The 134,515-nt window shown below is 43.3% G+C and overlaps 2 protein-coding genes and 1 long non-coding RNA gene across 5 annotated transcripts; 1 reads left to right on the top strand and 2 right to left on the bottom strand.

Annotated features, from left to right (window-relative positions):
- Window positions 1-22,947: 22,947 nt before the first annotated feature.
- otulina (OTU deubiquitinase with linear linkage specificity a) lies at window positions 22,948-24,575 on the bottom strand. Its single transcript, XM_014180825.2, has 3 exons — window positions 24,327-24,575; window positions 23,745-23,866; window positions 22,948-23,595 (listed from the first exon to the last, which is right to left on the bottom strand). Exons 1-3 carry the CDS (start codon window positions 24,438-24,440, stop codon window positions 23,160-23,162), a joined length of 672 nt encoding a protein of 223 aa, XP_014036300.1. The 5' UTR covers window positions 24,441-24,575; the 3' UTR covers window positions 22,948-23,159.
- A 9,708-nt stretch (window positions 24,576-34,283) lies between these two features.
- LOC106590158 (POU domain, class 6, transcription factor 2) lies at window positions 34,284-125,073 on the bottom strand. 3 transcript variants are annotated; one of them, XM_014180823.2, is made up of 10 exons: window positions 124,699-125,073; window positions 123,669-123,857; window positions 104,658-104,755; window positions 98,051-98,273; window positions 78,082-78,419; window positions 54,169-54,312; window positions 45,734-45,943; window positions 42,446-42,599; window positions 39,171-39,339; window positions 34,284-34,764 (listed from the first exon to the last, which is right to left on the bottom strand). In XM_014180823.2, exons 2-10 carry the CDS (start codon window positions 123,838-123,840, stop codon window positions 34,350-34,352), a joined length of 1,923 nt encoding a protein of 640 aa, XP_014036298.1. In that variant the 5' UTR covers window positions 123,841-123,857; window positions 124,699-125,073; the 3' UTR covers window positions 34,284-34,349. The 3 variants fall into 3 exon arrangements, with proteins under 3 accessions (XP_014036298.1, XP_014036296.1, XP_014036297.1); XM_014180821.2 differs by having other exon boundaries at window positions 34,284-34,872; window positions 124,699-125,071; XM_014180822.2 differs by having other exon boundaries at window positions 34,284-34,872; window positions 98,051-98,258; window positions 124,699-125,070.
- Window positions 78,643-89,101, top strand: LOC106590159 (uncharacterized). The gene is made up of 2 exons (XR_001325013.2): window positions 78,643-79,011; window positions 88,912-89,101. It is a non-coding gene; the product is annotated as an uncharacterized lncRNA (long non-coding RNA).
- Window positions 125,074-134,515: the final 9,442 nt, after the last annotated feature.

Genomic DNA, 134,515 nt, shown 5'->3' with positions numbered 1-134,515 from the left:
CCCCAACCAGAAGCCATGGATTACAGGCAACATCCTCACTGAACTAAAGGGTAGAGCTGCCGCTTTCAAGGAGTGGGACTCTAACCCTGAAGTTTATAAGAAATCCCTCTATGCCCTCTGACGATCCCACTCTCCGTAGCCAATGTGAGTAAGACCTTTAAACAGGTCAACATTCACAAGGCCGCAGGACCAGACAGATTACCAGGACGTGTACTCCGAGCATGCGCTGACAAACTGGCAAGTGTCTTCACTGATATTTTCAACCTGTCCCTGACTGAGTCTGTAATACCAACATGTTTCATGCAGATCACCATAGTCCCCAAGAACACTTTTGTGCCCAAGAACACTTTTTTTCTCAAATGTATTTCACCTTTATTTAACCAGGTAAGCTAGTTGAGAACAAGTTCTCATTTACAACTGCGACCTGGCCAAGATAAAGCAAAGCAGTGTGACACAAACAACAACACAGAGTTACACATGGAATAAACAAGCGTACAGCCAATAACACAATAGAAAAAAAGAAAGTCTATATACAGTGTGTGCAAATGGCGTGAGGAGGTAAGGCAATAAATAGGCCATAGTAGCGAAGTAATTACAATTTTGCAGATTAATACTGGAGTGATAGATGAGCAGATGATGATGTGCAAGTAGTGATACTGGTGTGCAAAAGAGCAGAAAAGTAAATAAAAACAATATGGGGATGAGGTAGGTAGATTGGGTGGGCTATTTACAGATGGACTATGTACAGCTGCAGCGATCGGTTAGCTGCTCAGATAGCTGATGTTTAAAACTTCTTAGGGCTAGGGGGCAGTATTTTCACGTCTGGATGAAAAGCATGCCCAAAGTAAACTGCCTGTTACTCAGGCCCAGAAGCTAGGATATGCATATAATTGGTAGATTTGGATAGAAAACACTCTACAGTTTCGAAAACTGTTAAAATAATGTCTCTGAGTATAACAGAACTGATTTGGCAGGCGAAACCCCGAGGACAAACCATCCAGGGAAAAATAAAATTGAGGTCATAGTATTTTCCATTAGTTTCCTATTGAAAGCCCTATTTAATAGGAACCTGGTAGCAGTTCCTATGGCTTCCACTAGATGTCAACAGTCTTTAGAAATTGGTTGATGTTTTTCTTTTGAGAAATGAAGAAGTACGGCTGTTCTTTGTGAGTGTCACTCCAGATGGATTCTACTATTTGGTGCGCGTGAACTGGAACGCGCTTCACGTTGTTTTTATCCGGTATTGAATACAGTATATTCCGTCTTAAATTTGATTGATTATTTACGTTTTAGGACACCTTAGGTTGGATTAGGAACGTTGTTTGAAATGTTTGGATCAAGTTTACAGGTAACTTATTAGATACTTTGTAGTCATGTTGGGCGAGTTGGAACCGGTGTATTTCTGAATCAAATGCGCCAAATAAATTCACATTTTGGGGATATAAAGAACGACATTATCGAACAAAAGGACCATTTGTGATATTTCTGCGACATTTTGGAGCGCCAACAGAAGAAGATCTTCAAAAGTAAGGCATTTATTATATCGTTATTTCTGACTTTTGTGTCGCCACCTGCCTGGTTGAAAATTATTTTCATGTGTTTGTATGTGGGGCGCTGTCCTCAGATAATCGCATGGTCTGTTTTCGCCGTAAAGCCTTTTTGAAATCGGACACTGCGGCTGGATTAACAAGAAGTTAAGATTTATTTTGATGTATTACACTTATATTTTCGGTTATCTTGAATATTGATATTTCTGTAGTTTGAATTTGGCGTTCTGCAATTTCACTGGATGTTGTCAAATCGATACTGCTAACGGGATTGGCGCGGGAAGGGATCGCTAACAGGTTAAAGTTAGTGAGGGAAATGTAAGTCTCCAGCTTCAGTGAGTTTTGCAATTTGTTCCAGTCACTGGCAGCAGAAAACTGGAAGGAAAGGCAGCCAAAGGAGGTGCTGGCTTTGGGGACGACCAGTGAGATATACCTACTGGAGCGCGTGCTACGGGTGGGTATTGTTATCGTGACCAGTGAGCTGAGGTAAGGCGGAGCTTTACCTAGCATAGACTTATAGATGACCTGGAGCCAGTGGGTATGGCGACAAATATGTAGCGAGGGCCAGCCGACTAGAGCATATAGGTCGCAGTGGTGGGTGGTATAAGGGGTTTTGGTGACAAAACGAATGGCACTGTGATTGACTGCATCCAGTTTGCTGAGTAGAGTATTGGAAGCTATTTTGTAGATGACATCGCCGAAGTCGAGGATCAGTAGGATAGTCAGTTTTACTAGGGTAAGTTTGGCGGCGTGAGTGAAGGAGGCTTTGTTGCGAAATAGAAAGTTGATTCTAGATTTGATTTTGGATTGGAGATGTTTGATATGAGTCTGGAAGGAGAGTTTACAGTCTAGCCAGACACCTAGGTATTTGTAATTGTCCACATATTCTAGGTCAGAACCGTCCAGAGTAGTGATGCTGGTCGGGCGGGTGGGTGCGGGCAGCGAACGGTTGAAAAGCATGCATTTGGTTTTACTTGCATTTAAGAGCAGTTGGAGGCCACGGAAGGAGTGTTGTATGACATTGAAGCTTGTTTGGAGGTTAGTTAACACAGTGTCCAAAGAAGGGCCAGATGTATACAGAATGGTGTCGTCTGCGTAGAGGTGGATCAGGGAATCACCAGCAGCAAGAGCGACATCGTTGATATATACAGAGAAAAGAGTCGGCCCGAGAATTGAACCCTGTGGTACCCCCATAGAGACTGCCAGAGGTCCGGACAACAGGCCCTCCGATTTGACACATTGAACTCTGTCTGCGAAGTAGTTGGTGGACCAGGCGAGGCAATCATTTGAGAAACCAAGGCTATTGAGTCTGCCGATAAGAATACGGTGATTGACAGAGTCGAAAGCCTTGGCCAGGTCGATGAAGACGGCTGCACAGTACTGTCTTTTATCGATGGTGGTTATGATATTGTTTAGTACCTTGAGCGTGGCTGAGGTGCACCCATGACCAGCTCGGAAACCGGATTGCAGAGAGGAGAAGGTACGGTGGGATTGAAAATGGTCAGTGATCTGTTCATTAACTTGGCTTTTGAAAGGCAGGGCAGGATGGATATAGGTCCATAACAGTTTGGGTCTAGAGTGTCACCACCTTTAAAGAGGGGGGATGACCGCGGCAGCTTTCCAATCTTTAGGGATCTCAGACGATACGAAAGAGAGGTTGAACAGACTGGTAATAGGGGTTGCAACAATGGCGGCAGATAGTTTTAGAAAGAGAGGGTCCAGATTGTCTAGCCCAGCTGATTTGTACGGGTCCAGGTTTTGCAGCTTTTTCAGAACATCTGCTATCTGGATTTGGGTGAAGGAGAAGCTGGGGAGGCTCGGGAAAGTAGCTGCGGGGGGTGCGGAGCTGTTGGCCGGGGTTGGGGTAGCCAGGAGGAAAGCATGGCCAGCCGTAGAGAAACGCTTATTGAAATTTAGGTAACCTGCCTAAATGACTACCGACCCGTAGCACTCACGTCTGTAGCCATGAAGAGCTTTAAAAGGCTGGTCATGGCTCACATCAACACCATTATCCCAGAAACCCTAGACCCACTCCAATTTGCATATTGCCCCAACAGATCCACAGATGACTCAACACTGCCCTTTCCCACCTGGACAAAAGGAACAGCTATGTGAGAATGCTATTCATTGACTACAGCTCAGCGTTCAACACCATAGTGCCCTCAAAGCTCTTCACTAAGTTAAGGAACCTGAGACTAAACACCTCCCTCTGCAACCGGATCCTGGACCCTGACGGGCCGCCCCCCAGGTGGTAAGGGTAGGTAACAACACATCCGCCAAACTGATCCTCAACACGGGGGCCCCTCAGGGGTGTGTGCTCAGTCCCCTCCTGTACTCCCTGTTCACTCATGACTGCATGGCCAGGCACAATTCCAACACCATCATAAAGTTTGCCGATGACACAACAGTTGTGGGCCCGATCACAGACAATGATGAGACAGCCTATAGGGAGAAGGTCAGAGACCTGGCCATGTGGTTCCAGGACAACAACCTCTCCCTTAACGTGATAAAGACAAAGGAGATGATTGTGGACTACAGGAAAAGGAGGACCAAACACACCCCCATTGTCATCGACTGGGCTGTAGTGGAGCAGGTTGAGCGCTTCAAGTTCCTTGGTGTCCACATCCCCAACCAACTATCATGGTCCAAACACACTAAGAAAGTTGTGAAAAGGGCATGACAAAGCCTATTCTGAAAATATTTGGCATGGGTCCTCAGATCCTCAAAAGGTTCTACCGCTGCACCATTGATAGCATCCCGACTGGTTGCATCACTGCCTGGTATGGAAACTGCTCGGCCTCCGACCACAAGGCACTACAGAAGGTAATGCCTATGGCCCAGTACATCACTGGGGCCAAGCTTCCTGCCATCCAGGACCTCTATACTAGGTGTTGTCAGAAGAAGGCCCTAAAAATGTTTAAAGACTCCAGCCACCCTGGTCATGGACTGTTCTCTCTGCTACCGCACGGCAAGCGGTCCCGGAGCGCCAAGTCTAGGTCCAAAATGCTTCTTAACAGCTTCTACACACAAAGCCATAAGACTCCTGAACATTTAATCAAAGGGCTACCCAGACCCCTCTTTTATGCTGCTGCTGCTCTCTGTTTATTATCTATGCATAGTCACTTTAACTATACCTACACGTACATTTTACCTCAATTACCTTGGCTTCTGTTTAATTATTTGTTACTTTTATACTCTAGTTTTTACTTAACACTTTAAAAAAAAACTTCTTAAAGCATTGTTGGTTAAGGGCTTGTAAGTAAGCATTTCACTGTAAGGTCTACACCTGTTGTATTCAGCGCATGTGACAAATACAATTTGATTTGATTTGTGATCACCAAAAAATGATCTTGTGATCTCAACCAAACAACTTTTTCATGTCGTGATAATGAGATAAATAAGTTATGATCTCGACATAACTAGAGAATACTTGTTTTATTCATATGTTCTCTCTGGACTTCCATACCTATCGACTTCTTGAAGCAGAGATCTCTTTGTCGGAGTTTACCCAGAATGCCCCGCTGACAACGTACGGGCAATGTACACAGTCAGCGTTAATACGATTCCAATGGAGTTTCCCATCTCCTCAAAAGTACAGTATCTCTGAGGTAACTCTCCCATAAACGGGTTGGCTGACAACTTTATGAAAATGATGCATGTGCATGGAATGAGGCAGAAGGCTGGTCAGATAGCTAGCAACAATGACAAGAAGCTGTCATGCGAGGAATCATAGGTGGCTCGTTTCAGCTCAGTGTATCTTGTTATTGATATCATGTCTTGTTTTGACTCATGTCATGTCTATGCTAATATGTATAACATTCGCTAGCTAGCTAACCAACGACTGTAATTACTAACAATGTTCTAATAAGTGCTCATTGTGCAAATGTGTTTATGATTTTACTAAATATTTGGAGAATACATCGTTTAGATGTTGTTCGCAATCTAAGCCCACCCTGTCTGTTTCGCCCCATACTTGCGCACACGTCGATTTCGTTGCTATTGACAAAATGCGATAGCAGCTGGGCCGGTCTGCTAATTTATAAAGATTAAGCGTTAAGATTGGCGTTTTTGGTTAAGCGTTAAGATTGGCGTTTTTTGTAGGCACTAACTCCGCTATGGCTCGTTGGCCAAAGCCTACATGGGGAAATTTAGTTTTTGTATGGTTTTGGGATAGATGCCGAAAATAAGGTCTGTGGAAAACCCAGGCTTAGGAGACCTTATGATTTGTTCTATGAGATCATCTTCATCAGCTAACGTAAGTTCAAAAAATATTTTAAGCGTGTATGTTATAAAAAGAGCTCATAAAGGCTTCAGAATTGATAAAGGTCATGTTAACTGACTGATATTATCTCATAGAACAAAACGTAGGCTAAGCCTGTGTTAACCTCAGACCGTATTCTCTGTGGTTATCCCAAAACTCTATTCTTTCCCCATTTATTTTCCCCATAGGAATGGCTGACCAAACTAATTTCCGGTTTTTAGTACTATATGCTGGCGAACTCTATTTGACTGTATATGAACCAGAAAAAATGAGGGGAGTGGGATGTCTCGCTTCCTCTTGCGTCTCTATTATGAAATCGTTTTTTACTCGCGTTATACAGCTACGACCGGAAGTGACTTTTTCGTGGCAGGTTAGGAGAATTAGTTTAAAGTTAGGAAAAGGGTTAGGGTTAGTTAAAATGTTCTCCTGACCTGCTATGAAAAGTCACTTACGGTTGTAGCAGTACTCCATCTAGTCACAACCAAAGATTAGCTCTTATATTGACAAGATATTTGAATGACCGCTCTAACAATGGAAGTAAATGTCATCAACGAGGGAAGGCAGACGAGATCAGGTGGGACCATTTTAGCCAATGATAGGGCAGATACGCATGTGAACGACAGGCACAACTAGGTCGTTTTTCTTAAAATTGCCAGTGTGGTGATACAGATGGTTTGTCGAGATTGATTTTAGCTAAGCCTAACCCAGCTATGGACAGAAGCGACTTTACGTAGCAGTTTAGAAGTAACACAGCAGGCTAGGATAATTAACGAACAGGTTAGGAAAATGAGGTTAAGGTTAGGAAAAGGGTTACGCTTCGATCACACCGACAGCATCATTGCATTTTGGTACACCAAAATTACACTCATTTCCAGTGAAACGCTGCGTTTGCCTTGATTTATCGAACGTATGCATCAACCTTATGCATAGACGGCTTGACAGAAATGGTAGCAGAAGGTGAATGTTGAATTTTTGTTGCATACATATCCAGATGATGCTGCATACTATTTTGTGCAATGACGCTGTCGGTGGGATCGAGCGTTACGGTTAGGTTTAGCTAAAATGCTATAGTTGTCAATAACTGTTATCCAAATCAAATGAAATTTTATTGGTCTCTCACACACATGGTTAGCAGATGTTATTGCGAGTGTAGCGAAATGCTTGTGCTTCTAGTTACGACAGTGCAGCAATATCAACAAGTAATCTAAGAATTCCACAACGACTACCTAATACACACAAATCTAAGTAAAGGGATGGAATAAGAATATGTACATGTAAATATATGGATGAGCAATGACCGAGTGCCATAGGCAAGATGCAAAAGATAGTATAAAATACAGTATATACATATGGGATGACTAATGCAAGATATGTAAACATCATTATTAAAGTGGCATTAATAAAGTGACTAGTGTTCCATTTGTTAGAGTGGCCATGTAAGGGGTGCGTAACCGGTGGCAGGGAAGTCAGATGCAGGAGAGCAGAACTAAGTAATAGCCGAAGCAGTTTAATAGCGAAACCAACGGCATAAAGAGTAACAAGACATGGGTACAAAACCCATCGCGCACCAGTCAACATGTGCACAAGCACTTACAATAAACAATACCACACAAAGACATGGGGGGGAACAGAGGGTTAAATACACAACACGTAATGAGGGAATGAAAACCAGGTGTGTGGGAAAACAAGACAAAACCAATGGAAAATGAAAAATGGATTGGCGATGGCTAGAAGTCCGGTGACGTCGACCGCCGAACACCGCCCGAACAAGGAGAGGAACCGACTTCGGTAGAAGTCGTGACAGGCCAATGATTTAGAGTGGCCTATAATGTGGATAAAGAGTTACTTATCTAACAGAACACAGAGGGTGTTCTTTAGTGGAAGTCTATCAAACATAATCCAGTTAGAATCAGGAATTCCCCAGGGTAGCTGTTTAGGCCCATTGCTTTTTTAAAATCTTTACTAACAGCATGCCACTGACTTTGAGTAAAGCTAGAGTTTCTATGTATGCGGATGACTCAACACTATACACGTCAGCTACTACAGTGACTGAAATGACTGCAACACTCAACAAGAGCTGCAGTTAGTTTCAGAGTTGGTGGCAAGGAATAAGTTAGCCCTAAACATTTCTAAAACTAAAAGCATTGTATTTGGAACAAAACACTCACTAAACCCAAAACCTCAACTAAATCTTGTAAAGAATTATGTGGAAATTGAGCAAGTTGAGATGACTAAACTGCTTGGAGTAACACTAGATTGTAAACTGTCATGGTCAAAACATATTGATGCAGTAGAAGCTAAAATGGGGAGAAGTCTGTCTATAATAATGCGATGCTCTGCCTTCTTAACAACACTATCAACAAGGCAGGTCCTACAGGCCCTAGTTTTGACGCACCTTGACTACTGTTCAGTCTTGTGGTCAGGTGCCACAAAAACGAACTTAGGAAAATTGCAATTGGCTCAGAACAGGGCAGCCCGGCTGGCCCTTGGATGTACACAGAGAGCTAATATTAATAATATGCACGTCAATCTCTCTTGGCTGAAAGTGGAGGAGAGATTGACTTCATCACTACTTTCATTTATGAGAAGTATTGACATGTTGAATGCCCCGAGCTGTCTTTCTAAACTACTGGCACACAGCTCGGACACCCATGCATACCCCACAAGACATGCTACAAGAGGTCTCTTCATAGTCCCCATGTCCAGAACAGACTATGGGAGGCACACAGTACTACATAGAGCCATGACTACATGGAACTCTATTCCACATCAAGTAACTGACACAAGCAGTAATATATGATTTAAAAAACAGATAACAAAAGACCTTATGGACAGCGGGGACTGTGAAGCAACACAAACATTGGCACAGACACATGCACACACACACACACACAGTATAACAGAACTGATTTGGCAGGCGAAACCCCGAGGACAAACCATCCAGGGAAAAATAAAATTGAGGTCATAGTATTTTCCATTAGTTTCCTATTGAAAGCCCTATTTAATAGGAACCTGGTAGCAGTTCCTATGGCTTCCACTAGATGTCAACAGTCTTTAGAAATTGGTTGATGTTTTTCTTTTGAGAAATGAAGAAGTACGGCTGTTCTTTGTGAGTGTCACTCCAGATGGATTCTACTATTTGGTGCGCGTGAACTGGAACGCGCTTCACGTTGTTTTTATCCGGTATTGAATACAGTATATTCCGTCTTAAATTTGATTGATTATTTACGTTTTAGGACACCTTAGGTTGGATTAGGAACGTTGTTTGAAATGTTTGGATCAAGTTTACAGGTAACTTATTAGATACTTTGTAGTCATGTTGGGCGAGTTGGAACCGGTGTATTTCTGAATCAAATGCGCCAAATAAATTCACATTTTGGGGATATAAAGAACGACATTATCGAACAAAAGGACCATTTGTGATATTTCTGCGACATTTTGGAGCGCCAACAGAAGAAGATCTTCAAAAGTAAGGCATTTATTATATCGTTATTTCTGACTTTTGTGTCGCCACCTGCCTGGTTGAAAATTATTTTCATGTGTTTGTATGTGGGGCGCTGTCCTCAGATAATCGCATGGTCTGTTTTCGCCGTAAAGCCTTTTTGAAATCGGACACTGCGGCTGGATTAACAAGAAGTTAAGATTTATTTTGATGTATTACACTTATATTTTCGGTTATCTTGAATATTGATATTTCTGTAGTTTGAATTTGGCGTTCTGCAATTTCACTGGATGTTGTCAAATCGATACTGCTAACGGGATTGGCGCGGGAAGGGATCGCTAACAGGTTAAAGTTAGTGAGGGAAATGTAAGTCTCCAGCTTCAGTGAGTTTTGCAATTTGTTCCAGTCACTGGCAGCAGAAAACTGGAAGGAAAGGCAGCCAAAGGAGGTGCTGGCTTTGGGGACGACCAGTGAGATATACCTACTGGAGCGCGTGCTACGGGTGGGTATTGTTATCGTGACCAGTGAGCTGAGGTAAGGCGGAGCTTTACCTAGCATAGACTTATAGATGACCTGGAGCCAGTGGGTATGGCGACAAATATGTAGCGAGGGCCAGCCGACTAGAGCATATAGGTCGCAGTGGTGGGTGGTATAAGGGGTTTTGGTGACAAAACGAATGGCACTGTGATTGACTGCATCCAGTTTGCTGAGTAGAGTATTGGAAGCTATTTTGTAGATGACATCGCCGAAGTCGAGGATCAGTAGGATAGTCAGTTTTACTAGGGTAAGTTTGGCGGCGTGAGTGAAGGAGGCTTTGTTGCGAAATAGAAAGTTGATTCTAGATTTGATTTTGGATTGGAGATGTTTGATATGAGTCTGGAAGGAGAGTTTACAGTCTAGCCAGACACCTAGGTATTTGTAATTGTCCACATATTCTAGGTCAGAACCGTCCAGAGTAGTGATGCTGGTCGGGCGGGTGGGTGCGGGCAGCGAACGGTTGAAAAGCATGCATTTGGTTTTACTTGCATTTAAGAGCAGTTGGAGGCCACGGAAGGAGTGTTGTATGACATTGAAGCTTGTTTGGAGGTTAGTTAACACAGTGTCCAAAGAAGGGCCAGATGTATACAGAATGGTGTCGTCTGCGTAGAGGTGGATCAGGGAATCACCAGCAGCAAGAGCGACATCGTTGATATATACAGAGAAAAGAGTCGGCCCGAGAATTGAACCCTGTGGTACCCCCATAGAGACTGCCAGAGGTCCGGACAACAGGCCCTCCGATTTGACACATTGAACTCTGTCTGCGAAGTAGTTGGTGGACCAGGCGAGGCAATCATTTGAGAAACCAAGGCTATTGAGTCTGCCGATAAGAATACGGTGATTGACAGAGTCGAAAGCCTTGGCCAGGTCGATGAAGACGGCTGCACAGTACTGTCTTTTATCGATGGTGGTTATGATATTGTTTAGTACCTTGAGCGTGGCTGAGGTGCACCCATGACCAGCTCGGAAACCGGATTGCAGAGAGGAGAAGGTACGGTGGGATTGAAAATGGTCAGTGATCTGTTCATTAACTTGGCTTTTGAAAGGCAGGGCAGGATGGATATAGGTCCATAACAGTTTGGGTCTAGAGTGTCACCACCTTTAAAGAGGGGGATGACCGCGGCAGCTTTCCAATCTTTAGGGATCTCAGACGATACGAAAGAGAGGTTGAACAGACTGGTAATAGGGGTTGCAACAATGGCGGCAGATAGTTTTAGAAAGAGAGGGTCCAGATTGTCTAGCCCAGCTGATTTGTACGGGTCCAGGTTTTGCAGCTTTTTCAGAACATCTGCTATCTGGATTTGGGTGAAGGAGAAGCTGGGGAGGCTCGGGAAAGTAGCTGCGGGGGGTGCGGAGCTGTTGGCCGGGGTTGGGGTAGCCAGGAGGAAAGCATGGCCAGCCGTAGAGAAACGCTTATTGAAATTTAGGTAACCTGCCTAAATGACTACCGACCCGTAGCACTCACGTCTGTAGCCATGAAGAGCTTTAAAAGGCTGGTCATGGCTCACATCAACACCATTATCCCAGAAACCCTAGACCCACTCCAATTTGCATATTGCCCCAACAGATCCACAGATGACTCAACACTGCCCTTTCCCACCTGGACAAAAGGAACAGCTATGTGAGAATGCTATTCATTGACTACAGCTCAGCGTTCAACACCATAGTGCCCTCAAAGCTCTTCACTAAGTTAAGGAACCTGAGACTAAACACCTCCCTCTGCAACCGGATCCTGGACCCTGACGGGCCGCCCCCCAGGTGGTAAGGGTAGGTAACAACACATCCGCCAAACTGATCCTCAACACGGGGGCCCCTCAGGGGTGTGTGCTCAGTCCCCTCCTGTACTCCCTGTTCACTCATGACTGCATGGCCAGGCACAATTCCAACACCATCATAAAGTTTGCCGATGACACAACAGTTGTGGGCCCGATCACAGACAATGATGAGACAGCCTATAGGGAGAAGGTCAGAGACCTGGCCATGTGGTTCCAGGACAACAACCTCTCCCTTAACGTGATAAAGACAAAGGAGATGATTGTGGACTACAGGAAAAGGAGGACCAAACACACCCCCATTGTCATCGACTGGGCTGTAGTGGAGCAGGTTGAGCGCTTCAAGTTCCTTGGTGTCCACATCCCCAACCAACTATCATGGTCCAAACACACTAAGAAAGTTGTGAAAAGGGCATGACAAAGCCTATTCTGAAAATATTTGGCATGGGTCCTCAGATCCTCAAAAGGTTCTACCGCTGCACCATTGATAGCATCCCGACTGGTTGCATCACTGCCTGGTATGGAAACTGCTCGGCCTCCGACCACAAGGCACTACAGAAGGTAATGCCTATGGCCCAGTACATCACTGGGGCCAAGCTTCCTGCCATCCAGGACCTCTATACTAGGTGTTGTCAGAAGAAGGCCCTAAAAATGTTTAAAGACTCCAGCCACCCTGGTCATGGACTGTTCTCTCTGCTACCGCACGGCAAGCGGTCCCGGAGCGCCAAGTCTAGGTCCAAAATGCTTCTTAACAGCTTCTACACACAAAGCCATAAGACTCCTGAACATTTAATCAAAGGGCTACCCAGACCCCTCTTTTATGCTGCTGCTGCTCTCTGTTTATTATCTATGCATAGTCACTTTAACTATACCTACACGTACATTTTACCTCAATTACCTTGGCTTCTGTTTAATTATTTGTTACTTTTATACTCTAGTTTTTACTTAACACTTTAAAAAAAAACTTCTTAAAGCATTGTTGGTTAAGGGCTTGTAAGTAAGCATTTCACTGTAAGGTCTACACCTGTTGTATTCAGCGCATGTGACAAATACAATTTGATTTGATTTGTGATCACCAAAAAATGATCTTGTGATCTCAACCAAACAACTTTTTCATGTCGTGATAATGAGATAAATAAGTTATGATCTCGACATAACTAGAGAATACTTGTTTTATTCATATGTTCTCTCTGGACTTCCATACCTATCGACTTCTTGAAGCAGAGATCTCTTTGTCGGAGTTTACCCAGAATGCCCCGCTGACAACGTACGGGCAATGTACACAGTCAGCGTTAATACGATTCCAATGGAGTTTCCCATCTCCTCAAAAGTACAGTATCTCTGAGGTAACTCTCCCATAAACGGGTTGGCTGACAACTTTATGAAAATGATGCATGTGCATGGAATGAGGCAGAAGGCTGGTCAGATAGCTAGCAACAATGACAAGAAGCTGTCATGCGAGGAATCATAGGTGGCTCGTTTCAGCTCAGTGTATCTTGTTATTGATATCATGTCTTGTTTTGACTCATGTCATGTCTATGCTAATATGTATAACATTCGCTAGCTAGCTAACCAACGACTGTAATGACTAACAATGTTCTAATAAGTGCTCATTGTGCAAATGTGTTTATGATTTTACTAAATATTTGGAGAATACATCGTTTAGATGTTGTTCGCAATCTAAGCCCACCCTGTCTGTTTCGCCCCATACTTGCGCACACGTCGATTTCGTTGCTATTGACAAAATGCGATAGCAGCTGGGCCGGTCTGCTAATTTATAAAGATTAATAGTAATGGCGTTTTTTGTAGGCACTAACTCCGCTATGGCTCGTTGGCCAAAGCCTACATGGGGAAATTTAGTTTTTGTATGGTTTTGGGATAGATGCCGAAAATAAGGTCTGTGGAAAACCCAGGCTTAGGAGACCTTATGATTTGTTCTATGAGATCATCTTCATCAGCTAACGTAAGTTCAAAAAATATTTTAAGCGTGTATGTTATAAAAAAGAGCTCATAAAGGCTTCAGAATTGATAAAGGTCATGTTAACTGACTGATATTATCTCATAGAACAAAACGTAGGCTAAGCCTGTGTTAACCTCAGACCGTATTCTCTGTGGTTATCCCAAAACTCTATTCTTTCCCCATTTATTTTCCCCATAGGAATGGCTGACCAAACTAATTTCCGGTTTTTAGTACTATATGCTGGCGAACTCTATTTGACTGTATATGAACCAGAAAAAATGAGGGAGTGGGATGTCTCGCTTCCTCTTGCGTCTCTATTATGAAATCGTTTTTTACTCGCGTTATACAGCTACGACCGGAAGTGACTTTTTCGTGGCAGGTTAGGAGAATTAGTTTAAAGTTAGGAAAAGGGTTAGGGTTAGTTAAAATGTTCTCCTGACCTGCTATGAAAAGTCACTTACGGTTGTAGCAGTACTCCATCTAGTCACAACCAAAGATTAGCTCTTATATTGACAAGATATTTGAATGACCGCTCTAACAATGGAAGTAAATGTCATCAACGAGGGAAGGCAGACGAGATCAGGTGGGACCATTTTAGCCAATGATAGGGCAGATACGCATGTGAACGACAGGCACAACTAGGTCGTTTTTCTTAAAATTGCCAGTGTGGTGATACAGATGGTTTGTCGAGATTGATTTTAGCTAAGCCTAACCCAGCTATGGACAGAAGCGACTTTACGTAGCAGTTTAGAAGTAACACAGCAGGCTAGGATAATTAACGAACAGGTTAGGAAAATGAGGTTAAGGTTAGGAAAAGGGTTACGCTTCGATCACACCGACAGCATCATTGCATTTTGGTACACCAAAATTACACTCATTTCCAGTGAAACGCTGCGTTTGCCTTGATTTATCGAACGTATGCATCAACCTTATGCATAGACGGCTTGACAGAAATGGTAGCAGAAGGTGAATGTTGAATTTTTGTTGCATACATATCCAGATGATGCTGCATACTATTTTGTGCAATGACGCTGTCGGTGGGATCGAAGCGTTACGGTTAGGTTTAGCTAAAATGCTATAGTTGTCAATAACTGTTATCCAAATCAAATGAAATTTTATTGGTCTCTCACACACATGGTTAGCAGATGTTATTGCGAGTGTAGCGAAATGCTTGTGCTTCTAGTTACGACAGTGCAGCAATATCAACAAGTAATCTAAGAATTCCACAACGACTACCTAATACACACAAATCTAAGTAAAGGGATGGAATAAGAATATGTACATGTAAATATATGGATGAGCAATGACCGAGTGCCATAGGCAAGATGCAAAAGATAGTATAAAATACAGTATATACATATGGGATGACTAATGCAAGATATGTAAACATCATTATTAAAGTGGCATTAATAAAGTGACTAGTGTTCCATTTGTTAGAGTGGCCATGTAAGGGGTGCGTAACCGGTGGCAGGGAAGTCAGATGCAGGAGAGCAGAACTAAGTAATAGCCGAAGCAGTTTAATAGCGAAACCAACGGCATAAAGAGTAACAAGACATGGGTACAAAACCCATCGCGCACCAGTCAACATGTGCACAAGCACTTACAATAAACAATACCACACAAAGACATGGGGGGGAACAGAGGGTTAAATACACAACACGTAATGAGGGAATGAAAACCAGGTGTGTGGGAAAACAAGACAAAACCAATGGAAAATGAAAAATGGATTGGCGATGGCTAGAAGTCCGGTGACGTCGACCGCCGAACACCGCCCGAACAAGGAGAGGAACCGACTTCGGTAGAAGTCGTGACAGGCCAATGATTTAGAGTGGCCTATAATGTGGATAAAGAGTTACTTATCTAACAGAACACAGAGGGTGTTCTTTAGTGGAAGTCTATCAAACATAATCCAGTTAGAATCAGGAATTCCCCAGGGTAGCTGTTTAGGCCCATTGCTTTTTTAAAATCTTTACTAACAGCATGCCACTGACTTTGAGTAAAGCTAGAGTTTCTATGTATGCGGATGACTCAACACTATACACGTCAGCTACTACAGTGACTGAAATGACTGCAACACTCAACAAGAGCTGCAGTTAGTTTCAGAGTTGGTGGCAAGGAATAAGTTAGCCCTAAACATTTCTAAAACTAAAAGCATTGTATTTGGAACAAAACACTCACTAAACCCAAAACCTCAACTAAATCTTGTAAAGAATTATGTGGAAATTGAGCATGTTGAGATGACTAAACTGCTTGGAGTAACACTAGATTGTAAACTGTCATGGTCAAAACATATTGATGCAGTAGAAGCTAAAATGGGGAGAAGTCTGTCTATAATAATGCGATGCTCTGCCTTCTTAACAACACTATCAACATGGCAGGTCCTACAGGCCCTAGTCTTGTGGTCAGGTGCCACAAAAACGGACTTAGGAAAATTGCAATTGGCTCAGAACAGGGCAGCCCGGCTGGCCCTTGGATGTACACAGAGAGCTAATATTAATAATATGCACGTCAATCTCTCTTGGCTGAAAGTGGAGGAGAGATTGACTTCATCACTACTTTCATTTATGAGAAGTATTGACATGTTGAATGCCCCGAGCTGTCTTTCTAAACTACTGGCACACAGCTCGGACACCCATGCATACCCCACAAGACATGCTACAAGAGGTCTCTTCATAGTCCCCATGTCCAGAACAGACTATGGGAGGCACACAGTACTACATAGAGCCATGACTACATGGAACTCTATTCCACATCAAGTAACTGACGCAAGCAGTAATATATGATTTAAAAAACAGATAACAAAAGACCTTATGGACAGCGGGGACTGTGAAGCAACACAAACATTGGCACAGACACATGCACACACACACACACACACACACACACACAGACACACACGATAACATACGCACTATACATACACATGGATTTAGTATGTAGATATGTGGTAGTGGTGGAGTAGGGGCCTGAGGGCACACAGTGTGTTGTGAAATCTGTGAATGTATTGTAGTGTTTTAAAATTGTATAAACTGCCTTAATTTTGCTGGACCCCAGGAAGAGTAGCTGCTACGTTGGCAGCAGCTAATGGGGATCCATAATAAATACAAATGATTTTAAGTCTGTATGTAGGCAGCAGCCTCTATGTGTTAGTGATGGCTGTTCAACAGTCTGATGGCCTTGAGATACAAGCTATTTTTCAGTCTCTCGGTCCCAGCTTTGATGCACCTGTACTGACCTCGCCTTCTGGATGGTAGCGGGGTAAACAGGCAGTGGCTCGGGTGGTTGTTGTCCTTGATGATCTTTTTGGCCTTCCTGTAACATCGGGTGCTGTAGGTGTCCTGCAGGGCAGGTAGTTTGCCACCAGTGATGCATTGTGCAGACCGCACCACCCTCTTGAGAGCCCTGCGTTTGTGGGCGGTGCAGTTGCCGTACCATGCGGTGATACAGCCCGGTAGGATGCTCTCGATTGTGCATCTGTAAAAGCTTGTGAGGGTTTTAGGTGACAAGCCAAATTTCTTCAGCCTCCTGATGTTTCTCCTTCTTCACCATGCTGTCTGTGTGGGTTGACCATTTCAGTTTGTCCGTAATGTGCACGCAGAAGAACTTAAAACTTTCCACCTTCTCCACTGCTGTCCCGTTGATGTGGATAGGGGGGTGCTCCCTCTGCTGTTTCCTGAAGTCCACGATCATCTCCTTTGTTTTGTTGACGTTGAGTGAGAGGTTGTTTTCCTGACACCACACTCAGAGTGCCCTCACCTCTTCCCTATAGGCTGTCTCGTCGTTGTTGGTGATCAAGCCTACTACTGTTGTGTCGTCTGCAAACTTGATGACCAAGTTGGCGTGCATGGCCACGCAGTCATGGGTGAACAGGGAGTACAGGAGGGGCCTGAGCACGCACCCTTGTGGGGCCCCAGTGTTGAGGATCAGCGAAGTGGAGATGTTGTTTTCTACCTTCACCACCTGTGGGCCTGCCCGTCAGGAAGTCCAGGACCCAATCGCACAGGCGGGGTTGAAACCCAGGGCCTCAAGCTTAATGATGAGCTAGGAGGGTACTATGGTGTTGAATGCTGAGCTGTAGTCAATAAACTGCATTTTTACATAAGTATTCCTCTTGTCCAGATGGGATAGGCGATTGCATCGTCTGTGGACCTATTGGGGTGGTATGCAAATTGCAGTGGGTCTAGAGTGACAGGTAAGGTGGAGGTGATATGATCCTTGACTAGTCTCTCAAAGCACTTCATGATGACAGAAGTGAGTGCTACAGGCCGATAGTCATTCAATTCAGTTACCTTTGGCTTCTTGGGTACAGGAACAATGGTGGCCATCTTGAAGCATGTGGGGACAGCAGACTGGGATAGGGAGAGATTGAATATGTCCGTAAACACACCAGCTAGCTGGTCTGCGCATGCTCTGAGGCCGCGGATAGGGATGCCGTCTGGGCCGGCAGCCTTGCGAGGGTTAACAAGTTTAATTGTCTTACTCATGTCGGCCATGGAGAAGGCGAGCCCACAGTCCTTGGTAGCGGGTCGCGTCAGTGGCACTGTGTTATCCTCAAAGTGGGCAAAGGTGTTTAGTTCGTCTGGAAGCAAGTCGTTGGTGTCCGTGACGTGGCTGATTTTCTTTTTGTAGTCCGTGATTGTCTGTTGACCCTGCCACATACGTCTCGTGTCTGAGCCGTTGAATTGCGACTCCACTTTGTCCCTATAGTGACATTTCGCTTGTTTGATTGCCTTGCGGAGGGAATAACTACTCTGTTTGTATTCGGCCATATTCCCGGTCATCTTTCCATGGTTAAATGGTTCACGCTTTTAGTTTGCGCAAATGCCGCCATCTATCCACGATTACTGGTTAGGGTAGGTTTTAATAGTCACAGTTGGTACATCTCCTATGCACTTCCTTATGAACTCACTCACTGAATCAGTGTATAAATCTATATTATTCTCTGAGGCTACCCGCATGATCAAAATAATCTTGAAGCGTGTATTCCGATTGGTCAATTTTAAAGCGTGGATTCCTCAGCCACAACCGTACAAACCATCAATCTTGACAAAACATCAGTACCATCACACCGGAATGACACATGCATCCACTTATATCAGTACATTTGAAACAGCCTAAACATTACTTAACTTCGACCTCTGTCACAACCAATGGTTTATATATACACTAGATGACTGACAGGGGGCACTGTTTTGAAGCCACCGTGCCTCCATATTGGCACTCCCCCAACGTTGTAAATAATATTTTAGAAGCTATAGAAATTAATTTATTAATGTCTACATTTTGCCACGTTTATTCTATTACAGACACCTTAAATCATACTTTTAAATTATATTATATGAGCTAAACATAACAATTAAAAAATATATAGAAACATTTTCCTTAAAGTCAATTTTTTTGAAAGTTCTATTGTTACTATCCCCCCCCCAAATACTTAAATACATGTAATTTTGTCCTTGGACATTTTTATTGAAATACTGTAGAATTCCATTCATTCATATGGAGTACTGCTTCGTACAGACAGTGGCTATTCAAATTCAAGGACTTTTAAGTACTTTTTCAAGCGCTCCAATTTATTTTCAAGGACCATCAATTTGTAATAGTTCATATTATGCAATTGTTTCTAGTCACCACCAGATGGCAGTATTATCGCCACAACCTCATGGAAAAAATTACTTAGTATTCATCACTACCTTACATGTTCTACTCAATAATATGTTGTTTCACTACTTATTACCAACATATATGAGTGGTAAGTCAGTACTGATCATTTTGTATTTTGAGTAGTGATGAGCAGAGTTTTGGGACATGCCTACTGGTGAATACACATTTCCTATTCGCATTACTACACAATTCTACCTTAATGACTGTGTTTATATTGTGCTTCAGCACAGGATGCATCATTGTGTCTTTCCCCCTTCATGTGGCTCTTCACGGCCAATTCACCCATGCTCGCAATGTCAAAGTGTGACGCATTCTTTGCACTTTACATGGTGTGGGTTGGATCCAGTGATGTCGTGGTTAAAAAAAAGATGGATAAACTATACTGAACAAAAATATAATACACAACAAGTAAAATGTTTCATGAGCGATCCCAGAAGGCCAGATTGAATCTACATTTGCCCAGTATTTTAGCTATCGATGTGATGCCTAATCAATCAGTTCTGTACCTGCCTGGCTGAGTGGCAGTGTGGGTGGAATAGGCGAGCACGCTTGGCAACCAGAGCGAGAAAACACGTGAGGAAATAAAACTCGGTAGTCTGCCTGAAAATGAATTCGCAAGACCAATACATTTTTCAACAAAATGTAATAAGCATATTTGATCATTATCTGTTCTCCTCTCATTTGAATTCAAGTGGGCATTTCTCTGACATCGCCTGATATACAGGTCCTGGATGGCAGGAAGCTTGGCCCCAGTGATGTACTGGGCCGTACGCACTACCCTCTGTAGCGCCTTGCGCTCGGAGGCCAAGCAGTTGCCATATCAGGTGGTGATGCTGCAACCAGTCAGGATGCTCGGGATGGTGCAGCTGTATAACTTTTTGAGGATCTGAGGACCCATGCCAAATCTTTTCAGTCTCGTGAGGGGGAATAGGCGTTGTCGTGCCCTCTTCATGACTGTCTTGATGTGTTCGGACCATGATAGTTTGTTGGTGATGTGGACACCAAGGAACTTGAAGCTCTCCACTTGCTCCACTACAGCCCCGTCGATGAGAATGGGGGCGTGCTCGGCCCTCCTTTTCATCTCCTTTGTCTTTATCACATTGAGGGAGAGGTTGTTGTCCTGGCACCACACTTCCAGGTCTCTGACCTCCTCCCTATAGGCTGTCTCATCGTTGTCGGTGATCAGGCCTACCGCCGCTATTTCGTCTGAAAACTTAATGATGGTGTTGGAGTTGTGCTTGGCCACGCAGTCATGGGTGAACAGGGATTACAGGAGGGGACTAAGCATGCATCCCTGAGGGGCCCCCGTGTTTAGGATCAGCGTGGCAGATGTGTTGTTACCTACGCTTACCACCTGGGGGCGGCCCGTCAGGAAGTCCAGGATCCAGTTGCAGAGGGATGTGTTTAGTCTCAGGGTCCTTATCTTAGTGATGAGCTTTGAGGGCACTATGGTGTTGATGTGAGCCATGACCAGCCTTTCAAAGCACTTCATGGCTACAGACGTCAGTAGTCATTTAGGCAGGTTAACTTGGTGTCCTTGGGCACAGGGACTATGGTCGTCTGCTTGAAACATGTACAGTACTGTGCAAAAGTTTTAGGCTGGTGTGAAAAAATGCTGTAAAATAAGAATGCTTTCAGAAATAGACATGTTAATAGATTACATTTATCAACGAACTAAATGCAAAGTGAGTGAACAGAAGAAAAATCTAAACCATATTTGTTGTGACCACCCTTTGCCTTCAAACAGCATAAATTCTTCTAGGCACACTTGTGGAAAGTCAGGGATTTTGTAGGCATATAGTCAGGTGTATGATTAAACAGTTATACCAAACAGGTGCTAATGATATGTAGGTTGAAACACAATCATTAACTGAAACAGAAACAGCTGTGTAGGAGGAATAAAACTGGGTGAGGAACAGCCAGTTAACAAGGTGAGGTTGCTGAAGACAGTTTACTGGCAAAGTCATACACCATGGCAAGACTGCGCACAGCAACAAGACACAAGGTATTTATATTGCATCAGCAAGGTGTCTCCCAGGAAGAAATTTCAAGGCAGACAGGCGTTTCCAGATGTGCTGTCCAAGCTCTTTTGAAGAAAGCACAAAGAAACGGGCAACGTTGAGGACCGTAGACGCAGTGGTCGGCCAAGGAAACTTACAGCAGCAGATGAAAGACACATCATGCTTACTTCCCTTCACAATCGGAAGATGTCCAGCAGTGCCATCAGCCCAGAATTGGCAGAGAACAGTTGGAACCTGGTACACCCATCTACTGTCCTGAGAAGTCTGGTCAGAAGTGGCTTTCATGGAAGACTTGCGGCAAAAAGCCATACCTCTGACGTGGAAACAAGGCCAAGCGACTCAACTATGCATGAAAAAACACAGGAACTGGGGTGCAGAAAAATGGCAGCAGGTGCTCTGAACTGATGAGTCAATGTGAAATATTTGGCTGTTAGCCGAAGGGCTGGAGAGCGGTACACAAATGACTGTCTGCAGGCAACAGTGAAGCATGGTGGAGGTTCCTTGCAAGTATGGGGCTGCATTTCTGCAAATGGAGTTGAGGAGACCATTCATTCTGACCAAATCCCCAATGACGAGAAGTACAGGCAGATACTTATCCACCATGCAATACCATCAGGGAGGCATCCGATTGGCCCCAAATTTATTCTGCAGCATGACAACGACCGCAAACATACAGCGAAAGTCATTGAGAACTATCTTCAGCGTAAAGGAGTCCTGGAAAGGATGGTATGGCCCCCACAGAGCCTTGATCTCAACATCATCGAGTCTGTCTGGGATTACATGAAGAGAGAGAAGCACCTGAGGCTGCCTTAATCCACAGAACTGTGCTTAGTTCTCCAAGATGTTTGGGCCAACCTACCTGCCGAGTTCCTTCAAAAACTGTGTGCAAGTGTACCTAGAAGGGTTGATGCTGTTTTGAATGCAAAGGGTGGTCACACCAAATATTGATTTGATGTAGATTTTTCTCCTTCCTTGGTGCTGAAAAGAAAGCTCTGCTGTTGGGACAGCTTTATGTAGGCACCGTTATAGTGCAATGCACATATTGTTTAGTATTGTGGCTTTGCTGGCATGCACCTAAACCATTTTGAGGGAGTTTTCCCCAAGAGTTACATGCTAAAACTGACACTGAGCCTACTTGAATTTCGAGTTTCAAGTTCAAGTACTTAAGCGCCTCAATATGGCCGACCAGTAGCTTCAAAGCCTCTGACTAGCCAATAAATAGCATGAGCAATCCAGGGTTTATATATACACAACCCCAACAATCTTTCAGTGTTAAGATTACTTCCGGGAGGTTTTGAGTCATTCATAACTTTAATCAAATGAAATTTTTCAGCAATGAATGATTGAACAACATAGGGTGCACTGGAGACAGAATAGATTTTTCATTACTCTCCATGGTCCTGATCCTCCGAATCTGCTGCAGGATCAGTTTTAGGGATGTGAAGGAAACCATAGATATCCTATTAAATTACATATGAAGTATTCTAATTCCTAATTCTGTGAAGGAAACAATGGAAATCACTCACAACAAATATTGTACCAGCCTAGATAACCCAAGAGCAGTACCAGTAGTAGACTATTTCTTCATCAAGTGGGGAACAAAAGACAGCCAATTGTCAGAATGGTATAGCCTATATTTCATTACATCTGTACAGGAATGCATTGTAAATACATTTTACATCTAGCTCATTGTTTGCATAGTAAGACGACAAAAATCGTAAAAAAAGAAATGAAGACAACATATCATGTGCAGACTACAAGTCTATCTTTTTAATATTTAGAATAAAGGCACTATAGAAAAAGGATTCAACTTATCCTGTAGCATATTTGCAATTGGATTATAAGAAAATAATGTATAGTAAATAATGTATTACATACAGTATCATATTACAAATTCAATTAAAAATTGACCCGTTCAGTCTTCCGTGGCATTATTTTTGCATTTGAGCTAACATTCACTCTGTTGCACTCTTCAGCTGCTGTAGATGCCGAATCAGTTCCTGGGGCAGACCCAGTTCAGACACTATGTCCATGCAACACTGTAGAAGTTGCTCAAGACTTTCCCCTGTAATGGTAAAGGGGTCTGTGGGCAGTGTGAAGCTCAAACGGGGCTTTTGTGGCAAGATGGGACCAATGTCCATATCACTGTCTTTCCTACAGCAGTCTGAGCCCTTGCTGCATCCCCCGCCTCCACAGCAGCTTGACTCAACCTCTCCAACCCCCAGATCCTCCATGTTCTCCGAGACGTCACTGACGCTGGGTACGGGGTTCTCCAAAACCGTCTTCATTGCCTCCATGAGAGAGTCCTCATGCTTTACAACCCGCTGTAGGAGGTCAGTCACTGAGGTGGGGGTGTCTGGTCTCTGGAGCTGGCACCAGCACTGTATAGCACTGTGTAGAGAGATACAAAGGGCCAACAGAATCAGAGACAATGGGAGAGAGAACAGAGTGGGACAGGCATGGGTCACGCACAACAAAGAGGACAGCAATAATGTAGCCAGCACAAAGAGTCATATGGTCACATCATGGAAAGAAGCTACCTTATTATTCCTTTTAGCTGCCCAATGGCCATGGTGCTTGCAGCTCCTTCCCTGTATCCCATGTTGAAACCAAGCTGGAGTGATGCTTCTTTTCCATGGTCGATGCCATCAACATAGCCGTCCTGACAGAGAACCACAGAACAGCATAACGTTCGTTACATTGTTTCTAGAGAGGGTGCTGTGGGTTTACAATGCAGCCAGTTGTATTTACATTAGCTGCCTACAATGCCCACATTGTGTGCTGGGTGACGCTAGAAGCAGGGCGAAACACTTCGAGTTTTTGTTTCAACCTGGTAGTTACTTGCGTTCACCTGGTTTCCCATGTCTGAATGACCCTTATTAGAAGGAGAGGACCATGAAAACGAGAAATGTTTCGCCCCTACAGGTCCGACATTGAACAGCCCTGTGCTACAGAGAAGTGAACATTCTAGCTATAACTGGCTGATTAGCCGAATAATTGTGAACAAGTCCAATAAACCAACGCAATACGTAAAATATTAGGATAAAAAGACGGAACATGTAGCTAGCTATGACAGCTAGCTAGGTGGAAACATGATTGATAAACATTATCCATGCATTTACCTTCACACGTTTCTTCATATTGTACTTCCATTCTTTGTCCTGTAAATTAATATCATCCGCATCCTCGTCAAATACATCCTCTCCACTGTACTGTACAGACTTAACCCAAGACATCGTGGACTTTAAAAAATGAATTTCTGCTTCTTCAAGCTTGAACGTTTAGTAACATAGTTTGACTGCAAATTACGTGGGCCAGAAAAGTTAATGACGTCATCACAGTGCGCGTTGAGTTTTTTTCTTCTTTGGATGGCAACGTGTTCCCAAAGAGACTAGTGCTTACATTCTGCCATCTACTGCGGTGAAGTAAAATCACACACTCGTCTCCAGATTAGGTTTTATTTAGACTGTAGATGGCGCTAAACCCATACAGGTCTACAGAGCTGCTAAAAAAAGAAAAGGCCTACTGTACCACTGTTTGTCATCTACATTTGTTTACTCTATGCCAATTTTTTTAACAAGTAAAACTAATTATATGAAAACATTAATGAGGATGTAGTTCATAAACATCCAAGGAGTAGGTCTATTTCGAAGATAGCCTACACAGAAATGCAAATGAGCCTTTGCTGTAGCCTATATCAAAATGAATTGCATCATAGATAGTACGTTATGCATTTGAATGATTGGTATTATCAATAACCTTTCCATCTACTACCCATCCCAAATAAAATGCACACTATTCATATGTGGGAAATAAATATCTGATAACCTTGTTCTAGTCACTAGTGAAAATAGAAATACAGAGTATTCTCTTTAAAGCCTCTGTGGACACAGACAGTCTCTTTTTCTTGCCCCTAGCACTTCAGCCCACCTCTTTGGGATCTTTGCCTGACTGCGGACAGTCCTAATTCATTAAAGCTCCCTGAAACTGAGAGAGGGATGTTAATATTTAATCATTAAATTACTGGCACAATGGAAGAACGCCAGAACAGAAATAATGGCAATACCTTACACTTTCAGACTACTTTGTGTGCAATAAATGTTTCTGTCTATTTACAGAGTTTTGGAGCCCAGATATTTATCCATTAAGAGAGTTGCAAAATGTCCTTTGGGAGCTGGTGTACACGCAGAGTAAACATATTTTGAAAATGGACTACTCTCTCCCATAGCATTTCATTCATGATGCCGAAAATGTTAATACTTTTACTTTGGCAGCTACAGTACCTAACCCACATCCTTGATCATTCTAGTAAAATTTGATTTAGGAATTATGATTGACTGCTTTGTGTAATTGAGTAGTGACCAAATTAATGTTAATTTTCAATAAGTCTTCACATTTTGTTTAAGTAAATGTCACAGGGCTGAGATTGAATATCAAATGTAGATCATCTTGTTGTGGTATTAGAGGTCTGTACCATATGATCTATTTACACAATACATCCGCAAACATCTTTTGTCCAGCTTGACTGCATCTGTTGTTGATGTCACTGCTCAGACGCTCTTTGCTATCTATCTCCTGTTGAAGTTTCAAAGAGGAAAATACTTGCTCATCAATATTGCATTTCCCCCTTCTTACTTTTGAGAGAAGAAAAAAGTCCCTGCTTTATTTTAAGATTTCCCATTCTTCATGCCACGCTTTATGGAAAACACAGGAGAGACAGAATGTGGTGGACAAATGCATTTCACCTAGGTAAGAATGCATTTGCAGGAGCTGGACAACAATGGCCTTGAGAATACTCAGAGGCCACGGTGGGTTTGTCTTTGCTTTGGAAATGGAGTCAGTCCGTGGGCCTCATTCACAGCAGCAGCCACACCTTCAGTCCCTCTGCACAGAAAGCAGAACAACCAGCCAGGGCAATCGCCTGACACATTTCCATCCAATTTCCACTGCAGAATGTGTTCATTTTTGGCCTAATGGCATGTCATTTTGCTGGAGCCTTTGGTCAAGAATTAATCCTGGAATCAAAACAGATTTTCCGGAGAGCAATCTTCCATCAAGTATTGATTTTTTTACACTCACGGAGCCTGTACTCCCTAATTTAACCTGACAGCCGGCAGCACAATGGACTGGGAGCACCTTGGCATCTCACAGAGGGAACTCTCCACCTCCTCCTCGCTCTCTCGTTCTCACTCTCTTTCTCTCTCCCTCCCTCCTTCTTTATCTCTGTCTCCCTCTTTCAAAAAGTGAACGCAAGGTGTGGAAAAAAGAATCAGGGAATGTAAAGCTTCCTTCTCCCCTGTTTTTACCTCTAATTATGTTTTCAAGTATAGTGCAACTCTGCAAGGTATAAGGCTGAGAGAGAAAAGGGGAGAGAGTCTTCTGGGGCCATCAGGTATCATTATGGGCCTGTTGACATCTCTCTGTTTTTGAGTGATTCTCATCTGTGATTTCCCCCAGCCATTTTCCTGAGATGTGCGTGGAGGGTCTCATCATGGCCCCATAAAGAAGGCCAAAGTGTCCTCACTGGGCCCCCACTAATAAGACAGCAAAGATGCAGCCAACCATACCACTCACTCCTCTATCCATATCTCCTCTCTCACTAACTGCCTTTTGCTTTGTGCTCTCTGTCTCTTTGTCTCAAAGTACACTATAGGTGGTTCAGGGAGAGAGTGAGAGGCGGATGAAGAGGTGGATGTTGTCCATACAAACATCTCATCAGAGGAACAGTTCTCTTCCAGACTACCAAACATCCGAAAGAAGGGATCTCTGACCCTTCAAGACTCCTGTGATCCATGTACAGAAATATATAGCACTCTCTCAGATGGTACCACTCCACTTAGAATAAAACCCAGTCGTCTTGTTTTGACCTTTTTTGGATTATATAAATCTGAAAGAAATGGACAGCACAACGATTTCCCACAACGATCAGGATAGCTATGCTGTGTGTATAATGAAATATAGCAGTGACTATGGCTAGAGATCCGGTTCGGGTCCATTCATTTCAACTCATTAATTGAAAGTCAATCCATGGGCAATCCTCCTATTTATAAAGCCAATTCCTTATTGAGTTAACTTGGGGTAGAATTGACCCTGGAAGAGATAATCAGACCTATAGATTTTCACCCTGACAACAATAATTAGGTAAAGCAGATGGTGTTTGCCATTCGATTTTTACATAATGTTCTGAACATTACAGTAATGTAAATATCTCTATTGAATTCATTCAAAATGATTGAACTTATCATTTCCACAACACCAAGAATGGTAGAGAAAAAACTGAAGTCAAATCAACCTCCTTGGAGAAGTGGGACACATGAAACACTGGGCGTAACCCTGAGTCCTGATGGAAAACTGAAGGCATCACAAAGTGAGAAGATGCATTCACACAGTCAGTGTAGACAAGACAGTGTGGAAAGTTTAATGGGCTGTGGGCAATGCAATCTGCTGCTCCAGTCAGGGTGCCAGCCATCTCCATAAAAACCTCGGCTATTAACTCTTCAACCTTCAAACGCCTCAAATTGTGTCATGGCTAATAATGGTGGAAAAACCTCCAGAACAACACCAAAAGCAACAAGGGATCATATGCATGGACAACTTGGATTGCATGAGGATTGGTAATTGTACCCCCAGAGGCATCCTGGTGTGCAGAGCAGAGCAGCATAGTGGGAGACTTCTCAGCGGCTTTGGGGGCTGAGCAGTGAGAGGAGCAACATCTCAACCTTGAGGAGGAAGTGAAAACAAGGAAGCGGAGGGCTGCCGGTAGTGAGGGATACACCGACAGTTCGTTTACTGAGAACATCAGCCCAGTGCACATTGTCGGAAAGATAAGGGAAGTGAATACCTCATGACTGATGGAAAACAAAGGGGGCAATTTAAAACCATCTGCATCCAACACATGCACCCTCATCCTCCACCTTTATCTTTCTGTGTCCTGACTGATATTGAAACATAATCCATTTGGACTGCCGACATGTCATAATATTTTCTTCTAACCCTCTTTCCCTTCCAGGACAATTTCAGTTGGTGTCTAGTTGAACAGGAATGTGCTATAAGTCAGTCGGTTGACTTTTGCAGAGAGATAATTTTTTTTCTATTCAGACTGTCATAGATCAACCCAGAGAGACGTATTTCTCTCTTGTTTGAAAGACTATATATACGTTCTGTAGCCAAAATCCAAATAGAATTGTCTAATTTGCCAACAGCACATAAAGAAGTGATAAATGTCCCCCTCTGATTTAATTGAGATAGGGCACTTGTTCTTGTCTATAACTGTGCTGTACTTTGTCATGCATTTGTATGTTTTATATGGAACCCAGGAAGAGTATCTGCTGCATGTGCAGAAGCTAATGGTGATCCTAATAAACTAAAGAAAAATAAAATGCAAAGAACTCTGACCTGTTTCTGATTATTATTAGGGGTCAAACAGCTTCAGTATTGACAGTATTGATTAAAGATACTTTATTAGAAACCTTAAATAAATACAATTAATAGAACAGAATATTCTATACTGAACAAAAATATAAATGCAAAATTTAAGGTGTTGGTCCCATGTTTCATGAGCTGAAATAAAAGATCCCAGAAATGTTCCATAGGCACAAAAAAACGTATTTCTCTCAAGTGTGCACAAATTTGTTTACATCCCTGTTGGTGAGCATTTCTCCTTTGCCAAGATAATTCATCCACCTGACAGGTGTTGCATGTCAAGAAGCTGATTAAACAGCATGACCATTACAAAGGTGGTGGGGACAATAAAAGGCCACTCTAAAATGTGCAGTTTTGTGACACAACACAATGCCACAGATGTCTCAAGTTTTGAGGGAAGGTGCAATTGGCATGCTGACTGCAGGAATGTCCAACAGAGCTGTTGCCAGAGAATTGAACGTGCATTTCTCTACAATAAGCCGAGGCTTTAGAGAATTTGGCAGTACGTCCAACCAGCCTCACAACCGCAGACCATGTGTAACCTGGCCAGTTCAGGATCTCCACATCCGGCTTCACCTGTGGGATCGTCTGAGGAGAGGGGTGCTGCTGAGGAGTATTTATGTCTGTAATAAAGCCCTTTTGTCTGGAAAAACTCATTGGCTGGGCCTGGTTCCCCAATGGGTGGGCCTGGCTCCCGAGTGGGCGGGCATATGCCAAATGAATTTATTTCAATTGACTGATTTCCTTCTATGAAATGTAACTCAGTAAAATCCTTGAAGTTGTTGCATGTTTACATCTATATTTTTGTTGATTACGGTTCTCAACAACGCTCCATGATATGTGGACCAAAATATCTGCATATCAACTGTGCAATTTTGAACGTTTGAGTGTGATTCTGTATCAGTATTGCACTGTCCAGAGGCAAATGGGTGAACTGAAAAATCATGTGGACTTTAAGAATGTTTGTCTATTCTATTCAATTTCTATGATACCACCTCACATATCGGGTTACACCTCTCCTTACAAGATTAGCGTGTTGTCTATATGTTGAGAGTGAGATCTGTTGTTTCTGTGCACTGGTCACTCACTTATTGACACTAACTTTTGGAGTTGAAGTTTACTTTTCCATCAACAAACTAGAAACATTTGAAGATAGTGAAAAAAGGTGAGTCGGAATAGCTGTCTCTGCACAATGATATGGCACATAGTAAAATAAAGGAACTGGAATAAATACAAAACAAAAGAATATAAAATAGCCCAAGTTATACCTCAACCATCGCCACTTAAAAATACATCTCGTATTTGGAAACGAAGAGGGGAAAAACTGAAAGGATGACAAAAAACATCTTCAACATCAGTTTTCAGCCTAATGTTAATAATTTATGTTTTCTGTGCTTTTTTTTATTATTATTATTTATTTACTACTTTCTATTCACCAGACAGTCAGTTTTCAAAGGCTTCATGGACAAGAAAGCTATTTCAAACTTTGGAGTTTAGTTTCAAAAGGCTTTCACCCAAGAATGTGTTTTCCCCCTCATACACTTGTATCGGTATTGTTTTCTGCTAAGGCAAAGAAATGAAACATTGATGTGAAATAACCCTGACATGTATTCCTTTCTATTGACCCTATGGAAATCTAAATGAATTGCTACTGACCCCAGAGGTTTGCAGCCTGTCCGTTTTGCTTTTAGGTGCAAACTCTCTGTATTGAAAGGTGGTTCATTGGTGGAAAAGCCTTTGTGGACACATCTCTCTCAATCATGGCACAGTGGAAGTGCAAGAAAAAAAAAACCCTCTAATCTGATAGTCAAGGGGGTGGGGTGGGGGGGATATGGAGCAGAACACAGAAGTCTGAGTTAACTTTATGCTCCAACTATACATGTACGTATACACTGTGTCAGGGTTTTAATGGAATTGAGATGCACTTGCGTTGACAGCAAAGTATGCATTGGTAAAATAGGATAGGAAAATATGTCAAAATCTTGCGAGACTGGAGAACAGTGAATTCAAAAAGCCGATTTTCTGCAATCCATCCCTTATTACCCCAACTGCAGTGTTTAAAATGTCTGTTGGTACACTCTTAGAACCCCAACGAACACTCTTTTTCTAAGAGTCTATATTAGGAATGTGGTGCATTATTGCTTTCTTCATCACAATATGCAGCTCTTAGCAGAGAACTTCTCTGAAATGTCCCTAAACATATATTTTAGATTCGGATGATTTATTCTACATTTCATAAGAAACAAGACAGTCCATTCATGTCAAACAATTGTTTATTATTAATTATGGTACAAATAAATGTGACAGACTTGAAGAATTTTAGAAATACACAAAGTGCTGCATAACTGACCAAACAGATATTGCTCTATAGATTAAGTTCAGTCTATAAAATTTAAAGCAACCTTTGCAGATTCATCAGCTTTGGTTTCAAGGTCGTTCTTGAGTTCTAACAATATTTCAAAACCAGTTGGTTGTGTGAGTCTGTGTGGATATCGTTTGAAAACATTTATTTAAATTATGAATCTTTTTTTCTTTTTTTTAACATAATTGGGTGCGATTATAAAGCCTTCTTTGTCCCTTCTGAAATAGGGCACACCTTGAAGACTGTAACTGAGCAGTGCATGTAACAAAGTCACAGAGAGAGAGAGAAAAAAAAACAAGTAACAACAAAGTTTAGAAAGTCCTGTACATGTGACCCTGGAAACCACTTGACAAAAATAAAACACATTTCATACAGAATCTCAGTTCAGACACAACCCCCCCTGACCCCCCCCCCATGAGAAGTGAACACTACTTACAAACATTTTACAGGAGCCATTTTTCTGTATTTTCTTCTGTCATGGCGTTTGCATGGCATTGCTCAGTGTACGAGGACAGGGCTGAGGTAAAATGTCAATGAACTACAACCTATCTAATCATCGACTCTCTTCGTATTTCAAGATTGTCAGCGACATGAACCCATTTCTCTGTACAATGTGCATATAACTATAGAGCTTTGGTCCAGCATCGAAAGGTTGAGCGAAGGTATAAATCCGTTCTTTGTCTTTGTTTTTGGTTACAGCTTCATTGTTAAGCCTCAGTACTACAATGCCCATACTATACATCCGCCGCAGCATCATCACTTCTCTTACATGTCGGGATGAGGTGGGGTGAGACAGGGAGGGAACACACAAACATCTTTGGATTGATTTAAATCACATATGACTTAAAGTATATTATGATTGACCACTATTTAGTAATACTGACTTTGAATATCTAAAAAGGTGTACTATGACACTGTTTAACACTACTTCCTGTAAAGGTATACCATAAAGAATAAATATAAGGAACTCGTCAGGGAGCTTGTATGTATAGTACCTCTTCAACCTCAGCCTACTGGAACATACAGTCCAGACTACCATATCAATGAATGTCTATTTCCTTATGCGTTTGTAAGTGTTATCAAGTGCACTTTGCGTTGCTAGGCAACGACAGTGCACAGGGGGACTAACAGACATTGAACAAAACACACCAATACGAAAACATTGCCGAAAATCCAAGTTCACTCACCCTGTCATGTAACACTCGCCATTCTCCCTTCACCTTATTTAAGTGTTTTATATGAGTCAAATAAGAACATTTCACATTAATGTGAAATCTTAAGAGTTCTGAGAAGTGGTTTTACACATATGTACTAGTTTGCAATATTCAGTGGAGAAGTTCAACACATTGGCAGTATAGGTTATTGACACATCAACGGTGTAACAATATTGATTCCTTGAATCGTCCATGTGGGTCCTGGTAATATTGAAGTACACCTATGGGGGGTGATCTTCGACGTTATGATGAGACTCTGTTTAGATCTGTATATTAACAGCTACACAGCAACAACACCCTATGATTTGTTAGTTGAAATGAATATGGATTATGTCTGGCGGACGGGCTATTGGGTTGTCTTGCATTTCACACAACTTTTTCCAATACACTTTTTTAATTAGGCTATACTGTCTGTCAAGGCTTCGCTATAGAATCACTCAAAGCAAAAGACAATGAAAACAAACACAAAACAACAGCATGACATTTTGCAAACAGTATTTGACCCCTGAAGACAACGATTCAGAGATGAGAAAAACCTTCCGATTGATTCGATTAGAATGAGTTGCTGAATGCTTAAAGAAAGTAATCCATATTTTGCTCTAAGGGCAGAAAAATGTGAGATAATTGCTAAATCCTCTACATGTGTAATTTGTTCTCTGTGACAGTGTACTCTGAAGAATGTACTTAATGATTTGAAGCTTGGGCTACCTTTTTTGTTTTGTTGTCTTGTTTTCAGATTCCTGTAACCCAAACCTTGTTATCGGAAACACGCGGGAGCAATTCTGTTATGCTATGCTACAGCAAATAGAACAAACTAGACACACACTTCAGAAAGGAATGGGCAGAAAAGTCCTCACAGTCCAACACATTTTCTATATTGCAATATAAGAGGGTTGTCAATTAACAAAGAGTTCTCTTTTGAAAGTAAACATTTTATTTGGCATTCCGTTGGCTTTTGTGTAAAGTAGTTGAACTCAGTGTATGAAAGAAACCCCACAGAAAAAAAAGAACAAAAGGGAACTTATAAGCACATCAAAATAACTAAAACGTAATCGGCCAAGGTAAAAATCTCCCCAAGTCCTTGAGCTGAAGTAATGTGTTCTTTGGCTATCAGGCTTTGGCAACAGAATGACTTACAGCAGCACTTGACACAGTATAACATTGAGGGAAGTTCTCCCTGACACAACACTAGGCCTGAAATAACAGAATTGACGGCATGTTTCTGTATGTATATAAAAAAAAGTCACAGTTGTCAGAAAAGGAAAATAAGGTTGAAAAGACGTTGTCTTCCGTAGTGGATGACATAAATATTTTGGTGAACAGAGACAGAACCTTTATGGTTAGGTACTGAGTATACTCACACTGTTTGGACAGCCTTAAGTTTATTGTCCTTCATCAACAAAACATAGACACTCTCATAAAATCATTGATAAATACCTGTAAAAGTTGTTACCTGTAAAAACACTGTGACTTAAAATAGCTGCAGATGAGAAGGAATCTGAGACAAACAACATAATGTCATTGTTTCACCACAAAAATGCATTTACACGACAAATCTTTCAAAGAGAACTTTGACATTGTGATTTCAATCTGAAGACGGTATTTAGTAGATATTTACATATAAGCCCAGGAAATAAAATTAAGTGAAACAAAGATAAAATGTACACCCAACCTCACACATATATCGTAGATTTTTTGCCAGTACAAATGTAAAAATTTAGAACACATTTACACTTAAAAAATTATTCTTAGTATTCTGATGCAACAGACTTTGGTAAGTAGTTAGTGTTTTTGTCTTTGATTTTGGTATGATCTCTTTACTAAAATTTCCCTAATGGGAACCCAAATTTGGACAATGTTCTGGTCTATGAGGCCAGAATTCGATTGCTTTGAAACAGCACACTGTAGGTTTGTAATTTTTTCTCTCAAATGTGAACATATTTTTTCTTATATTTGGTTTTTGCCAAAATATTTAAATAACTGTGGTAATCACACGGACAACACTTATTTTTGTTTGCAAACTTTCATAACTGTCCTTTCAGTTGCCTTTAAAAAGGGAGAGGAATGTTCTTTCAGTCTTCATCTTACTTTGGGTCATGATCCACCATGTTGTTAGGACTTTCCTCTTTACCTCTAGTTTTGGTCGTTCATTTTGGGAGCTCTTCCAGAGAATCAGAGAGAGGGTCCATGGGCGCGGTCGGGCCGAGGTCCAGGTCCAGGTCACCGGGCTGTTTCAACCGCTTTATTGTGTTTTTCAACGCTTGCCTCTTGTTGCAGAACCAGACACGGACCACCTCACGGTCATAGTTCAGTTTCTCAGCTATCTCAGTCATTTCCTGTCCAGAGGGGTGCGTGTTCTTCTCAAAGTGGCTGTTGAGGATCTCCAGCGCTTGTGGGGTGAAAGAGGTCCTCCGCTTGCGTTTTTTGGAGGGCTCACTGCCGATAAACTCGGTCAGGTTCTGCATGCCGGACCGGTGGCGGGCCTCGGCCTCGGCCATCCAGCGCTCCAGAACCGGCTTAATCTTCTGGGCGCTTTTTGGGGTGATGTCCAACTTCTCAAACCTGGCAGGATATAAAAGGCCAGGGTTCAGTTTGCCTGTCAGACTGCTACCTATAGGGTTCTCTTGGGCTTCCTGTGGTAGGAAAAAGTGGCTTCTCAGGATGGTGTGTCTGGGGAGAATTGAGAGAGAAGAATCTTACTTAGGTGCCCTGCTGGGCCAAGGGATAACCTGCCTGCCTCAGTGAACTGGGCCTCCTATCCCAAGCAGCTGCCACTGGGACAGAGACACCCACCAGCCTTGGTTACATCCATGACAGTTTGTAGCCAAAGTTATAGCAGTTGAAAGTGAACGTTACATGTGGTGCCATTTTGTTTTCGCTTTGTTCGCTTGTCTTTTGTTTGGTTGGCTGTGGCTGTAGTTCTCTGTCCCAGATAGGCAGCGTTGGGGTGAGGAGACCCTGCCAATGGCTAAAAAAATACTTCAGATGGACCAATAAAACTGCCCGAGCACCTGACTATAATGGTCAAACACTGAGCTTTAGCTATGGAGACTACACTAGTATGCATTGATACACAATACCATCAACCTATCATATCATCAATCAGAAAATGGTAAAAAGGGGTTAACCGAACAATGCAATTTTTCCCATACCTTCCTTCAAGTGATAAAAGTCAAGGTTTTTCATGCATATGGTCAAGCAGGCAGCAGTGCAAGCACTTAAACACAGAACTATCATTTACAAAAGCAGTTTGAATTATTCATAAAAATTGACATTTTAATACGTTTTTCTAACTTTTCTCCCTCCTAAGGGCTCATTGTATATTTAAAAAGAATACATTTCCACTTTTCAGTCTTGAATATACTTGCAAGTTTATGAATGCATGAAGCATAAGTAAATATTCTAATTTAGCCTATTGTGTACTTTAGTGCCTTTGAAAAGAACCCTCAATAGCTCAAAACTATCGTTCCAAAGTTCTGAAAGAGTTCCTAAGTCATGAACAGTAGCTAAATGATGGCTTGCTGGATCAGTATGCTCTCAACAAATAGTGGATATATACTACTGTACTATTAGAACATTGTAAGGGGTATCTGTACTGTAACTCAGTGTATTTTGACCCTGTCAGCTGCAGTGTTCTGTGAGACAAGCACAGAGATGGCGTTTGGCTTGGACGTGCTGAAGGATGATGGACCTGGGCTAAAGTTGCTGGGTTTCTCACATGCCGTGTAATAATGGAATCAGTGTCAGAGTGTGGTTTAAGCTGCCCTGCCCTCTAATGAGAGTCCAGACATCTGTCTAGGTGTTCGGGGGCGAGTGGCTGAGAGAAAAAGGAATACGCCTTTAAAACAACAGCGGAACATGTCTAGGCCTCTTCTATGACCTCGACCTATCACGGATGCCTTTGATATCATTTTCCTGGAAGGCAGGTGAGGAGATGCCTCAGAGCTGGGAGAAAGGACCCCTCTCACAGGACCAAAACGAAAGACATTTTTTAGTGGAGAGTCGACTTGTTATACAGAACGAAAGCGAATAATACCCTGTGTTTTTCCCGCTTTTCCCATCTCTGTTTTTACATTTCTGCTTGTCGACGGGCAGTATTATTTATAAGCCACTCTTAAACAGTGGAAAGAGGACGGTTCCATCCCGCAAGGAATACATTAGCCAGTAAATATAAGGAGTGGGTAGAAACAGGACATTTCATGGATCGACAGGGACCAAATGCACTCAAATGAGTGGAGAGCTGCTCGGCTGGCTCCTCAGTGAGGAGCCACTCCTACTAGTTGAGAACCACCAGTGGGAAATGAATACATACTGTATATCTACCTCTTTTACCCCCCTTTCCTCTCTCTCTCCCAACGGTCTTAAAAGTACCTTTTTCAGGCCATGCATAAACATCTGCTAAGTGCTAATGCTTACAGTGCTGTTTGTTTAACCCTTTAACAATATCGTGAGGCCATGTGTAAGAATGGGTATTTGACTAAGTGGAAGGTCCATTACTTACAGAATACAGGGGACAGATCCGATGTATTAAATCAGTATCCGAGCTTTCAGATATGAATCCAACATGCCAGGTACAGGTGGAGAAAGAAGTAGATGCGATGCAATATAAATAGGGTGGATGTGAAGGCACGTTTCTGCTTCATTTGATGTGTAAGTTTGAGTGTAAATTAATGTTGTAAATGCATGCAGCTTAAACATGGAAACATAATTCCCCATTCAGGAATTACACCAGAAACGAGTAGTTAAGACAACACTGTGCACCGATGCATTCTGAGCGGTATTCACATTAACAGCACTGTGAATCTTTGGACGTGTAGTTGCATTGAGGAGGAGGTGGATTTAAACTTAATGCATATTTTTCTGCAAGAAAATGTGTCATCCATGCCATCAATCATAATTTGCAACGTTATCTAAAAAGCATTTATGCAATATCATTATTTTAACCCTACACTTTATTTTACTAGGCAAGTCAGTTAAGAACAAATTCTTATTTTCAATGACGGCCTAGGAACAGTGGGTTAACTGCCTTGTTCAGGGGCAGAACAACAGATTTGTACCTTGTCAGCTAGGAGATTCGAACTTGCAACCTTTCAGTTAATAGCCCAACGCTCTAACCACTAGGCTACCCTGCCGCCCCAACACGACAGATTGTATTTGCTGCTTGTACAAAGCACTCTATGATAAGACAATATTCAAACCCATTGGTCTGATGATGTCCTTATGGGATGTTTGTGGCCCTGTGATAAGCTAATAAAGCTTTTTAACAAAGTGAGCAATGGAATCCGACAAGATGGAACTCTGTGTCACTGTCTGTTCCAGTGATATATGACAACAGCAAGCCCCTAAGCTAGCACGCGGTCCCCTCGTCTCCTCCAACTTCCATGTCTCTGTTGATGTTAACTAAACTAAAGCATGTGAAGACGATCTACTTAAAACGTCATACCAACAAAACAAAAAAACGACGGTCTTACCGACATAGATAAACTCACGAGGACACATTACCTGTTTCTTTATTTTTGAAGCTAATGGCTTTTAATGTACGTTCTAAATGTCTGAATTATGCATGCGTGTAAATATTTCATGGGTGATTTTTTTGAAGACTTGAAACATTAGTTTGAAAGGGCCGTTGCTCATAAGAAGCCTGCTCCCCCAGTTTCAGATGATACCGGGCCATTTGATGTTGATGTGGTGAACATTTTAAGAGCGCATGGTAGCAGTGTGTCACATACTGTAGGCAGGACAGGTCATCAGCAGAGCACATGCAGTTCAGAAGCGCATTACAAATTAATACAGGAATAAGAAGGGGCACAGTGATGATAACTGTTGACAGTGATGCATGCTACTACAGTAAAGCACAATACTATATGGGTGGGTAGAGTACAAAGAAAAGGCAAAATGACATTAGCCACAGGTCACTGCCAAATGTCCGAACTTAATTAGATGTGATTACGATATTAAAACGATTGATTTCCTAAATTTGGTGAGAAAAATAAAATAGAACAGAAATAATTGTACTTTTAGATCATGGGAAACTTAAGAATGAAGGAGTTTGAATGCTGTGATTGTAATATAACGGCTAGAGATGTGCACTTCTAAGGGGTTTAGGTAAGGTTTAGTTAATTGGTGCTGAAGTTAAAGGAGGAAAGGCTTAAAAAGGACGAGACATTACCTGGTAACACCAAATGTCTGATTATCTAATGAATAAACGCAGCGTTTAAACGCACGTCCTTACGGGACTGTAGAACATGACAATCTTATTAACAGACCAGTTCTTGTCAGGTTCTCTTAAGCCCAATGTAGAGTGAACAGCAATAGGCCTTAGTAATTATTAAATGCTTTAAGTGCTTCGTGTAATACTCTAGGTAATGTATTTTGCATAAGTAAGTCATGTCAGAGGAGAGAAGAAAAAAAAGAGAGGAGGACAAAGAATTGACGCGAGACCTTGATTTGACTGGATGGTCTTCAATTATGTATTCATTTTAATATCTTAATGATGTCTGCTTAAATATGAGATGAAATATGGATGTGAGTCGTCATGGACACCAGAAGGTGATGTGCGGTCTCAAAGACAGCACTCCTGAGCACCTTTGTCTACTGTAGCGACTACTGTAGCGACTACTGTAGCGACTACTGTAGCGACTACTACACCGACAGGAGAGCGCAGCGAGAGGATCAGTTGATCTACAGAGAAATGACCGTACATCATTCCGATATAAAGCGGTTTCAGATGTTCTACACGAGGTTCGACATATTTATTTGAATAAAACTGGTAAGATATTGCTTTCATTTGCCCTTTTAGTACCACAATGAGTAAGTCAACTTAACTCCTGCACTGCAGTCAAGAAAAAAAACTTTTATCACTTGATGGGAAGGATAGGAATATTCCAGGAGACACCATAATCAACAGATCGATGCCAGAAAATAGCATGCTTTGCTGTGAATCATTCGGCACCCCAAGTCCTCCTTACCTGCAGATGGCAGACTGACTATAGGCCGGGCCCTCGGCCGCGCTGAGCGCCTGACCCACCTGCGTCTGGGTCAGGCCCAGGGACAAGCGGCGGATTTTGAACGCTTTGGCGAACTCCCGAATCTCCTCCAGGTTGACCCCATCCACCTCGCTGGCGGCCGTCTGGGGGTCTACAATACAACACAGATAGAGGGGGGGGGGTCAAAAAACAAGAAGGACCAAGGCACTCTTCGTATAGTTAAAACGCCTTTAAAAAACCATTTGTCAGGGAGTACAGATGGAGGCAGAGGGAGGGGGGTTAGCGCCATTAAACACACCGAATACAAAGAATATAGCTAATTCACATACATTCCACTATAATGTGACATTTCTGGTCTCTGTTGACGAACAACAGCAGTAGGTTTAGAAATATATTGTGAATTGAGTTAACGGTGATTGAAATTCTGGTGCTTCTCTGTCCGCTGGTTGATAATAGCAGCCTCTGTACAATATGTACTGTGACGGTATCGAGAGTGAATGGCGGGCTTTGCGTTTAACACTAAATTGAAAACGTTCCTCATTTAATCTTCGACATAAAAGCTCATAGACACATAATGGACACAGCAGCGTAGAGACATGTCCGTTCAATAGGCTAGTCCGCCGTGGTGCCATTGCCGTTCTCGGCATTCCTCCTGTTTCATTAGGAACAATAAGCAGACTGAAAGCCAACAGTTTTATAGCCCAAACTCTGTGCTTTTATCATGAAAAAAAAGAAGCCTGTGGAATGTTTATTAGAGGATCATTCCAATCATCCGTCCCTCCTTTGGGGAAGTCAATTGACACCTCCACAGAAAGACTGTGCTGCTGTGTGTGCTGCACTACTCAGTTGTTCAAAGATGACATCCAACTCTACTCTAAAGAAGACATTTTATTGTATAAATGTTGTTTGTAAATTGCTGCTTTGCGGACCCACATTTAAGTGACTTTGGGGACCTATTTTCCCTGAAGCATTTTGAAGAATTTCATAGCTAATAAAAAGTGATTTCACATTGTACATCAATGTCAGGTTCCCTGGCATCCTGCTTACTAAAGCAAAGTTTGTGCCAGTGAATTATTCATCTTGGTCATTATCAATGAATTATTAAAAGGAATTTTCCAAGCGTATTTAAGAAGAAAAAAATCTATCGGGCTGCCATCTTGCCGTGAGGCCTCATAAGAGACGCAGCGATTCTGAGCTTCTACGGCGGCAGAGCGCTAGACGTGCGAACATCTGGAGACATGGGACCAAGTCATCCCAAATGGCACCCTACTCCCAATGTAGTGCACTACTTTGACCAGGACCTATCGTTATTTTTTTCCCCCACTGAATGGAGGGTTCGCCTAGTCAAATGCAGGGCACTATATACGGAATAAGCTGCCATTTGGGATGCAGGCCCTGTATATCTTAAAAGGATGGGAGGATGGTCACTAACTGCATCCTCATCGGTTCAACCTTGGTGAGCATCTGATCATCCCCCAACGGAGAGCCGCTGAAGTGCGTTTCTATATGAAATGATTAGTCCTCTCTGGATCACTGTCTGTCCACTGTGATCCATCGCTGGTCTCCTTCCTATACGACTGCCTTCAAGGCTTTACCAAATAATACACATTCCATATGATGACGTTGCATTTCATTTACATTGGGTTTGAAATTCCTATGTACCCTGTGTAGGTATTTGTGATCTGAAAAGACATTGAATGCTTGAAAAATACCATCCACTCATTTAGAATAAAAATGTTGGTCATACTTTACTATAGTATGGATACTATCTGTTGATAAGCAACTGCTTGCTAAGGTTACGTTTAGGGTTAGGTTTAGAATAAGGGTAAGGGTTAAGGTTAGGGTTAGGGTTAAGTTTAGGGTTAGGATACGGGTTAAGGTTAGGGTTAGTAGATAGTTAGGTTGAATGCTAATAATGGTTTGTGGATAGTCTGTAAAGCATCTACAGATGGACTATCCAAATAAAGTGTTACCCTTGGACCTTGCAAATACAATGAGCTGGTCGAAGGGCAGTATATTGGCAAGAGGAATGTAGAATCAAAAAGTGTATTATGTATGATTGGACGCAGAAATAAGGCTCCATGTCCACATACGGGATATTCACCGAGGGGCTATGCATTCTAGAACCACGTGGAAGGTGTGTTCCGCGATGCATTGACGGAGAACCTTTCATACCATGCCGATCACTTCTATGTGTTCATTTGACAGTAGAAATGTGTTCAACGTCCACTGAAGTAGCTAGAACGTTTACTAGGTAGCTACGGTAGTTGCCTTGGTAACCAAACAAACAGACTTGCTAGTTTAGCTAACCAAACCATCAGTCCTCGCTTGCTAGTATGACAATTGAATTGAATTCGACTGTTGTTTTCAAAAGCAGCTGAAACATAGAACATGTAAGAATGAACTATAGCCATCGAATTTTACCGTGCTGATATACCATGCGTTACAAGGAAATAATGCACACTCTAGAATGGCCTTCAAGCCAATCAGAAACAAGTATTATCAACAATGCCATGGTGTAATTAAGCAATACGGCCAGAGGAGGTGTGGTATATGGCCAATATACCATGGCTAAGGGCTGTTCTTAGGCCCAGCCCTTAGCCGAGGAGTCCTATTGCTATTATAAACTGGTTACCAATTTAGTAAAACTAAATGTTTTGCCATACCCGTGGTATATGGTCTGATATACCATGGCTTTCAGTCAATCAGAATTCAGGGCTCAAACCACCCAGTACATAAAACAAGTTGATCAATGGCAACTCCTTTATATTGAATGCAGAACTCAGCCGCAGATGCCTTCAAAATGAGGGAATTTAAGTGAATAGCCTGTGCCAAATTAAATGTATTTATATTTATCTGACTAAATCAGAGTTTTTAAGGCAACGGTTGGCAAGCTGAAAAGCCTTAGGCCCTATGATTTATTAAGGGTCCACAGAGGGCTAAGCATTTGGAATCTGAGGCTGGTCTTCACTACACACAGTGTTTTTGATAGTCTAATAAACAGAATATTAAATAAATCCTTTAAGAAGAGGAAGGAGAACAATCTAAAGTTTCTGGACAAACAGAAATCCAGTGCTCTTGAAATAGAAGGTTCACCGTACCAAAGACTGCGGTCAATTAAAACAATTCTCTGACAATGTAGGTTTATCTGTAGACTTGTATGTTCTCTTAACATGTATGTGTGTGTGTGTGTGTGTGTGTGTGTGTGTGCGTGCGCGCGCGAGTGTGTGTGCGTGCGTGTGTCACCGGGTACTCACTGCTGACCAGCTGACCCACGCTGAGGGCGGAGGAGGAAGATGAGGACGAGGAGGAGGAAGAGGCCTGGCGGAGAGGACTCTGGCTGTGGGGCATGTGGAGCAGGTTGGGCTGAGACGACACTGGGCCTGTCTGAACATGCTGAGCCTGAGGCAGCTGAGGACACACAGAAATGAAATATTGACTTAAAACAACAATACAACCCCTATAACGTTGCACCAATAGCACTATAAGCGATCTTCATAACCACCCACAGCAGTTATGGTGACTCTCCAGCACCTGTACATTGCTGTGACACTGCAGCAATTCTATTTGACATTAACAGCTGAACATAATATGATTAGGTTTGTGTAAAGAGGTTATATGATCATTACAGTGTATGCTAACAACTATTCAGAATGATAACACACAATGCAGTATCAATAGAGTAAACTAGTCAGGGCTAGGTTTTTATTGAAACAGACAGTGTTACATTTGTGTAGAGACAGACAGTGGGGTTTGATAGGAGATGAGATATCTCTCTCTCTCTCTCTCTCTCTCTCTCTCTCTCTCTCTCTCTCTCTCTCTCTCTCTCTCTCTCTCTCTCTCTCTCTCTCTCTCTCTCTCTCTCTCTCTCTCTCTCTCTCTCTCTCTCTCTCTCTCTCTCTCTCTCTCTCTCTCTCTCTCTCTCTCTCTCTCTCTCTCTCTCTCTCTCTCTCTCTCTCTCTCTCTCTCTCTCTCTCTCTCTCTCTCTCTCTCTCTCTCTCTCTATACAGGAGTGTAGAGAACACTATGACAATAGGAATTGCTAATGAAGGCAGGTCTGTGCAGGAAAAGACACGTGGACACCCCCTCTCCCGTATCAAACATCATTTAGGATTTACAGGCAATGTGCTTCGGCTCCATGAAAACAATGTATTTTCATGTTTGTGAGCAAATGAATTGCTCTTACAAGATCAAGCTGATATGTCTTCACTCTAAAGTGAAGGCCGTCTCCTCCGTAAACTAGGTTGGCTTTCCCACTCCTCTCTCTCGCTATTAATTATTTTCCCCTCGGTATGTGTGTTGTTTGGAAAGTGCGGTGGATGTCAACAGAGATGCACATACTGTCAAGACAGCTGACAGGCAGAGAGAATTATCTAGCTTCACTGGAAATATTCCGCACTGCCGGCGCTGACAACCGTAAATTACACCTGTGGAACTGTCGTCGTCGTGCGTCTTTGAAGTGAGGACAAAAACCATAAACTTTATTACAAATGCCTCCATTCGATCTCGAGTGTGATCTGGTGTTCCGTGAAGTCACATTTAAGGCCGTCTTCTGAGTTAATCCACCCTATCAGATTGAACTATTGTCCTTCCCATTTACATATCACGTTTCACTTTTTTAACCTGCTTTTTTTTTATGGCTGAAAGCCTGGTTGATATTAGGTAGACTTAAACCTGTGTAATTTATTTGGTTTCATTAGTAGGTGTGCGTCTGTCACCTACCATGTATGTACAAGTCCAAAAGAAGGAAGCTATTTACTTTGTACATAAAACTTCCGCACTAGGTGGGATTTAACCTCACTCATACAAACAAACAGCATTAAAGAACTCATGTTCTTCCGAGCACAAGAGAGCCTTCTGTCCTGTTTAGAGGTTCAGTCTGGTCTTGTATTGTTTCGCTAGCTAGAGACACATGATTATCCCTTCAAATGTTTGATTATGAAGGAGAATTACATGCTCAGGTCACAGAGGTCAAATAGGTGTGTGGGGGGGGAGTATTTTAGTTTTAAATGGGATGATGAAAAGCATTGCTATTTGTTTGGCTCTGCAGGAGCTCTGCATGAGCTCTGCATACTTCCTGAGAGGGAGTCTAAGAGGATGCCTGACAGGTGCTTTACGCACACGCACACTGCTTGACAGATTTTTTTCTTCTTTCTGTAGTATTTCTATAATCTTTACTGCCCTAGTCAAAAGAGTCCATTTGAATGGTTTTATCGAAAGCAACTTCTTCCAAACACTGGGACCAATGAAATGTTACAGTTGGGAGTTATGTTTTTTGTGAAGGTATAACCTTTTCAAGTTGCGTTTAGACAGAAGATGAGACGACTTGATAGCTGAAAGAAAAAAACATCAGACTTGACTCGTTTTGTACAGGTTACTTTTCTCAAGAGTAAACCCGAAAAAAAGTTCAATCTACACAGATGATTTTTCTCCTCGCCCATTTTTTATAGTGTGTATCTATGTGTTCCTATAACCAGGTTTCCATCCAACCTTTTTATGCCTAAAAAAATGTCACGACAGGCCTGACGGAAAGAGCAAATTTGTCAGTAAACTTTCCAAATGTCGACAAAAAACACACGCTGGACAAGGTGGGATCTTTTTGTGATGGTAAAGTTAATTATGCGATAAATGGCGGTGGAAAAGCTTTTATGCGCAAATATTGATACATTTTTTGATTTTACTTTTATTTCACTAGGCAGGTCAGTTAAGAAAAATATATGATTTACGATGACAGCCTAGGAACAGTGGGTTAACTGCCTTGTTCAGGGGCAGAACGACAGATTTTTACCTTGTCGCCTCGGGGATTCGGCCAATGCTCTAACCGCTAGGCCACCTGCCGCTCTAACCATCATGCGATAACATGTTGTGTGGTCCTCCCACTACGACTCGGGAAAGCATGCAGTTTATTAGGCTACAGATGAAATAAGTTACGGTGAACTTCACAGGGTGGTGAAAGTGCACGGTGATGAGCTTGATGCTCCTTTCCTATAAATATCGAGGGTCTTATTCTGGTGACATGATGTTCGATGCTTGGTTGACGTTTGACAAATGTAAATAATCTTGCTCTTTTGTCCATAATAATCTCATCATGTAGGCTATACCCGCACTGTATCTGCAAACTGTTGGCTAGCGCGCACGTACCAATACCAGAGTGGACACATTCGCTATATAATTGTTTTTGTGACAAAACCATCAGTAGAGTTGAAGTCATTTTTCTAAGCACTACATCATCACGCACAGCCTTTTATTCGCAACAAGTCCGTTTGATGGAAACACATCTCTGGTGGGAAAATGCGCATCATTTGCTTATGTGGAATTTAGAATAGTCGCATGAAAATCTGTCGCCAATTGGATGGAAAATGTTTTTGGTCTGCAAATGTACTGTGATTAAGAACATATCTTCATGTGTCTGCATTGTGTGTGTGTGTGTGTGTGTGTGTGTGTGTGTGTGTGTGTGTGTGTGTGTGTGTGTGTGTGTGTGTGTCCACGCATGTTTGTATCTGTGCATGTGTGTGCGTGTACTGTACGTCTGTGTGTGTGGTTACCTGCTGTCCAGGCTTGATTGGTGACAGTGTGATTCCCTGGGTGTTGATGACAGGCAGGATTTGATTGCCGATCACCGTGGCGATGATCTGGCCCTGGGCGTTGGTCAGAAGCTGGGGTGTAATTGGCTGGACCTGCAGCGCTGGGTTTACGCCCCCTGATTGGCTCGAGGGCCCCCCAGAGTTGGGCATAAGTGGGATCGTTCCAATTATCTACGAAGGAGGGGTGAGAGGAGAAGGGAAGAAATCAGATGGGTCGTTCCAGTGAGCTACAGTACACGGATAAGTGTAGGAGGGTGAACGCCATTAGAACATATTGTTCGTGTGATCTACTGGACAGAAGTATGGAGCGATGTTCATGTTCTGTATGAAATCCCACAGCAAGTAAAACATAAAGTACTGTGCACGTCAATACAAGTATATCAGTGAGCGCCCAAACCATTAGAATGACAGTATCAAGCCCAAGCGCAGAGCACTTGATGGTTGAGTAAGTGTATGAGGGAACGCACAGGCAGATTCTCTGATCATCTGTCACAGAGGAGCTTTTTATAGGCCAAGGCAAGCAAAGGCAGAGCACCCAGCTGGGAGCACACTGCAAAGGTCAGCTCTGAGTACCTGTGTGTGTGCTGGTGCAGACCACTGACTGTGTTATCCATCATCAGGCCAGGAGAGGGGCGTGTGTGTGTGATTCATGTGTGTATATGCGTCTCTGTCTGTTTCTGTTAAGGGGGGGTTGGTAATGTGGCTGTGTTGAGAGATCTCCCTCCCTTCCCCTTCCCTCAACGCGCACACACACACACACACGACCAAACAGCTCCCAGGGTCCCTGGGGTACTGCATCCCCTACTCCCCTCTTCCTCCCCCCCAGCTCTCCTCTGCTCTCCTCCACGGCTGTAATCAGGAAGTGCAGATCAAAAAGGGCGGCAGAGTGTCACCGCAGCGTTTTAGCTCTCAGAGCTGCCAGAGTGCGGCCAAGAGTAGCGCTTTAGGGGGGGGGGGACTTAGCGCCTCTTCCCAATGATGAAGGTTAATGTCATCTGAGGACTGGTCCTGGACAGACAACTTCAGTCTCTCTGCCTGCTCTCTCCACTGACAGAACAACAGCACCCATTATGCCAGAGGAGAGTGAACATGGTTGGGGTTGCCATTATTTTACAAACCTTGTCGTTTGGACCAGGCTGGAAGATTTGGGCTGGCACGTTCGCATTTTTTGTTATAGATATGTAAACAGTCACAGGCAAAATTCAAAGCAAAATAAATGGACACAAGCACAATGAATGTTTTGGTAGCTCATGCTGCACAGGGTTTCGACCTACTTCAAGCCTCGTGTATAAATGAGACACCGACATAATTTAATCTAGGCAGGGATTCAATTATTACACATGCACCTGTCACTTCATATGATTTCACAGCGAGATGCAAACAGATCCCTTCATACTGTAGTCCAGCATCTCACCACTGCTCCCGGTGCTAATCTAATTCTTCCTGCCATGCCTCCCTCTGCCTGGTCCCCCTCCCCTCTCTCCCCATTCCCTGTTTGATATAATGTGGAGGGATCAGTGGTAGAATTGTAGGCCGGCAATCTGTAATTCATCCCCTCCACGGCTCATTTGCTTACGTTGCTTCGCATTAAGCGACAGATAATTTATCTCTCTCTCTCCGCGCTCCGTGTCGCCTGCTCCGATTCCACCCTGTAATGCTCTCCTCTCCTGCCACTTAGCATATTTTATTGCGCCGCCTGACGCTCATGCCTCCCGACGGCTGGCTTCGCGTGCCTCTGTGGCGGTTGACTTGTTCCGCTCAATTATTCATCCTTATTGGACTAAGTGGTTGTTCTATAAACGTAATAACACACAGGCAGGGAACTGACAGCTTAGCTCTCGTCCCCGGACACACCGCTAGCGCCGCGTCTCCACCTCTCCCTCAGACTTCCTGGGTGTTGCATGGCAGTGCTCAAATGGCATTTCTCAAGGCAGTCGATTGTGACACTGATTCTGTAAAACATAATACATTTAGAGGGAAGACCTGGTGGGCGGCAGGTAGCCTCGAGTGTAGAGCGTTGGGCCACTGACCGAAAGGTCGCTGGCTTGAATACTGGAGCCGACTAGGTGAAAAATCTGTCGCTGTGCCCTTGAGCAAGGCACTAAACCCTAATTGCTCTAGGGGTGCTGGCCAATGGCGACCTTTACTGTGACCCCACTCCCTGTGGGTGTCTCAGGGGGAGTTGGGATACGGAAGAAACACATTTCCATCACACATTTGTGTATAACAGAACAAATATAAGCACCCACAACTTATTATTATTTTACCTGTAGATTCAGAGAGGTCCATGGAGAAGACATGCTTTGGTCTCAGGCTACAGCCAGTTATGGCATTTTTTAACAACATACGCTGTGGCACCTTCTCACAAACAATAGTATTGTCAGCTTTGTCCAACCAGCATTCTTTATGTTTCTCGTTCCTTTTTGTCTTTTTCCTCCTCCTGTATTTTTTTTCCAATCGTGAGGCGTGTCAGGACCTGGGTCCTCTTTCGCTCTCTCTCTCCCTTCTCTCAGCAGAACTCATTAATGAACACATTAATCAATGATGTCGCTCTTGCTGCTGGTGATTCTCTGATCCACCTCTACGCAGACGACACCATTCTGTATACTTCTGGCCCCTCTTTGGACACTGTGTTAACTAACCTCCAGACGAGCTTCAATGCCATACAATTCTCCTTCCGTGGCCTCCAACTGCTCTTAAACGCAAGTAAAACTAAATGCATGCTATTCAATCGATCACTGCCCGCACCTGCCCACCCGCCCAGCATCACTACTCTGGACGGTTCTGACTTAGAATGTGTGGACAACTACAAATACCTAGGTGTCTGGTTAGACTGTAAACTCTCCTTCCAGACTCACATTAAGCATCTCCAATCCAAAATTAAATCTAGAATCGGCTTCCTATATCGCAACAAAGCATCCTTCACTCATGATGCCAAACATACCCTCGTAAAACTGACCATCCTACCGATCCTAGACTTCGGTGATGTCATCTATAAAATAGCCTCCAACACTCTACTCAACAAACTGGATGCAGTCTATCACAGTGCCATCCGTTTTGTCACCAAAGCACCATACACTACCCACCATTGCGACCTGTATGCTCTCGTTGGTTGGCCCTCGCTTCATACTCGTCGCCAAACCCACTGGCTACAGGTTATCTACAAGTCTCTGCTGGGTAAAGCCCCGCCTTATCTCAGCTCACTGGTCACCATAGCAGCACCCACTCGTAGCACGCGCTCCAGCAGGTATATCTCACTGGTCACCCCCAAAGCCAATTTCTCCTTTGGTCATCTTTCCTTCCAGTTCTCTGCTGCCAATGACTGGAACAAACTGCAAAAATCTCTGAAGCTGGAGACTCATATCTCCCTCACTAACTTTAAGCACCAGCTGTCAGAGCAGCTCACAGACCACTGCACCTGTACATAGCCCATCTGTAAACAGCCCATCTATCTACCTACCTCATCCCCATACTGTATTTATTTATCTTGCTCCTTTGCACCCCAGTATCTCTACTTGCACATTCATCTTCTGCACATCTACCATTCCAGTGTTTAATTGCTATATTGTAATTACTTCGCCACCATGGCCTATTTATTAACTTAACTCATTTGCACTCACTGTATATAGACTTTGTGTTTTATTTTGTTCTACTGTATTATTAACTGTATGTTTTGTTTATTCCATGTGTAACTCTGTGTTGTCGTATGTGTCGAATTGCTATGCTTTATCTTGGCCAGGTCGCAGTTGCAAATGAGAACTTGTTCTCAACTAGCCTACCTGGTTAAATAAAGGTGAAAATAAATAAATAAATAAATACAATGAAGATTATGCTGCTCTTCTCTTGTTTCCACAGAAATGTCATGTCATCTCCTCAGCCAGGACAATCGGTGGCGTTAGCCATGGTGGCCAGACAATATCCTTAGCCATTTCCCCCTCCTTCTCTCTCCATGAAGTGAATAGAGGCCCTTGTTGGGAAATCCTGACTTTCTTCATTAGAGCTCCAAGACACCAAGCATATCAATTTGATAAGGGTATGTAAATTGCTTTATACATCTCCCGAATCCTCTTGATTGTCTGGCTCTAAGATGGAATGCCGGTGTAGGTAATGTTGGGTACAGTAAAATCTTCCACAACATGCAAATCTGCACAGCAACTAGCATTCACCTGGCTTAATTTGTCCTGCTGTTATCGTTAAAGCAGGTGTTCAAAAGTTAAAATGGCAATGCCAGAATGTTTCCTCTACCTCTGAGGACTTCCACGAGCAGGAGTGATTTGTATTCCAATGGAGTTCCTCCCTGGTTGTGTGCATGCAGGTTAACAGTGCATGTGGGTGTTCCTACCTGGTGTAGTGTGCATTAGTAACAGCAGTGTCTGCCCTGCGGGCTGTAGCCTTTATCAAAGCCCATTGAAGTGGATGGATGGCTCATGGGGGTTTCACCAGGAAACACAAAGACCAGCCACCAGGGGTTAACAGGGCTGGGAGTTCCCCCCCCCATCACAGACCGTTTTGGGGCTAGCTACTTTTCAGGTCATATATCTTACCATTTCTCTCTTTGTCAAATATTATAGGTTTCTCTATGGAGTCATGGAAGGTATGGCACAGAATGTGTGGTAAAATTGTGCATAGTACAAGGGAATACGTAGTCATATGACAGAAACATTTGTGAGGAAATGTTTCCTCTAGTATGGCCTCAATCTTCTCATTCACGTTTCGATACTGAGGAACTAAGGTAAAATGGTGTAGTGCTTTCCTTAGGCAGACTGTGTACTGATATGAAATTCATTATTGAATGAACTCTTTCTTACAGTACAGCCTTAATCACAAAGATGGGACTGAAGAGTGGCTTCGTTGATTACTGGACACATATACTTCATAATCAGGTTGACACATGTTAAAGCCACATTATTAAATCCAATGCTTTTCAAGGCCCCTGTCTGGAACCTACTCTAACAAGAAATCCAGGGTGCAACTTTCACTAGGGACGGGGGACATGTCCCCCCCACATTCTGAAATTGCATTTTCATCATTGAAACGTGATACAAACAAGGCAACGGGGTGCTTTAGGACCACGCGGACGCCTATGAGCAGTCGGGTAGGCTGTTTGGAGTGTTTATCTGACAAAAAAGAAAATATATATATTATGTCCCCCCCACTTATAAAACCAAAGTTGCGCCCCTGAAGAAATCCAATGGACATTAGTGATAGGGTGAATGACTGTAACCCCTACTGTACTGTGTTCCGCTCTCTTCAAAATACCAAAATACTTAATTTAGAATAAAAGACCTCTCTTAGGAGAAGAAAGGACTCAAAATCAATGCAGGACAGGGATTTTCACACAGATACCTTTTATCAAAGTCCTTGTGCTTTAGTACAGTTACAATGCTGTCACAATGTTGTCTTACCTAGCTAGAGAATTAATATTCAAGAAGTGTACATGTATTCGAGCTGTTCTAGTTCCTCTATCATTCTCCCAGCAAAATAAACACCAAAGTCTGATAAAAGCTATTCTTTTGTTTCCTATTTGAGAGTCTACATACCGACACCATTTCTGCTTTTACGGTGGGCAGCTTCTGAGGCAGTGTTTGTCGGCCTCCCAGTCAAGTTCCAGTCATGCATTTAGTCTCTGTAATGTTCCCTTCCCAGTATAAGAGGGGTGGTGGTGTGTACGTGCGCGCGTGTGCGGTGGGGGGACCCTGGCTACGTTAGTAGTGTGGTGCACGTTTCAGAGTGCTCAGACTGAATAATGCTCTGAAATAATGAGGTGGGGAGCAAAGGACTGTAGCCCAGGGCTTTGACCGTCTCAGTGACCTGATTATGTCAGCCAATGTCAGTCGGCGATACACTACAAAAGCACAGAGCATCCCATCAAATCCATCTCCATGGCGATCTGTCCCTGCGTCCCCGGCACCTTTTCCCAGACCAGGGAAACCCATACTGTCTCATTAGCCGCATTTAGCATCAAGGGCTAACACAGATTCACACAAGCTGTTTTCAGTACGTGTGGACAAACATAGAAAAACATCTACAGTCATACACAATTATAAGTAGCCTACAATACAGTTGAAGTCAGAAGTTTACATACACCTTAGCCAAATACATTTAAACTCAGTTTTTCACAATTCCTGACATTTAATCCTAGTAAAAATTCCCTGTCTTCGGTCAGTTAGGATCACCACTTTATTTTAAGAATGTGAAATGTCAGAATAATAGTAGAGAGAATGATTTATTTCAGCTTTTATTTCTTTCATCGCGTTCCCAGTGGGTCAGAAGTTTACATACACTCAATTAGTATTTGGTAGCATTGCCTTTAAATTGTTTAACTTGGGTCAAACATTTTGGGGAGCCTTCCACAAGCTTCCCACAATAAGTTGGGTGAATTTTGGCCCATTCCTCCTGACAGAGCTGGTGTAACTGAGTCAGGTTTGTAGGCCTCCTTGCTCACACACGCTTTTTCAGTTCTACCCACAAATTGTCTATAGGACTGAGGTCAGGGCTTTGTGATGGCCACCCCAATACCTTGACTTTGTTGTCCTTAAGCCATTTTGCCACAACTTTGGAAGTATGCTTGGGGTCATTGTCCATTTGGTAGACCCATTTGCGACCAAGCTTTAACTTCCTGACTGATGTCTTGAGATGTTGCTTCAATATATCCACATAATTTTCCTACCTCAAGAAGCCATCTATTTTGTGAAGTGCACTAGTCCCTCCTGCAGCAAAGTATCCCCACTTCTTTGGCTTGCAAGCCTCCCCCTTTTTCCTCCAAACATAACGATGGTCATTATGGCCAAACAGTTCTATTTTTGTTTCATCAGACCAGAGAACATTTCTCCAAAAAGTACAATCTTTGTCCTCATGTGCAGTTGCAAACCGTAGTCTAGCTTTTTTTATGGTGGTTTTGGAGCAGTGGCTTCTTCCTTGCTGAGCGTCCTTTCAGGTTATGTCGATAAAGGACTCATTTTACTGTGAATATAGATACTTTTGTACCTGTTTCCTCCAGCATCTTCACAAGGTCCGTTGCCGTTGTTCTGGGATTGATTCGCACTTTCTCAGGGAGACAGAACGCGTCTCTTTCCTGAGCGATATGACGGCTGCGTGGTCCCATGGTGTTTATTCTTGCGTACTATTGTTTGTACAAATGAACGTGGTACCTTCAGGCGTTTGGAAATTGCTCCCAAGGATGAACCAGTCTTGTGGAGGTCTACAACTTTTTTCCTGAGGTCTTGGCTGATTTCTTTTGATTTTCCCATGATGTCAAGCAAAGAGGCACTGAGTTTGAATGTAGGCCTTGAAATACATCCACAGGTACACCTCCAATTGACTCAAATGATGTCAATTAGCCTATCAGAAGCTTCTAAAGCCATGACATAATTTTTGGGAATTTTCCTAGCTGTTTAAAGGCACAGTCAACTTAGTGTATGTTAACGTCTGACCCACTGGAATTGTGATACAGTGAATTATAAGTGAAATAATCTGTCTGTAAACAATTGTTGGAAAAATGACATGTGTCATGCACACAGAAGATGTCCTAACCGACTTGCCAAAACCATAGTTTGTTAAAAACAAATTTGTGGAGTGGTTGAAAAACAAGTTTTAATGACTTCAACTGTATGTGCATTGCTCTGTCATGAGCATGTTGACAAAATCTTCCCTGTACAGCAATTCTTACCCCTTACAGACTTCCTACACAAACAAGCATGGAATTAGGTCCGTCTTATCATAAAACCACAAAAGGTATTCGTCGGGCCGTGGTTTTAATTGAGTGATAAACAGGATAGCGGGAGGAGGGCGGAGAGCGAGGGATGAAATAGGGGTTAAGGTAAATAACTGGCTGGCGTGAAAGGGCACATTGTCCATGCGATCTTCCTTTAATATGCGCCGTGTGCATCTGCGATAAGATGATTCATTAGATAGGGCCCCACTCTGACAAGCGTCATCGTTCAAGCCTCTGGCTACTGATGGAACAATTCTGCAGCCACCCTGTAAATATGACAAGGTCAGCGTTTTACTGCGACGGGTGCATGCGGATAAGAGGAGGAAGGGCTTTGTTTATTCCCAAAAAGCTTAACATATGGCAGGATGGCTGCCGCGGAGCAACGCCACATAACACACAGCTAAAAAAATAAATAAATAAACCCCCAAACAAGATTACTACATAAGAAAATGAAATATTGAGACCATCCAGTCTTTGGAATTGTGTTTGTGTGTATTTAGTTAGTGGAAAGTGTTTTTTAAGACTGGTATAGTGTAACGTTGACTGAAGAACATGGAAAATATAGTGAAACCATCATTATGTGATGTGATTTCATTTACAAGTAGTTCTAGTCAGGTCTAATGAACACCGTGAAACCTATAGGATACCTCTTTTGATATTAAGACTGGTAAAGATCACTAACCTGTCCTTGTGCATTAGTGACCAGTTGCCCCGTGACTCCAGCTTGCAGGTTGGAGAGGGTGTTGCCAAAGACCTGGGATCCGGCCATGGAGCCCATAGCTGCTGCTGCTGCCGCCACCGCAGCCTGGCTGGCCAGAGGGTTCAACTGCAGGGACAGAATCATACAGGTAATGACTGTTACTGTTTGGTTATAAATTAGAACGGTGATCCGTGTTCTCCAAGTGGTACTGTAAGTAAACAAACATGGGAGACAGTGTAGGATGAGGGAAGTGAAGTAGCTTGACAGAATATGGTGCTGATGCTTTGTTACTAAAGACAGTAGTACTGTGAGGTATATGTCGAGTAGTCCATCATCCAGCCCTTAGAAGTGTGTGCCCAGAAGAGAGCCGGGGTGTGGTCCGGGAGGGCAGGGACAGGGGGTGGGGTCCGGGAGGGCAGGGACAGGGGGTGGGGTCCGGGAGGGCAGGGACAGGGGTGGGGTCCGGAGGGCGGGAGGTGTCAGGTGGGGTCCGGGAGCAAGGGTGGGGTCCGGGAGGGCACAAAGAGGGGGTGGGCCGGTGAATAAGTGCCTATTTTACCAGTCTAAGGGCTTCCTGTGGCCCTCGGGGCTACCCCAGGGCCCTGCAGCATCTCTGCAGGGACCAGGCAGCCCCAGACCATGTCGGTTTAACAACAGAAGGAGCCATGGTAGCTATGCATCATTGTATCCTCAACCACCTCAACACGCTCCCACTCTGAATCAACCTGCCACCATACCGCGCCACCACACTGCTCCTTCCCAGGGTTAAAAAAAAATGACCGCGTTTACCCCTGCTGTAATGGACTCATCTGGAACTGGTGGACAGGCCAAGTGATTGTAAAGGAACGTCTCCCGTGTGGGCAGAGCCCGTGGAGCTCCAACCTCGTAGGAGCGTGAGATCACCCAGATAAATCAAGCTAACCACGTATTAGAGGGTGGAAATGCACTGCTGATTTGGTTGTAGTGCGGCAGAGCAGAGCCTTATTAGGTTGAGTAAGTGGGAAAAAATAGCAGGCCGGCAGAGGAGACCGTCCAATGACTCAAGAGAATAGAGAAATAATAGAAATACTGTTTAGGCTGTGAATAACTATTCCTGGTGGTTGGCAATAATGTTATGCAGAGGGCTAATACATATTCAAAGACGGTTGGAGGAAATATTGAACAGCCTAATAGCACCTTAAAGGGGCAATCTGGAATTCAAACAGAAACAAAGCCATCACCACACCACTTTTTTTGGTAAACAGCTGAGGGATGGGGGCGGGAGAAATGTAATCACTCAAATTCCTATATAGCCTTTATATGTCACGCCGAGTAGACAATGTTACAGTCATGTAAAAACAATATTGATAAGTAGATAGATAACTTATATTATCATTCAGATAGTTCTGGACAATATCAAAAACTACTCCAGCAAAGGCATAAATTCCACTCCTTTTTCTCTCCGCACAATCGCTCTATGGGGATTTGAGCGTTGTTAAACTGAGACCGTTCAGTTGCCATTCATCTTTTATTGTTCCCTATCACCATGTGTTATTACGCTTTCTGAAATCAAATGATGGAGAAAAAAAAATGCCACAGAACGATCAATACTTTCTCATTGACAGTAAAGGTTAAGCACATTAAGAATGACACTGCATTTGTCTTATGAAATCATATTTCATGTTGGTGGCCTCAAATTGGCCATGATTGATATTGCGTCCCCTAGTCTGAAAGTCATCCATTTTTTTTTCTCTCTCCAGATAATCACAGGATTTTCTTTCTTATGTGCCCGTGCCCCGTTCGTCCTTCTGAAGCAACCTCAGTAGAAAACGTTAAGAAGAAATGTCTTTCCGCTTTTGTTATTTACCTTTTACAGCGCATTTGAGAGTTCATTCAAGCTTTTACTCGTCATTGGCTACTTGACAGCTATCATCATCGCCAAATGATAAAACATTTGCACATCGTTTCCATATATCTTTGGAGGGTTATAACTTTTGACAATTTGATTTGTTCTTCCATGATCTTGTTCCAATCAGAGGCTCATAATTTACAGTTAATTTCCTCTACTGAGGGTAGTAAAGGCCAGAGGAACAAAACAGAAGAGGAAGCATGTATTTCATTACTTGACATTCAGTAATCGTTTTGAAAACATGTCACTCTACAGTGATATGGATGCCCTGAAGGACTCGTGTCATTTTGGATATCCATATTTGCGATGATATCTACCGACTTCTAAACTTATCTCATTCATTTTTGGATCATATTGAAGCTCGTGTCAATGGAGATAGCAGTAGTTTGTTGATTTTTACATCTCATGGAATCAGCGGGAGTTCAAGATAAACAGGATCAAAATAACCTGGCTACCCCATGGAGTGGCAAGATGCCTTCGTGCCAAAACATCTTTGGAGTGGGATTGGTACTTAGACAGACTGATAGAGTGTCTAGACTCCTTTTTTTATGATAAAGTACACAGTGTCACTTAGCCTTTTTAGCATGACATTGTCTTTTTAGCATGACATTGTCTTTTTAGCATGACTGTCTTTTTAACATGACATTGTCTTTTTAGCATGACATTGTCTTTTTAGCATGACATTGTAGTAGTGAGAGCGAGATATACAGTAGATATAAGGGTTGTCTTCCTTACAATTCACATGCAAGTTCACACAATGACCTGTATTTGTGGCATATTTTCATAATATCAGAAAAACTAAAGCAGCTCCAGGAGAGTGTGACCAGACCCCCATCCTGCGTCCCAAATGCCACCCTATTCCCTAGTGCACTTCTTTTGACCAGGGCCCATAGGGAATCCCATGGCTGAAATCCAGATCTGTGGTGGGGGAATGGAGAGAGTCAGCCAGAACCCTATATCCTGCTTCCTGCTGGAGGAACAGAGCTGGATTTGAGGGGGGCTTATCTGGGCCGAATCTTCAAATGACTACATGTATCGGTGAGAAAGTGGTGGGAAAGGGTCGCCTGGGGATATCAGTTAGTCAGTCAGGGATTACATTAATAGATAATCCTCCCTCCATTTCTGAGTGGAGCCGCTCTCTCTCCTCTGCTGAGGGGGGGAGTGAGAGGTGATACAATGGCCAAGCCCAGGTGAGACAGAGAGGATTTGGTTATGTAATCGTTGTGATCGTTTAAAATATCAGGCCCTTAGGCGTTTTGGTTATGCTGGTCTGATAAAGAGGATTTCCTCGTGTAACTGGGTTGATGATGTGTGTTTGGTAATCCCACGGGGTGATGTGCTAGCCTGATAGAGGCACGGTGGAGAGGAGGAGGATGTAGAGAGGGGTGTCTACACAACAGCAGAGCAGAGCAGAGCCCAGGCTTCATGTGGAGGCGGAGAGGTCTAGATCAGTGAACAGACAACGGTATCAGCTCTGACAGAGTCACTTGACTTCCTGATGTAGTTGGCGTCCAGTCAAAATCAAATCAAATCACGTAAAATCACGTACACATATTCTGCAGATGTTGTCGCGGGTGCAGCGAAATGCTTATGCTCCTAGCTCCAGCAGTGCAGTAAAACTTAACGATACAAAACAATACACGCAAATCCCCCCCAAAAAATAAATAAAAAGAAAGGAATGAACAAATATAGAAATATTAGAACCAGCAATATCAGAATCCGGAATATAATATGATGGTGTGTACAGACAGTATACGAATAGAAAAGGTTTGTACAGAAGTAGTTATACAGGATGAGCCTTGACTTGAATACAGTGTATACATATAAAGTGTGTAAAATAGTATGTAAACATTATTAAAGTGACCAGAGTTCAATGACTATGTAGATAGGGCATCAGTCTCTAAGGTGCAAGGTAGAGTACCAGGTGGTAGCCGGCTAGAACAGTAACTAAGGTTCAGGGCAGGGTGCTGAGTGTAGGTGGAAGCTGTTTTTCAGTCTCTCGGTCCCAGCTTTGATGCACCTGTACTGTCTCCGCCTTCTAGATGGTAGCGGGTGAACTGGCCTTGGCTCGGGTGGCTGAGGTTCTTGAGAATTTTCTTGGCCTTCCTGTGATACTGGGTGCTGTATATGTCATGGAGGGCAGGCGGTGTGCCCCCGTTGCTGCGTCGGGCTGACCGCACCACCCTCTGGTGAGCCCTGCAGTTGCGGACGGTGCAGTTACCGTACCAGGCGGTGATACAGGCCGACAGGATGCTCTCAATGTTGCATTTGTAGAAGTTCCTGACAGTCTTAGGGGCCAAGGGAAATGTCTTCAGCGTCCTGAGGTTGAAGAGGCACTATTTGGCTTTTTTTAACACACTGTCTGCGTGGATGTACCATTTCAGATCGTCAGTGATGTGCACGCTGAGGAATTTGAAGCTTTTCACCCTCTCCACTGCAGCCCCGTCGATGTGGGTGGGGGCGTGCTCCCTGTGCTGTCTCCTGTAATCCACGATCAGCTCCTTCATTTTGCTGACGTTGAGGGAGAGGTTATTTTCCTGGCACCACTCCATCAGGGCCCTCACCTCCTCCCTGTAGGCTGTCTCGTTGTTTTTGGTAACCAGTCCTACAACTGCTGTATTCGTCTGCAAACTTGATGATTCATTTGGAGACGTGTGTGTCCATGCAGTCATGGATGAACAGGGAGTACAGGAGGGTGCTGAGCACGCACCCTTGTGGGGCCCCAGTATTGAGGATCAGTGTTGTTTCCTACCTTCACCACCTGGGTTCAGCCCGTCAGGAAGTCCAGAACCCAGTTGCACAGGCTGAGGTTTAGACTCAGGGCCCCGAGCCGTGTCGTTGTCAGTGTGTGTTGTGTGTGTGTGTGAGTAAATTTCCCACCCGGTTTGTGTGTGTGTGTGTGTGTGTGTGTGTGTGTGATACTATTGTGCTTTGAAACTATGCTGCTATGTCCTGTGTAGCTACAGTGTATAAGTGGGCAGCTGAACAACTGTTTGTGGTAGTATTATTGTGTTTGATATCCCTCTGCTATTCAGAGGCTGTTATTCTAGTAAAACGAGAGCGCCGACTGGGCTGTAGCCTAGGATCTTGTATTGGGTAATATGGCTAGCAGTTTGAGGGAGAGCCAGGCATAAGGAGGGGGGATAGCGGTGTTTGACACCTAAACAGGTGATTTTCCGCCACAGTGCTTCCTCTCAACAGCACAACAGGAGGCAGAAAATGACAGACCTGGCCCAGCATTTGTGTTGATTGCGTGTGTTGCAGGAGATAAATAGCGATCTTCCTGTTTGCAGGGCCGCCATGTAAATCATTGTGTTCCAGACTTTTCATCCTCCCGTCAATAGGCTGGTGAATCGTGTGGTTATGGAGTCTTAGTGTTATGGATCTCACTAGTCGCTCACTGTGGCTGAATCGGGACAATAACACGCAAAACAGGAGGCCCATGAGTCTGATAATGACATTAAATAATTGCATAAATACATATTCTGGAGTCACCAGCGAGTGTTGCGTCTTCTGATGCTGTGTCATGTAAAGTCAGTTTCACTGTAGGACCAAAAACCAGTTTGCGACAGACAGCAGGTTATCAACACTGGACCACTAGCCACAGATGTTTCCGGTCACTACTACTTGCCATCAGTCTCTATAAGCCATATTCATCATCCTAACGGTATACATACTGTACAGTACATGGAGTATGGGTCAATATAGAGAAAATAAGGTCCTCGATTCAAGGTAGGTCATTCTTTGATAAAACAGTCACGTTGTTAAAAAGACATGTTTTTTCACCATGGGCAAAAGTTGAGGAGTATTACTATTATGCTCTATTATGCTCACTGTTGCCTGTGCTGTTGCCATTTGACCATGAGGGTCACCCGGGGGCAGTAACCCGTGTAATCTCTGGAATAGGAGAGAAAATAGGCTTTCTGTGAGCGTGGAGAAACCCCCTGGAAACTAAAGTGTCTGACACAAACTAACTGGAGTTTATTCTGGGCAGGCTCTTCTTATGTGCCTGTTTTTAAGTTAATCACTTTTTTTTCTCCGGAGGACACAACGGGACAGAACACAGCAGAGGAAATGGGTATCAACCGGGGCCAGACAACAAAAAGGAAGCAACTCACGGGACTTTAGTTTTGATAGGCTTGATGCATGCGCCGCGCAAACTTTTTGACGTTTAGCTTCCCCCCGAAAACTCACAATAATTGAGCAAAACATAATTATCTGTTGGTTTTGCAGAGATATGTATTGTAAAAGGAAAACAGAACGTTCTAGCATCACCAATGAGCTTGGAACAACATCCATTATTGTCCTCAGTTCTCTCAGCTCCTTATAAGGTCATTATCAGAGAGCATTTAGCTGGACCAAACCACCTAAGAGTGGACAATTACGGTAGGATGAAAATACTTCCTCTAGTGGAACTGCATACACAGCATGTGTAATGGACAAACAAACCTGTACATGAGAGCAGAGTATATCTGACCAGTATTGAAAATAATGTACTTCAGCTTGTCTGAGAGGGTCCTCGTGTAGTAATGGGGATGATAGCGCTAGAAGGAAGCCTGGCAAAGTAACGCAATTGAATGCAGCCAGATACACATAGCCCCATCTGTCAAAGTAGCACATCCATCTTAACTCCTTCTGTCATACTCGTCATCACTCAGCCAAAAGTATGGCAAAGTGAACCAAACAGGGAAAATGAACAATCAATAGCGTTATCGCTTCTGGATGAGAGGAACGGGCGTCTATCTCAGGAGGAAAAACAAAAGAAGTTTCCCATCCCTCGCTCCATTTTTCCCGGCCCCACCTCGCACATCCCTCCATCCCTCTCTTCTTTCCCCACTCCTGAGTGAATGTAATCAGCTGTGACATGAGAAAGCACGCTCTCCGTCTGCCAGTCCTCTGCTGGGCCTATCTTCCCCAAACAGCTCCCCTCCTTGCCCCAACCTCCTTCCCCTCGCATCCGCCACTAGGCTCATGTACATCGAAATGCCATTAGGCCCTCTCAAACACCTCTAGTCCCTGGGTTGGCTGGGGTGACTGAGGCTCACACACTGCTCCTCCACTCCAGGTCATCAGAGCTCCGCCTGGGCCACCGATGGGCCTCTGTTACCACTCTACTTATGCGCCATTGTCACAAATCAACATTGGAAAGGACATTGAACATTGACGATGAGGGAAGAGAAAGCCAGAAAGGCATATAGAACGCCAGGGACAGTAAACGCCATGACAATACAACACCACGACAACAGTAACCACACGGACCATTCTACTGGCAGTGGACCAGAGACGGGTGGGAGTGGGGAGCGGTACGTGCTAACGGCGTGATGTCATCCTCTCCCAGCATTCCCGACAACTAGTTAACAGAGGGTGGTTGGGCTGATCAAATAAGATGTATTAACTCCAGGAAATAGACCTCCTTAGTTGGCGTGGAGAATGGCCATATTTAATGAACTTAATGAGGCAGAATGCTAATGAAGGAAGGGCAGAGTCGTGAAAACGTCGGGGCTAACTATAAAGGGATGATTGAGTGCAGGAGAGTAGCCGCCAATCTCCTCTCTCGCCAGCTTCATGTGAAATGAACAGCGGCTTGAATCGTTACGTCAAACCTGTTCTCGCCCATGTGTTGATAATTGTGGGGCTTGAGAGTTCACAACGGGGACCGCAATGTTCAGTTTTCTCTGGTCAGAGGGACCACAGACTGTGTGGCTACAACACGTAGCGTATAACATCCCTTTCATTCTAATTTCTCCCACCGCTTGAGGAATGGTCCATAATATTAGTCTTTATTTTTTTCAGGTGTGTTACATTTACGGCCACTGGCTATGTGATGAAGTACTATTCGTGGAAATTCGCTGACCATTCCGGTTTTATGAAGTGACATATTTGGTGCAGCTATATCCGTATGGTTGTAAAGTTGAGAAACATGAGTTTTTTTGATTTTTTTTTTAAGCCACCTTTCCTCTCCTGCCGCAGATGTAAAACAGCAGAGAGAGTATTACTCTGGCTGAGAGTGTGAAGTGGATGCATTGCGTCCCTGGTCTGTGCTACTTCTCAGTTTACTACAAAAGTAAGTGAAAAATGAAACATCCGGTCAAAAATGCACTGAATAACAAAACCAGATAATCACACGGCAAATCACTAGGGGCTGGTTTCTCGGACACAGACTAAGCAGTCCTAGACTTAAAAGCATTCTCAATGGAGATTCTTCATATTAGGAAGTGCTTTTTAGTCTGTGACCAGGCTTGATCTGTGTCCGGGAAACAACCCCGGGAGATGAATGAAATTATGTTGGGTGTGCATTCAACCATTTCTGTTAAAAAAGTGAAGGAACAGCAATCACCTAACAAGATTAAACAAAATATATTGCTTAACTTTGGCAATTTTTTATGACATGATCACCGTAGCCACCATTATTTTTCATTTGGCGTAGAAATGCCATCTCTTTTCACGTTGCTGTTGTTTGACATATAAATATAGCATTTGAATGACTTTAATATCCTCCTAATCAATGACCGGTGATCTTTCCATGTCCTCAATTCAATATAGAAAGGGTCATCCATGATCCGGCTTTATAAACACAATAAAGGTAAATGATTACTCTCCTCTGTGGTGTCCAACAATACAGCCTATAATGAAGAGAAATGAGGGAGATTGAGGGGGAGGCCTGTCACGTGTCATTGGTCGACTCTGAGTCCAGAGATTAATCACAAGAGAGGCGCTCCATGGCCGAGACGTGGTCACCCCAGATCGATAAACCCCACCGCTCGCGCACACACACACACACACACACACACACACACACACACACACACACACACACACACACACACACGGACACACACACACACACACACACACACACACATACACGTTTCAATTTTTCTCAAACCCGTACAAGCATTTTTTTGGAGCAATGTTGTTGATTTTCAAAACAGAGTCGACAAGACACAGAACTCTGTGGCCTTTTGCAAAACAGTAAATGCGTTTTTTTACATTCAACAAAACTATATTATACCGTCCGAATTGCAAATAGATTCATCAAAAGAACACGACTGCCTGCAAAAACATGAACACAGCCACATTTCCTGTATGTCTTGAGTCCAAGCAGACAAAACAGAAAGTTAGTATTCTAAAAATCCCAGTAGATGAATACATTTTCTTTGCTGTTAGTAAAGTACAACTATCCAAAGGTTGCAGAATTATGGGCAATTACTCTCCTTTTTATGAATATTTCGCCAAACAATTTCATACACATCAAATTTTATCCCTGATAAAAAAAGTTTGTAAAACATAAGTACATTGTGTGCAGGATTCATTCATCAGTATCATCGCAATCCAATTCCCCGTATTCTGTCACACTATCCACAATAGAAAGACGGAAAGGTGAACACAATGGAGGAACACAACTGATATGAATGTATAGGCCTCGATCCCCTCCAAAGCGAAGCTATATAATGGAAGGCCACAATGTTCGAAGAAAAACTAACCCACCCAACTTCATTCTCTGCATGTCTGCAATATTGTCAAAAATCATTAGATTGTCCCCATTGCCTAGATCCTTCCATATATTGTACATGGTGTGACACTGATGGGGTATTTTATAATGTTGTGCAGTAGTATTTACTGATTGCCGGAAACGGTGAACACAATAGCACACATTTCTCTTCTGATGAAAACAATGCGTTAATATTCTGTGAACAGAACCCTTAACAGTGAATGTTGAATTGACCGATGACATTCGGATGAAAAGTTTGGCAAAAGGTGGTCTAAGATATGCAAGTCAGGTACTAAGGCAAGAGAACCATCAGACGTTCTGTGAACGTACTCGAGCATTGCTGTTCTGCCGTAGATCGTTTCAACACAGATCTCAAAAATTGCTTGAGGAAAAACTAAGTAAAACTATTGACTTTGAATTCTGGTTCATTCACAGAATCTTCCATATCAGTTTCACTCTGCTAATCAAATGGGGCAGAAGATCCCCCACCTGGACGAATACATGATGGCGCTTCCCTTTCCTTTATTTCAATGGTGTATCAGCAGTTTAGAGTACAGCTATTGAGTGCCCCCACGAAGCCTGAATTAGATCATCTAATTCCAACATAACATGCAAATAAAACATTTTCTGGTCATATTTAGCTCTGACAAGAAATTAGGACTTTTGACTTGGTCTTAGCATGATGCCATAATGTAATAACATTCAATTAAAATAGGAGGCTCTTTGCGATGCTGCTGCTGTTGTGCGATGCGGCTGTTTTCCTTGTGTGAGCCCGATGCTCTGTTTGCGGTCACTAATGGGCATCAGAAATTACAGGCCGCAGAATCGTGGCCTGCGGGAGGATTGGCCTCCTCAGTGGAGCGGAGCACTTAGAACGTAGCCTGTGTCTGGGAGCCCACTGGAGGAGGGGGGGGGGGAACTCAATGTCACGGCTTACCCTCATAATTAAAGAAACCCTATTCTGTGTCCACTGTTAAGTGAGCCTTGGCTCAGCTCCTCATCTCCAAGGCTCTACTGTGGGCGTCTAATGTGTGTTGCACCCAATGTGAGCGTGGGCTGATCTGGGCACCAAGTCTGTCTACTGGCCATCTGCTCTGGGCTGGTAGCCTCTTGTCTTCAGCCTCTCGTCAGCCTCTCGTCAGCCTCCTCTCCTCTGCCCAGTGGGAGAGGAAGGCTGGCTGGGGAAGAGGAACAAGCTCCAAAACACAGATGGGAAGCAGCAAATAGGTGAGCATGTCGCTGTTCAGCTACTGCACATAGTAACAGAGTGCTGTGTAAAGAAAACCTGCTTGCAGTGGTGTAAAAAGTCCCTAATTGTCATATTTGAGTAAAAGTAAAAGTCACCCAGTAAAATACCACTTGAGTAAAAGTAAAAATAATTTCTAAAATATACTTAAGTATCAAAAGTAAAAGTATAAATCATTTCAAATTCCTTATTTTGAACCAGACAGCAATATTTTCTTGTTTCTTTAATTTACGGATCACCAGGGGCAAAGCATGTACACTACATGACCAAACGAATGAGGACACCTGGTCGTCGAACATCTCATTCCAAAATCATGGACATTAATATGGAATATCTCCCCCTTTTGCTGCTATAACAGCCTCCACTCTTCTGGGAAGGCTTTCTTGCTAGATTTTGGAACATTGCTGCGGGACTTGCTTCCATTCAGCAACAAGAGCATTAGTGAGGTTGGGCACTGATGTTGGGCGATTAGGCCTGGCTCGCAATCGACATTCCAATTCATCCCAAAAGTCTTCAATCGAGCTGAGGTCAGGGCTCTGTGGAGGCCAGTCAAGTTCTTCCACACTGATCTTGACAAACCATTTCTGTATGGTCCTCGCTTTGTGCATGGTGGCATTGTCATGCTGAAACAGGAAAGGGCCTTCCCCAAACTGTTGCTACAAAGTTGGAAGCACAGGATTGTCTGGAATGTCATTGTATGCTGTAGCGTTAAGATTTCCCTTCAATGGAATTAAGAGGCCTAGCCCGAACCATGAAAAACAGCCCCAAACCATTATTCCTCCTCCACCAAACTTTACAGTTGGCACTACGCATTCGAGCAGGTAGCGTTCTCCTGGCATCTGCCAAACCCAGATTAGTCGGTTGGACTGCCAGATGATGAAGCGTGATTCATCACTCCAGAGAACACGTTTCCACTGCTCCGGAGTCCAATGGAGGCAAACTTTACACCCCTCCAGCTGACTCTCGGCATTGCGCATGGTGATCTTAGGCTTGTGTGCGGCTGCTCTGCCATGGAAACCAATGTCATAGACCTCCCAACGAAGAGTTATTGTGCTGACGTGCTCTCAGAGGGAGATTGGAACTCAGTAGTGAGTTTTGCAACCGAGGACAGACAATTTTTACTTGCTACGCGCTTCAGCACTCCGCAGTCCCATTCTGTGAGCTTGTGTGGCCTACCACTTCGCGGCTGAGCTGTTGTTGCTCCTAGACGTTTCCACTTCACAATAACAGCATTACAGTTGACCAGGGCAGCTCTAGCAGGGCAGAAACTGACTTGTTGGGAAGGTGGAATCCTATGATGGTGCCACGTTGAAAGTCACTGAGCTCTTCAGTACAGGCCATTCTACTGCCAATGTTTGTCTATGGAGATTGCATGTCTGTGTGCTCGATTTTATACACATGTCCCCATACATGTAGTTAGTATATATATATATATACTAACAGTTGAAGTCAGAAGTTTACATACACTTAGGTTGGAGTCATTAACACTCGTTTTTCAACCACTCCACAAATTTCCTGTTAACAAACTATAGTTTTGGCAAGTCGGTTAGGACATCTACTGTGTGCATGACACAAGTAATTTGTCCAACAATTGTTTACAGACAGATTATTTCACTTATAATTCACTGTATCACAATTCCAGTGGGTCAGAAGTTTACATACGTTAAGTTGACTGTGCCTTTAAAAAGCTTGGAAAATTACCAAAAATGATGCCATGGCTTTAGAAGCTTCTGACAGGCTAATTGACATCATTTGAGTCAATTGGAGGTGCACCTGTGGAGGTATTTCAAGGCCTACCTTCAAACTCAGTGCCTCTTTGCTTCACATCATGGGAAAATCAAAAGAAATCAGCCAAGGCCTCAGAAAAAAATTGTAGCCCTCCACAAGTCTGATTCATCCTTGGGAGCAATTACCAAACACCTGAAGGTACCACGTTCATCTGTACAAACAATAGTACGCAAGTATAAACACCATGGGACCATGCAGCTGTTAAACTGCTCAGGAAGGAGACGCCTTCTGTCTCCTAGAGATGAACGTACTTTGGTACGAAAAGTGCAAATCAATCCCAGAACAACAGCAAAGGACATTGTGAAGATGCTGGAGGAAACAGGTACAAAAGTATCTATATCCACAGTAAAACAAGTGTTATATCGACATAACCTGAAAGGCCACTCAGCAAGGAAGAAAACACTGCTCCAAAACCGCCATAAAAAAGCCAGACTATGGTTTGCAACTGCACATGGGGACAAAGATCGTACGTTTTGGAGAAATGTCCTCTGGTCTGATGAAACAAAAATAGAACTGTTTGGCCATAATGACCATCGTTATGTTTGGAGGAAAAAGGGGGAGGCTTGCAAGCCGAAAAACACCATCCCAACCGTGAAGCACAGGGGTGTCAGCATCATGTTGTGGGGGTGCTTTGCTGCAGGAGGGACTGGTGCACTTCACAAAATAGATGGCATCATGAGGTAGGAAAATTATGTGGATATATTGAAGCAACATCTCAAGACATCAGTCAGGAAGTGAAACCTTGGTCGCAAATGGATCTACCAAATGGACAATGACCCCAAGCATACTTCCAAAGTTGTGGCAAAATGGCTTAAGGACAACAAAGTCAAGGTATTGGAGTGGTCATCACAAAGCCCTGACCTCAATCCTATAGTGGGCAGAACCTGACTCAGTTACACCAGCTCTGTCAGGAGGAATGGGCCAAAATTCACCCAACTTATTGTGGGAAGTTTGTGGAAGGCTACCTGAAACGTTTGACCCAAGTTAAACAATTTAAAGGCAATGATACCAAATACTAATTGAGTGTATGTAAACTTCTGACCCACTGGGAGTGTGATGAAAGAAATAAAAGCTGAAATAAATCATTCTCTCTACTATTATTCTGACATTTCACATTCTTAAAATAAAGTGGTGATCCTAACTGACCTAAGACAGGGAATTTTTACTTAAATGTCAGGAATTGTGAAAAACTGAGTTTTAAATGTATTTGGCTAAGGTGTATGTAAACTTCCGACTTCATCTGTATAATGCAGAATTCCCTAATTTGAAAAGGGTTTCCACATACTTGTGTGTATATAGAGTATGTTTAGTGAGTCGGCCAGATCAGAGGCAGTAGGGATGACCATGGACGTTTTCTTTATGTGTGCGAATTTGACAATTTTCCTGTTCTGCTAAGCATTCAAAATGTAACGAGTACTTTTGGGTGTCAGGGAAAATGTATGGAGTAAAAAGTGCATTCTTTTCTTTAGGAATGTAGTGAAGTAAAAGTAAAAGTTGTCAAAAATATGAATAGTAAACTAAAGTACAGATACCCCAAAATAACTACTTAAGTATTTTACACCACTGCCTGCTTGTTACATCCCTAATTCAAGAATGGCAGTAAATGCAAAATTCCGGGAACTTTCAATAAATTCACAGGTTTTCCATGAATCCTGGTTGGAGGATTCGTAATTTCCTGCTTATTCTCTCCTGATTCCAAGTAGAATTGTTTTTTAGAAAATATAGTAAACATGAATATGCTTATTTTTGGGACTTATTCCAAATTTCATTGGCCTGAGTCTGAATATTTCCTAGGCCCTAATCCCTCTCATTTGAAGTAAATAAAAGTAGCATTGCTGTCATGGTCATGGCTGTTTCCCTCATCTGGCTCCCCTTATGCACTATAATTATTCATATGGAAAATGTGGCGCTGTCTGTTGATGGGCAACAGTCTTATTTTCTGCTTCAGTCAACAGTGCACATTTGTATTTCTAAATTGTGGTGGTGGTGCGGAGGTCGTTACGTAAGGCAATTTTCTGCCTTCTTAAGAGCCGGATCTCCTTTGCATTAATGAGACTACCTCCCTCCACCCCCTCCCAACCTGAGCAGCTAAGGAACCCGACTACTCACAAGGCCCTACTTCTAGCACTAGACGGCAGTGACGGCACTACATATGAGCCTTCATCCTTCCACAGACCCCAGCAGCACAATTACACACAAGTTTATAAAAAATAATACTAATTGTAAACAACAAATTCATTTGATGTGGTGCTTTATGAAATTTGATATCAATTCTGACGTATTTAATTTGTTAGTAGTTAATTGCGATTATGACCATATGACAGTGGTGTGTGTATTAAGCCTATGACTTCTTCTTAGTTACTTCTAACACTGCATTTTTGTTCACTAAAGAATATTCGATTTTCTCATGAGATTTCTGAGACGTACATGGACAATTTCATAGACTTAAGTCAGCCCGGAAAATGGAAATCATGGGTACATTTAAGCATGCTTAGGGGCATGTCATTTTAATTTCGATTTAAAACACGGCGGAATTATCAGGGGCTGCAGGCGCGTACCTGATCTGGAAAAATCAATGAATCGATGTGCAAGAGCCCTTTAATACACATGTTAATATAATGGGAATAACACCCCCTACCCCCCCCCCAGAAAGAGAGGAAAGGGGCAGATTGGAGGATTCTGACTCTAACAGCGGTTGACAAAGGAAAAAGTGCGCTGCAGCGGAAGACAGTGACACGGGTGTTTGAAGGAGCCTCAGCTGGAGACAAAAGCAGTTGAGATGGGCTGGAGACCGACCGAGGGGAGGGAGGGAGGGAGGGAGGGAGGGAGGGAGGGAGGGAGGGAGAGAGAGAGAGAGTGCAGACAGCCAGGCCCCTGAAAGCCTGTTGTGGTTGGCAGGTGCTGACCTTGGTGACGATGGGTTTTCACGAGAGGGCTCTAATGAAGCCTGATTGCCAGGGACTGCTGACGGGGAGTCAGGAGCGGAGGGGAGAGAAGAGGGGAGAAGGAAGAAGGAGCGAGAAAAGGATAGGGGAGAGAGAGGGCTCAGGTAATTGCAGCACTTGTGGGTCTGAGGCCCCACGGCCCTGTGATGTCGGGGTCCACTGAGGAAGAGAGAGAGAGAGAGAGAGAGAGAGAGATTTTGATGGTAAATTGTGGAGAGCTGGGACAAGAGGGAGGCAGGGAGAGAGCAGGGCTCTGGGGTGGAATTACCCCAGTGAGTTTGTGGGATGGCGGGAAAGAGAAGAGTGGACAGGCCCAGTGTGGAGCTCTGACAGGGACGGAGGAGAGGAAAGCAGAGGACTGCAGGGGGGAGGCCAGACACACGGCAGGAAGCTGACGAAGGGATAGAGGATGGAGGATGGAGACAGGACATACTGAAACCCTGAAACCCTGAAACCACAGAGCTAGACACCGCTAGACACTGCGCCAAGGTCAAGGGCTATTAGTGAACACACAACACATAGTGTGTGACAGGACAGCCCAGACCAAGACAAAAGATAGTGTTAGGCTGGAAAATACAATATACTGTACATGGGCCTCTGGAAGTTGTTGCACAACAAGAAACAGCAGATAATGTTCAGGCAGACTGCGTATTGTTGCTAACCAATCAGACAGTTTGTGTAAAGAGATATTTTTGTTTCTATTGAAAAGCAGGAACGGGGAGAAAAGACTAATGAGAAATAAAACAAGAATGGAAGAGAATGATAACGTGGAAGAATGTATGTATGTACTTCGTAACCCTGCACATCGCCTCGGTACTGGTACCCCTTGTACATAGACAATTCAATGTGTATCTATTATTACTTTTGTTATTACGTGTTTTACTTTTCTATTATTTCTCTATTTTCTTTCTCCCTGCATTGTTGGGAAGGGCCCGTAACTAAGCATTTCACTGTTAGTCCACACCTGTTGTTTACGAAGCATGCGATGAATAAAACTCGATTTGACGCGTGTGTTTGTGTGCATGCCTGTATACAGTATGCGTGCGTCTGCGGCGTGTGTGTGTGTGTGTGTGTATGTGTACATGCAAACAACATCTGTGTGTATACATGTGTGTGTGTAAGTGCTAGCTCCAGTGGATGGCACACAGGGGTCACGAGGGCCCGGGCTCAGCGAATTGAATAAGAGAGAGTTGATGGGCTGGCCTAAGCCCCCCGCTGCCGCCGGATCAGTATGTAGCAGCCTCTCTCTCCCTCCTCTGCCTCTCCCTGCCGGGGCCGATGTAACTCAGTGGACTGGCAAATTACACCAGACCTACAGCTGTAGCCCGACATTATGATTAATTTGATCAGTAATTTCTCCTGTTTTTCATTTTAATCGCCGTGACTATTCTGCTGTGGCAGGTCTTTCAGATCTAATTAAGATCAATTCCGCTGTAACAGACTTGGGCGAGCGCCGCGCACCCCGTCAAATCCCTGAGCTCTGCTGGGCGTGGAGAAAACCTGCTCCTCTAATCAATCAACTTCCAGCAAATTCAGCCCGGCTGCAGCAATCAGCCTATTAACACACTTAAGCAAATTTCATAATCTCCCTCCCTGTCTATTTGTCATCACTGTGGAGGGGAGTCTGAGGCCATTGCCTGTGACTGCCTGGAACTCAGCATGCTGGAGAGGGACGGGAGAGGTAGCGGCGTAGTCGAGGATTCTGTGGTGGAGACACACTGAGGAGTGGGAGAGTGAAACTCACGTCAAACTGTGGAGAGTCCACCAATAACCTTAGGGCTGCTAGGCTACTGAAACAAAAACAAGGGAGCATTGTCTCAAAGCAACAGTTTGGTTTTTCTTCATCCACTGTAATGTTGATATTGGTAAGCCAGTGGATATTTGTGCTGCCCTCTCCATACAAAGACCGTTTTCCCATTGGCGATAGCAAAGGGTTATTTTCGAGAGGTTCTCGAGAGGTATTGATTCTCGAGAGAGAGTAAACTTGCGAAATTATCACGTCTAGAGCGCTACCTCCGGAGATCGCGCACAACACTCGCAGTTGACCCTGGAGCAGGGCAGTGTGAACACAATATGTCGTTGAGCTCAACACTACAGTAGGATATAAATGGTCAGTGGCAACCTGTAATTCAGGGCAGGTGGGGCAGTGCCACACCTGTTTTGAGCCACACCTGTTTAGCTATAAAAAATATATATTAAATATACACTGTATATATTTTTGTGTTGTTGTTGCCTGATTTGGCATTAATACGTGTCAGATATCAGTTTGCAAACAATGTAAAAATGTAGTTAATAAAGCCGCATACAAACATGGTCTCTTTTTAGCGTTCTTGAGGAAGGCAGCTCCAAAATGCAGGTGTTTCAACCTAACTCAGTGCTTTCTGTGGTAGTGGGGCAGCCAGGGGAAAATACGGAGCATAGGGGTTGGTAATGTTCTCTCGTTGCGCCGTGATTGGCTCAGGGTTCTGTCACTTATGGGGACACCACGTCACCGCAAAATCTACAGGGAGAGCTCGAACATTCAAGCCCCTTGGGTGCTGCCATAGATTTACATTAGAAGTGCCCATCCCAGAAGGCTCAAGGTCATTGGTCGTTACAGATAAAATTACGTCAAATCACGTTACATCTACAGGAGTTTTGATTGGGCTGATCATGTCAACATTATACTTTCAAAATCTTACCTAGCAAGGTATCGGTGCTCATAGCCCATTGCACATAAACATTACACAACAAGTTGGAAATCACAAATTCAACAATGAGTTTGGAAAGAATCAGTGGCTAACTGCAAGCGTTGCAAAGCAATCACTAGCCTGCTATTCAGTGGAGTGGGTGTGTGGTCCAAGTCTGGGTTTAAGAGTCTTTTTTCCAAGCTTAAATGGATAAACATTCATATGCAACACCATACGCCAGAAAAGTTTGAATACATTGGCCATGCTGTCAATCCTGCATGACTTCTGCCGCGTTCAAAACAACTGGAAACTCTGAACTGGGAAATCTGACTTCAGTAAGTTCAACAGAACTGGGAACTCTGAAAAGAACGAGCTCCGACTGGGAAAATACGTTTTGAACGGTCTTCCAACTCGGAATTCCAAGTCGGGAACTCTGGCCTCTGTCTAGAGCTCCGACCTGAAGATCACTGAAGTCATGATTCGACCTTGTTTTTTTCACAGTTCCCAGTTGTCATGAAAGCACCATAAATCCAGAGAATGCCTGACTATGATGACAAAGTTAGATGACAAAATTTGCTCACAAGAAGGAACGCCGCGCCACCTTCCTGTTCAAGTGAGCACAACAAGGTGAGTGCAAAAAACTCTTGTATGCTGCTGCATAAATTATGTAATATGCCAGGGAGATATGTACAGTATACTGTAGCTAAGAAAGTAATACTATGTGTATCTTGTGTAGTAAGTTGTTAGTAGCCCATGTTTTTCACTCTAATAATTTGGTCCCTTTCCCCTCAGAACTTAGCCTACTGTTCTGACTTGGTGGTGCACATGTAGCCTATAGCCTGTTTTAGAGAAATGTCATCAATCATTGAGTATTGTAAGAGCTTTCATTATCTGCTCATATGCCCCTTTTATTTCAACTACAGTTGGCGTACAGGGAGAATATTTGTAAGAACGGTCCATGTTCTGAATTCTGTCGCTGTACATTTCAAAAGTGCTGAACAAATAGTTATATTGACTACGTCCGTCCTAGCTCGCTCATTAATGTCTTCATCGAAATGACTGATTGCTTCTCGTCCGCGCGCTGTTCCCTTATGCCAAAGTTTGTACATCTCTGTTGTCAGTAGAAACCACATTTGTTTAAGCAAGTCAGCCATATCAGATATGTTTTTTAAAAAGACAGTAAATGAGGCTGAACGAACTGTTTCGCTGACAGACAAGGCTCATACTGATAGCCAGATGTAGTGGTGGTAAGAATTCACTCCTTGGTGCTGAAAAGAAAGCTCTGCTGTTGGGACATCTTTGTGTAAACCCTAACAGTTTGTGGGCACCGTTTGTCACCGTTACAATGCAATTCATGTATTGTTTAGTGTTGTGTTGTGGATTTGCTGGCATGCATGAAAAAAAAAAAATGGGGAGTTTGCCCCACCAATATTTACATGCTAAAATCACCACTGTAAATATAATAGCAGAGCAATGTTTTTGAAACAGCTGAAATGTATAGATATTTGAGACTTGTTTTATTGATTTTTTTACAAGAAAGTGCAGTAAAAACCTGTTACTGTAGCTAAGAAAGTTTAGCTAGAAGTAACTCTTTGCTTTTGTCTTGAAGCTAAAATAAGGAGTGTACAGACCTTTAATTGTCTGCACGTGATTGTGTATTTTTGCAATATTCAAGTGTACTATGTTGCAATAATTACAGCCAGGTCAGTATTTGACGTCCATCCATGTCTGAGGACGTTGGGAGATGATGTGAAAACGGTCCACTAGGGGCAACAGTGAGCGCTGTTAACTTCAAGTAGGTCTCAGTTTTGCAGCGGTGTGGACGGGGATGGTGGATGGGAGTAAGCATCTGCCTTTGGTGCCATTAACTCCACATTTTTTAAGGTTAGGGTTAAGTTTAAGGTTAGGGTTAAGTTTAAGGTTAGGGGTTAGGGCTAAGTTTAAGGTTAGGGGTAAGTTTAAGGTTAGGGTTAAGTTTAAGGTTAGGGTTAAGTTTAAGGTTAGGGGTTAGGGGTAAGTTTAAGGTTAGGGTAAGTTTAAGGTTAGGGGTAAGTTTAAGGTTAGGGGTTAGGGGTAAGTTTAAGGTTAGGGTAAGTTTAAGGTTAGGGGTTAGGGGTAAGTTTAAGGTTAGGGGTAAGCATCTGCGTTCGGTGCCAAAAGTTGCATGTTTGAATCCAGCAATAGAAAGTTGTTTTGAGATTTTGGTTTTAACCCTTAGGTTAATCATTCTGAGTTAATGCCTAACCTTAACATTTCGGAGTTAATGCCTAAACTTAAGCCTAACCTTAAAAATGTGGAGTTAATGCCTAAACTTGACATTTGAGACACATGGATGAATGTCTGCATGAAGAGTTGCCTGCTTAATGTTGGCTAGTAGCTAGCTAGCTAGTAGAATAGTTTGCAGTAGTTAGCCTCCTGGCTAGTGGCTACTGTGACATTTACGGTACTTTTGAGCTGCGAAGCAAGAACGCCAACCAAACCCTTTCTCGGCTTGTGACATTCCTGTTGCTAATGTGAATTGGAAAGTGTTTGTACATACACTATATATACAAAAGTATGTGGACACCCTTTCAAATTAGTGGATTCGGCTATTTCAGCCACACCCATTGCTAAACAGGTGTATAAAATCAAGCACACAGCCATGCAATCTCCATATACAATTGGCAATAGAATATTACATTGGCAATAGAATGGCCTGTACTGGAGAGCTCAGTGACTTTCAGCGTGGCACCGTCATAAGATGCCACCTTTCCAACAAGTAAGTTCGTCATATTTCTGCCCTGCTAGAGCTGCCCCGGCCAATTGTATGTGCTGTTATTGTGAAGTAGAAACATCTAGGAGCAACAATGGCTCAGCCGCGAAGTGGTAGGCCACACAAGCTCACAGAACGGGACCGTGGAGTGCTGAAGCGCGTACAAATCCTCTGTCCTCGGTTGCAACACTCACTACCGAGTTCCAAACTGCCTCTGGAAGCAACGTCAGCACAAGAACTGTTCGTCGGGAGCTTCATGAAATGGGTTTCCATGGTCGAGCAGCCACACGCAATGCCAAGCGTCGGCTGGAGTGGTATAAAGCTCAGCGATATTGTACTCTGGAGCACACTTCAGGGAAAGGGGGATAACTAGTCAATTGTACAACTGAAATGTGTCTTCTGCATTTAACCCAACCCCTCTGAATCAGAGCGGTGCGGGGTGCTGCCTTAATCAACATCCACATCTTCAGCACCTGGGGAACAGTGGGTTAACTGCCTTGCTCAGGGGCAGAACAACAGATTTTTACCTTGTCAGCTCAGGGATTTCAATCCATGAACATTTTGTTCACTGGCCCAACTCTCTAACCACTAGGCTACCTCACCATCTGACAATCTGACGGACGAATCTGGGTTTGGTGGATGCTAGGAGAACGTTACCTGCCCGAATGCATAGTGCCAACTGTAAAGTTTGGTGGAGGAGGAATAATGGTCTGGGGCTGTTTTTAATGGTTCGGGCTAGGCCCCTTAGTACCAGCGAAGGGAAATCTTAAAGCATACAGTTAAATTCTAGACGATTCTCTGCTTCCAACTTTGTGGCAACAGTTTGAAGAAGGCCCTTTCCTGTTTCAGCATGACAATGCCCCTGTGCACAAAGCGAGGTCCATACAGAAATGGTTTGTCTAGATCGGTGTGGAAGAACTTGACTGGCCTGCACAGAGCCCTGACCTCAACCCCATCAAACATCTTTGGGATGAATTGGAACGCCGACTGCGAGCCAAGCCTAATCGCCCAACATCAATCCCCGACCTCACTAATGCTTTGTAGCTGAATGGAAGCAAGTCCCCTCAGCAATGTTCCAACATCTAGCGGAAAAGCCTTCCCAGAAGAATGGAGGATGTTATAGCAGCGAAGGGGAGACCAACTCCATATTAATTCCCATGATTTTGGAATGAGATATTTTGGTCATGTAGTGTATTATGTCAATTGAGATTTTCGTCCTGATAACTCTATTCAGTGAGAATCAGCTCACAGACATTTAGAGCTGTTGATTCTATTCACCTCCCAGTGATGGACAATTGGGAGAGTAATAGTCTCCTAATGAATGTTTGTCTATCTGACACTCCCTCTGGTTATTGAAACTAATGGCTGTGGTTATTAAAACAAATGGTTGAATGGCTGAGTGGTCATGTGTGTGTGAATAATAGGAGATGAAATGAGAGCTGTTATCTTTGCTAGAGTGCATCTCAAATGGCACCCTATTCCCTATATAGTGTACTACTTTTAACCAGAGCCTTATGAAAAAGTAGTGAAAAGTAGTGCAGTAAATAGGGAGCCATTTGGGACGCAACCCTAGCACGCACGCACACACGCACACACGCACACACGCACACACACACACACACAAAATGGAGGGTGCAGATCTATCTATGTTTCTACGTATCTATCCCTGGATAAGAGCGTCTGCTAAATGACTAAAATGTAAATGTATCCCCAGTCATCATAATCAGGATCTCAGCTTCTTAATCCAATAGTAAGGATGAGGTCTGGTGGTGAAACTAGTGAAGGATTTCATTACAGTACAAATAGATTATGATTGCTCATTAATTGTGCTAGTAAACAGAGGAGCATTATATTTAATTGTGAGTACGTCAGGCACTGCGGTATGTCAGGCAGGGATTGCTCTCTGTAGCTCTGCTTTCTAGACCTGAAATTCTTTTAAAAAATGTACAAATATTCAAAGAAGACATAGGGGGGCTTTGCTTGATTGTGAAGCACATCAGAACACGTATGTACTCCAGAAAAGAAGGTTATTACTGCTAGGTTTTGGCCCTCATGCTGGCTGTGTCTGAGTGGACCAGTACTGTGGGTTCGTCCCAAATAGCACCCTATTGCCTATATACTTGTGACCAGAGCCCTATGGGGGGAATGGATGGAATAGGGTGGCATTTGGGATGCACAGCCTTTGACTGTGCTGGACTGTGGTTATAGTATATGGTTGGTGTCTAGGTCTGGGAGGCAGGTAGCAGCTAGCCAGCTTTTGGAGGCCATTAAATGCGGGCGTCTGTTTTTCCTGCTGAGTCTCACTAGGCCGTGACAGGGCCGGAGAGGGGTGCAAGGGGGAAACAAATGGCCGTACTCATCCTGGCCATAAAGAAGGGTGCAGCGCCACAACCCAATAAAGGCCTGACGCTGATGAATGTGGCCAGGGAGAAAGAGGCGACCCTGGCCGAGCTCCACCAGAAATGAAACCACAGGGATATAAAATAGGTTATTATCGTCACACACTGACAGCCAGACGGACAGAAGGGGGCCGAGATGGATGGACAGACAAACTGACGAAAAAAGGAGGTTGGATGAAGGAAGGGCAGCTAAGATAAAAAAAGGACTGATAAACGTTGATGAGAACCTGATGTATCCGAGAGGAGTTCAAAAACGATGCATGGTGGCTCGCGACTCAGTTTAGTGTGCTTTGAACAACCCTCTCGCTGAACAATGACCTTGTCAATTACAGTAGATGCACATTTTAATGTCCCCACAATGACATCAGAGCTGCCCGACAGGCGTCAAACACTAGCTCTGGAATCATATCAAGTATAAAACACTACCTAGACAAACAGGGTCTAATGAGTAGTCATCCGCATTGTGTTATGTCAAGATTGGCCTTCGTCTCTCCACAATACACCCCACAACACCATATCATCACAATACCACCACTAGTAAGACTATTTGAACACACATCCACTGGCTGAGGTTTTTGTATCAGGGCGTCAAAGACGCAGCAGCAATAGGAAGTAGGCCTATGTAAGCTACAGCTCTTGCAACTTGGATAACACAAGTTAAAGATCATTTTGGGACCAACACAGTGGCATACAGTAACGGGGTAGAGTGAGCTCACCTGCAGTGGCATGGGCGGTGTGACGGGCGAGGGCAGGCTGCGGGCCGGTGATTGGTTCTGCCTGAGCGGCGGAGACTGCGGCGGTAGGCCCGAGCCGGTCATGGAGGTGGTGGAGGAGGCGGAGCCAGGGGAGGGGACCGAGACAGAGGACGGCTGTAGGCTGGGCGAGGTCATGTGACCCCGCGATGACAGATGGTTGTGGACGTGGCTGTGGGAGTGTTGATGCTGCTGATGGTGTTGCTGTTGTTGGTGATGGTGCTGTTGTTGCTGCTGGTGGTGCTGTTGTATCTGTTGAAGCTGCTGCAGGTGCTGAAGCTGGGAGTTCAGGGATGAGGTAGCTGGTGAAGGAAGAGGGGCAGAACATCAAACTGATATCGTCACTACTGTTTCTTGAACCAATCATTCAGAAATGTTTGTAACACATTCATGTGTAAACACGAAAACCAGCAGTCAGGGTATCATACCGAAACATAATGTTCAGACCTAACAATAGACAGACAATAGGTCGAGGTGTGGGGATATCAATGTAAATTGCCCAGTCCCACAACAAAGTCCAGTAACCTCTAGCACGGAGTTCCAGAAGAACCCGACTTCAGTAGTTAGAGGACAAAGCTATCCACATGAACCGATATAATTGGTGTCTCTGGAGAGGAGCTCTTCATTTTCACTCGGAGGATGTCACAATCTCGCGTTTAATTGCGGGAACATCTCCCTAAGAAGAGTCATTCGTCTTGAACGGCAAGTCTGAAGAAATCACACGGTGATCCTCATCTCGGGATTTAAACGCTAACGAAACCTGACGCACCTCTCTCACCGTTTCAGTGACACGCAGCCAGAGATGGACGGACAGGCGGACGGGCCAGATGGAGAGACAGACACGTTCGTGTGTACGTCAACGCGGACGCAGCCACAAGGTTCTTAGAATATGCCGTACGTATACGTATCCAGCTCTTCATATATAATACAGTGCGTGGTGGTGCATTTCACAAATTCTAAACCATTGACTCAGAAAATCATTGGTTCTTATTTTTTTTATTTTTTTTACAAAACCCTAAGTGACTGTATGAGTGACTGTTTTGACCTAAGGCATACAGCATTTCGCCCTTATAATCACTCAGCGGGTAGTATAAAGAGAGTGACACAAAACCAAGTCATTTCTAATGGCAAAACCAAATATTTGATCAAGACGTCAAATTTCTCCCTGACCTTTACCGGTTCTCTAGAAAAAAGACTGTAGGTTCTGAGACCATTATTTGACTGTGAATCGACCTGACTTTTTTCCTTGACAAGAGGATACTGGCGGTGCGGTGAACGACAGGCACCACGCAAAGATCTGATAGACATTCCGAGGGCTCTTGTTACCGTTGGTCTGCCCCCCAGCCTAATACCTGGTGGTGTTTTTTTTGCCAGTTCTGGGACTGCATGTGAGTGTACTACAGTATCTTGCAAAAGTACTATTACCTACTTTCTGTATGTTAAGAATGCTATTTTAAGGCGTAGAACATCAATATAACCTACAGTGACCGGGCTACCGCGACGGAGTCCTCTTTCAGCCTTTGAAACAATGAGAGGTCTCGAGAAATGGAGAGAATAACAATAGATCAATGGCAGAAAAGAGAGTGTTGGCTGGCGTTTGATAACACAACAGAGCATTTGTGAATAGAGGGGTAGACCAGCTTGTATACATACTGAATCAATGCGCTTCAATAATTAAACCAACGGCTGGTTCATAGCGAGATGTATTAATAAAACATGAGGGCAGACATTTCTTTGATTAGTCCGGCCGCTCTGGGTTCTGGGAGAGGCGCATGCGAGCATTTGATCAAGACCTCCCTCTTTTCCTCGGCTCTAAGTAGCAGAAGAAGAATCCCAGTGAAGAAAGCAAGTGCATGTGTCCTAAGTGGCACCCTATTCCTTGCACAGTGCACTAGTTTTGACCGGAGCGCTATCGGGCCCTGCTCAAAAGTAGTGCACTATAAAGGGAATAGTGTGTCGTTTGGGATGTGGGCCAGTGTCTCTGGGCCAGTAAATAGCGGCAACACTTTCACATTTCTTCTACCTCCTGACACATTGACACCTCTCCCACACCCACCATGAATTATATATCATCTTTGGCTCGCAAAAGCCAAGAGTCCAATTCTCATTTGAAATGTTGGGGCAAGTTGTCCAGCAAGCTATGACAGGACTGGGCACCTCTCTTCCTGCTCGCAAGTGTACCGCAAGGAAATGTGGAGTGCGCCAGTTAAAAAGATGGAAAAGACAGAAAGAATGAAAAGGAGAGCGAGAGAGATAAAAAGAGATTTCTGTCAAAAAATGTATCTAAACCAGGGGAAGATCAAAGAGGAGTCAGAGAATTTCCTCCAGCGTCGACCGTGAGGCCGAGGAGGAAAGAGAGGCAAAACAAAAGAATATGAAAAAGGAAAACAAATACAGAGGGAATATGGAAGAAGCCCCATGTGGCCTTATTATAACGGCTACACCGCAGGTAACTATATTCTTTAACAGCGATGCTTTATAAATTCTGTCATCTTGTTTAGACCGTCAGGCCCACTGACCCTTCTTCCCCCTGTTGCTGGGCACCCGGCTTAAGGAAGAGCATTCTTCTAACAGCGGCTGTCTGATTTCTTTGGCTGACCTCATAATCTCGCACCCCTGTATCCACTAATTGTTCGTGCTACCTCCTCAAGCAGACAGTGGATGGAGGAGGAGGAGGAGGAGAAATGGAGTTTAGGGGAAGATGGAGACAAGGGCAAAAGGCTGCTGGGATCCTATGGAGCTCATTATATGTTCTTCACTCCCATGGCTGCATGTTCACCAATCCTGGTACTGTGTTCAAGTGGCCCTCTCACTTACAGGCACCATGCTTAGGGGTACAGGATAAAGGAGCCCAATCTGACTGTTGAACCAGCAAGCCTCTGATAATCATGATATTAAGAATAAGCCACAACACAGACAAAATACTGAAAATACATGCCAGCTGAAGAAATTATGTCAAATGTTCATTAGATGTGTATTATTGTAAGTTGTAATCTACTGTATACTGTAGCACTTTTGGACCATAAGAGGTCCCAGTAGGTGGAAGATGAAAATACCTCAAACAGGATACAGTGATTCTACACAGAGGAGTGAGAGTCATATGACCCAGGATCATGTAGGCCAGGGGTGTCAAACCCCTTTGACCCGGGGGGGGGCCGCATTTGTCCTTCAACGAGGTCCGGAGCGCCGCACTGAAAATTGGTTGTACTTCCTCTCCGTCCAAATTTGCTAATCAATACTCCCTATCTAGCTTTCATTTCGGTGATTATTAGCGAGCTGTACACAGTCAAGAAACTGTATGGACCATTATTTCAAATCAAATCAAATGTATTTGTCACCTTCGCCGATGACAACAGGTGTAGACCTTACAGTGAAATGCTTACTTACAAGCCCTTAACCAACAATGCAGTTTTAAGAAAATCTCCCCCCCAAAAAGTAAGAGATAAGAATAACAATAATTAAAGAGCAGCAGTAAATAACAATAGCGGGGCTATATACAGGGGGTGTCGAGGTAAGAGGTAATTATGTGCATGTAGGTAGAGTTATTAAAGTGGCTATGCATAGATAATAACAGAGAGTAGCAGCAGCATGTGGTGGGGGGGCAATGCAAATAGTCTGGGTAACCATTTCATTAGCTGTTCAGGAGTCTTATGGCTTGGAGGTATGCCGTTTTGATTTGGTTTCAATCGATACAAAGTATATTGAGTTTGTTTTTAGGTATTTTTTTAACTCAAACCACCCGTGAGCCGGATCCCATTTGTTTGACACCCCTACTGTAGGCTCTTGTCTACTTTGTTTCACCGTGGACGGTGCCACTGTAGAAATGAACTGTCATCTTTGACTGCTGCAGCCCTGACTCTGTGAAGTACAAAGCGAGACTGATTGTCAAAGGTCGCAAGGCTAGGTCAAAACCGGCTCGTACGTCAAACAAAATGCTATTTTTGTTTCCTGTGTCGCTCAGGAGAGGATGAGAGAGAGAAGCAGCCACCTCTCTCATTACAACAGACCCCTCTCTGGGCCCTGCCCCATTACTGCAGTTCTCTCTCTGGGCTTGATTTGGCCTCTGTCCTTTTCTCCTCGGTGTTAACAACAGCTCACCCCTGTGTTTGTGTGTGTGAGTGTGTGAGCGGGTAATGTGCACTTGTCCATATCTGTCTATAGGATGCATATGTGTACTAACTATTTTGAAAGTCAGGATACTAAATCATTCCATACATATAAGGAACAATAAAGACAAAAAATATAGATTTATAAAGAAATAACTTTTAAGGAGAAGCAAGTTAACTTACTTTTATAGCACTGCACACTATGTGTGTGTGTGTGGGGGGGTGTGGTTAGGACACATGCATACGAGGTACAATAAAAGATACTGTATAGAATTAATGAAAAAGGCCAAGTATTTGTTATATACAGTATTGAAAGAAAGTCACCAATGGCAAAAGGTCATGTGATAATTGAAAGGAGAAGCATTCAATGTGTCTACAGCCATGCTCATCACACTCAGCTGCCAGCAAAGGCCAGGTCAAAGCCCACATGAAAGAGACAGTTAAGAAATAAACAGATAAAAGGACATTGACTGGTCTGGTTTCAACCCACAAAAGTTTAGTCCATTGGTTAACGCTTTAGTAAATCTCTTTCGTACATTGTATTGTGTGTATCGCACAGACATAACGATGAGGAGTCCAGTCCATTTAATGTTGTGTAAAGAGTTAGTTCTTCAAGTACAAAAATAAGAACATTGTAGGCTACAACATTCGATGCAAAATGGTACAATGTGTGTTCAAATGTTCGGAGGCATAAAACGTCAAAAGGTCAAAAACAAATTTAAAGTGACCACGCTCTATCTTCACCTCTCTCCTCCCAGCATCATTAGCAGACTGCAGTAAAATAGGAGCCAGTCTGGAGTCTGAAGAGGTGCCTTCATGAAGTAAATGAAAATATATGTTCTGACTCATCCAGTATTTTAGGGGGTCGTCTTAACATTGCGGTGGTTCTTGAACAAGCAAATGGAGAGGAGAGGAGGAGAGGAGATAATGAGAGGAAACAACAGACCTATTATGTCTCTGCCTCACGTCCCACTGTGGGAGTACATGAAGCACTATCTCGAATGGTTGCTCAATGAGCCACACGGATAATTACTCCACTGGAGAGAGATGGACTAGTCGGCGAGGCACTTGGCAATTATGAACATGGACGGAGGAAGGTCATTTTTACCCCGAGGATTAAGAGGAAGCACACTCAGACTAATAAACTGGATGAAAACATCTTATTTCTTGCAGAAACTTATTTTGCACATGCAGCTGTTTCCATGCAACTTTATCAAGGTGGTAAATTAGGAGGAGCACTGACTCCAGAGAAATAGTAAATGTTATTGGTATTAGCAATATGGCGGCTCAATTTAGCATGCGGCATTAGATTTCAATTACATGTTTCCCTTCACCCTTTTTTAATAGATATTGAACTAAAACTGAAAATATTTTATTTTGTGTAGTGGAGGATTTCAAATTTCAGCACCAGACAGTGTGGTGTTACATCCTATAAACACTGAAACAACAGATAACGCTCACACACTGAACTAAAGGTCACACGACACATTTCAATGTCATAGGTTTCCCTAGACATCTGGGAGCACAAATGTGTTTCTCAGTTTTTCATTCGGTAGCTGTGGTATACGAATCACGTTGAGAGTATGAAAAATTGATTCCTGCTCCTTGGCCATGGTTAGAATAAACACAGGGCAAATAACACCAGATAAAAGATCCAGCTGTGTACAAAAATATTACCTGCAGTCACTGTAGACAATATCAATGTTTCAGTGTCGCTTTGGAGGGGTTTAGACACTACAAAAATGGAAGCAGTAGAGACTTGAGTCGAATGGGCCATGGGGTTTTACAGAGTAAAATGCACCGCTTGTAGGGATCCACAGATAATGCTTTCACTTTGTGATGCAAGGCAATATGAAGCTGTGTTGTGGAATTCTCACCCCAGGGGAAGGATTTGAAAGTATTGAGTATTGAGTCCTCTCCATGGAGATATTAGAATACAAATAAGTAAAAAGATACAGTATAATAGCGGACCTGCTTTATCTGTGATTCACCGTCGATATTTAATTGCTATAATTGATTTGAATAGCTTTTTTTTTTATATAGCCTGTATCTGTCCACGTGAACGGTCAATACCTTACATCAATACAGTAGTACAGTCAATCAAGATGGCCGAACATCCCAACTGGCTCTTTAACTACAGCTGAGGAATGACACAGCTGATCACAGTTGTCCGCTGAGTTGTTCTCTGTAACACTTAATCGGACATAACACTAGGCATGGCTGCTTAACCCACTCATTCCCTACAGTAGGAAAACTCCCTTATGAACATAACAGGCTTTTCTCGCTCTTCAAAAGTCCGTCCCGAAGGGAGGCTCAGACAGAGGTGGAGGTGATACAGAACGTGCCACTGAACACAACAGACGTACATCGTCCATCTAACAGTATCTCTGCCTTCTGCCATTCTGTGGTAGATAACAGGGGAGAGTCTGGAGCCCCTGTGAAGCCTGGTCGGCCCTGGCAGGCCAGGCCGGGCTATTACAGCCCGTTCACGGTCCCATCATCTGTCGTCAGACCGAGGCGGAGGACGTGAGTAAAAGCCTCATGCAAAATTTATGTTCATGCGGCTGTTTCAGTGGGTGGAAAAATCAATATTGCGGGCCCTGATGCACGGAGATGACTGAGTGCTCTCTGACTGACAGTAAAAGCTGGGAGAGATTGAGGGGCAACATTTACTGCTCCCGAAATGGAGTGTAGTCGAGCTCCTCTAACAGTCTACTCAACTTAAATTAGAATTTCATTGGGGATTATTTTGATAACAGTTGCGATTGTGGGAGGTTTAAAGAAATGATGCCGTTAGAAAAGAGAGAGGAGGGAGGGAGGGAGGGAGGGAGAAATAAGAGCACACGGCTTGCTTTCAAGTCCTTCAAAAAAAGCATCTTTCCTTCTCAGCTTCCCGGCAGCTACATTATGGGGTTATTAAGCATTGCTTCGTTCGCCTACTCACTCCCCCACTCCCCCAGATATGAAATGATTCTAAAATAATGAAAAGACAATGTGGGGATGAGTAGGACATCATAGGCCCTTTGTTGTACGCTGCCTCGCTTACATAAGCTTTTGAAAGTGTGCCATATTACCCACAGTGCATTTGGAGAGAGGAATGCGAGAATAGGAGAGAGAGAGGAGAGAAAGAATTCAGTGGGATGAAGTAACCCCAAAACAATGGGATTTGCTCTCCATTCTTCTTCCTCCATATTCTGTCTTTAATTATTCCCTTTGGTTGTCTGTGGGAGAGTGTAAGCACTTTCGCACAGCACAACATGCCCACCAGCACAACATTGTCAGCCCCAGTGATGTGGAGACTTCTGAGTGACACAGAGCCTCTTGTGATTAGTGATGCTCTTTAATACAACACAACACAGCAGCGATATGATTGGGGGGGGGCAGATTTCAAAATGCAAAGGCAAAGATGGTGTCAGAAATATATGAGAGCTTTATGATGTAAATCACAAGCACCACTACTTGTGATACATTTCATACCACATAAACCGAAATGAAGGCAAATACGCTACAAAATGCAAACATCAGAAATGTATATTTCATTACACATGCAAACAATCCAATATATTTCTTACGCAGCGTTTAACATAACCTCAGCTGTTTCCTAGAGGGATTATTTGTGCCGGTTTAGTAGTTTCCTCCTGAATCGCATATGAGATATTTGAGGGCCCAGAACGATGTATGATGAATGAAGTAGTGCACTACTTATACGCTTATCATGCTCACTGACTAGCAACAGGTTTAGCAAAGGGCAGCAGCAGTAAATGAAATTCACCACCGGGACAATATATCATCAGAAGAAAAAAATGCATGCACCCGAAACTTACAAGCCTTTGCCAGGTGCTTGATGGGGGAAGAGGAAGGGGTAGTGGAGAGGGGAAGATGGGGTTTGGGGTGAGGAGCAGGCAGAGGGGAAAGCAGAAGATTTGTTGAATCATTTCTATTTTCTTATGGGCTGATCTGTGTCTTGTAACCATTTCACTGCAGCCGGAAAAAAGAGAGTACCAGGGCTAATTTCACAGTGAGAGCTCACTGAACAAAACCTCCATTGTCGGTGCGAAAAGGTGCTAAATCTACTTTGTCACTCTGAATTACAGCCACATAATTCAGGAACCGGAGAGGAAGGGGGAAGAGAGGAGGCGAGTACAGGAAGGGTGAGCGATGTGTTTGAACAGAGACAGAAACCATTGCTTTTCTCTCTACCCTGAGATGTACTAAGTAATGCTCTCTTATGATCAGAGAGTAATGGATCTCTCCGGTCTAAACATGCCATCCTGCTCAAACACTATATAATCCATCTGTGATGTATCTGTGGTTAATCCAGAGATGGGCCCCCAGGGACCCCCCCAGACCTCCTGGGCTTTTGAGCTCCTCTGACACTGATACAAGCTCCCCTGTCTTATCCCTGATACACTAAACCTATTAATTAAGGCAATTAGGCCCCGGCCAGCAATTAGTAACCACAGATAGCTTTTAGCAGCCTAGCGGACCAGCCTTCTCCCAATGGCCATGGGGTTTGTTTCAACACTATCTGCTGTCACCACAGGCTCTCTGGTTTCACAGACATGGAACTGGCGAGCCGTGGTTAATAATGACCTTAGAGTGATCTGGGCTGGACTGGATCCTTATGACCCCCTGAGCCTTATGCTCTTTACGGAGTCGCACTTTGTTCTGCTAAGTTGTTTCTATTACTTTTCAAACACGCCGGGCTGTTCCCCTTTGAAATCCCTGTGTTATGCCTGTCTGGTCACTGTAGGGAATGGAAAGGTTGAGTGCACAGGCTATTGATTAAAATGAGTAAATGTGGGGTGAGTGTAAGCAGTGTTCATTAGTAGATAAGTCTTTATTGATTTCCTGTTATTATTAAGTTGATGGTAGATTTGTATTGAAAAAGTGTTGGGCTGTATTGATAATCTGATATTTTTGTATTGACAAAACGATGTATTCCAATAACGCTTGAGCTGCTTGTCCATTATGAAAGAAATATCTATTACTTTTGAAAAGTATTCAGTGCTGTAAGAAAGCAAAACTATATATTTCTGAATAAATCTCCGGATTTCTGACAAACACATACTGAATGTTACCAATTTCAGTAACAATTCTTTTGTAAGTATCCCTAGAGGAAAATTCAGATTGAATAGCTTCTTTTAAGTCCTCACTTGGTAGAAGGAAAAGAAGCCTTTCAGAACGTTTTCCTCCACATTTCTAAAACCTCTAACCCATGAAGATGAATTTTCAAACAACCCAGTGGTAAAATACACTACAGTCTCGCTGTAAAGCCTTCGCTTCAGTAAAGGTGTGTGTTTGTAACGACGTTTGGAGTTGAACTGCTTGATAATAAAACAAAATGGGCTGAATGCATACGTTCAACAACAGAGGACAGATCATTCAATAAGTCACCTTACTGAGAAACAGGAAATAAAGGACACAGCTGTGCTACTTTACACAATTCTACATCGGAGGCAATCTGTGATAACACCATGTTCATTCCAGTTCTGTCCCTTAAAATGACCATTAACATTACAAGTCATGCGGAACACAGATAAATGTAAAATGTCACCCAATTCTGCCAGGCGGGAATTTCCGTTCCACAAGATTACCATCTCTGTCTGCTCTCTACCACAGCACATTGTCTAATATTTCATTTACAATATTTCATAAGGTAATTTTTCCTATCAGTGACCATGTAAATCACAAATCAATTTTCATTTAAAATGCTCGACTACAGATTGTTCCTGAAAGCGTAGGAATCGTGCCTTGGCAATCTCTGGCGGACCTTTTAATGTGTGAGGGGTGCTAATCCTCTGTTAACCTTCTGGAAGGGAAATAACCAGAGTGAGAGGTAATTCTGTATATGCTAACAACCATCTGTCCGACTGTCTAAGCTCTGAGGTAATTTGCTCGAAATATTGGAAATATGGAAATGTCAAAATGTTTTAAAAACAAAATATTTTGATGATAATAATTGTATTACCTAAAGTACAAGTTCAGTATCGAAGAAGTAAAAAACATATATATTTAACGCCATCCCATTTTTCATTCCATATTTGACTGAGCATGGGGCGACAGAAGGAGTCAGGCTGGTAATGTAATGTATTGTTATAGTCCAGTTGATCGAATCAGAGCTGGCTAGGGTAAAGGGAATGTGTTCCAACTTCGTAATTTAATTTAATACCAGTTGGAAAATCGCAAGTCATTTCAGGCCTCCCTGCACCACCTCTCTGTCAGAATAGAACATTTTACTCTTCCACACAGACCTCTATTGTCAGCCCAAATAGCTAGGCGACAAACACTGTTACTATCGCGCAAAGCATGTGTAGAAATACACATCACACCCTATACAGTACAGGTACCTCACGTATAGTTCTTGGGTCTATGTTTATGACATGATGTTAGCAGAACGTCTCCCTCAGTGCTCTCTCTGTCGCAGTAAGGGCACATGTCAGGGCTCGCTGTAGTGAAGCAGCCACAGCCATGTCTGATTAGCATTGTTATTACTACACTGACATCAAGAGTGCTCTCTCTCTTTGTCTCTCTCGCCCTCTCTCCCTTTCCCTCTCTCTCTCTTTCTCTCTCTCCCCCCTCTCTCTCCCTCTCTCTCCCCTTTCTCCCTCTCTCTCGCTCCCCCCCTCTCTCTCACCCCTCTCTCTCGCTCTCTCACCCTCCCTTTTTCTCTCTCCCTCTCTCTTAGGCTCCACCAGCAACTCGCTGTCCTCCAGCACAGCTGAAAACAAACAACGACATGTGGAGGAGCTGGGATTTAGCAGGTCAATGTTGTGACCAGCAAAGCTGGGAGAGTATGCCAGACAAAGGCCATTTTTAAAGACATAAGCCGTAAATAAATTGTATACAATGAGAAAGAATAAATAGTATTCCTCATATTACTTGATCCTATGCGTGATGTTGCAATACAACCGCAAATTGAGGACAAACGTTTTGAAATAATGTAACATTCGGAGGTGAAATTGAATTACACCTCTGCTTCAAAAACGAACATGTAGGTTTAAATAGTACGTCTCAAGGGATAGGTGTATGCGTGTGTGTACGAGTGTTCGCCTGCTTGAGTGAAAACAAGGGTGTTTGATTCTAACCTTTTGAACACTGCTCTGGCTCATTCTGATTGGTGAGTTATTTTCTTTCCCTGAACTGTCACACAGGCAGTCGCCCCCCCCACGTTTCCCAAACAATAAACTAGTGGCAGCTGATATCAATGGCAGAGATGAGAACCCAGGCGTCATATCTGCTGGGATTGCCTGGGCGAACCTGCCTCAGTCTGCTCTTCATCTTCAACAGCACCTCTCACTCTCAATTATTTGGCTGCTGTCACAACAAATCAATCAAATTATCGCTCCAGGACAGTGTATGCAGCTGCTCCTTATGGCGTCGCTAGTTGCATTACCTTTGAAATGTATGAGGTCTGCATTTTATCACTGTTATTTATTTAGAATGCCACTCCCTCCCCTGCGAATCACCTTACAACCGCAGCAAAGTTGAATCATTAAAGGAACGACGTGCAATACATACTGGTGGAGGACGCTTCCAATTAAACAGGAGACGGGCTGGGACAGTTTCTATTGCGATGAGATAGGGAGAGGGGTGTTGATCTAGGGGACGTATGAGAGGACTTGGAGGTAATAAAGTCTCACAAGTCTGTCTGATATTATAATAATCCATCCTGATGCACTAGGAATTTGACAAACACTTACAAAGCTGCTATATGTAACTTTTTGGGCGATCCGACCAAATCTACATTGAAATGTGAGTTATAAATATGTCATTCTCATTGAAAGCAAGACTAAGAAGTGGTGGATCTGTTCTATGAATGCTATTTCTATGCTTCCCTTCTTAAGTTTAGTTTTTGATTCTTTTACTTTTAGTCAGTTTTGTACACCAGCTTCAAACAGCTGAAAATACAATATTTTTGGTTATTGAAAATATATTTCACAGCGGTTCAGATCGTACAATTAAGTGATAATGCCATTGAAGCCGCTGTTTGGAGGATATATTGGCACGGGTGTTGTTCAGTCCTCGACTACGTCTCGGGCCGGCAAACTGTGGCAATATTTCCTCCAAACACCGGCTTTGAGGGCATTATTACTTTTATACAACGGTTTACCAATATATTCAAATAATGATTGACATATTTTCATTAAAAACTTTATTTTGATTAAGTTATTCATACTATTTCATCATTCCACAAGATATAGTCCCGAAAAAAGTCTAGGGTTGCTAGAGATGCGACCCAGTCATTTGTTGTTTTTGTTCTGTATCTATGGACGCGACCCAGTTGTTCAGTCTTTTCTTTCTGTATCTACGGACGTGACCCAATCGTTCATTCTAAATGTTCCTGTCATAAGCGTCATTAAGGACAGACCAAGGCATCCTTAATGTGCTCATTCTTACTTGTTTATTTAAAGAGAACACTTAAACAAACGACAGCAAACAGTTCCGTAAGGTTCACAGACTATAACGGAAAATAACCACCACAAAACCCAAAGGAAAACAGGCTGCCTAAGTATGGCTTCCAATCAGAGACAACAAAAGACACCTGCCTCTGATTGGAAACCACACTCGGCCAAACCTGGAAAACGAAACATTGAAAACTATAACCAAAATCCCCTAGAATTTTGTTTTTAAAAACACACAAAACAAACACCCCCTGCCACACCCTGACCATACTACAATGACAAAACACCCCTTTACTGGTCAGGACGTGACAGTTCCATTCACATACTGGCTGGCAACGTTCTTATCCCTTGCTTGCTAGCTAGCCAACTACGGCAAATTTACAGTCACGTCAAAAACTGCATCCAGAATAACAGCAAAGTAGCTGCATTTGCATTTTTTTAAAGATGTTTTCTAGAGACATTTATTTAGATACATCCATAACAATGAGCTAATGAGGAGCGATTTTGCCTGGCATAGAAAATGTGCTCACTCGTCAAGACACTGTTGTTCAGAGGAGCTAGCCAAAAACACAGCTAACACAATCACTTCAAACTGAAGCTGGAAAGACTGCAAACTAGCTGCACTTCATTTCGTTTGTTTCACACCCTGATCTGTTTCACTTGTCTTTGTGCTTGTCTCCACCCCCCTCCAGGTGTCACCCATCGTCCCCATTATCCCCTGTGTATTTATACCTGTGTTCTCTGTTTGTCTGTTGCCAGTTCGTTTTGTTTCGTCAAGCCTACCAGCGTTTTTACCTCTGTTCCTGTCTCTTGATTGTTCCTGTTTTGACCTTTTCTGCCCACCCTGAGCCTGCCTGCCGTCCTGTACCTTTGCTCCACTACTCTGGATTACCGACCTCTGCCTGACCTGACCCGGAGCCTGCCTGCCATCCTGTACCTTTGCCCCACTACTCTGGATTATGGACCCCTGCCTGACTTGACCTTTCGTTTGCCTGCCCTGTTGCTGTAAAAAACTTTGTTACTTCGACACAGTCTGCATTTGGGTCTTACCTGAAACGTGATAGTTTGACCTTTTTTCAATTGACCAACGCCATCTCCTCCCAAGGAGCCACCATTGGTGGGTGCGAGGAGTTGCTTCACAGTCTGATGGAAGGGTTCCAGGCGGTGGCCAAACGGCACAACCTAGCGTTGGACACATTGCAGGAGTAATTCCGTGGGTTGTCCACTAGGCAGCCTACCATGACGTTAACCTCCCAGCCCCTCAGTAACCCGGTGTCCCGGGAACCCCGCTTACCTCCCCCGGAGCGCTTCGATGGCGACTCGGGCACCTGTCGGGCGTTTCTCGCTCAGTGTTCCCTCATCATGGAGCTGCAGCCTTCCTCCTTCCTCTCGGACAGCTCTAAGATAGTGTACCTCATCACGCGGCTGTCCAGGAGGGCCCTCGCCTGGCTAATCTGCCTGCGGCAGATTATGTGGTGGATTTCCACACGCTAGCAGCGGAGGGTGCCTGGAACCCAGAAGTGCTGTTCGGCACGTTCCTGCTCGGATTATCGGAGTAAGTAAAGGACGAGTTTGCAGCCCGGGAACTACCGGTGGATCTCGTCTCACTCATCGCCTTAACCACCCGGATCGATGGACGGGAACGTAGGAGGGAGACGAGGTCTGATTGTGGTCCCAATCGCTCACTCAAGGATCCCACCTTGCATCTGATGAACTCCGGAAGTCCCTGGCGTCTACGTCCACGAGAGGAGCCAAGCTTACCCGAGTTTCTTCAAGAGCCTCCGAAGAGTGCCGATTTACCTCTTCCCGAGCCAATGCAGCTTGGCAGGGCTAGGCTGTCTCCAGCTGAACGCGTACGCAGACTTAACACCCAGAGTTGTCTGTATTGCGGTACTGCCGGTCATTAGGTGTCTACCTGTCCCTTTAAGATACCTAGCTCATTTGTAGGAATGAGTACTCTTATGGGTCTTAGGGATAATTTTGCATCTCCCCCTACTCGCCCCTCTCTCCATGCCGCCCTGCTGTGGGGCGACCAGTCCAAGTCTCTCCAGATATTCATCAACTCGGGGTCCGATATGAGTCTTATGGACGTTACCCTGGCGTCCGAGCTGAGCATCCCAACTCAACCCATCTTCATTCACATGGATGTTAGAGCACTGGACGGGCGCTCTCTAGGCCGGGTCACCCACCATACCACCCCCATCAACCTACGAGTGTCGGGGAACCACAGCGAGATGATCCAATTCCTGCTAAGTCACCGCAGGTTACCGTGGTATTGGGATTACCTTGGCTCCAGCAACACAATCTCTCTATTGACTGGTCTACTGGTGCCATCATCTGCTGGAGCCCGTTCTGCCACACTCATTGACTGAAGTCAGCTCTGCCTGCCCCGGGACGTCTTCCTGGGGGCTTGGAAATTGACCCGGACTTCTCCGCCAGGACGTCCGGGAGGGGTTCAGTAAGGCCCGGTCCACTTCGCTTCACAACACCGACTGGTACCCAAGAATGTCAAGCCTGATGCGCTGCCACGCCGCTATAGCCCTGCGGCTACACCTCATGAAGCCGAGACCATTCTCTCCTGCTCCAAGATCATTAGCCCCTCTGCTGTTCGTCCTCTGTTGCCCAGTACCCTCCGTATACTTCCTATTTTTCATGTGTCTAGATGTAAACCCATGTCTCACAGCCCTTTGTCTCCTGTTTTTTCCCCCTCTGTTCCTGTCTCTTGATTGTTCCTGTTTTTCCCAGTTTTGACCTTTTCTGCCCACCCTGAGAATGCCTGCCATCCTGTACCTTTGCCCCACTACTCTGGATTACCTACCTCTGCCTGACCTGACCCTGAGCCTGCCTACCGTCCTGTACCTTTGCCCCACTACTCTGGATTATTGACCCCCTAGACCTGTCATTTGCCTGCCCCTGTTACTGTAATAAACATTGTTACTTCGACACAGTCTGCATTTGGGTCTTACCTGAAACGTGATAGTTTGACCTTTTTTCAATTGACCTTTTTTTGTATATATTCATAAAAATGATGCCAGTTGATTAAGGATTTCGACTGGCTGAGAAGCGCTGTCTGTCTGTATCATCCGATTCATTAGTATGGGACAACAGGAGATTCAACATTGAAACAATGTTGCAAATGTCGGAGAGACAGACAGCAACGTTTATACAAATCTCCGCTGTTGAAAACTAAATATTAGTCTAAAAGAAATTGAGATTATAGTGGAGATCAAGTTTATAAATTGCTTGGCTGGGCTGATGAGACAGTGGATTGTGCAGTCAGATGGAACAGAGTAAATAGGCATTTTAACATCATATATTATTTAAATTGAACCTTTATTTAACTAGGCAAGTCAGTTAAGAACAAATTTTTATTTACAATGATGGCCTACCCTGGTCAAACCCAGACAATGCTGGGCCAATTCTGCACCACCCTATGGGACTCCCAATCACAGCTGTTTGTGATACAGCCTGGATTTGAACCAGGGTGTCTGTAATGACGCCTCTAACACTGAGATGCAGTGCCTTAGACCGCTGCGCCATTCGGGAGCCCAATTTAGCCGGTGGCAACTTGTGGAATAGACACCGGCTGGAATATTGTTTTAACCAATCAGCATTCAGGATTAGACCCTCGTTGTATTCTGATTTTCTACATTGCTTGTTTTGTCACATAAACTGAAATTAGGTGAACTATTATAAGTTTTGCATGGCTCATCTTTACCACCATGACTGTCTGCTGTAATGTTAGTTATTCTTAGGATTCTCAATATTAAAAATGTTATGTGACAGAGCTTTTTATTTGCTGCCAAGTACACACACATGCAAATGTGCGGGCGCGCACACACACATTGTATGACAGTATAGTTCAAACAAAGTGGCATGTTTGAAATGCACCAATGGTGGAATGGGGTAAGGAAAAGGGTATAGACAGGCATTCACTTTAAATCCCATGGTTCCTGGGAGCTGTGGTGCTGTGGTGAGCTAATCTCTTAAAAGAGCGGTGGCGTACCCCCACCTGCATTCAGCTGAGCGGGAGAGATGGAGTCTGACATGGACTAACTAGTGCACCACTTTGGTGTTGTAATGAGCAGAGTGATTTCCATAATTTGTATCATGTTAACACCCACTCACAACATGACAACGGTACCGATAGTGTTTGAGCGTTTTCATCAAACCATGGAGGAGACGTGTCTTTGATTACTACTGACATGTCTTCTCATTAGGCGGTACCGCTAGGTGAGTGGGATGCACAGCGTTTATCTACCTGGATCCCTGAGTGCCGTTTCAAGTGAGGCGAACAATACTCTCACCTCACCATTGGAACTGGGGTCTCTGATGTCATGTGCCTGGTGCCTGGGCTGAGAAAGAATAAGGACGGGATACGCTTATTAATAAGAAAGGGGTTTGTTTGGTTGAATTGAGTCTTGAATTAGTGCCGAGTCAGTCATAGAGAAAAGAAGCAGGCGAATGATGTTTCATTTATTTCCCTCCATTGAGCATTACAATTCTGCTTCTTTGATACTTTACAACTTACAATACAAGGAAGGCAATCTTGCATGGCCAATTACTGTAGGCTGTACGTGCAATAAAGCTGCATTGAAAATCCAATAAAATGTTATCACACTCGTAGAAAAAAAGGGTTCCAAAAGGGTTCTTCAGCTGTCCCCATGTGATAACTTTTTTGGGTTCTAGGTAGAACCCTTTTTTAGTTTCAGGTAGAACCGTTTGGGTCCCATGTAGGACCCTCTGTGGAAAGGGTTCTACGTGGAACCGTAGAAGGGGTTCTCCTATGGGGACAGCCGAAGAACCCTTTTAGGTTCTAGATAGAACCATTTTTTCTAAGAGTGCAGGGTATTTATGTGAGTAATCTATACTTCCAAGAATGCTATATCTAGTTCGCTACTTGTTGTGCAACAGTTTTTCGCTTCATTCACCTATCTAATTATACAATATACAACAGTAATATAGTAATAATTACGTCAAACTATGTTAATTACAGTTAATCAATATGCATCATCACATAATTGGACAAACAGCATAACCCTAAACTAGTTTGCAGGTACAACAGTGTAAACTCCGTTACACAAGATACCTTTCTCCCTTGTTTAGTTTCAATGGGAATTTGTTTGTACAGAATGCTTCCTGGCATAAATCATTCTGACAAATAACAAGTTACACTGGGTGCTGCTGTGTTTACCGTGTCCGCGACAAGATGCTGCTGCTGCTCCGTTTTATTTAAGCAGCAGCTCCAACTTTACTGCACAACCTCATTACAATGACGGTTATTCATCACTCTGTCTCACTCTCACAACTCTCCAGCCTGCACACTCCTCTCTCTCCCGCCCTATCTCCCGCTCTCGCTCTCTTTCTCTGTCTCGCCCCTCTCTCTCTCTCTCGCTCTCTATTCATTTTAAAGAAGGATCTTAGACGAGGCAAAACGCCAGGAGTTTTTAACGAGAGATAAGCGATCAAAGATGCTTAACGGGAATCGTTTGGCTCTCACATTTCTCTGCTTATCGCAGTTGTAAGAATGTTTAGCACCTTAAAAAAGCTGATGGGGTGAACAATACGGATTAAAAAGCCAGTGAGCGCTGACAGAAAAGGTATACTTTTTAGCATCACATTTGGGCATTTGTTAAAGCGTGGAAAAAGTGGAATCCATCCTGGCTATAGTAGCTACTAAATTGTGCTATGTACTGTGAATTCAACCCCCCCCCCCAAGTCAAACAGCCATATTTGCTGATCATTAGCCGGGTCATTAGATTTAAATAGAGTCAGAGATCCTCCTGCAGTCTCATTACTGTAGGCTAACAGTTGTCTGTGTCTGTTCTGACGCTAATTAACCAGCGTAGCGGCGTGTCACGGTGCGGTGTAGCAGGGCTGTAAACACACTTGCTCCCGAGGTCGTGAAATGAGCTGGCTGCTAGCTCTGGGCACTGCAGGCGACAGCAGGGAGTAGGGACACTGACAACAGTAAATGTGTGATTAATCAGGGCTGAGGGGGACTGGGGTGAGTGGGGGTGGAGAGGGCGAAAGGGCGAGGGCAGGGGCAAGGGGCAGGCCGGGGCTGCCTGACAGAGGTGCTGTGCCAGCAGGCCTCATAGTCAGCAGGGCCCTGATGAGCTCCGACAGGGGAGAGTGGAGGGGCGCCGCGTGGCCAGAGGGCCCTGGACACAGTCAAGACATTTAGCTTCACTCCTGACTTGTGTCACTTTCTCTCCGCGGAGGTCCCTTCAATGCGTCCCCTCTCAGATAGGACGGGAGGGGAACGTGTGAATACGTCTGTGCGCTTAAAAAGAAACCGCAGAGGCATTTCCTTCCTTAGCTTTGTACCCAACGAATGGTGTCTGTTAAAATGGCGTCTGTTAAAAAAGACGATTGAGAGGTGTAGGTTATGTTCCTTCGACATTATGACAATGTGTTTGTCAGTCGGTTATCACAGCCTCTGGCTTGTCCCACATACAATATGAGAAGTTGTTGAAGTGTGAGACAGACAGACCTTCTGGTCCCATTATCCTCCGTTGCTCCGGGATACATTGGAGGGGCTTCAATGGCTAGATAGATGTGGGGTTTATTAAAAGCTCACCCCATAGCGATGATGCACGTTGTTATTTATGCATGTTTGTGTCCATTAGGGCTTCTACCTTCCTTCCCATTTCCTCACTCATTCCATCTGTCCATCCATTTCCTCACATGAAGAGAAGGTGGGGTGGGGGTCTCCTCTCTATGCACTTTGTGCTGCACTGGCATTATTGTAATCTCCACCCAAAAACACACTGCTTTACATGCAGCCTGGCATCTTTTTACATTAGCGACTCCAGGAACCCTCTCATCCAACATTCATGACTGAAGGTTTCCCCAGCCATCCCTCAGTCTAATGGTATAAAAGAGACAATGTTTTAAACATTAAAATGAAAACCATTTACAACTATGATCAAAAGAGAACACTTGGGCATTAAAGTTTAAAAGGCGAGGATAAGTACAGCCACGTGGACGGATGGATGAGGAAGGAAAGAGAGAAAAGAGAGTACAGTGCACTCTTACACAGAGAAAACAGGCACAAAGTGCTTTTGCGCCGCGCGGCAAAACGCTGACCTGTAATTAATATGGCTCTTTCTCCAGGAAAGTTGAAGATGAGCGGCTTTTTGGAACATAACCCCCCCGAAACTCTTTTTATCCCCTCTGGGTTTTTTAGATTGACATTTTTTACAGGTGAATCGTAACACATAACCTGTGTAGCATAAACTGTACATACTGGTACGTACAGTGTGTGAGGGCTAAGTACTTTTGGTGAATGTTATAACATAAGATTACTGCTGTTATTACGTCAAATGCATGCATTTATACGCATTACTGTCAAAATGACTGTAAATTGAGTCTCCCACCCTGTCCTCTATAGGTTATCTGGTGGAGTGGCCCTCTTACCTTGCAGGTTCTGTAGGGGAAGGGTCATGATGCCCTGTGCGGCTGCTGCAGCCATCAGGCCCTGGATGTTGGCCGTGGGCAGCGAGAGCACCAGCCCCTGCTGGCCTCCCAGGTGGCCGCCTGTATTGAAGGGAATGAGGATGGGCTGGTTCAGGCCTGGAGACCCCCCGGCCAGCTGCTGGGCTAGTTGCTGAGCCACCAGCAGAGACTGAATAGAAAGACACTGGGTTACAAAAATGTATTGACATTAGTAAAAGGCATAGTGAAGGTGATGAATGTATTAGTATGCATAGTAGCGAGAGGTCACATTCCCCTTCCATTTCATCCATAGGTTTATGAGTGTCTTGTGTCGGGATATGGAACGAACCATTCATAAAGATACATTATGATATTCACGTCAAATTCATCTGGGAGGGAATTAATGGGTTAACAAGGTAACCACACATGTAACGCTCATTTCACTCAAGGGACTGAAGTGCTTTAATCAATGTGCTGCTCTGATGAATGCTGTTGTTTTTGTTGATGACACCTGCTTTGAAACATGCCACAGCCAGAGTGACAGTCAGAACGCAGCGTGGCTTATTGGCGTGTGGAAAAAGGAATACAACGCCAACCTTTGAATGAGAGCAGTGCATTTTCCTCTCAGACGGATGCAGAATGGTTTACATTTCATTACAGTGAACGCACAGGTTTTGCTCGCCTGAGGTAGAGTATGTCATGATACGCTGTAGACCAGACTATTTACCAAGAGAGTTTTTATCTATATTTTTCGTAGCTGTCTATTTACCACCAGAAACCGATGCTGGCACGAAGACCGTACTCAACGACCTGTATACACGCTCCTCCAGGGGCGGCGCTCCTAGTGGCCGGGGACTTTAATGCAGGGAAACTTCAATCCGTTTTACCTCATTTCTACCAGCATGTTACAAAAAGAAACTCTAGACCACCTTTACTCCACATACAGAGACGCGTACAAAGCTCTCCCTCAACCTCCATTGAGCAAGTCTGACCACAGCTCAGCTCAACGTTCAACACCATAGTGCCCTCAAAGCTCATCACTAAGATAAGGACCCTGTGACTAAACACCTCCCTCCGCAACTGGATCCTGGACTTCCTGAAGGGCTGCCCCCAGGTGGTAAGGGTAGGCAACAACACATCTGCCACGCTAATCCTCAACACGGGTGGGCCCCTCAGGGGTGCATGCTTAGTCCCCTCCTGTACTCCCTGTTCACCCATGACTGCGTGGCCAAGCACGACTCCAACACCACCATTAGCAGACGACACAACGGTGGTAGGACTGATCTCCGACAACGATGAGACAACCTACAGGGAGGAGGTCAGAGACCTAGCAGTGTGGTGCCAGGACAACAGCCTCTCCCTCAACGTGATCAAGACAAAGGAGATGATCGTGGACTACAGGAAAAGGAGGGCCGAGCACCTCCCCATTCTCATCGACGGGGCTGTAGTGGAGCAGGTTGAGAGCTTCAAGTTCCTTGGTGTCCACATCACCAACAAACTAATATGGTCAAAACACACCAAGACAGTTATGAAGAGGGTATGACAGCGCCTATTTCCCCTCAGGAGACTGAAAAGATTTGGCATGGGTCCTCAGATTCTCAAAACGTTCTACAGCTGCACCATCGATAGCATCCTGACTGGTTGCATCACTGCCTGGTATGGCAACTGCTCGGCCTCCGACCGCAAGGCACTACAGAGGGTGGTGCGTACGGCCCAGTACATCACTGGGGCCAAGCTTCCTGCCATCCAGGACCTATATACTAGGTGGTGTCAGAGGAAGTCCTTAAAAATTGCCAAAGATTCCAGCCATCCTAGTCATAGACTGTTCTCTCTGCTACTGCACGGCAAGCGGTACCGGAGCACCAAGTCTAGGTCCAAAAGGCTTCTTAACAGCTTCTACCCTCAAGCAATACAACTGCTGAACAGCTCATCAAATGGCTACTCAGACTATTTGCATTGACCCTCTCCCCTTTTTTTCACGCTGCTGCTACTCGCTATTTATTATGTATTATCTATGCATAGTCACTTTACCCCTACCTACACGTACATATTACCCCAATTACCTTGACTAACCTGTACCCCCGCACATTGACTCGGTACCGGTACCACCTGTATATAGCCTCGTTATTGTTATTTTATTGTTGCTCTTTTATTTTTTACTTTCGTTTATTTTGTATATATTTTTTTAAACTCTTATTTTTCTTAAAACTGCATTGTTGGTTAAGGGCTTGTAAGTAAGCATTTCACGGTAAGGTGTACACCTGTTGTAGTCGGTGCATGTGACAAATAAAATTGGATTTGATTTGACCTCTGGTACCCTAGAATCAGTCATTTCGCAAATATCAGCACTTTCCTCCTTTGCTAGAAGATACAGTACATCACTGACTTCATGTCAGCATTCACTAATATTAGTAGGTAGAATCTGTGCAGTCATAGACACAGACGCTAAGATATGTTATCTGGAGTATTGCCAGGAGATCTTTGGCAGAGTAGAGGAGCAGTTCAAATGTATCTTCACAGGGTGTGGGTTTGCAAATATACAGACAACATTTATATTGCCACAGTGCTTTGACCCCGAGTTTAATTCATGTTCTTTACACAAGATGTGGAAAGGTTGCAGCGCCATCGGGAATACAGAGCTGTGACATCCAGATATTTATTCAACTTGATATCATCGAGATTTTCTTCAGTTTGCCAGATGCAGACTTCTCATAAAGTCATCAGAGGACACAAGCGTTTTACATGGTGTAAAACCACATTCCTGAAATATCTGCTGGGTTGTGCCTCTAGACAGAAAGAATGCATGGTGTCTTTGTGTCCAAGCCCAGGCTAAAACACGTCCCTTAAACGTCTCAGCTCCTGTACGCCTGTAGTTCACCTGCCTGCCCTGCGACCTCGGCGCTGCTCCTGCTCTGCATGACTCCTCTACGCTGACCTGAGTCCACAAAACTTTAACAGTACTAGGCAGCTATCTGCTTCTATTTTGAATGGGGCGTCTGTGGCGAGGGAGCGGAGGGGCCGACTGGTGCCAACACGCCACCATACTTCCAGGCTTGGTGCTGCTGGGTGACAGCGGTGTCACTAAGATAACCCGGCGCGCTAAGGAAAGCAAGCACCAGTTCCCGACATAATCCCAGTTTAAGGAATGTGATGTTACACCGGTTTAAAGCCAAGAGGCTGGGAGAGATAGGAAGGTGAAACACTAGCATTTAAACAGAAAACAGGGCAAGAGAAAACCTACATCTGTTTCTAATTTCCTCATGTATTTGTTTCACCAACACCTTTGATCAAAAGGTGACCAGGGACGAAGCTTTAGTAGTCAATGACATGGGGAGAGGTTTAGTGCTAGCAACTGTATCCTGTAAACAAAACTGATTAAATAACAATGATTCTTGTTTTTTTTTTTTATTATAAACCGGGTGGTTCGAGCCCTGAATGCTGATGGGCTGACAGCCGTAGTATATCAGACCGTATACCAGGGTATGACAAAACATTTCTTTTCACTGCTCTAATTACATTGGTCAACAGTTTATAATAGCAATAAGGCTCCTCGGACATTTGTGGTATACGGCCAATATACTGTACCACGGCTAAGGGCTGTATCCAGGCACTCTGCGTTGCGTCGTGCGTAAGAACAGCCCTTAGCCATGGTATATTGGCCATATACCACACCCCCTCATGCCTTATTGCTTAAATAGTCAATACGCATTAGGTTTAAAAAACATTCAGAAGCATTTTAGTTTGCTTTGAAGTACTATAGAAAATCATAACACAAAGGAGTGCCACTAGTTGACTTTGAACGTATTCCAAATTACGTTTGTCATGAGCTATAAATAAGGAATTAGTCATTTGAGTGAGCAAAGACTAACCATCAAAGGACAATAACAAAGGGGGGAATTTTGTCAGCACAAGTGACATATGTTTAATCTTGTTTTTTAAAGTAAATTTCATGTTGAATTGTAGCGGCAGATAATCAAAGACATCTTTGAACATTCATTTCAACTTCAAATGAAATGAGATCCTTTTCGCCTGACACTGAAGACAGAGCTACATGGAAGGGAATGATATTAAAAAACAATTCTACATACATCAAATGTACTGCTGATTTATTATTACAAGCACGTGTCTGCCAGCTTCAGAGCACTTCCAGTAAATAAGACCCCTTGCTATTTGTCTTTAGGCAGTGTTTGTTGCTGGGCGGCTCATGGCTTTTGTGAAGAGAAGAGGGGGGGCAGTTTAGAAATTGATTGTCTACCTATCTCGCTCCGGTAAAACATGCAAAGTGTGAGTACTAATTTAACTGAACATCAGATCTGAAAAACAAGCCTCTGGCCACCACCACATTCCAGATCATAAAAACTATACTGTCTTTTAAAATACCAGAGCATTATAGTAAACAACCCATTCTGCTTCCTTAGGGTATCTTTGTGAATAGTTCGGCATTATTTCCCATTCTTTGTTTGTCTTGCCTGTCTTTCCAACACTGGTCTAGTGGGGATGGTGTGGTACTGGCTTTGGCATGGCTGACAGCTGAGTGTGGAGGAGTGGGGCTCCAAGGGAGCAGGCAAGTGTTCTGGGTTGGAGTTTGGCTCTGGATGGGGTCTGAGTAGGAATCCAGACCTGGATAAGGTACCCTGCCTCTCTGCATGTGTTCTGGGTCGAGTTGGGCCCTGGATGGGGTCTGGGGTGGGGTCTGGGTGGGGCTGGATGGGGCTTTAGACCTAGATGAGGTACCCTGCCTCTCTGCGTGTGTCTGGGTCGAGTTGGGCTCTGAATGGGGTCTGGGTGGGGCTGGATGGGGCTTTAGACCTAGATGAGGTACCCTGCCTCTCTGCCCATTAGGGGCCAGCAGGCCCTTCCATCTGCAGCCCAGGCAGGCTCTGAGAAATTGCCCGTAATCACAGAGATAGACGACTTTTGTCGGGGGGGAGGAAGGCGCATTCATGTTGGGTAAACTACCCTCGGATAATGGCTGTTCGCACAATATCCGGCTCCGGAGAGAGGATCTATCAAAACATATTGATCCCGAAACAGGAGAATTGGTTATGGCATGCGCAACGCCTTTGTTTCTGAAAAGTGTTAGATTCACTGAGACTGTACTGACAGCATTAATATATTAGACTGAGACTGTTGGGGGAACAATCTCTCGTAGCTCATACAGTAGGCTCTGGCACAACCAGCTGCACTAAAGCATTTCTATTTGGTCTAATACCCTTCTTTAGCATCCGTGTATTAAACAGCTATCATGTCTCTCATCAACAATGTGGTTTTAATCAGCCTGGTTGTCGGCTGCTCATTCTGCTGAGCTGAGTGAGATAATTCAGCAGGGAACTCAGTGAGTTAGTCTCTCTTCCCCTCACGTATCCTCTTTTGTTTACCCTGATGAGGATTGATTCGGTAGCGGATCCCTTAATTGAGTAACACTGAGTGCCGTGTCCCAAATGGCACCCTATTCCTTATTCCCTAGAGCACTACTTTTAACCAGGGCCCATGGAGCTCAGGTCAAAAGTAGTGCACTATAAAGGGAATAGGGTGTCATTTGGGATGCGAACCCCTGAGTGCCGGGAGAGTGTGCTCATTAAGGGAAGGGAGGGAGGGAAGCTCTGTGCCTGCTTGGTTGCCTGTCTGGCTGTTCACACTACTGTGTTTAGGGAGGTGACAGTGAGACAGCACTAATGAGATAAATGTTCATTAAACATGGCAGAGCCACCAGCCCAGTAAAACCAATCACATATGCTGGCTGTCCTATTGAGCTGTTTAGTAGGGCTGCCTGGGGTTGGAGTGAGTTTTGTTGGCCTTGAAGGGGAGGGGCAGAGGAAATGTAAACAACTCTCTATATATTCTATGTTGATGACAAAGTGATCACCAAAAAACTGCTTCATAGTATATGCTCATAAAGACATCTCAACTGATTATCTTTGGGGAGGATTTGATATAATTTGGAGATAATTTTCATGCTCTTCTGTATCTGGTGAAATTATGTGTTTAGGTGCAGCCAGTGGTGTAAAGTACTTAAGTACTACTTCAGTCGTTTTTGGGGGGTATCTGTACGTTTTACTTACTTATATTTGATAACTTTTACTTTTACTTCACTACGTTTCTAAAGAAAATAATGTACTTTTTACTCAATACATTTTCCCTGACACCCAAAAGTAGTCGTTACATTTTGAATGCTTAGCAGAACAGGAAATGGTCCAATTCACACATTTATCAAGATAACATCCCCGGTCATCTCCACTGCTTCTGATCTGGCAGACTCACTAAACACAAATGCTTTGTTTGTAAATTATGTCTGAGTGTTGGAGTGTGCCCCTGGAGTGTGCCCCTTAATATAAGGAATTTTTGATTATTCGTACTTTAACTTTTGATACTTAAGTATAATTTAGCAATTACATTTACTTTTGAGACTTAAGTATACTTAAAACCAAATACTTTTAGACTTTTACTCAAGGAGTATTTCACTGGGTGACTTTCAGTTTTACTTGAGTCATTTTCTATTAAAGTATCTTTACTTTTACTCAACTTTGACAATTGGGTACTTTTTCCACCACTGGGTGCAGGTCAATAGGAGACATGGAGAGACACCCACCTGTGGTCCCACCGGGTAGGCGGGGTGACACTGTCCCAGCTGACTCTGTTCTGACGGGCTGCTGCTGGCATCAGACTGGACAGAGCCATCACGGGCTCCTGAAGTAGAGAAAGATAGAGGGGGAGGGAGAGAGAGAGATGTTAATCCACTATAACATTGAAACAATCATGCCCAAAAAAACCATCCACACGCAGACATAGCCAGCTGTGATCACACAGCCCCGAGTACGGAGGGGAGAGGATTTTGTGTTAAAGTGATATATCAATAACCGCTGCGGCACCGTTCACAATCAGCGCTGAATAAACCACCCGCCAGCTGAGAGTCTCATTGATGTGAGGATGATGCTTACCAGGCAGCCGCTCCCCCGACGGCCTCGATTACAGCTGAGGGATGAGAGATGGAGGGCCACATAAACTGTGGGGCCCGGCCCTGCATTATTCCCACATTTACATTGTTGAGTATCATCACCCATCTAACCCCCCTTCCCCCTTGTACCAGAAGACAGCCTGTGGCTATGAGACACAATTAGACCTGTTTCCTACAGTATGAGGCCACGGCGGAGCAAGGAGGAGCACATCCGACAGGGACATGATAATAAGCCTGGCCTGCTGTGTGATGTGACGGCAGGAGAGAAAACAAAACCACTCAGGGTGGGTGGGCGGTGAGACACAGGCCCTGTGTCCCAAATGGCACCCTATTCCCTATGTAGGGCACTACTTTTGACCGGGGCCCATAGCGCACCATTTGGGACACAGGACACGGACTGTTAAAACATGGACCCTCGCTCTCAGCATCTCTCAACAGCTCATGCGCATCTCAGACCTCGGTCATCATGTGTGATGACGTGCTTTGATAGAAAAGTCCCTTGCCACTATAGTACAGTTTTTATAGGTCCCTTCTGCCTAGCTGTTGTAACTTTTATACTGTAGATAAACCATGAAACTATTCACCAAAAGTATATTCCTTCAGATAGTTCAATGATAAACTATTTGCTTTTATACCATATGGGCTAACTTGTATAACGTCCATCTTTGCCAAAAGTCAAGAACATTGATCACAGGTCAAAAGAAGTCATCAATACAGAGGTCTCGGCATATTGATATTTTCTCTAAATGCAGCCATACGTCAATGGTAGGCTACTATACAACTCTTTCAATGTATTGTACAACAGATTAAAACTCACTTTCCACAAAAAAATTGAATTCAAGTTGGTAAAAGAAGTAAACAAATCAAGGAAAGTAGGAAAGCGAGTGGGAGAGTTCTAGAGAAAGCGAAAGAACGTGAATACACTTGTGTATCCCTTTTCAATTTGAGCAAGTTACAAGAAGAAAAATATATCTAAAACAATCACTGCATCAAAGTTTGACCTTTGTATTACTGAAGGCTTTACTGTCAAGATGTGGTTGCTGGTTGGTTGTGTGGGACTGGGAAGGTTACAAATTTGCGCATTACTTCCAAAACTCCACTCTGCCATCCAAAATCATCTCATCTTTACATAAACTCCACTCTGCCATCCAAAATCATCTCATCTTTACATAAACTCCAAATAATTGGTGAATGGCATGACCCATCAAATGAACCTTAAGCATTTGATGCTTGATTTAATTGCCCTGGGGGACAAGCCTGCATTTTGAGCTGGTTTCTACCTCTGGCTCACTGGGCCTGCGTCTTGATATTGGTCCACATAAACCCAAGCTTGTCAACCCTGCAGTCACTTAACATTAGACAGTGCAGTTTCTTACCAATTTTACCCATTATGGGTCAAACATAGCCCAACCCCAATGCCTTTAATTATTGAAGGGAAGAAAAAACCATTTTGAAGACAAAGGCTTTGGATTTGGACAGCAGAAACCTAGTCTCATCCTAACACCGGGGCAAACATTTCAAAAGAGGTTATCATAAGCGCAAGATGATGAGCTTAGTTTAGGGTTTCTCACTGATAAGATATATGACGTCAATTCAACCATTTCTTCTGACTTGATCTAATGTCTTTGAAGCCAAGTTTCTTCATATAACGACAACCGGAATTCACAAGTCAATCGAGGATCTCATTCATATTTGGGAATCCATTAGGCATTACTCAATAGCCACACTAGTTTCCAAACAATTTCGACAACTACAAGCACGCATATCATCAAATGTCATATCAAAGAATGGCACAAAAAAAAACGACAGTGGAATTGTACATTGAACACTGGCAGCAGTTCATCTCATTAGCATATATCCATTCCGTCTCAATATCAGAGATGAAATAAACAGCGGCTTGACTATGGCATCCACCCCTAATCAGAGGGATCACTCTGCTCTATTATTGATGAACGAATGAAAGTTTACAGCATGGCAATACCATCAATAAGTAATGAACGTAGTTGGTGTAGTGAATAATATATTCCATTTGATAAGCAGCGCAGAGGGCTATGGCTTATTAAATAACTGCTGTATGCCTTTCATTGCGTCATCTCGCAATAATTTTAGCGGGATGTTAAGAGAAAGCTTGATCTGCCTGCAAATATCTGTGACGTAAACACGTTGAGCTCTGGGAAAGGAATCGATAATAAATGAATGTACATGCACATCTTTTCCCTAAGGTGTTGGTCGTGATTTCTTTGACAAAATTAAAACGCTGACAGGAGAAATATCTTGGGAGTCCATCTTCAATTATCTTTTATTACTAGGTTCTTTGTTATTTTAACCAGTTTATATAATGTGAAGGTTTCTTTAAGTGGATTCCCTTTTGGACAGTAACACTGGACTGACAACAGCAATAATGACACTTGGAATGATAAAATGTTTGCTGAAATAATGTTTTATACGTATTTTCTCCTTATACGTTAATACAATTTTATACTTAGACTGAAGTAATTCCTTCACTATTTTATGCACAAAAATCCAGAAAACATCAATGTGTTCACATTTCATTTTGAATTGGTAAACTCTCTTTGGTACACTTTTCCCAGCATTGCAGCACATAGACCTCAAATTGAACTTAAGAGCTTAATGATTGTTATTATAAAATACAATTTCTCAACTCTGTTATTTGTGCTGATTTAACACAACAGAATAACCCCAAACTATCTCCCATATAGCCTAACCCCTGTCATCTCTTCTAAACTACAACAATAATGATTCCTATATCAGTGATCGGTGGCTTATGGTGTGGAAATATTCCCAATATCTGACACTAAATAAATTATCTTGCATTGATCACCTAAGTGGCGACTGGAGAGCCACGTTCAATGCCCACACAGGGCAGGGGGTTTGTATATGGGGTGCAAAGAGCTGCATTTAATTGACGTCATCCGCGGCTCGTCTCAATACAGAGTGCTGCCCCAAGCACAACACCACACAAAACAATTAGTCCGCATTTCATAAAGCAATCAGTATACCATCTACTCTAATGCAACAACTGCTTTATCCATTGACCATGTGAATGACATGGGTGTTATTGAAGGCTTTGTGTCCGAGTTAGCTTTCACCCCACTGCATTTATGAATCAATTTTTGTCCATAAAAGAAGCGTTAACACTTAAGCTATTTTAGTGGCGATGCATTATAAGCTGTCAAATATAGGAGAGAGCGCCACGGTAACGATTCAGGCTTTTCAAAATCAACCAGCCCATAAACTCCCCAACCCCCCTTTTTTAGTAATGGCTCTTTTCAAAAAGCTGGGCTGAGGGCATGTTGTTTCGTTATATAGCTGTTCTCATTGAGATGTAATATGCAGGTTGACGTTTATTGGGATGAATCTTGTCCTGGAGGCAGAGCTGAGTGATTTCTAGATGGGCCAGCGGCAAAGTCAAAATTGGCTAGACAAACTGTGCCTTTGGTCTTCATTTAAGGTTAGCACTTTGATTAAGGTTAGGGTTAGGGTTAAGGTTAGGGTTAGGTTTAAAATCCGATTTTATGACTTCGTTGCTGTGCCATCTAGTGGCTACCCTGCAGAGCTGCCTCCAGTACACGAGTCATCCTAATAAATGACAACGTGCATTTAATATATCAACAACAACAATTACTAAACGTATCTCAAAAACGGTTTATTCCCCCTCCATATTTATTATTCATGCTTTTTTTCTACTATTAAATATCAACACAATATCGACATTCAAAAGAAAACACATTTGTGCATTCTTATCATACAGTTTCTATTTGCTATGGAAATGTGGGTTTTTGTTCCTTATTGTTAAGCGCTAAACAAATGAGAGTGAAAGCCCAGGCTGCAGGAATCAATAGAGATTCACTGATGATGGGGGTCAGGGCATCATACTGGGCCAAAGAAATGACAAGTCACATCATACACAAGGTTTAATTCTATCAATACCAGACCAATTGTGCTGGATTGTTTGGCCATTGATTCCACTAATGCTTCTGAAATGCCTGACACGGCATAGCTTTTATGGTATTGGCACAAACACAAGTTTACTACACACAGGAGCGAAAGAGGGAGAGGAGGAGAGAGAGAGAGAGAGTTTCCTATTCCCCAGTAAGTCATACTGCATTATATCTGAAAATACTGTACATAAGAGAAGGGACAGTACTGCATAGTGCCCTGGATTTACAGTGGTTTAAATGGACACATACAATTAGATTTTTGATTTGTCAATAACTCAGCCATCTTTCGATCAATCCCTTAGCTTTTCTCAAACTAGGTTAAGACACGCACCATTGGCCTACGTTCCAAACGTCGGAAGCCTTTTTAAACCTCAAATACACTACACGTTTGACATTTCCTGTGTTGCAGGAACGTTGTCCTGCAAAAGGGTGATCAAATACGTCTGTAGCATTGTTCTGTCTTTCATTGAGCACACCAAAGCCCTCAACAATAACCCAGAGGATAATGTTCTGCCAATAACCTCTGGGTCCTCTTTATTAGATGGCTCCCTGAGGATGAGCAGGAAAGTAATACTCTGTTTAGAGACCCTCAGAGGAGAGGCTGGCTGGTTATACGTCAATAGCGTTTTTGGAGTCGGAACACACCAGACATTGACTGTTGAGTGGCTGCCTGTAATACCATTAGCTGCATTATCGTACACTAGAGCCTGGAGAGCTGTCATTTCCTTAATTAAGGGCCCAGCGCAGGGGCTTGGTGGTCAGGGGCCGAGCCAGTCTCTCTGGGCCCCTTATATTAATGGTTGATTTCTGCTGGAGCAGCAAGGAGCTCCAGACCCTACAGGCAAAAATATCAAATTCATTCATTATTCCACCAAGAAGTGGAATTATGGAGTCAAGGTATTACACGGGAAGCAAAGTAAAGCACATGGCAGTGTGGATTGGATTTTTCACCTCAGCAGTTCTTCAGCCACTTCTGGAGTCAGTAATTACAGGACCACCAGAGAACATGGGATGTGGGGGGGGGGGTATATAGACTGACTAGTCTGTCTTTCCATTAAGAAATTATTACAGGGTAAAAACAACGTTTTTGAAGTGTAGACCCCCCCTGTTGCAGCTCAGTGTAGTTATTGGTCATCGTTAGTATGTAAATGCAACTGATAACAGGGAAGTCGCATCCTCCCATAGTTATCCTCTCTTACATGGCCATGGGTCTTCCTCCAACAGGAAGTGCTCTCGGCCTGCTCTTACCTGCCTCTCCTCCTGCATTGAAGTGGACCAGGAGCCAAGCAGACTGGAGAGCACAAGTGGGACAGGATGAGGTCAATTGGAGAGAAGGGGTAATGCTCATCTCAAAGGTTAAGAAGGAGAGGGTGTGATGAAGAGTGAGAGAGACGGGGGGGGGGGTGGAGAGGAGGAAGAGGGGGAGAGTTGGAGCATTTGTGCAGGCAGCTCTCAGGGGAGCGGAACACTTTGCACATGAGTACATCTGTTGCGGTCCATTCTCCTCATTCCCCAAGCAATGTCAACCTGATTACCTCAGGGTTGAAAGAGACCAATAACAATCCCAAATTATTCCTCATCCTTTTATGGTCATCAGTGCAGCATGGACGGTGAAATCAGGGCCTGCCTGAGAGAGCTGTAAGCCTGTTAGGAGAGCTGGGGAATGCTGAGGTGCCTCCCTTCCTATTGATGGGAGCCTCTTCTGAAATTACTTAAATTATATTTGTGGTAAATAGGATTCAGCCTGATCTGGTGCCCCCTTCATCGTCACGCCAGAGGGTTTCTCTTTAACCATGGCTCGCTGTCTGGATCTCAATCCAACGTGTTTTCCTGTCACAAACAAAGTAATTTGTGGAGTAATATGTCTTCATGTTCAAATTAGCAAATAAGTGATTCATCATTATATGCAATTCATTTCAAAAGTACTCTACATGACCAAAACTATGTGGACACTAGGGCTGTTGCAGTGACCGTATTACCGCCACACCGGTGGTCACGAGTCATGAAGGCAGTCAGATTCCATATGACCATTTAATCACACGTGATTAGGCTTCTCCAAGCTTTGATGTGGCTGCTGGTCATTAGTAGTCTACCAAATTTGCTAACTGCCTGGTACTCAGCACTCTATTGACCCTCTAATCACTCTGACATCAATGCAAATGAAATCAAAAATCACATCAAACACTTCTTGAGAGCCCATGAGCTCAAGTTGCGCAACATTTCTATAGGCTATGCAATTGCGTGAGAAAACAGAGTGATGGCCTTTACTAAAAAGAGGAGGATCCCATCAGTTTTCTATAGACTAGGTCTACTATATTTATTTCTCAACTTTCCTAATATTAAGCACATTGCTTATATTTAAAACAGGAGTATTGCATACCTGGCTGGCATGAAAACGAACCACAGGAAAAGCGTCCTCCATTCGCTATTTAAGTGCATAGATTAAATGTATTTTTTCCCCGCAGCCCCTGTTTCAATACAGGTGCATGATAATTGTCCATTCTAAATCAAAACAAATATCACACATATATTGTTAAGTATATGTAAAGACAAGATTAAATCAAGAATAGTCTGATGGGTGACAATATTAGCCTATTACTTGTGAATTATATATTATCACTTGTGAATGATGCCCAGAATAAGAAACAATGCCTTTTTGTTGTTGTTGACTTTTTCGAATCATAGTGGCACACCTCATGTAGCCTAGCCCATAGGTCTATATGTTTTGATAAGGTTTGTATCACAACTAAAGTGGCCAAATAAATTCCTAAAATTAAGTACATTAATGCGCTTTACAAGGGCTGTAGAGCATAACTTGCATATATAAACAGCGCGTGAGTTTCAAGTTTGGGGTAGATAATTTTCACCATAAAAATGCACCTTCATAATAAAAGCATTACATGCATAATTGCATTTGCGGTCACTTTTAATAGTGGTGTTTTCCGCTAAATGGTACAGGCTTACAGCCTACTTCCATGTGCCCATTGCTGTGCTTATAATGTGAAGATATAGCCTCATAGTTTATCAACATTTTAAGCTAAACGTTCTGATCTGTTGCATCAGCTACATTGCTTAACATTTTTTGAGGGATGCTAGTGGTTGTATTAATTTGGGATCTATCGCATCCCACCACTGTCCCTGACTAAGTTTGGAATATTTATTTCTTGCACAGAATAGAATAGGTCGACTTTTGTACTATGGGGGATAGTAGAATGACATAGGCTAGTGCTTTTGCTGTTCATTAGGCCTAATCATCTTGTTAGCAGATGAAAAGTAAACGTGGACAGTTCTTTCAATATCTTCAATATGCACGTCGGAATTGGATAAGGACTCTTGCAGTTGCATCCCCAGTGTGTCTGTCTTCACTTGTAGCCTGTGAGAAAGAGCTGATTACGTGATAGAGTCACATCATGTAGCCCAACATTTGTAGAAGAACTAAAGTTACATTAATAACTCTAAATTAAGCATATAGGAATAAATATTTATTTGGTAACCGCTCAACACATGTGCGCATTCCCTCAAACAGTTTGGAGAAAATCTCCTTTCTATTTTATTCAGCTTTGTTAAATTCTATTCTTCATACTATAAAATAATGCCACGGAATTCTAAGCAAATCTTGTCTGCTAAATGAACTAGTGTAGCCCACAGCCATTTGGAATAGCCAGATCAGGACTTAACATAAGGACAACTTAGAGTATGCTATTCTGTTCTTCTGAAATACACTACATTTTCTTAATATCATGCTTCTTTAGACCTGTCTAAAATAAATATTGGAGTTATGGTGAAGTTGTATGCTATATTACATGGATTTATTAGACTTTTTAAAATGTAGATGTTCCAAAGGTCTGAATCAGTGGCTTGTAGGCTATGTGTGGAAGCCAGGAGATGCTAAATGTGTTTATGTTAATTAACAGGCAATTACCGCGAGACCGACAGTTATTTGCTAAAAAATCACCGGCTGACAAAATTTTCTGACCGCCACAGCCCTAGTGGACACCTGCTCGTCGAACATCTAGTTCCAAAATCATGGGCATTAATATGGAGTTGGTTCCCCTTTTGTGGTAACAGCCTCCACTATTCTGGGAAGGCTTTCTACTAGATGTTGGAACATTGCTGCGGGGACTTGCTTCCATTCAGCCACAAGAGCATTAGGGAGTTGGGCACTGATGTTGGGCGATTAGGCCTGGCTCGCAGGGGTTGAGGTCAGGGCTTTCTTCCACACCGATCTCGACAAACAACTTCTGTATGGACCTCGTTTTGTGCACGGGGGCATTGTCATGTTGAAACAGGAAAGGGCCTTCCTCAAACTGTTGCCACAAAGTTGGAAGCACAGAATGGTCTAGAATGTCATTGTATGCTGTAAGATTTCCCTTCACTGGAACTAAGGGGCCTAGCCCGAACAGCCCCAGACCATTATTCCTCCTCCACCAAACTTTACAGTTGGCACTATGCATTGGGACAGGTAGGGATCTCTTGGCATCCACCAAACCCAGTGATTCATCACTCCAGAGAACGTGTTTCCACTGCTCCAGAGTCCAATGGCAGTGAGCTTTACACCACTCAAGCTGACGCTTGGCTTTGCGCATGTTGATCTTAGCTGCTCGGCTGCTCGGCCATGGAAAACCATTTCATGAAGCTCCAGAAGCAGTTTGCAACTCGGTAGTGAGTGTTGCAACCGAGGGCAGATTATTTTTTTCGCGCTACACGTTTCAGTACTCGGCGGTCCCGTTCTGTGAACTTGTGTGGTCTACCACTCCACGGCAGAGCCGTTGTTGCTCCTAGACGTTTACACTTCACAATAACAGCACTTACAGTTGCCGGGGCAGCTCTAGCAGGGCAGAAATGTGACGAACTGACTTGTTGGAAATGTGGTATCCTGTGACGGTGCCACTTTGAAAGTCACCGAGCTCTTCAGTAAGGCCATTCTACTGCCAATGTTTGTCTATGGAGATTGCGTGGCTGTGTGCTCTATTTTATACCCCTGTCAGCAACGGGTGTGGCTGAAATAGCCGAATCCACGAATTTGAATGGGTGTCCACATAATTTTGTATATATAGTGTATCAAAGAAAGAAACAGTGATATCTATGTGAACTGTTCACAACCCTTACATTACTGTAGGCAGAAAATGTAGAATATACGGTGAACTCACCGCGTCCAAAGAGCGGCCGCTTGTCAACCTGCGTTGCATCTGGCCAAATGAGAGCAGTGGCAGAACAATTAAGAGGCAGCCGGTGGCGTCTGTGGGTGGAGACTGGGCAGGGGGGCAACTAGACACCCACATATCACGCTTGACACATCAGCCTCGGGCCCTCAGGCTATCCTACACTAATGCTGTCCCACTTTCTGCCCCCTGTCCCACAGAGCTTCTGTTCCCCCCCCGATACTCTGCCTCCACATCGCCCACTCTCATAACGGTATCATAATAATGGATTACACTGCTACTGTGCAGCATCTATCATCCCACAATCACAGAAAGTGCTCCAGTCTGCATAGGAGTCTATCTCACCTCAATCCCCAGCAATGTGAAGCAGGGTGCTAACCTCCAAATGAGGATTTATACAACTCACTATTAGTCAGGGGGTGACACGGTGAAAATGCAAAGTTCTGCAATGTTTTAGCTATATAGATTCTATGGGCATAACAACAAACATGGTGAAGGGGCGGTGGGGGGGGCAGAACCGACCCTCCATTCTCTCGAACAAGAATTTCCACAGTACACAACATTCTCATAGTGCCGTCACGCTGTGGAGGGAGGGGAACGTACGGGATCGTCTATTGCTTTGAAGCCCGTAACTCCATTTCCCAAGAAAAGAAGCATCACAATGTTATTTCACATCCTCAGATATGAAGGGGGGGGGAACATAATAACTTCTCGATAGCCTGGATCTCGACTGCCCTATACCCCCCCCCAACCCCTCCCCTACACCCCCGCCTCCTCCACACACCCTTTTCTCTTCCCTCAATCTTTGGTTTCAAAGGAAGCGAATCAGCCAGAAGGACAGAAGGTTATGCATTAGTACTGGTCATTGCTCAAAGAACGAGCGCTATAAATAATAAAGGGTTGTGAAGGACACATGGGCTTGGATGGATCTCTGGTTCACGCCGCACAAGTCAAAGACAACATTGTAATTTCCATTCCCTGCTTCAATTATTTCCCAACATCAACGACCGTGTCAACGCCAAGGAGTTGTGACGTTTCTTTGTTCGTCCAACATGAAGAGCTTTTCGATATTGTTTATGGAAACTAGACTATGCAATACATATTTCTTTGAAAAGTATTCTTTCCCCCTAAAAAAGCCAGAGTATGGTGAGAACAGAATAAAGTGTATTATAGTATTCATTACATTTCCTTTGCCACTGGCAAAGTGCCCTCAATGTAATTTGCTTTACGATATTTATTTGTACAGCAACGCAAAGGTTAACAATTCATTTCTACTGTATCTGCACAGTATATTCAACAGATCATAATGTCAGTCACTTGGAAGTGCTCAGTGTCACTATGAATGTAATCTACATGACTGGAGTTTTTATGTGTAAAACAGATGACCTTCTCTCCGTGTCCATCTCCATCTTCCTTATTTTCTCCTTGTTCCTCAATGCTATCTGATCTGTGATGGTAAAGATAGGGAAGATAGCCCACGGGAGCTCCGGGCGCATTAGAGAATGTATTATACCTGCTTTATAGGCATGCAGCTGAAATCCTCCTAATGAGATCCACCTCCCGGAGAGAAAGAGAGAGAGAGAGAGAGAGAGTCCTACTCCCTTTCTTCCTCTCCTTTATCCTAGTCTCTTTAACTTTACTGAGCTGGTCCCATTCACACACTGTGTCTCTACCACTTCATTACTTAACCCGAGCACAGCAGAACATTACAGGCCTCTTTGCATTAGCAAGCAGCCAAACACACCCCCCCCCCAGTCACTCGCCCTGCTCACTAAGCTGATTACACAAAAATAATAGGTGCGGAGGGCTGCCTCCAGCAGTGTGTGTCTTTGTGTTTATGCAGAAGAGTGAAAGGCAGGTTGAAGGAGACAAGGGGATGAGGAAGTGGGAGATAAGTGAGTGATGGTATGAAATGAAATACATGCTGATCCTAATAAGAAAAAAAAGTTTCTTCCTGGTGATAACCATATTTTTATACTGGCGTATCAACTACCACTTCGGTAATCCAAATCATTTAAATTATTTCAGTGAGGTACTGTACAGTAGCTGCCAGAGTGTAAAAAAGCATAAATATATGTTCTTATTACGAAATACAACAAATGAAGAGATGTAGGGTATTATACAGTAGTCTGTCTAGACCTTTTCTTCGGAATGACCTCCAATCGCATGCATCAATAGAAGATTCCTTTTTCTCTCCTCTTTTTAGTCTGTAGGTGACCTTTCTGAAAATGTTCCTCCATTTTGGTAGAATCGGTATAAGTGCAGGCCATTTCATGTAAACAGTAAGTGTATGAAATGAGTGGCCCTGTCGTTCCAGCCAGGCTCTATTTGACAGCATGATGATAGAAGCGTCACATCCTTGGGAGAGTAAATGCAAACTGACAAGAGATGAGCCTTTGGTTGCGGAATATAATACCCGAATTGTGCTCCGAGTGCCTTATTATCTTGTCTGCTGGTGTTTGAAAGGGGGAGATTTGCTTGAGAGGGGAAGACAGAAACTGTACACAGCCACGCCATCTCGCCCCCACGGGGGGAGAAATAGCGCGGCTTCCTAACCACAGCTTTCGCAACCTAATGTCCATTTTTCCTAGGCAATAAATACATGTCATCAGGATGTTGTGGTGCCTCATGGCTTCTGCTAGCTGGAGTGGAAGGCTATTTGCACAACCGTGAGAAATGAGCTTTTAAAAAAACGTGTGAAACCATTTCACCAGTGAAGGGAGCATGGCTGGGTGTGTGGTAGGCAAACATTACTCCCAATGACATTGTCTATCAGTGCTTCCTGAGCACTCAACCGAGCCCGAGAACACCCGGACCGTACACACCTTCACTTCAATCAACTTTTTTTTTGCAGCAGCAGCAATCAGAAATTTGTACTTATCCACTTAACTGTCAAAAATTCTATTAAAGCCAAAAGCAGCACTCTACTCTATACAAAACAGTTCATCACAAAATAACCCGGCTGAACCTGAACTCGCTCGCTGTGTTGACGCCGTCAGAAAGAGTCACTGAATGTCATTCTCATACTTTTTCTGCTATTTTCCTCTGCTGCCTCTCAACCCACTATAGCTCATAGCCACCTAGGAGAACATAGGCGCTTTCAGCCATACAGTCTCCAAGGACATGCTTTTGTTGACCGCTGCATGGATATTTTCAAGAGCATGGTGTGAAACCATATTGTGTAGGTTTTGACAAACGCCTCTATCATTGTGTACAATGAGGACGACCCAGCGGTACGATTTTTAACAATGAGGACGCAATAATGCAGAACTGATTTTTCTTTCCCAGGAGGATTTTTATGTCCAAGTGGCGATAAAGAGCTGGTGAACTGTACAATATCTACAAAATCAAATAAACAGGATGATGAACCAAAGGGTCGAACTAAACCTAATTAAATAGAGCTCTTAAAAGAAAAACTCTGGCTTCAAATACACTTGTTAACCCGGCAGCATGATGACCTTTAACCTGTTCCTGTCTGTCAGTCAAACAAAGAAATTTGTTTAAATAAGGGGAAAGGGGACACTAAAACGTGTCTTCCGCATTTAACCCAACCCATCTGAATCAGTGATGTGCGGGGGGGACTGCCTTAATCGACACCCACGTAATCGGCACCGGGGAGCAGTTGTTGTTGGGGGTTGACTGCCTTGCTCAAGGGCAGAACGGCAGATTTCTCCATCTTGCCGGCTCTGGGATTTGAACCAGTGACCTTTCGGTTACTGGCCCAACGCTCTTAACCACTATCCATCACGCATCTGACCAATGGGAACATTACATTTCACCTCATGATCAATTAACGTTCAGAAGCATGAATTACAATCGAAATATCTTCAGATTATACACATACTCGAAGGTCCCCACAGGCAAATCCTACGTCCGCACTCCCCGTAACTCTCGAAAACTCTATGCCTTCTTCAATCGCCACAGTTGACCGTCGCATCTACAACCAGGAAATGTACCTCTTCAATAAACAAGGATGAACAAGGTAATTGTTAAACAATTATTTTAGCTTAACCTTAACGTTTTAATGGTTAAACGTGATCACATGTTCGTTGTACCATCTGATCGCTGCATGCCTGCATAGAAAGGGAAATGTTTGGCAACGCACCACAAGAGGTTTTGCACACTGAAACCAATCTCCATAACCCTGTTTACAGGTGATCAACAATCAAAAGGACATCACCTATCCACACATTATTACAATTAATACATGTGCTTTTCTCAATTAATAGTAGACTTAATCACTGTCTGGTTATTCATAAGGCCTGTCTTTAGCTTAGGTGACAGAGGGCATAGGATAATCGTCACATGTAGGCTACATTGACCCCACCCACCAAAGTAATGATAAAAATGACACACAAAAATCTGAAACTTTCCTTTGCTGTTCTGGGTTAAATCATCAACGAACATTGTGAAGAGTTGCGTCACAAAAAGTTTGGAAGTCCATCAACAGCAAATAATATTGTGGATTTTGTCTAATATGTTAGGTTGGTGGCTTGGGACTTCTTAACCAAATCAAAAGTATCTGAAATGACTCCTATTAGTAGCTTAATAACCATTATCCAGAAGGGGTTTGTTCACAGTACATATGGAATCCTGAGTAATAGTGTTGAGATACATGGACAATCATAGCTTGGCTAATAAACTGGGGTCAAAATGTAACACAATCTTAAGAGTCAGGATTTCTCTCAACATCCCACAATTTCTTTACTTGGACACATAAAACTACACAACAATACATCGGAGAGGGAAACGCCGGAGCATTGGACATCCACATACATGATCAAACATTTAAACAACAACTTGGAGACTTCATTATATTTTTTCCTGATGAAGAAATTCAAAGTATAAGCAATCTCCTTAATAAAACCTGCACATTTATAAAAGTTTGCTTCGGCCATCGTAAAGAGATACGTATCCATCCTCAACCTAGAGTACATGCCTCTGTAGTCTATGGCAAAGGGGACTAAAGGAGGCTGATAAGATAGCATGGAGTCTCCATACCTCACACTCTCATATCCGCACCAAGGTAGCACTGCACTCTACACCCTCTAAAAACGGAGGATAGTACTGTAACATAGGCTAAACATGCATAAACAAACGTGTGCACAAAGGTACAGTACAACCTTGGCTTAACATGACACTTTTTCTTGTTTGTGAGCGGCAACCATCCTCCTGTCATCCACTTTGCCCTGTGGCCTGCAGTTAAGGGAGCAGTGCTGCTTCGTGAGAGGAGTTGAGCTACCTATCCCTCTCTCTCGCTCTCTCTCCCCCTCTCTTTCTCTCTCTCTCTCTCTTTCTCTCTCGTTCATCTCCTGACTGTAGCGAGCAAGGAGGCTGGGTAGCCTGGCAACCACATGTCCTGACTGCCTCTATGCTGTGCCAAGTCTCCGGAGAGGAGCAGTGGTTCTGAGGGCACACCCCAGGCACAGCCTACGGGCAGAGTCATGCCTTCCTCCATCAGCCCCACAAGAGACACCAGGGCAACTCAGGCCAGTCACATATCAAGACATCCTCTACCAAAACACACCACTGTATTTATAACAGGTGACAGCAGGTGAATTTACATGAATTGCAAAATGATAACAGTTATGTTAAATACACTATTATAAGAATAACAACTGCCATTTAAGAAAAGTGCATTGCAATATGAAGGATGTAATTTCTCATTTAGAAAATATTTTTTTTATCATTGTAGTCTGTTCAGCAGAAATGGTCTATAATTGAATGTGTGTGTGTGAGAGAGAGATACAGAAATAAAGGGAGGGAGAGAGAGAGAGAGAACAAACAAACATGGACTAATGGGCTTCAGCTGTTATCAGGAGTCTGAAGGTGAAGTGAAAGAAGGCTTGATGCTTATTACAGAAAATTGTAACAGTGTTGAGATGAATGAGTTACCTGTTACCCTAGTCTCTGTGTTGGAGAGCCCTGGGATATCCTAAAAAATTCATTTGAATGACAGCTGGAGCCGTACACTGATCAGGACGTGAGGCTGTTTGGATAACCTTCCCCCAAAAAAATATTTCTCAGAAGTTCAGCCAAGTGGTGCTTTGTGGCAACAACAGAACACAACACTGTCAGGCTACACACAATCGTCACCTTGCACCACTCACTTGTCTAGTCCCAAAACACACAACCTGTACAGACACACAAACACACACCATACAGTACCTGGCTACTGTACGCTTTATCATAACGGGATAGCTGTCGTCTGATGCATTATTCATTTAGCAATAACCAATGCCTCTCTCGTCTTTCTACGTCCAATGTAACACTGCCTTGTTTATGATTCGTGTTACAGGTAGACTGTTAGAGCATCGCTCCTCTTGGGCACCAATGATTTTGGAGGACGTCACCAGCAATGGGTTGTTCCAGATGTTATTTGTACTAATGAGTGTAAGCGATTTCATGTACTTGATCATTAGAATTCATCCAAAAGGAGATTAGCCCTGATTATACATTGATTATTAGAAACTCAACTTATTTTTAACGTGATATATTTGTATTTCTGGCAGCAGGTAGCACACATAAATTAGAAAAGATAGCATCTCTTTTAGCATTATCATAACGCCTCCAAGTCTTAGCACTGAGTGCAGTACATCTATGTAGAGGGTTGTAACACACCTGCTCAATGTTTTTACTCAGGAAGCGCACCCCTTTCCCTTAACTAACACGTATGGGGGAGAAAGTCACAATACTACCAAATAAAAAACATCATGACATGTAAAAGTAAATGAGATGTAAAAATTGTATGTATTGTTGTGCTGACAGTGTTTCAATAGAAAAGGAGTTAATAAGGTACTGTAGCTAAGTGCAGGCCAAATGCAGAATCCAAATGTTTTTTTTAAATATATTTTGTGTGTATTGTATGAGTATAATGGTGAGAATAATACATTAATGTTTTTCTGTTTTTCTGGTATAATCTGAGCTCGAGGTAGCCTACGCTCTGTTGCCACCTATAAACCCACATCTAACCTTACACATACATTATTGTGAGGCCAAATAGAATCATCTACAATTATGCCATTTGGTGACTGCACTCTTCTCGTCAGAGTCCGTGTGTACATATTTGGTATTTGTTCATTTGGTACTACTTTTTCATAGGATGTTTATGTTACAGAACAATATGTATCTTTGTTGTATTACTATAATACTATCATTAGTATGTTTATAATGTGGTACGTTAATATGAGTATGTATTTTCCTACCAATATAGTCACGTATAAGTAGTACTGTAGTAGTGTGTATCAATATTATCTGTAAGACACAATTCAGTTTGTTTTCTTTCGTGAAAACATATCAAATCCATTATCTTGTAATTCCACAAGTTCGCCTATCTCTTCAGACCACTAAAAGCCTCTCTGCACACGCATACATTTACTGTAATTTGAAGGGGGTTTATGGAATTTGAGTCAATCTTTTACACTGATGTCCATGGGTATTTTCAGAAATAGACGTATTACATCCTTAACGGCTGAGTACTGACTCATAACCTTAAAAGCGTGTTCAGATGTGTACTAAGTCTAAAAGTACTGTACCATGAAATAGCCTTTGATGAAAGCACAGAGTAAAATGTTGTCTTAAATAGACCACATCACACTTGCAGTACAGGCTAACAAAAAAAGTCAACTTTAGCCTCTCCATGGCATACAATAAGGGTTCTATTAGCTCATTTAATTAAAACATTCAAATTGCAATGCCTGAGAGAATTGGTAGAAGAAGAAAAAAAAGTATGCCTATGTGGTGCCTTTTTGAAAAGCAGAAATGCATATCTTAGATCCATATTACCATATCAATGTTGGAATCGCTACATGTTTTTTTATTAACCATACTATGATGGCACCAAACATTTATTGAGTGATCATTTGGTGTAAATAAGGATTAGTGAGTGACTGAATGTATTTTGAATTATTTTTGTGACCGCATTGACTAAAAACTGAATGCCAATACTTCCATCAAAAAGGATCTGAGCAAAATCCAAAACAAACAAGTTGAAATAATTGAGGTAGTGTATAAGCTTTACTTTGAGGCTGAATCTACATGTTACAGCAGTCAATATTAGACATAGTGTTATGACCTTTATAGTTTCATTATAAAACGTGTTTGAATCTCATTAGACCTATTGATTCATTGTTATGACCTAGGATTAAATTAGACTGCCTGGATAAGTAAATTAGTTTAACTAAAAAAATATTAATTAACTTGGTCACAACTGTAATTGAACCTGAACATGAAATAAATAAGAGAGATGGATAAATACACATTTTCTATCTGTTAAAATGACATCCATTTCTTGCTAATTAGTATCTCTTGATATTGTAAGTGGGATTTGAATGTAATTCCCTATAAGAGCTATAGGCCATTTTCCAACAATTATTCATTTGACCATCATTTCAATGTCTAAATTGCTAATGTTATATTAAGTGATTTAAATGTGTTTACTGTATATACTTTTAATAAATATAAATTAATCTTCATACCGTTATTTGCCATTGGACTACAAAAAACGTTTGTTAGTTGCTTACATATTAATACATTGGGATGATACACCACTGCAGAGATAATCAAGCACAAGCACATTTCACAAACCAAAACCAAAGCCAGAGATCCTCACCACTTGCTCAATTCATAGGAATTTTTTCCCCCTGATACAATATAGCCTAACATTCTCTCTAATTTGGCATATTTTGTCACAACGTTCACACTTTTCACTTTCACACAAGCAACAAAATATAAAACGCCACGTTCCAAGACATAGGCTGCATTTACACAGGCAGCCCAATTCTGATTTTTTTTTCTCTCACTAATTGGTCTTTTGACCTGTCAGATCAGCTCTCAGAAAGATCTGATGTAAAAAGATCTGATGGGATTGGTCAAAAGACCAATTAGTGGGAAAATGAAAGAATTGGGCTGCCTGTGTAAACGCAGCCATAGATGCTTATTTTCAAAGTTATGAAAGGAAGGGTCACTTGTCACAAATATTTTCGTCTGTCCTACCAATCTAATCTATGTAAACTCTACAAACGCTAATTCCTAAATGTGTATGCCTATGCCTAAAGGCACATTGGAACTCCAAGTGTGATATTTGAATAATCACCTAAACTTAAACTTCTCAAGATAAACTTCTAAAGATAAATCAATTAATCAATTAACACAAGACTCATAACAAAATACCAACCCGTTTATAGTATGACTTCACTTATATTTCCAGTGAAAAAAGTCATGAAGACATAATGAACATGTAAAACACCACATCACCTGAAAACTCACCTAAATAACTTGTCTTCTACAATACTACAACTCAGGCAACCAACCCTATTGCATCCACCTCTTTCCCGAATCCCTGCACCTCAACTTAGTTAGTTAGGTCTATCACAGTCTTCTAGCACCTGCTCCAGCAGCACCTGGTCTCAGACACCCCTATCCAACACACACAGAAGCAGAGCATTCCCCTGGCCTCTCGTGCCACGACCGGTCCCCGAAGGGAGAGGAGAGACCGAGAGCTGTCCTGTCCATGGACTCACCATAGAGCTTGTTGGGAATGTCCTCTCTGTCCCTGGCCTCGGAGGACAGGAGCAGGGACTCGTCGTTGAGCTCGCTATCTGGGGTGGCCGCTTTGTCCTCGGCCCGGAGTTCCGCCACGCTCATCTCGCTGCGCAGGGAGAGCAGCGGCTTGCTCAGCTGCCCTGTAATCATCGGATCGTGGAAGGGAGCTGGGGAGCCCAGGTGGGGAATACAACAGAACAACGTGGTTAGATTTGCCTCGCAGCACACTATTCTACACCGGCTTGTTCTCTCTGTCTACCCCCCCATTCACTCTCCCCTTCTCTCTATCCCGGTGTCTCCCCTCTATTGCTCACTCATCTCTCTCTCTCTCTCCCGCCTTTGCCCTCCCTCTCTCTCTCTCTCTCTCTCTCTCTCTAGCGCTGTCTCTTGTATCTGAGACTGGTGCTCCCGCTGATATTGCTGGCTGCAGCCTGCCCAGTGAAGAGCGGTTAAGGTTCGTATGGCTTTGCCATGATACCTTTCAGCCTTAAAGGTTCTCCACACCTCTCCAGGCTCGATAATACCAACAGAACAGACGTGTCACAATTTAATCATTACACTCATCCTGTACACGCATACTGTACCTAGAAATTAAATTGCTAAAGATGTATCTGCTATTACAAAAAAAAAAAAAAATCTATGTAGACAGTTTATTCATTTCTACAGAGGTAAAGCCTGCATGATACTTTCAGTAAGAGCAAGAAGTCAAAGGTGTCATTATTCTTAAGCATTAGTCAGAGGCAACCAGTGAACGATTAAGGCCTCTTCCAATCAAGAGCTGGAATAGATCACAGGCATATGATAGCTCCTCCCCAAATTACGTTTTGAAATTCCAATGTCTCACATTTTACAAAAACAAAAACCACCATAAACTGGAGGGAATTAGAATGACTGTCAATGAATTATTAACAAAGTAATGTACAGTGTAATGAAGTAACCTGGCTAATTACTGATGTGCAACTATCTAAAAGTGCACAAAATAAATAAACAAACAAAAAGCATACATACCTAAATGAAGCTCCACTAAATGACAAAAATAGCGTAAAAGATTGTCTTCTGAATGTCCCAAAAAAATCTGACAGAGACCAATTAAAACATGCTCGCCACCACAGAGCAGAGACCAGCTAGTGCATGATGCTCGCTACAAAAACACGCCTCGACCTTGTTGCATCTGAATAGCCACTGCGGGTTCAAGCCTGAGGTTGCTTCCAAGGCAAGCACTGGAGATGTCAACTCTACTTTCTCTCCTCTTTCTCTCTCTCTCTCTCTCTCTCTCTCTCTCTCTCTCTCTCTCTCTCTCTGCCTCTCCTGTGTCTCCTCTCCCTCGTGTCACCTCAGACTGTTCCCCCTCCCTCCTGCTCTGAGACACACAAAGAACCGCAGCAACACAGAGGGGTAAAACTCTGTCCCTCTCACGCTGCCTTATTTATGGACAAGAACGTTCGGTCTAAATGGGTTGGAGATGGGGACAGGTGACCAGCATGAATGGCGAGAGGGAAAGGGGGGGGGGGGGTCAACCTTGCCCCTGCGCCAGTACACCACCACCCCCACTCCTGCCAGGGTGGTCGATGTTTTCCTGCCCAGAGGGGCTCTTTTAATGCGCTCATCAGAGGAATCGGGGGGGGGGGCTTTGATATGACATGATAATCTATGAAAATGTTCATCAATGGAAATAGTAGCTGTCATCCGAAGGCGAGCCGGCAGGTCAATACTCATATCCCTGGTAACAATGTCGCTTGTCATCAGGGCTTCATTGGTGGAGCACTTAAATATGGAACTCTGAGCATAAATGCTCCTCTCTGCCTGGAGAGGTAAACACATTTTCCCCTCTGTCTGAGGCTGGTCTTACGCTCTCTCTGCATCCATTTGGGCCCACCCCCACCTCCCATCTCCTATCCTTTGAGTCACTTGATAGGTCCACTGGAGGGCAAAATTAATACCTAATTGAATCTTGCAGTCATCAAAATAATCAATAGTTTTTTATTATTTATTCTTCACAGTCTGTCGGCTATTTGAAAGCTCAGAGGGACAGCAGCAGGGGACACGGGCGGTGCTGAAACTTCTCTCGTCATGTCATTGTCACCGGGGCATGAGAGTTCGCAAGACAAAATATAAAATAGAATAAAAATCAAGGCAGTGCCTTTTGTTGGAATGTGGGGAAAAATTAAGAGAACGGGGAATCTTTTCCCCAGCAGGTATGATGAGAAATAGAATAATAATCAACTGACACTTAGATCACGACAGGGTCCGGATCTGTCCATCATTCCATTTCTTTCCTTTTTCCTCTTTTCATCATATAAGGAGTGTGGGTAATGCTGGCATTTCTCTTCCTGACAGACTCTAAACAAGTGGTGGGAATGAGATCACAGCTCTCATCTTCAGTTCCAATGGCCTCTAAGGCTGCTGGAGGATAGGCGCAGCATCTGTCTCTTCCTCCTTCCTCCAGGGCTGTTAATTAGATGATTAAAAAAAAGGTCTCTGGGTGCAGCTTTTTAGCCGAAGTGGGAATGGGTGTGTTTGGTGTGGGGGCTTAGGGGTGGAGTGGGGTGAGTAGCGGGGAGTGGAGTGAGTAGGGGGGAGTGGGGTGAGTAGGGGGGAGTGGGGTGAGTGAGTAGGGGGGAGTGGGGTGAGTAGGGGGGAGTGGGGTTGCCTTAGTCCCCATGGCCTCAGGGCAGAAACAGGGAAAAGCACTTGGCTTTCACTCCTCGGTCCCTCCCACTCCTCCGTCCCTACACTCAGTGTCCATGGAAGAGGTGGTCAGCACAGCGCTCATCCGATATCCATGCTAATAGCTAATGGCCTTAATGCCCGTTGTCCCGTGAGTCCCCCTGAGCAAGGGACTTCTGCCTTGGTCGACCATGCTCGGCTCAACCGAAATTCAAGGCTCTGGACACTGGAAGAGAATGATAATGAAGTAATGTTAATAATAATAAAAAGAATAAGAATAAATAGTAATAACAAGGATAAAAATGGTGGTAATAATAATTATAATTATAATAATAATTGCACCCTGTTCTGTGTCAAACATATAGCCTGTCCTTCAGAATCAAGTAAGTTCTAATATAATATTATGACAATCATTCTTTTACAATTATAAGTTAATAATCCTAATTTATAACACATTACACAATTGAAATGAATAATCTATAATGTTCTAAGGAAATGGTGAATTTACAGTGGCTATTTGTTTTCTGCAAGTTGCCTCATTCTACTCTGTTCCAAAGCTATCATATCCAGGTATTTGACAGTAAATCTATAAACTGATTCAGTATGACAAGTATTGTCTTCTTTTATTAAGGCGTTATTGACATACCCACAGTCACTTGTCATAAATTAAGAATAGATCATTCTTTGTGGCAGAATATGTGTTGCTTAAATTTAGATCACAATTGATGTCCCTGAGGAAATAGCAGAGTTGTTACACTTGTGTACAGTGTTTGAGTACAAGATGCAGGGTAAATAAGCCCTTCTTTTCACCTTAAGAAAGTTAGTCTCCAAATAATAATGAAAAAGCACACGGAGAAGTTATCTGTGAGAAGTAACATTGAGAAGTTCTCTGAGATTTAGAAAAACAAATGCCTATAAAAGGTTAAGTAGGAGCATTAAAGGGAATATGCTTCAACAAAAATGAGTGATGTCATTGTCACCAATGCTGGTGGGTGGAAGGATAATGCTGATGAAATGGAAGGATAATGCACCCTACACCCCAGAGATATTGTATAATGTTCATCCAGCACCTCTATGGCATGCTGCATGTGCTATGAGAGATGATGATTTGTCTCCCCCTTAGGGTAGGGAAACATACTGTTTATCCATCCATTCCCCCGCTATGGCACCTCTGTTGTGCACTGGCCGGCTTTTACAGTAGTGTCCAGCTATTCTCATGTTAAGACAAAACTATGTAAATAAATACATGCAAAAAGGTCAAGTGAAATCTCAAATATACAGTATTTTCAAGAAATATGCTCTGATGCTTCCTTATCCTTTATGTGACCCCAGTGCAATTCATTCAGATTTCTTCTTCAAGTGATACCAGCATCGTACAGTAAACTGATGGCTAACTTGAAATTTAATGTAAGGCATCTCTCCCATAAGCACGTTGTTCTCTGAATAGAGTAGGACGACTTTTCCCAGAATGACCGTTTAAACCATCCAACAGGAAAAGATACGTTTCTCTTTCATATTTCTCATTAATAATCAATGGTTAAGGCTCCCTACCTCCACTAAAATAAAATAAAAATGCTCCAAAATGCCATGCCATAATGGATCAGCGCAGGCCGAAGACTATCAAAGACTGTGTACTAAAAAGAGCTCTTTGAAGCCTGTAAACCAGGAGACACAGCGGATCCACAACAAATAAAAGAACCTGATTGGACAGGAGTGTGTTTTTTGTACATCAATCCACAGTGCTGACATTCTGGAGCATCAAAGCCTTTGCTGTGTTAACCTGACTCCTCCTACAAGGGCAGGGGAAGCTTTCCCAGTGGAAAATGCAACAAGCTTTCGGTCGTGTTCCTCTGCTCAGACGTTGCTGACCAGATCTTACGATACCCGGATAGGTATTTTATGTATCAGCTAACCATATCATATGATATAGCGATCTGGTGCCCGACGGCACCAGATTGGTTGGCGCATGCAACATCTGAGCAGGGGAAAGCTACCTTTACCTTTACCAGTGCGACATATGACTGGTCATTTCGGAACGCACCTCCCTCAGCATTCTACAGAACAGGTCTAACCTACACTACATACTGTAGATCTGCTCCAAACCGGCTTAGTGAAACAGCAATGTATCAACTTTAGGAAGGTCACCATGTTAATTCCAATACCTCCTGTAGTCAGCGTTTACCAAAATCCGCAATTAGATTTCAAAAACAAAACATTACAAACTCAGAAAGCTGTGCAGAGGGGAAAAAAGAGAGGGAAATAGAGAGTGATATCACTGGGCCAACGTTACATTCGCCACTATCACGACAGACAGGCCCAGAGAGCCACATAGCACCATGGGAGTTTAAAGTCAACTTCCCCCAGCCTCCCCCTGCCACCCCTGGGACCTGCACCGTAACCACATTCTCATGAAAGGTGTGAAAATCTGATTTCCCAAAAAGGATTGGTAATTTTCTATGAGGGAAGAGGCAGCGATCGATAAATCATTGCTAAATAGATTGTAAAGAAAAAAAATGATTCCCCACTGGTGTCAGTGCATTAGAATTATCCTGAGGATGGATAAGAGGAGGTGGGGGTGGAACTCAATCTCAATAAAGCAGAGACAAATCATGCCTATAGCACCCATCTGGACCCAAGCCACACCACTACCACAGCAGAGTAAAGCCTTATAAATATCATTCTAGTTTGAGAGGCAGGAGAATGAGCACAAATGTTTTTACTCTACTGGTTCCCACGCGTTTGTTTTGTCTGATGCCGCCCCCCCCCAACAACAAATACAATATGAGCCTATCATAGCCTGTAATGTTCTCTCAGGCCAAGCCGGCAACGGCAGCCTCAGATGCCAGGAGTGACTTCTTGCAGTGAACGTCTTTGAATGTATCACTTCATTGGGTTTTCATGTCAACAGGGAGTGTTAGTCATTCACTGTCTAATACAAACTAATTGCAGAAGGGGGCAGTGGGTTGGATCTACTGTTGGCTGATCATAATTAGGGGAGAAGCGATACTCTGAATGTCAACTAGAGGAAGACATTGTTTTCCTGCTTAGATAGAAATGAATAGATGATCCAAGCCCACATCTATCGCATTTGCATGGAAATGCTTTTTGTTGAAAAACATTACATTTCCCTTGATACCTTGTTTGACATTAATGACAAGTTGGACAATAACACATTCCATTCCATTAATGATCATTTGGACAATAACACATTGTATTCTATTAATGATAAGTTGGACAATAAAACATTACATTCCTCTTGACACCTTGACAATAACTATTCTTCCACTGGCTGTGGTGTCAATGCTTCTAGGCAAGCAACACTGAACCACGCGTGAGAGCACCAGCTGTTCATGCTCTCGCTAGCTGATGTAAGAAAGACCTTTAAACAAGGCCGCAGGGCCAGATGGATTATCAAGACGCATACTCAGAGCATATGCTGACCAGCTGACAAGTGTCTTTACTGACATTTTCAACCTCTCCCTGACCCAGTCTGTAATATGTACATGTTTCAAGCTAACCACTATAGTCCCTGCGCCAAAGAGCGCCAAGGTAACATGTCTCAATGACTACCGCCCTGTAGCACTCACATCTTTAGCCATGAAATGCTTTGAAAGGCTGGTTATGGCTCACATCAACACCATCATCCCAGAAACCCTGGACACACTTAAATTCGCATACTGCCCCAACAAATCCACAGATGACGCAATCTCTATTGCACTCCACACTGCCTATTCCCACCTGGACAAAAGGAACACCAACGTCAGAATGCTGTTCATTGACTACAGCTCAGCGTTCAACACCATAGTGCCATCACCAAGCTAAGGACCCTAGGACAGAACACCTCCCTCTGCAACTGTATCCTGGACTTCCTGACGGGCCGCCCAAGGTGGTGAGGGTAGGTAACAACACATCTGTCACTCTGACCCTCAACACGGGGTCCTCTCAGGGGTGCATGCTTAGTCCCCTCCTGTACCCTCTGTTCACCCACGACTGCATGGCTGCGCACGACTCCAACACCATTATTAAGTTTGCCAACAACACGACGGTGGTAGGCCTGATCACCGGCAACGATGAGACAGCCTATAGGGAGGAGGTCAGACACCTGGCTGTGTGGTGCCAGGACAACAACCTCGCCCTCAACGTGGGCAAGACAAATGAGCTTATTGTGGACTACAGGAAACGGAGTGCCGAACAAGCCCTCATTCACATCGACGGGGCTGCTGTGGAGCGGGTTGAGAGCTTCAAGTTCCTCAGTTCCTCTGTGTCCACACCCTGAAGGACCTATCATGGTGCAAACTGTTGGTGACGTTTTTTTTCATGAGCATGTCCTTACTTCTATTACAGCATATTGGATGACCGTCATTCATATTCCATTCATCCAGTTCAATGTAACAACCATAGGTTTAGGCTACTACATGATACTCACATTTTCCTTATAACCATCATGAGGTTGCTACAACCTAGCCTATGAATTAAAGTCTACAACGTAGGTGCACACAGGTCGAAAGAAAAGATTGAGGTGACAGACAGTGACACATGGACACAGTGATACATTCAATACCTCCTTGCACACTCCTTCCTGCATCTAGCTGATCTAGAGTGTAATCATTAGTCCAATAGTTATCCCTGTTTTGCTCCATTTGCTTCCATTTAAGAAACGTTTTTCTTTAAAAAAAAAATCTTAAAAGAATACACCCCTGTACACCACTGAGGCCGAAATCCCTGCCATTCAGGACCTCTATACCAGGCGGTGTTAGAGGAAAGCCCTAAAAATTGTCAAGGACTCCAGCCACCCAAGTCCTAAACTGTTCTCTCTGCTGCCACATGGCAAGCGGTACCGGAGCACCAAGTCTGGGACCAAAAGGCTCCTGAACAACTTCTACCCCCATGCCATAAGACTCCTGAACAGTTAATCAAATGGCTACCCGGACTATTTACATTTGTATTTTTTTTTTCGTTGATTCTATTGCACCGGCTCTATGCACACTCACTAGACTTCACCCACTCACATATACTACACTGACACTCCAACACACATACACATACACAAACACACACATATGCATATTGACGCCAAACACACACACACAGTCACACAGACACACTTGCAAGCTTTTTACACACGCTGCTGACACTCTGTTTATTATCTATCCTGATTCCCTAGTCACTTTTACCCCTACCTACATGTACCTACAACTACCTCGTACCGCTGCACATTGACTCGGTACAGGTACTCCTTATATATAGCCTTGTTATTGTTATTTTGTTGTGTTACTATTTCCTTTATTTTATTTTTTAGCATTTGTCTTACTTTTTAACTCTGCATTGTTGTGAATGGGCTTGTAAGTAAGCATATCACGGTAAAGTCTACACCTGTTGATTTCAGCTCATGTCACCAATACAATTTGATTTAATTTTGACTAATATAGTTAACTGTGTGGGTTGGCTACCTTATTTAATATATTATACTAGATGCATAATGCTCTCAAGGCTCTACTTTGCAGGGAATGGCTGTAACAAGTGTTTCTAAAGGCAGTACATTATTATAATACCCTACTCAGTTATTTATTATCAAAACAATTGGCATCTATACTGAACAAAAATTTAAATGCAACATGTAAAGTGTTGGTCTCATGTTTCATGAGCTGAAATAAATGTGTTTACATCCCTGTTAGGGAGCATTTCTCCTTTGCCAAGATAATCCACCCCGTTGACAGGTGTGGCATATCAAGAAGCTGACAAAACAGCATGATCATTACACAGGTGCACCTTATGCTGGAGACAATACATGGCCACAACACAATGCCACAGATGTCTCAAGTTTTGAGGGAGCATGCAATTGGCATGCTGACTGCAGGAATGCCCACCAGAGCTTTTGCCAGAGAATGTTATGTTCATTTCTCTACCATAAGCCATCGTTTTAGAGAATTTGGCAGTACGTCCAAACAGCCTCACAACCACAGACCACGTGTAACCACGCCATCCCAGGACCTGCGGGATCGTCTGAGACCAGCCAGCCAGACAGCTGATGAAACTGAGGAGTATTTCTATCTGTAATAAAGCCTTTTTGTGGGGAAAAACCCATTCTGATTGGCTGGGCCTGGCTCCCCAGTTGCGCCCCTGCCCAGTCATGTGAAATCCATAGATTAGGGCCTAATTAATTTATTTCAATTGACTGATTTCCTTATGAACTGTAACTCAGCAAAATTGTTGAAGGGGTTCCATATTGCGTTTATATTTTTTGATCAATATATTATGTCCCGGGGCCTCCCGAGTAGTGCAGCGGTCTAAGGCACTGCATCGCAGTGCTTGAGGTGTCACTACAGACCCGGGTTTGATCCCAGGCTGTGTCACAACTGGCCGTGATCAGGAGTCCCATAGGGCGTCGCACAATTGGCCCAGCGTCGTCCAGGTTAGGGGAGGGTTTGGCTGGGGGGGCTTTACTTTGCTCATCGCGCTGTAGTGACTCCTTGTGGCGGGCCGGGCGCCTGCAGGCTGACCCTGGTCGTCAGTTGAACGGTGTTTCCTCCGACACAAGGAGGCTTCCGGCTTCCGGGTTAAGCGGGCGGGTGTTAAGGAGCGCAGTTTGGCGGGTCATGTTTCGAAGGACGCATGACTCGACCTTCGCCTCTCCCGAGCCCCTTCGGGAGCTGCGGCGATGATACAAGAACATAATTGAAATTCTGAGAAAAAAGGGGTAACATACAACAGCAACAAAAATTATAGTATATTATGTCCCGCTACTCTGGAGAATTGGCCCACAAATGTAGGCCTAGGTCATGGCCAAATATTCCTAGCCTATGTGCTGATGTCATTATATGCACCAAATAAAATTCATAGACCTTCCTCAAATGTTTGTTTATTTAATTTGAGATTATAGAGATTACAATGTATCTTATTGTTATTGACACAAAAGACAGGTGTTTCATAGTATTTTAACAAGATGATTTCATCTGGCAATATTGACCACCAAAACATTTAAGAGCTTAGAAGTCCCACATGACAAACATTTTCTGGTAAACAGCTGAGCTAGGTTCTAAAATGTGGCATAACAACTACGTATATAACCATTCACAAATGACATTGAAAGACTTGAATCTATATTAATGGATACAACTTATACTAGGCTACTTATTGCAAAGGTTACTACCTTCCGTTTCAACAAAGATAATGATTGATTTCAAGCCAGAAAAATGTGTGAAAATATTTTTTTTTTAAACATATATATTTTTTTTTATGGAGCGGACAGGTCAGTTTTCATGACGTCATGTGCTGACAGAAATGGAAAATTGCATTGTTTACAAGAATGAATTTGCTTGCATATCATAGTCTGTACATGTATATACTTTTTTATTTTATTTACTTAGTTTTTGTCCTTTTTTCTATTATTCAAGTAAGTTTACTCTGTTATCCTGAATATTGCTCTGTATTTGTGAAAAAATGCATAGAATCAACACAAAGGCAACACTGATAGGCTTACCCTTGGAGAATCCAGATTTGGTAGCCTACAAATGTCCAGAACTGGATAGAAATATAAAAGGGAAATGTGTACTTATGAGGTGCTTTTAAGACAAGGTGACAACAAATGTTCCTTCTCTGATACCTGCAGGGCCAAAGTCTCTCATGTGTTCACAGTAGACCAGCATGGAGTATTGATTTGTCCAGAATCACTCAGATCTGAGAGAAATGTGTTGATTGTTTCCCAGTAGTTCCCTCTTCTAGTGATGCGGTGGAATAGAAGAAGTAAGAGGTAAAGCCATCTCTAACCAAGATGCAGCTCCCTGTTTGCATCAATTTGGGGAGTTAAAGCCCTACTATAGTAAGACTGAGGATTGAAATGCATACAGCGCATTTGGAAGGTATTCAGACCCCTTGACTTTTCCACATTTTGTTACATTACAGCCTTAATCTAACATTTATAAAATATATAAAAAAAAGAAAAATAGTAATCTACACACAATACCCCATTATGACAAAGCAAAAACAGGTTTTTAGAAATTTTTGTGAAATTATAAAAAATAAAAAAACAGAAATATCTTATTAACATAAGTATTCATAGCATTTGCTATTAGACTTGAAATTAAGCTCAGGTGCATCCTGCTTACACTGATAGTCCTTGAGATGTTTCTACAACTTGATTGGAGTCCACCTGTGGTAA

Source organism: Salmo salar, chromosome ssa29 (assembly GCF_905237065.1).
Source record: "Salmo salar chromosome ssa29, Ssal_v3.1, whole genome shotgun sequence".
NCBI lineage: Eukaryota > Metazoa > Chordata > Actinopteri > Salmoniformes > Salmonidae > Salmo > Salmo salar.
This window is presented reverse-complemented; position numbering and strand designations above follow the sequence as displayed.

Coding starts and splice junctions, on each gene's coding strand:
- otulina (XM_014180825.2), bottom strand. CDS start 24,440: ATGTCTTGGGTTAAGTCTGTACAGTACAGTGGAGAGGATGTATTTGAC. Junction 23,867..24,326: donor ATATGAAGAAACGTGTGAAG/GTAAATGCATGG, acceptor GTTCTCTGTCAG/GACGGCTATGTTGATGGCAT. Junction 23,596..23,744: donor CAGCTAAAAGGAATAATAAG/GTAGCTTCTTTC, acceptor CTCTCTACACAG/TGCTATACAGTGCTGGTGCC.
- LOC106590158 (XM_014180821.2), bottom strand. CDS start 123,840: ATGATTACAGGGCAGCTGAGCAAGCCGCTGCTCTCCCTGCGCAGCGAG. Junction 104,756..123,668: donor CATTCCCAACAAGCTCTATG/GTGAGTCCATGG, acceptor TCTCTACTTCAG/GAGCCCGTGATGGCTCTGTC. Junction 78,420..98,050: donor TCCCCTACAGAACCTGCAAG/GTAAGAGGGCCA, acceptor TTCCTTCACCAG/CTACCTCATCCCTGAACTCC.